The 144179-nt window shown below is 45.5% G+C and overlaps 1 protein-coding gene across 1 annotated transcript; it reads left to right on the plus strand.

Annotated features, from left to right (window-relative positions):
- Positions 1-23625: 23625 nt before the first annotated feature.
- On the plus strand, positions 23626-111181 carry BMP3 (bone morphogenetic protein 3). The gene is made up of 3 exons (XM_086961694.1): positions 23626-24083; positions 83907-84805; positions 105953-111181. Exons 1-3 carry the CDS (start codon positions 23867-23869, stop codon positions 106142-106144), a joined length of 1308 nt encoding a protein of 435 aa, XP_086817820.1. The 5' UTR covers positions 23626-23866; the 3' UTR covers positions 106145-111181.
- Positions 111182-144179: the final 32998 nt, after the last annotated feature.

Raw genomic sequence — 144179 nt, forward strand, 5'->3', positions numbered from 1 at the left:
TACGTAGTGTTCTCATTGATCGGTTAGGACGAAAACACTCGTACACACCGCACTCGTGATTTGCGGTCCACTGATACCAAAATCGTCTATATCCGACGACCTTTATTGCACGGGTTCGGAATCTACGTACCACGGACCCATAAACTACGGAACCACAGACCCTCCTTTTGCCCTTACATAGGCAACAAACCCAAACCCATGTCAGTCTGAATCTAGGTCTATATTCATCAGATCATCAAGATGTTGCTGTAGCATCATCCTAGTACTTAGCAACTCTCTCTGGACAGGTCTCCTCGCACACGAAGTAGCACAGAGGCCACATATAGCAGGAGCACACTGTACACAGAGGCAGAACAGGAAAAGGATAGCTAAGATCATCCCAATGACCATCAGAATCTTCCATCCCCATGTGGATATCAATCCCCAAAACCATCCCATCAACGACCAATCTCCCTTGTCTATATGTACAGACTCGGAGATCTTATGTAGCTTGGAAATGGCCTGAAAGACTGTCGGAGCGTTGTCTGGAATGAAAACGCAGCAGCTCGATTGAATCAGTTTACACACTCCACCTCTATCTGCTAGTATGACATCAAGTCAAGTCAAGTCAAGTCAGAGAATTTGTATAGCGCACTACATACCCAGAGGGTTTCAAGGCGCTTAGGAAGGGGGGAGGATTACTAGTCAAATATCCAAGTTTTAAGTTGCTTTCTGAAGGCTAGGTGGTTCTGGGTAAGGCGAAGGTAAGCGGGGAGTGAGTTCCATGTTTTAGCAGCCAGGTATGAAAAGGATCTGCCTCCCATGGTGGTCTTGTTGATGCGAGGTACAATGGCGAGGGCTTGGCTGGAAGAACGTAGTTGGCGGGAGGGGGTGTAGAAGGACAGTCGTGAGTTGAGGCATTCTGGACCGATGTCGTAGAGTGATTTGTGTGCGTGGGTAAGCAGTCGGAAAGTGATCCTCTTATTGACGGGTAGCCAGTGGAGGTCTTTAAGGTGACCAGAGATGTGTTCGTTGCGTGGGATGTCTAATATGAGTCTGGCTGAGGCGTTTTGGATTCGTTGGAGTTTCTTCTGGAGTTTTGCGGTAGTACCTGCGTAGAGGGTGTTTCCGTAGTCCAGTCGGCTCGTGACCAGAGCGTTAGTGACTGTTTTCCTTGTGTCGGAGGGGATCCAGCGAAATGTTTTTTTGAGCATGCGAAGAATGTTGAAGCAGGAAGAGGATACGGCGCTGACTTGTCTGTTCATTGAAAGTGAAGAATCCAGGATGACGCCTAGGTTCCGTGCGTGGTCTGTCGGGATGGGTGCTTTTCCGAGGGCTTCCGGCCACCAAGAGTCGTCCCATGCAGATGGGGATGTACCTAGGATGAGGACTTCTGTTTTGTCTGAGTTCAGTTTCAAACGGCTTTGTTTCATCCATTCGGCAACTTCTTTCATTCCTTCATGTAGGTTAGTTTTGGCGGTGCTGGGGTCATTGGTGAGAGAAAGGATCAGTTACGTGTCATCCGCGTAAGAGATGATGTTGAGGTTGTGTTGGCGTGCGATGGCCGCGAGGGGGCTCATGTATACGTTGAAGAGGGTGGGACTGAGTGAGGATCCTTGTAGTACGCCGCAGATGACTTCAGAGGCCTCTGACGTGAATGGTGGAAGACGGACTCTCTGGGTTCTTCCGGCGAGGAACGAGGTGATCCATTCAAGTGCTTTTCCTTGGATTCCGATGTTATTGAGGCGTTGTAAAAGGGTTTTGTGGCAGACTGTGTCGAATGCTGCAGAGAGGTCAAGGAGGATGAGGGCGACTGTGTCTCCATTGTCCAGTAGAGTTCGAATGTCGTCTGTAGCTGCGATGAGGGCGGTCTCAGTGCTGTGTTTTGCTCGGAATCCGGATTGTGAGGGGTCGAGGGATTTGTTGGCTTCGAGGAAGGCGGCGAGCTGGTTGTTGACAGCTTTCTCGATGACTTTGGCCGGGAATGGAAGAAGCGAGATGGGGCGGTAATTTTTGAGTTCGGTGGGGTCCGCTGTGGGTTTTTTCAGAAGGGCGGTGAGTTCAGCGTGTTTCCAGTCTTCCGGGAAGGTGGCGGAGTTGAAGGAGCAGTTGATGACGTCTCGGAGGTGCGGTGCTATGACGGAGTCTGCTTTGTTGAAGATGTGGTGAGGACATGGGTCTGTGGGAGATCCTGAGTGGATGGAGTTCATCAGGCGGATGGTGTCCTCAGTGGAGATTGGGTTCCAGTCGTTAAGGGTGTTCGCGGGGGGAGGATGATCAGCAACTGGTAGGGTGGGTTGGTTTCCGGGTTGGTTGTCAAAGCTGTTGTGGATGTCTGCAATCTTGTTGTGGAAAAATGAGGCTAGGGAGTCGCAGAGGGTTTGAGAGGGGGTGATGTCGTTGGAGTTGGCCGAGGGATTGGAAAATTCCTTGACGATGTTGAAAAGTTCCTTGCTGTTGTGAGCGTTGTTGTCAAGTCGATCTTTGAATGCTGTTTTCCTGGCTTTTCGGATTAGTTGGTGGTGAATGCGGGTGGCGTTTTTGAAGGCGTCCTTGGTGCTGGTGGTTGGGTCTTTTTTCCAGGCCTTTTCAAGGGAGCGGCAGAGTTTCTTGGACTTCTTGAGATCATCGTTGAACCATGAGGCCTTCTTGCTGCCGGGTTTGTTGTGACGTTTTTTCAGTGGCGCTAAGGTGTCAGCGGTTTTGGATAACCAAATGGTGAGGTTGGCGGCGGCTTCGTTAGCGTTGGACGAGAGGGCTGGGGTGTTTTGAAGGAGCGATGCGGAGATTTGGTCCGTGGTGATTTTGTTCCAGTTTCTTTGCAGGGTAGGTTGGAGGTGGATGCTGGGTTTTGGTTTGTTGTAGGTGAAGTGAATGCAGCTGTGGTCGGTCCAGAGGAGGTCTGTGGTGTGGCTGAAGGAGACATGGTTGCTGGATGTGAAGATGGGGTCGAGTGTGTGACCTGCGATGTGGGTGGGGGAAGTGACCAGTTGTTTAAGTCCGAGGTTGGCGAGGTTGTCCAAGAGGGTGGTGGTGTTGCGGTCGTTGATCTTTTCAAGGTGAAAGTTGAGGTCTCCCAGAAGGATGTAGTCTTTGGAGGGGAGTGCGTGTGGGGTGATGAAGTCCGTGATGTCTTCACTGAATTTTGCGCGAGGTCCTGGTGGCCTGTAGAGGAGGGTGCCTCTGAGTGTGGTTTTGGGGTCGATGTGGATCTGGAAGTGAAGGTGTTCGGAGTTGGCGAGGTTGGCGTCGGAGCTGGTTGAGATGCGGATTGATTTCTTATGGACGATAGCGATTCCTCCTCCTGTGTGGCTGGTACGGTCTTTTCGAGTGATCTTATAGTCTTCAGGGATGGCAATGGTGATGTCTGGTGCGGAGGAAGCGTTCATCCATGTTTCCGTAAGGAAGGCGACGTCTGGAGAGATGGTGTCTAGTAGGTTCCATAGGTCAATGGCGTGTCTGTGGACCGATCGGGTGTTGAGAAGGATGCATTGTAGGTGGTTGGGGTAGGGAATCTGTGGTGTGGTCGTAGCGGAGATGTTGTCGGTGCCGCAGAATTTGCAGGTGACGCAGGAGAAAGGTCCATGGGTTTGTCCAGGGGCGGCTTGGACGCAGTTGGGGGAGCGGCCGGGGTTAAGGGCTAGGAGGGTGGCGGCATCGTAGGTAATGCGGGGGGGCTGGGTGGCGCGAGGGGCAGGGGGTCTGGCGCTGGGCGCGGTCCAGGCGCGGACGGGCGTAGACGGGCTTACCTTTGGCGCACCTTCGGCGTGTCCGAAGCGCGTGGACGCTGCGCGTGGGGACATTGGCCATAAATGGATGTTGGGGGGGGAGGGGCGAGGGCGTCTCAGCTGGGAGGCGGGGCGGGCTCAGGGAGTAGGACAACAACAACACCGGAGACAAAATGGAGGGGGGAGCAGAGCAGGGCGCCGGGGCAAATCGCGCTAATAATGCAAATACAGGCACAAATGAAACAAATACGTTTTCAAGAAATAGAGCAATACAACAGTCATATGCTATGCAGCGCTGATCACCAATACCGCGTTACAGCAGACAGGCAGACCAGGGAGCGACCACTCGGGCAGGAGCGACGAGGAGTCACAGCGCTTCGAGGTCAGGGGGCGCTGAAATAGGTAGTGGGAGGGCGTCTCAGCTGGGAGGCGGGGCGGGCTCAGGGAGTAGGACAACAACAACACCGGAGACAAAATGGAGGGGGGAGCAGAGCAGGGCGCCGGGGCAAATCGCGCTAATAATGCAAATACAGGCACAAATGAAACAAATACGTTTTCAAGAAATAGAGCAATACAACAGTCATATGCTATGCAGCGCTGATCACCAATACCGCGTTACAGCAGACAGGCAGACCAGGGAGCGACCACTCGGGCAGGAGCGACGAGGAGTCACAGCGCTTCGAGGTCAGGGGGCGCTGAAATAGGTAGTGGGAGGGCGTCTCAGCTGGGAGGCGGGGCGGGCTCAGGGAGTAGGACAACAACAACACCGGAGACAAAATGGAGGGGGGAGCAGAGCAGGGCGCCGGGGCAAATCGCGCTAATAATGCAAATACAGGCACAAATGAAACAAATACGTTTTCAAGAAATAGAGCAATACAACAGTCATATGCTATGCAGCGCTGATCACCAATACTGCGTTACAGCAGACAGGCAGACCAGGGAGCGACCACTCGGGCAGGAGCGACGAGGAGTCACAGCGCTTCGAGGTCAGGGGGCGCTGAAATAGGTAGTGGGAGGGCGTCTCAGCTGGGAGGCGGGGCGGGCTCAGGGAGTAGGACAACAACAACACCGGAGACAAAATGGAGGGGGGAGCAGAGCAGGGCGCCGGGGCAAATCGCGCTAATAATGCAAATACAGGCACAAATGAAACAAATACGTTTTCAAGAAATAGAGCAATACAACAGTCATATCAAGAGCAACTCTATTCTGAAGTGTCATAAGTCGATCCGACTGGAGCTCAGCAGTCAAGTTACTAAGGGCACCGGCAGTTTCGACTATGGTGGATTCAACCACTCTCGTCAACTGGCGAATGTTCCTGCTGTTAGCCATCGGTCCTCAGAATGGCAGAAAACCCTTAAAGAAATCTTCCAACTCTTGCCCTGCGGTATCTTCCTTGCTGAAGACACCTCTAGCAACTCTCGTCTTATGGTAATCTGCCGCAGCTGAAAAAGTGGGAGGCAACAGGAAAGAAACAAAACATGTGCCCGAGTAGTCAGGGGGCAACCATGTATACGCTTTGTCGTAGCAGATGAAATAGGTACCCCTAGCTGCTAGAAACGCTGGGGAAGTCTGAGACGCAAATACATAAGTCTCAGTGCAGACACTCTTCCCTAACTGAGCTCTCGGATTTTTGACATTACCTTGCAGACATTAGCGACCCGGATGGGGCACTATCCAAATCGGTGGAGAACTTTTCGCTCGCTGGTTAACACTCAGACTAACTCCATATCCAGTAACGTTCCAACCAATGTATGGTTGTCTCTCATCTCTGGGAATAGTCTCATACAAACTAGTTCCTTTAATCATATCGACTATACCCTTGGCCAGAGCACTATTCTTCGGATTATCTTTCGCAGAATGTTGGGGATAGACACTATGGGCATAAATGAACATTGTTCTATATGCCCAAATAGAACCATTAAGGCTGAAAGGCAAATCCAAGTACGGAATACCTTTATCGGTCGTATGGGGCATTAGGCCACAAATCCAACAATTTGTCGTGTTCATAACTAGCTGGTGTTGGTGCAAAAGTTGAATAAAGGAATTGTTAGCAAATTCCAATCTTCTAACTATTTCATGTTCGGGCAGAGGGTGAAAAGAATGAGAAGAAATAGTAGGAGGAGGTGTAGGTTGCACAGTGGGCATGAGCGTCACTTTAAAAGAGAATGTCACATAACCAATTAAAAATATCATTAAGCTCAGCAACATAAATAAACACAGTATTAAAAATCGTTTACGAGTCCTCAGTTTGCAAATTTTGCTCTTAAAGCTTATTGTCTCAACAGGTCTCTCCATCTCGAAAAACTCCATCCTCACTAATATGCTGCTCGCGGTGGTAGGGTGTTCTATGCTAAGGAATGCCTCTGTCAGCCCAGGGCAACTCCCTTAGGCCAACCAGAACCGTCAACCTAGTGTCTCAGGCTTGCACTCCAAAGACTTGTCGACCCCGACCCTACAGCTGAACCCGGATGGCGGTTCGAAAAACAAAAATCAAAGTAGTTCCTCGGAGGAGAGTTAACCTGCAAACAAAAAATCATTAAAAAAAACTTTATTTCTTTATTGGTCCCGCAACTCTCGGTCGCAAATTATAACAGTCTTTGCCAGGCAATGTTTGTTCACGGAACAAGAGTTCAGGTTCAGTAGTGTTCAAACGGTTCAATGGAGGCACAGCTTCTTGAAGAAGATCGTCACTTTCTTTCTAAGTGTTTGTTCCAATCAAATGGGCATCGCTGAATGGCGGTAAACGAGGCACGGTCTCAGTCTCAGAATCTGGAAGTCCCTTCTGGACCCACCGGTCGTACGGCAGGGGCAAAGGAGCCCTTTTGCAGTGTACGCCGCGGATCCAATTCTTTTTACAGTGCACTCGTACTGCGGAACGAGTCGACAACAAAACGAGGTGGGGTCCTGTCCAGCGGGGCTGCTCATTCTTCCTCCGCTGAAAATTTTTGATAAGGACCCAGCTACCATGTTCGATGGCGTGACCTGGATCTTCAGAAGGCTGTGGTAGGGCAGCGTGAACCTGTTGATGTAAAACACGCAATTTAGCCGTCAATTCATACAAGTAGTCGAGCAACACAGGATGTTCAATGTCACTAAATTTTGTCGGTCTTGGCACACCCCAAATGTTCGCCGGGCGGCCAAACACGACCTCATACGGACTCAAACCCATTCGCGAATGCACAGTCATTCTAGTGGACAAAAGGGCTAGAGGCAAAGCATCTGGCCATTGTAAACCAGAGCTCGCTTGGATTTTGGATAACTTTAATTTAAGGGTGCCATTATAGCACTCGACTAAACCAGCTGATTGGGGGTGATTTGCAGCGTGGAACTTCTGCCTAATTCCTAACCCATCACACACTCTCTTCATCACTTGACCCACAAATTCACTCCCATTGTCACTCCAGATCATTCTCGGCAAACTAAACCTAGGGAAAAACTCTTTGATAAGGGCTTTCGCTGTGGACAAGGCAGTATTGTCCTTCAAAGGGTAAGCTTCCACCCATCTAGAAAAAGAGCAAACAACCACTAACACATACTTCAGGTTGTTGCACCTCTCCATGTGGATGAAATCTAGCTGAAAAGCCTCAAACGGATACGTTGGAGGAGCAAAATGACCAGCTGGAGTTGGAATTCCCTTACCAGGATTGTACATCAAACACACCATACAGATCTTAACCAGATTCTCTGCACATTTAGGAATTCCAGCATTCTGCCAAACCGGAGCCAACAACTTGCAAATCCCTTTTCACGCTAATATGTGCCATTCCATGAGCCATTGTAACCACTGGAAGCAAATACGCATCAGGTAACAACCATCTCTGATGCTCTGACAAATCAATCCAACAACCATTCGCATCCAGTCTACCCTTACTCTCTCTCCATTCATTCAACTCTTTCTCTGTAGCTTCAGCTTGGATGGATTTCACACTCTCAATCGTATCTTCACACATACTTCTATCTGGAACCCATCTCGCTGGACCTGCAACATACATTCGGCTCATCACATTTCTCGCAATTTCTTTCGCGACTTCATCTGCAAACGCATTTCCGCGACCAACATCATCCGTAACTTTCTTATGCGCACTGCATTTCACAATCGCTACTTGCAATGGCAAAGTAAGTGATTCAAGGAGTTCATTCACCAACTGTCCATGCTGGATTTTCATCCCATGCGAAGTCAGGAACCCACGCTCTCTCCACAAACGTCCAAAACTATGAGCCACACCAAATGCACACTGGCTGTCAGTATACACAGTATAAAAAAGCAATTCCCTTGAACAAAGTCATATACATAAACACTATAAATGAGAAAAAAAAATTTAAGGAACTATGACAAGTAGATCTGGAGTAAAAAATGTAGCAAAATTTATTGTATACAGTAAAGTTAAAAAAGCAGAAAATATAATAAACTGCTTAACACAGGTTAAAATAGGAATTATAAAAAAAACAGTACATAAACAATATTGACCCGCAATATTGCTAGAAACAGACAGAAAAACAGTAAGACATATGATTTGTACAATACAAGGCGTGTGTTCTGATGCTCTTTTGGGACAACGTAATGTACATATGTGGTAATACTGTATCAACAACGATGTTTGAGCCACGAATCACACTGTATTAAGGCGTCAACGCGTTTCGGTGGTCTTTTGGAATTCTATCCACCTTTATCAAGACAAAAAATCAATTTCTGTCGTGGTGTACATATGGTCCTAAAAAATGGATACACAGTGCAATTAATTACATAGCAGTGTACTTGTTGTTGAGTTTAACTTGTTTACGTTTACATAGAAACTGTTATTCATGTTATTTAACTAAAGATACATACAGTACATGTCTAGGTACAGAATTTCATAATGTCATACGGGGCTAAACAATTTTAACACATTGTGCTTATTCAGATTTAACACACATATCATATCATATGCACAGTGTTGCTCTGGGTACTGAGTTTCAGAGTGGATTAAGCAAGTTCTTATCCAACACAGCTATTAATTCACATATATCCTGTATTGGCACATAAGGGTATCTTGCCTATGTGGTGAAGGAATAGCTGTTACATGCACATCTAGGGCCAGTTTCTCAGGGTCCAAAGGGACAGGGAAAGCTACTAGAATCTAATCTATAGTGCTGTTTATTGCCTATCTCTTGACTTAGCCCATCTGGTAATCAGAATTTGTTGTTCCATATTGAATAAATCGACTATATCTCAAAAGGTGATTGTTACCTAGATCTAATTGCTTAGATACACTGTTTAAAGCATCATAGGCACATTAATTTCTATTTGTTTAACGATGATGCAGAGGGATAACTTTCATATGCCAAAAACTAGAATTTGCTTAGGATTTTACCTCTTTGGTATGAGAGACCGATCTGTATGGTTAGAATGATCTTCCTCTATGGTGGCGTGGTTGATTGGGCCGAGAGTGTCTTAGAGCAACATTCGGGCTTTGTCTTTGTAATTGTCCCTGATGGGTAAATTACATAGTAATGTACAAGAGAGAGTGTATTCCATTGTTACTCCAGATCTAATTGTCATAGTTCCCTAAAAAAAAAATTCTCATTTATAGTGTTTATGTATATGACTTTGTTCAAGGGAATTGCTTTTTTATACTGGTTGGTGAACCGTATTTCCCTTGACTCTCGTTAAGGGGTACCTCTCCTATTTTAACCTGTCAGTATACACAGTCACTCGTTTACCTTTCGCCAACACACATGCTCTCGTTAATGCAATCAACTCTTCTGCTTGCGCTGAATTATGTGGGATACGTGCAGCTTCAACAACCATATGCAAAGTCGTAACAGCATATGCAAAGTCGTATCACCATTCGGAAGCTTGAAGCACGAACCATCAACCCACAAAGTACCATCACACTCTGAAAGAGGAGTATCCCTAAGGCCTATCCTCCCTTTCGTTTCTTCCTCAGTCCTAAGAAAACAATCATGCTGTTCTGTGTCATCTGACTCAATTGAAATCGGCAACAACGTGGCTGGATTCAACGTGTTGCATCTCTTAATATGCACATGACTCGCTAACAAGGTCAATTCGTAACCCGACAACCGAGCACTATTTAAGTGCTGTGTCTTGGTACGATTCAACAAGGTATCCACTGCATGTGGAACCATCACAATCAGTGTATTGTCCATAACCAAACCAGCAGACTGTCGAATCGAAACAGCCGCTGCTGCTGTAGCTCTCAAACAACTCAGCAATGCTCTAGCTACCGGATCCAAGGTCGACGAAAAATAAGCACATGGCCGCTGCTTATCGCCAAACTGTTGAGTCAAGACTGACAATACACATCCCTCTCTCTCGTGGACATACAATGTGAAAGGCTTGCTGTAGTCGGGGGTACCCAACACAGGAGCCGAACACAATGCATTGCGTAATTCTGAAAAGCTCTTCTGACATTCGTCAGTCCAAGGAATAGGATTAGGAGTATCCTTAACAGTAAGAGCTATCAAAGGCTTTGCTAACAACGAGAAATTAGGGATCCACTGTCTACAGTACGACGTAATACCCAAAAACGCACGTACTTCTCTCTGTGTCATAGGCACACTCATTTTCGCAATAGCTTGAATTCTTTCTGGGGTCAGTTTCCTTCCCTCCTTCGATAAGAGGTGACCTAAGTAGGTAACTTCTTGTCGACAATATTGCAACTTCGAAAGAGAAACTTTATGATGGAAATCAGACAAGTGGCATAACAACGACAAGGTAGCCTCTCTACAAATCTCTGCATTGTCGGCGGCAACTAACAAGTCGTCAACATACTGGATAAGAGCAGCACCATCAGGTAACACCAACAGATCAAGTTGCGTCTTCAAAGCTTGGCTATAGATCGATGGACTCTCGCAATAGCCTTGAGGAGCACGCTTAAAGCGGAAACTTCGTCCTCCTAAAGAGAATCCAAAGATATCTCTACTTTCCACGGCAATCGGGATGCTGAAGAAAGCATTCTTCAAGTCAATCACCGAAAACCATGTAGCTGTAGCCGGGATCTAAGTCAGTAAAGCTGTGATATCAGGCACAACAGGAAATTGCGGAACAACAATCTTATTCACCTCGCGAAGATCGATCACAAACCTATATACAGGAGGTTGTGAAGAATCAGTTCTCTTCAGGACAGGCAAAACCGGACTATTGCACACATTACCTCTCGTTTCCTCAATCACACCTTTCTCAATCAGATCATAAATGATTGCCAAAAGTGCTCTCTCACCATCACTCGAGATACGATACTGTGGAATGTATGGTAACCTAGCATTCGCTTTCAACGTCACAACATATGGCGGAATCTCTAAAAGGCCTACATCGTTCGGACCAGTAGCCCAAAGAGAATCAGGGAGAGAAGACAATTCAGGTGGAAGTCGATCTTTAGACAAATACATCGGAGAGATCACTCTCTGACCCAATGTAAGCTGTACTCCTGAAGGAGAACAATATAGCGTCGCATACAATCTCTTTAACAAGTCCAATCCCAACAAGTTCTCACCAAAACCAGTCGTCAGAATGAGGGGTGCTTTGAATTCACAAGGTCCAACAGAAATAGACAACGGACTAGAAATCGGATTCGTAACCGGGGCACCAGAAAAACCTACTGAAACATTCTTTAAGCCAGACAAAGGTGCGCCAGGGAGTTTAGAGTGCATAATAGAACTCTACCCAGCACCAGTATCCAACACAAAAGGTTCTGACACACCTGATGCAATCACTTCAACATAGGGTCCACTCTGATCTACTAGAACTGAAACAACTCCCTCTCTTTGTCCATGGCTGTCCTAGCAATCATTACCATTCACTTCCTCACCTTCGACGTAGTAATCATCCGCATAGTACTGTGGCGTCCTACCAGACGCACCATTCTGTTGATCAAAGCTATTCATAGAATTCTGTGGAGGCAAAGAACGCGTATTCTGACCACGACCTCTACCTCTAGGCGCTTGTTGAGCACCTCGACCTCTCACACCAGAAACACCATTCGTGCGCTGTAACAGAACCGGACAACTACTCTTGAAATTACCCTCTTCTTTGCAATACGCACACTGATTAGGACCAACGGGAACACGTGGTTGAGAAAACTCGTACCTTTGCGAGTTTCTCGAATATTGCTGATTCTGCTGATAATCGCGCTGATTATTACGGGGCGAATAAGCTTGCTGTAGAAGAACTTTAGTCTTCAATTCCTTAGTCTTCCTATCCGCTTTCTCTATCTCATCCTTATTCCTATTTTCATAGTACTGGGCAGTAGCTAAAATCTGCGCTGACGTAGAAACGGCCCAAGCACTCTCGGAATCCTTCAACCTATTGCACAATTCGGGAAGCAAATTATGAACAAATTTGTCGACGAACAATCTCTGACCACCCTCAGTAGCCATGTCCTGACCACTGTGGTCTACAAAGGTCTCTTCGAACCGCGTGAAAAAGTCGGACACAGTTTCGTCTTTCTTCTGCTTGCACGCAGACAACTTGTCCCAGTTAACACGCACTTCAGGCATTAAAGTCTTCATATAATTAATAATCCTAACAGGAAGGTCAGTAATCAAATCCTCAGGCTTAGCACCACCTACTTGTCTATTATCTGCATCGCTAAGATTATTCCATGTATCACCCAATTCTTGCGCATGATCCGTATGACGAATCTTACCCCAAATAGGCTGTGGAACAACATTCCCAAACAACATATCTGTGTCAGCCAGATTCATGATACATGAACTCACAGTCTGAGTTAGCTCCTTATAGTACCCTGCTGGATTTTTGCACGGATCAGGCAAAGACTGCTTATTAGCTAAAACTTCAACACGCTTCCAAGGAACATGTACCCAAACACGCTGAAAGTGTGCAGCAATAGGTGGATTAACAGTTACATCAGCAGGTCTCCAAACTGGAGGAACCGCATGCATCGGATATTGACGCGCCTTTCTCCTAACCGACGAATCAGGCTCAAACAATCGGTCAGAAGGAGATACATTCCGTAATGACAACAACGTCGCAACTGCTTTCTCAACCTCAAGACCCACAACAGTCCCTTTCGCAAACTCAGAACGTATACGGTACAACTCAGGTGGAGTTTGACCTACTTCATTATCTTCCCATTGTTCACGAAGGAACGAACACATCATATTGAAAACGTACCGTTGTTTCGGTGCTTCCCATTGCTGGAAAACATCCATAACACCCTCAAGGTCATACTGCGTAGGATACGTAATCCATTTGATCCAACACTGTCCTTTCATCAATATTAGGCAATTGACAACGCGATTGTCTATGCTTGACAACAGGAGACATACCCAAGGAACCCATCAAAGGAGAAAAGATACTAGCAACCGCATCAGTCATTCCCTGTCGAGCAGAAGGAGAAGGTGACAAAAGAAGAAGAGACGGAACAGTATGAGAAGAAGCCAAAGTCGGAACAGAAGAAGTATACAGAACAGGCGTAGGAGTAGCAGACAAAGGAAGTAGCAAAGTCGGCGGCCCTTGAGAAGGCTGCACCAGAGGAAGAGTAGCCAACGGAAGAGGAGCTGGCTGTTGAGGAATCGCAGGTGGCAAAGCAACCGGAGGTTGCGCAACTACAACTTGTGGCGGAGGTGCCGTAGCATTTTGCGCATAAGGGGGTGGCGAACTCAATAGATGCGACATTAAAGGATCTTTCACAAGATCTTTCTTCTCGTCTTGCTGTTTAGGCGGCAAAGCTGGGTAGCACTTATCTACCGCTAATTTACGGACCCTAAGCATCTGTTCGCTTTCTTGCTCTTCCTCATTATCCCTAAACTGTATAGCAGCTTGCACCATTGACATACCTCGGTCTCGTTTATTTTTCTTCGCTAACTTAACTTCTTTCTGTTTGGCTTCCTTTCGCCATAAGCGGAAAGAGTCAAACATCGCCGGCGGGGCTTTCTTCTTGAACAGTTTAACTTCGAGAATGTCTAAAATCTCTGTTTCAAAGCTACCATAACGGGGCCACTCTAGGACACCGTCTTTCCTAGTGTATTTCACCCATATTTCATTATACGCGATGGGGCCCACTCCATGTTTTACGTAGAGCTCATAGGTCAGAGTTCCAATCGGAGGTACCGGACACGAATCCTCCAATCGGGAATCCCTAGTACAACCAAAACCAAATATCTTTCCAAATCTGCTAAGACCAGGCATCTTCGCTCACTAGTCTAGCTTCAAACTTCAAGGGAAATCTGAAAACGATAGCCTTGTGAAAACACGAGTCCCTCGGCTTTGGGGCCTGCAGGTACCAAATCAAAGCGATCCCGAAGGATACCCAAACAAAACTAAGGACTGGGAGACGCTCCACTCATACTTAACTGAAATGTCGATGGCGTCACCAGAAGACCCGTCTATTGTCTCACTCTACAAATCGTCTAATGGCTCCAAGACAGGGCGACAGTCAGGGCAGCAGTCCTTCGTAGCCGTCGGAAAGCGCGAAACCTCGCAGCAAAGACTTTCGGACCACAACGACATACTGGGGGTCGATGAAGTGGCAGACCTTCCTCCAAAATTTCCACACGAAGCTCCTCACGATCTTCTGGCTTGGACCGGTACCGCTGAAGTCGCCCGACGTTGGGTGCCAACTGAAGAACTGGGTTTTAGAACCGAGCGGCGCCAGGGATAACGCCCGATGTCTTCGATTTCCCCTGCCTCGGCAAACAGAGACACAGGACACTTCTTGATGACGTCAAAGACCAAAGTTTATTGGCTGCAACCAGGAACAGAGGTCTACGAAGCACAACACGGGTGGTTCGCTAGAGACTGCACAAATTCAATGAGCGGAGCATGGTCTTTTATGCCAAAAATCACATTCCAGGCTAGCATCAATTACGTACAAACTGACCAATGGGAGCATGACATTTTAAAAGTAGCACATGACATGACGACAATCCCACTTTCCGTTGTCCAGCCCACCAGAAATGACCAAGCACATTCCAATATCCTGTTCGATCAGGCCGGACAAACCCATCATAAAACCTCAACCCAAATCTGTGATTAAGCCTTAAAGGAAGGAACAAAAACAGATGAGAAGCAAGATAGAAGGGTGGGTGCAGTGTACCATAAACTCAGCAATGTCCTGCTCTTTGATCTTTATCTGACCAGCTGCTTAACAAGGAACTGGCTCAGCGAGATCAGCCTCGGGCAAGGGAGTCAGTTCGGCCAGGTCACACAAGAGTCAGCTAGGGTGTACGTATCTCAAGGACTCGTTCGGCCATAGTCATCGGCCTATGTGAGGGCAACCACACAAAATGGCTGCCGCACACAAAATGGAACCCGAGGGTTCAAACGAAATCCCTGAATACGTAGTGTTCTCATTGATCGGTTACGACGAAAACACTCGTACACACCGCACTCGTGATTTGCGGTCCGCTGAAACCAAAATCGTCTATATCCGACGACCTTTATTGCACGGGTTCAGAATCTACGAACCACGGACCCATAAACTACGGAACCACACATTTTTCTAAAAAGTTTGCTGCCAGGCTTTTGCCTTCACTTGAAAGTTCGTATCCTAAGAATAGGACGTTGAGGTGGGCAATTCTTGATTTTTTAAAGTTGCATTTATACCCTTCTGAGGCAAACCCAAGTATTATGGTGTTCACCCTGTTCAAGTGCCTGTCCAAATCATCATCTGTAAGGTAGATGTCAACGACATAAGATAATGCCTCATCATCATACGTTTTTAGTAGCTCTGTTACTCTGGCTGAAAATAATCCAGTATGCTCAAATTGGTACTGCTGTTTGCGTTCCCTGCTGTTGCACTGCTGCGAATAGGAATTGTTCCATTATAGATCAAGTTATCCCAAGTAAACCAAGTTATCTTGAATGCTCAAATTTGTTAATGACACTTTTACTCATATTCTTCGTTTGTTTATTGAACCATTCCGGAGACGTCAATTTGGACAAAAATGTTTTATTTTCGCATTTTCAAGTGCCTTTTGTCGCCAATCCAGGCTTTTACATTGGCACGTGCAGTAATCCACATTTCATAGCTAACGCTGATTCAAAACCCAATGCATTTCGAACCCGTAGGTTCTTCGTCAGGGGTCACTGCGAAAGATTAAAAAACAACAGCTTTAACCAATCACTCGAGAAATAGAACTCTAAAAAAGTAACTCTAAAGAAATAATAATACCCCGCCCATTTTTACAAAAACGTATACTGAACAGTAGAGATTCAAACATAAAACCTCCCCTTTCGTTTGCCTTGTGCGAGCTGTAGCCGGCATTCTAAACCTCTTAATGCCTCAAGCAAACGTTCGAAAGTCTTCACCATTTGATCACCTGCACAAGCCGTGCTTAAATACTACACTTGCACGTGTTCCCTATGAAGTGACATAATAAGAAATAAAGCCCAACCCCTTCGAGAATTCTGACTCCTCAAACTCCCACAATACACCTCCCTTACCATGTCTCACAACCCGATTGTATCTACCCGAAAACAGAATATAAACATGAGCAGTGTTCATGAAATAATTAGCAGACCAAATTATGCGTGACCAAACTGTTGGAAAACAATGAAATATAAAAATATCAAAACGAGCATTAGAATTCAAAATTAGAGTTCACAGAATATTTAAACAGTCACTCGAATAATCCAGGACTGTTCTTAAATCCCTGGGGGAGACGACAGAAGTGTCATTGTATCCCCATTATTGAGAAAGCGGTCAAGTACCTGCTTTCTGGTGCAATGTTTTGACAGAAGAAACCGTTTGAAATATCTAAAGTAGTCTTATATTTCCTTCGAACAATATTATTCATTAGTGCTGCACTGTGAGAATTTTGTACTGCAAAAGTTTTGCAACAAGAGATTAAATGTCTGTAATCCAAAACTAGAGGATATGTTTTGTCTGGTTTGGAGACAGGAAGCAAAGGATTGTTCATTGACGAGGTGCATGTTTCAATCACTAAATAGAAGGGGGACTCCTGGTCAATTCAGGGCAGGTAAGCGGGGGAAATGCAAAAGAAAAAGAGAAAGGGAAATACCTGCCAAATATGCTCAAATATAGGCCTAGAAAAGATCCTTACATAATTATACTAACCCCTGAACCACAATGAATAACCTACGAACATGATTACAAAAATATAGAAATGTTATTACATCAAGGAAAAAACGTTCTCAATACATAATTATTGCATCACATAAAAAATTATTTAATATAAAAATAAACCAGTCACATCATCACAAAAGTCCCACATGCAAAACACCACTTTCATACCAGCATACATACCAATATACATACAGCTCATATCGCACACAGCACACAAATCCACAGATATATAACAACCAAGAGCTGATCTGATAATGGTAGATGGAATACAATCAACAAAGGATGAACCTCAGATCAGTCAGGTAGTCCCCAGATGGATAAGACGCCGACGCGCGTTTCGGTGTACAGCCCCGGACGGAGCTACACCTTCATCACAGCGGGGGTATACAATAGCAATAAGTCCCTGACAAATCAGGAATTCCTGATTTGTCAGGGACTTATTGCGTATTCGTCATGCCCGTCTGAATGGAGAGGCCATGAATGCCCGACTTGTTTCCGATTATTGAAGGGCTTACTTTCGATTGCCTTTGACCGTGGAAAGTACCTTCAAACGCATTGGGTTTCGTATATCGACCCTGAACGCCCACCCCCAACGGATAGGAATTCTTTCCATCATGAAGCTCCATGAGTTGAAATTGAAGTTTGCTTCGTCGGGATCCTGCAAATAGTCTGGCCCTTTGAGGCCAGTGTACGTATTTGAAACCTGGTGTGCCTCGATTTCAAAATCGATATCCTGCCCCACCATGCAATTGTATACCCCTGCCCTGATGAAGGTGTAGCTCCGTCCAGGGCTGTACACCGAAACGCGCGTCGGCAGCTTATCCATCTGGGGACTACCTGACTGATCTGGGGTTCATCCTTTGTTTATTGTATTCCATGTACCATTATCAGATCAGCTCTTGGTTGTTATATATCTGTGGATTTGTGTGCTGTGTGCGATATGAGCTGTATGTATATTGGTATGTATGCTGGTATGAAAGTGGTGTTTTTCATGTGGGACTTTTGTAATGATGTGACTTTTTTATTTTTATATTAAATAATTTTTTATGTGATGCAATAATTATGTATTGAGAAAGTTTTTTCCTTGATGTAATAAAATTTCTATATTTTTGTAATCATGTTCGTAGGTTATTCATTGTGGTTCAGGGGTTAGTATAATTATGTAAGGACCTTTTTTAGGCCTATATTTGAGCATTATTGGCAGGTATTTCCCTTTCTCTTTGTCTTTTGCATGTTTCAATCACCCCTTGGTATTCAAGTTGATCTAAGATCTCCCTGGCTTGTTTTTTAGCTTCCTGCTTAACTGGACACTGTCTCTGAGCAGTTGGTTGATTTTTTAACTGAATTTTATGGTGAGGAGAGTCCTCATCCCATCCCACATGATTTTATATAATGCTGAAGCCTGGGCAACAGCCCATTTTCTGACATAGGTGTATTTTTTATGAATAGGAATATGGCTAGAGAAGGCTGGCTTAATGATCTCTTCGCCATGTGGGCACTCCCTGACAAATTCAGGTGGCCAGTCTTTTTCAGCTAGAAGGATGTCATAACCTTTAGATAATTTTTCCCAAAAGAGTGCTTTTATCTTCCTAGTTATATCCCCCACTATTCGTAGTGTTACTTCATATAATTCATGAAGTACACTAACCCTGGTGTCTGCAGTTTCAACCTGAATGTATTCATTCAGATCCACTTTCTCCAGATGGCCTTTCAGGATCCTGTGAGCTATGGTGACCTCTGCTGCGCTGTCCAGCATTGACTGATTTTTAGACGTGTTACCTTCTTTTTGGAGAATTGGCTTTTCTTATTTTTCTGAACGTACTGATTGTCTTTGGACTTCACGCGTTCTTCCTTGTGTTCTGATCGTCCTCTTCTTTCGGATTTCTGCGAGGAAGTCTGAAAGGTACGAGGGGATCGTGTATCAGTATCTTGATATCTATCAGTTTTTTTTATATTATCCCTATTTCTAAGATTATATCTCTTTTCAGAGTGCTCCTTTTGAGGAGATCTACCTCTGGACTAAGAGCGCTTCTCTTTAGGTAGGGACTTTCTACTATTTTCCCATTTCTTTTTAGGAGTAGTTAGATTGTTTTTGATAAAAACTTTTTCAGGATTTTCTGTTAGTTCAGGCTTTACATGTTTCCCTCCCAAACTATCTCTTCCTAGTTCTTCATATGATTTTTTAATAATTATGGCAAGTTCATACCATTGCTCAGTAATATCAAGTTCTTTTAATTTTTGGCGGATTGCCACTGATGCTGCTTCACCTTTAATGTTAGCTAATAAGATAGCTGAAACCTGTTTGAAATCTTTCAGTAATTTCATACCTAGATTCAAGGCAGGTTCTGGACCATACTCATTTTGAATCTGTCTCAGAACGTCTGGTATTACCGCCATAGACAGGACACCATGTGTTTTTGTGTAAATTGAAACAAAGACTGTACCCCAAGTGTCACAGTCCTCCACGTGTGGTGCAATCCCCATTGGTAAACCGATGGTTAGAATACTGTGTTTCTCATGAGGTGTACTATTGGGAAATACTTCCTCTAATTGAGTAATTTTCTGAACTAACCAGAATGGAATTTGTTCTCTTTTTGCAGGCAACTTACCGATGACTGACTGTATAGTCTGTGGTGTCATTTTGTTTGTGTTCCCCTGATGAGGGGTGTGCTGTGGAATTCTTATAGCAGGTTGGACTGTTAAAGTCCGCATGACATATTGTACCAATTGTCTATGTATTTTAATTCATTGTTTTAGCTGAGCTAACAGTTCTGGTCCTGTCATTTGTTCAATGTCAGGATGTGGTGTATAGCTGGCTAGTACCGGCCATGTTGCTCCTGGTCTACCTAGTGGACCGAGCCTGGTAATGTGATTTTGATGTTGTAGGGCGCCTTTAAACCAGAGCTGATGCACTTGGTAAGTTAGTGGAATTTCAATGTCCTCGAAAGGAACGTATTCCGCTGGAGGTTCCTCTATCTTATAGTAGTGGAACACATGTGTTGTTGGATTTGCCTGTGGAAAGACAATCCATGAATAGAATAACTCTGTCTGCCGATATTCATGTGCCTCTATGACAAATATGACTCTACCACCTCTTTCTGATAGGCCATTTTCTATAAGCTTTATAGCTATGGTTTTCCTCACTTTTTCCGAGATGATTATAGCATCTGGGTCATTTTGTTGGAACCTTGTAACGTCAAAAACCGGTTGGGCTGCAGTCCTTGCAGCTCCACTACCACCGGGATTATCCTCGTCGGACATTTTGTTAAGAAGTTTTGCAGAGCAAGTTTCAAGGAAATAAAGATAAGGTGCACAATATTTTGGAACACTGTCTCCTTCAACGTTGAACAAACCAAAAACTAATACATAGGATTTTCGTCCTACTCAGTTATGGCGGATATTTTAACCTTTAACCAACTCCAGACGTCTATTGGAGTTTTTAACGGGATAAAGGGGTCTCTGTGAAAAGCACGACTGAGTTACTCTAGTATCTAGCATTAAATTAGTGCCTTACCAAACGTTGGGTGCCATGTAGTGTAGTTCCTATATTCCCAATAGGCTCTGCGCATTGAAATAGTATATTCTATAGATTAGACGTAGGACTGAGGTCGACTGGGTCTCTTTCGAATATACTAGACTTAACTGTGTGTGCCAGCTAGCTCAGAGGTCACTAGAAACTTTCTCGAATTCACAAGAAGGTATTAGTCTCTGACAACCGCATAAACATGACAACTTTGTTTCCCCAAGATAAAACGTATCTTCAGAGTCGTGGAAACAATAGATAGATATTTCACTCAGTCAATCGTGCAGGCTTCGTTTCACCAGAGGTGCAGAGAAATAGAGAGACAGGCGTTTTCAATAAAAAGGTTTTATTGAACAGTCTTCTTTCTCAAGCATAGGAAATGAACTGCTACAATTGTAAAACTGGTTGTAAAATATAATGCAAACAGTATAAAGAGCAGAATAAAATAATACTGTAAGAGAATTGTATGGTTCCTAAACCATAGATAAATACATACATAAATAACAAAGCTAAAAAGTACTCAACTGGTGCTTCTAAAATACGCCTACCCCGATGTACCTAACCTAAGCTTAGAACAAGGGAAGAAGTAAGTGAGGTGTAGCATAAATGTAGTATTCTTTTGCCAAGAATCTGCCCAAGATTTCTCTAAGGGTCTAATCAGCTCCGTACCTTAGTTTAGAATGAAGAAGGTCAGTTTTGGGACTCGATTTCCCAACAACCCACAAGGGTAGCTTGGAAACACTGGAGCTGGATTTCTCGGCAAGAGAAAAGACAGCGTCTCTCTCAGTGCGTCTGCTGGAGGGTTGGCTTCCTTCGGCACTTGCTGTAGCAGGGCGCGTCGGGCAAAGTAGATAGACGAACTGCTCCAAACCACTGTGTGTTTGCTTGGGCGAGTGTGGGCATATTTATCCCATGAAGGTGCCGCGTTTGACGTAAAGGTGGACATAATAACGTCATTAAAGACTCTCGGTTATTTGAAAACTCCATGAGTACTTGGACAAGTCAGTTCTCGAGCAAGGGAAAGTCCCTAGCTGCTGAAGCCGAGTTTTCCAAGAAATCGTTGTAGATTTTCGGAACTAGTGGAAGCAGTCCTGCCGTATTTGGACTGCATGAGCTATGCCTAAATATGGTTATGATTTCTATGCCTATATAAGGATATGGTGGTTTATACCTATTTAAGGGCATGAATCGGGAAAATTACAATAGTGTCCTAAAATGGTTCACAACAGGACGGGTATGCTTAGACGTGAGTCCTGTGCTCTCCATGCTACTGGAATCAAGCTATCCTGGCTGATGAGGGCTGAAAGCTCGAAACCGGTCCTATTATGCTTCTTTCCAATCCAGGGAGGCCCTGGCTTGGCAGTTCGGGCTGTATTGTTCCCATGAGGCACAGGGTCAAGACTGATTTGCATATGGCTGGGTTCAAACTGGAATGGCATAGTGAGCAAAAAAACGATGGATTTAGGCCCAGATCTCTGTACTGGGGTGAATGTATGACATTGTTCTGCATTCTGTCCATCAACTATTGTTTTTGCATTCATCAACCCGAGTGGGACGGGTATGCTCAGGCGTGAGTCCTGTGCTCTCCATGCCACTGGAATCAAGCTATCCTGGCTGATGAGGGCTGAAAGCCTGAAACCGGTCCTAGAATGCTTGTTTACAATCCAGGGAGGACTTGGCTTGGCAGTTCGGGCTGGACTGTTCGCATGGGGCACAGGGTCAAGACTGATTTGCATATGGCTGGGTTCAAACTGGAAAGGCATGGTGAGCAAAAAACGATGGATTTAGGCCCAGATCTCTGTACTGGGGTGAATGTATGAAATTGTTCTGCATTCTGTCCATCAACTGTTGTTTTTGCATTTATCAACAGGAGAACAAAGCACAAACAAAATAGCAAAACATTTTCATGTCATCACCAAGGAGGGACTAACAAGCCTACTTACGAATCAAAAGCCAGAATTTATGAAGGACGATGACACAAGTCAATAACAAATGTGGGCGGAGAGTGGGAGGGGCTACCAGTGCATATCTTAATACAGCATGCCTGACAGAGCGAGTAGCGCGAGTGCGCTGCCCATAGGCTTTACCTAATTTGTCTTTTTTTAAGGAAAACAGGTTGCATTTTAACAAAAAGTTTGCTTTATTTGCAGTGCTTAATTTGAGCCTGTGGTTTCCATCCCTCAGCACCAGCACTTAGTCATCAATACCGGCACTTATAGCGCAAACTCGACCCAAAGGTCTTTTAGCTTCATGAGCACCAGTTAAGGATACATACATTTTAGATAGGCACAGGGAGATTAAGTGATTTGGTCACAATAATAGGATGTTGACCATATGCCGAGGCTGGGACCTGGTTCCCCAGCTCCAAAGTCAGCAGCTCTGGCCATTACGCCACAACCTCTCCCCACTTGTAAGGATTCATGGTTAGTAGTTGGGTCTGTTATGGGATGGTGCAAGCTTCCTCCTGACGAGTTCCCCAGCACTTATTTTTTCACAAATTAACCACTGTTTAGTGTTTATTTAAAAGCAATCACAGACAGTGCGGTCTGAAGACCCCAGCAGGCCACCATCTGTGTGATTTTTGCCATTACCAATGGGTTGCAAACAGAGCCCTACCTCATTAATATTCATGAGGTAGGTCTATTTGCACCCCACTTGGAAGTGCTACATATGTAAACCACACATTTGTACATGGGTGTTTTGTGATTACCAAATTGCAAAAATTCGCTCTTTGGTAATTGCCAACGATCGCCTACCTGCATCTGGTCCTCACTGCTTTAAACTGAAATACAGAAATGCAGGAACTCTCTGTTTAGAGCACCTATTTGCTCCTGAGAAATGTGTACTCTCCCAATAAATATATTGCAGTAGATCTGAAAAGTGCTGGTGATCTCGTTGTGAAATTAAAGAAGTGCAGGTGCTCAGTACCCGACAGCCCCTGTCCATTTAAAGCACCGACAACACATAGAATAACCCTTGGTGTACCAGTGTGATACATAAGGAAACTCTCTAATCTAATAACGAAGCATCTTTTAAAGCTGGCAATCAACCGATCTTGAATAAAGTCCCTACCAGTCTCCCAATACCTAGCCATCAACACGTAGATGCCCCAGCCCCTGTGGCCTGCCCTAAGAGCCCAAGGGACACATCCTGTCGCACGGCCACGTCCTGGTCTAATGAGAGGGAAGCGCCACAGGTGCCTCGGGGGCACCGGCGCGGGGAGGGGCGTCAGGGGGAGCCGGGCCCGGAGCGGGCGGCGCTGCCATTGGCTGCCGCGGAGGTGCAGCCTCCGCCGCTCCCACGGCCGCCCCCAGCACTATCCCGGCGCTGCCCGGCCGCAGACGGCGAGAGGGAGCGGCGCAGGGACCAGGGATACTCGGCGGCCAGGAGCTCGGGCGGCAGCACCCACCGTGGGCCACAGGCGCGCCGCCACCGCTAGGTGCCGAACTTTAGCAAACTTTCAGAAAGTGTCAGACTTTAAGCTGAGGCGGATAGCGTGCATCCTTCGGTGAGAAGCCACCAAACGCAGCTGCAGATCAGGACTTGCTGTGCCCCTGTCCCGGGACTTTCACCTGTCGGCTGCCGGGATGGCGCTGCCCTGGTTCTGGCTCTTCCTCGGGTGCCTGGGCCTCCCGCTGGGGCGGGCCGGGCGAGGGCTGCCCCCCGGGGACACGGTGTCCGAGCACATGCTGCGACTCTACGAGCGCTACAGCGGGGGGCGCCAGCAGCAGGGCCCAGGGGGGCTCCGGCGACAGCTCCAGGACGGCAACACGGTGCGCAGCTTCCGAGCCCTGCCCGCCCGCGGTAAGTACTCTCAAGCACCTGTGCGGAGGAGGGGACACGGGGCATGGGGGAGGGGGCAGTAACTTGACAGGGTGAGCTGGGGCCAAGAGAGGGCGGTTTCAGGTCCCCTGTGATCCTAGAGATTACATATATTTGCAGACCTCTGATCTCCCACCTGTTGGATCAGAGACACACTTGCAATGCTCAAGTGTGAAAGAAGCCGAGATTTAAAACTGTTGGATATTTTGCAGTCGTTTAATAGGTTCGAATCCCAGCTTCTTTCACTCTGCGGCAAGTTGCGTGATCTTGAGCAAGTGGCTTTATCTCCGGTTGCCTCTATGTCCCAAGGGACCAGGAATGTTTCTCTAGTGGGGTAGTAGGAGAGATAGCTGAGAAGTTTATGAATTAGGAAATCGAATCTACTGCACAGTTACAGTGGCTGAGGTTTTCTAGTAGGTATGCATATTCAAGGGTGGGAATGTACAAAGTTGTGCCAATCGTTGTAACGACTTTGGTGGTGCGCGAGATCTTAGCACCCAGTGCAGGCTTCCAGGAAAAGGCGTCCGAGTGTTGCTTGCCTGTTTGTGTACATGTCTTTTGTCATTGCTCTGGGCGTTTATCTATCTCTTTTTTTGTCTGTGTGTTTGGGGGTGTACCTGTGTGGGTTTGTAAGTCTGTGTGCGTGACGAATCTTTGTGTTCGGCGAGTGGTGTTTCGGTGACTCGTGAATGTATATCTGTCCGCATGTTTTTGTCTGTCTGCATGCCTTGGGTCTGTGAGTGTGTGCATGTATGAGAACGACTGTGCGTGAATGTGTGTCTGTATTTCCGTGTGCTTCATAAAGTGCACCTGCTTGTGGGTCTGTATTAGAGTGCATGAGTGTGTGCATGTCTTTTGCATGTATATAAGTGTGCGTGGTCCTATCTATATGCCTTTGAGTGCGCGCGAGTATTTAAGTTTGGGTGGGAGTTTTCGGACTCTGTATGGAAGTATTTGTGTCAGGGCTGTGTGCATCTATGTATCTGTGTGTCTGCCTGTATGAGTGTGTTATGCGTGGCCAGGTTAATGTTTGCCTGCGTGTTCCAGTTGCGACTAATGATTTTTCATGAAGTGCCTTCTGTCGTAAAAAAAACTGCGTGATTCTTGGTCCAGATGTTCCCGTGTCAAGAGGAGGGCGCGGTGGTCGACCCCCTCCCCTCCCACATGGTTCCACTCCTTACATTCCCGAGACCCCGCACCTTGCGTGCCTCTATTTCTCTCTGAACAGGTGTCTGCCCAGCCTGTTATTTGAACCACCGGCGCTCAGCCGCCTAGAGAGGGTTGGCAAGCGCCTCTGGGCGCATGAAGGGGATTTCGTGCAGCAGGGGATTAACACCTCGGCACTTGAGAATGAGTGGGGGTCTGAGTTGTTAAGAGGTTGCTGCCTTCCCCCAAATATCGTATAAGATCTGTCCCTCCCCCTGGCGTTTGTTGGCACCCACTGGCTCCCGCCCTGGGTTTGACCGGTTCAGTAGAGGTGGCAGCGGCGTAGAAAGCGTCAGTGGGACCTCATGCAAGGGAGGAAACGGACCCCCTTATCTCAAAGGCAGGCAGCCGAAATCAGGGTGCATGGGGGGGGGGGGGGTGGTAGGCGGGCCGGTTGGCTTCGGTGCCACTGCATCTGTTGCACCACTGATTGCACAACACCCATGGGTACTAGGGCTGCGAGTACATGTGGAGACTCATGGATGAGTGCTTTTGGCGGGAAGGAGAGAGAGGAGGATCTCTGGTCAGCGCCCTCATACCTCTCGCCGAGTACAGTACAGGCCCTCACAAAGCCATCCATCACTCGGAGCCCGGGGACTCTGAGTGTAAACATGGCGTGCAGACCACACCGCGAGCACCGCTCAGAAGCCGCCGTCTAAGGATCACCTGCTCCCGTCCCCGCCCCTGCCACACACTTCCCCAAGCAGGAATCCTTCCCCCCGGGCTCACTCACTCCGGCGCGCAGTGCGTGCTGGTCAGCGAGCTGCCGTGGGAGCTGAGAGGTCATTGCTTACTTTAACACCTCCCCACCCCTCCTCCATAAGTGTCCCTCAAGAACCTCCGAGTGCTCCAGCTGGTGGTATTGGGCGGTGTCAGTGAACCAACCAACGACGCTGCATGCGCCTGGTGAGCAAGGTGGCCCTCTCTGGCAACCAACACATCTGTGGTGGGACAGTGACGGCCCACACCATACAGAAGGGACTGGTCAACAGGGCCGTCCGGCAATGGCGACTGGAAGATTCCCCGTTGGCCTCTCTAATGGCGTGGTTAAACACTAAACAGACGTCTGGCATGACATTACAAACACACAATGTTCCTGTGTTGCCTGTCCACACCACCAACGCATCAAATTATTGCTTCAATGTTTCCTGTTCCCTCTTCTCCTTTCTTGTTTCGGGAAGCGCCTTGAAGATGCTAGGGGCCGGCTATCAGCTCTAAACAAACACCTTCCAAGACATGACATTCTGGAAACCAGGCAGAAGGAGATCTGGGAAGTTACTGTGCGATTATAAGACATTGCCAGAGACCCAGAGTCTGGTGGGACCTGGCAGTCAGCCAGGCCGAGCCCCCAGGTGGTGTGTAGCCGGTTGCGTTTGGTTATTTATACAGAATGAAGTGTGTTCGGGCATGGGGGCCCTCCACTCTGGCTCAATCACGTGCTACTGGTCTATGGCTTCTGTTGGTCGTGTTCGTTGCCTGGTTGGACCATAGAAACAGACACATCTGACTCCCAGCTCCCTGCACTTCTTTGGATTTCTTAGTTTGTCTTTGTTCGCACAGCCCAGGCAATGGAGTCTGATTTTGAGGCAGGTGGCTGGTGACGTAATGGATGCTTGAAATCCTCAGAAGTGGGAGAGGACGACACACGTGGTAGTTGTAAAAATGGGAGTTGTAACGGTGTCAAGTCAGTCAGTCAAAAATTAACTTTATTTGGTTTGTCACAACCTTAAAGTATACATATGTAAAAATGACCATCGGTATAAAAACAAGATAAAATTCGTGTTCTTAAAATTTACAATTCCTAAAAGAAGATCACCCGAGTTTAATCTGTTTTGCTTTTCGAGAGTAAAGTCTCTACCAGAGTCATGAATTTTACTCCTCGGCATATAAGGATGTTCGATGATGCACCCAACCAGCTAGTGACCGCCTGCCTGCAGGTGCAAATTCTGAAAACGTTTAGAACTGATTTCAACAAATATCTTCTTTCGTTTTTTTACTGTCTCGCACGTGCACATTAGATGGTACAAACTTTCTGTGTGGTACCCACAAAGGCGGCATGTCTTTTCTTGCTGCTTACTTTTCCAAGTTGGAATTAGGGCTTTTGAGCAATGATCACCCAGTCTATATGAGTTGTAACGGTGGGTATAGACACTGTGGACCTTAAGGTTTTGTGTGTCACAGTGGTCGCTGATGAAGTGGTGATTTTTTGACTTTTTGTGTTGAAGTAGGGAAGATAGGCGTGAGAACTTTTAACAAATGGGCGGTTGTAGTGTTGGGTGTGGAGATTGGGGATGTCAAAACGGTCACTGAAGTGTATATTGGTGGTTGCGTCAAACGGTGGTGTAACAAAAGTTGAAATGATCCCCTGCAAGGTACATGGAGGGCCCTCCTCCAAACTTAATCAGGAGCTCTCTGGTCAGGGTACTGTGCCGAGGGGGCTCCTAGAGTTTGGGGGCCCCTAGAGTTTGGGGGCCCCCCACTCCGCAGGGGCTACAGGGGCCTATGTTACGCCACTGGTGTCAAAGAGGTGGGTATGGCAGTGGTAGATTTCAGATCTGATGAGCATTGAAGTGGCAGTACTGCATATGCTGGTGGTGAGGCGATGGGTATTAAGGCAATAGGTGTTAAAGCTGCAAGTGTTAATTTGGAGGGTTTAAAATGGTGGTTGTCAGGTTTTTGATGGTTGATTAGGTGGTTTTTGACTTGATGGGTATCATATTGGTGGATGTGGCAGCACTGAGGCTGTGGGTGTTGATGTGGTGGGTTTCAATGTAGTGATAGTCAGTTTGCTGCTTGTCATTGTGGTGGGTTTTGAATAGAGAGGTGTCAAAGGTTAGGATATTGATTTTTGTTTTTACCAAAGATATGTTTGTCAGTTGGTGGATGTCCAATTGATGAGCGTTGAAGTGATGAGATTGTTGTGATGGGTGTTAGTGTGTTGGCTCTTTGTGTGGCGAGTGTTAGGGAGGTGGATGTCTGTGTGGTTGTCGACCAACGTTTGGTTGTCAAAGTGATGGTTATCAGTGTGGTGGTTGTCATTGCACTCATCAGAGAAGTGTTTTGTGAAAAGGGTGGTATCGAGTTAATGGGTGCTGTGGTGATGGGTGCCAAGGGTTTGGTTGCTTTGTGTATATTGCTACCCTTAACCTGAATTGTAAAGTGCAATATTTAAACATATTTAACTATTTCACTGGCATTCTTGGTTGTGGCCATTGCACACCTAAAGTGAAAATCTACAGCCACAGCAGTAGGTATTTATTGGACTCTTTTAAACATTTTGGAACGTTTTTTAACTTTTAATCTCTAATTTATGTTCCTGTTGTACTTATTCACAATTTCTTTTAATTTTTTCACGTGTTCCCACTTATTTTGTGTATCCCCTTAACTCAATAATGTGTACACTATGTTTTTTGTATTTGTGTCTTGCAATATTCTTGTTTACATTTGTGCTCTCATTTATGCTTGCTGATTTTCATTTACTATATGTTTAATATTTCTGTATGCTTGCACATATTTATAAGGTTTGGGATAGAGATTGGCATGCCGTAATGTTGTGTTGTATAAATCTCTAGCGCAACGTGTGTATGTCCGATGGATCCAAATTTGGTATGTTGTTGTGGGATTAGGTGTATTCTGTTTGTATAATGATTGGCTTATATGATGTGTGTGTTTACAATATTGGATCTGTTGTTACATGTATCAGAGGGTCTGTGCCTTTTATTGGGCATGCACATTTTTTACATTTGTGTTTCTTAACATGCAGCCTTGAGGAAGCCTGTGATATGCATTCTGAAGAAGAACACAAATAAAAGACAAACATAAAACGGATCCATCACTCTTGTCCTATTTGCTTCGTGCATTGACTTTCCTTGTATACACTTTGTTTTGTTGCCTCTCGATATTGTTTAAATTTCAAGGGGCGGATATCCCCCTGGAGGTGGGCGCAGTGAATGACCGCATATGCCAACAAGGGGGCATCGGGTATCAATTGAACCCCTTTCGTGCCTTAGAAAGGTCGTCCTCGGGTGGCACACTGACTGTGCATAAACGCATGGGCACAGAGCCAAAGTGTTTCCTCATTGCAAGGGTGCAGTGTACTTAAAACATAGGACACGTACTGTAATGGTCTACAATTCCTGATAGTGGAATATGGCTAATTTTGTTTTTCACTGCAGCAAAGCCTATCTCTCCCACAGGTTAGCTTTGGAGCTACCTTGTAACACCTTACAGATGTTTCTTCCAATTGGGAGCTGATAGAAAATTGGAGTTTTGGGTCTTTGGAATCACACTTTAAAAATACATCTTTCTGTGAAGTTGGAGTTTAATATTCAGGTCTTTTAGAAAGTTGCCATTTTCGCGCTTAACAATTCTGTGCCTCTCCGTGGAATACACGTCTGGGTTGGATGACAGTTGGGTTTTGTGAATTGACTCTAGACAGTCACACACAAACTGAGCTGAAGTTTGCCCTGCATATCCTGATGGTCCATCACCAGGGTGATGGGTCTGCATGAGCTAGAGTGGTGGAAGGAGTTGACACTTGCACCTGGATAGGGCTGTGCCTGTCCCTCACAAGGATGTCTCTAGCCTCCTTGTAGTGTGTCAGGAGCCAGGACCAGCAATGGCAGGGTCTTGTGCACCTCAAAGACTTTTCTTTGAAGTGTGCGAACTTCAAAGGCTAAAATGGGTATAAGCACTGGACCTCTGACACCATATACTCAAAACATTTCTGGATTGGTGACATTCTACAAGGAAGAAGAGCTGTGTTGCTTCAGGAGGGACTGTAATTTTGCTGTTTGGTTTGTTGTGCTGGCTTGCTGCTTCTGTCCTGAGAGTGAAAGGACTGGACTTTACTTTCTATATCCTGCTTTCTGAGGCTCTCCAAGGACTTGCTAAAAAGTCTCAGGTCCATCAAAGACTTAATCTGCCAGCACTACTGAGAGCCCTGAGATACCAAGTGGTGTCAAACCCAGTTCATGGGCCCTTGGAAGTGAGTTCTGGTGCAACAAGGAGAGAAATCAAAGCATCGACTCCCATCATGATTAGGAACTGGAGCATCATTGCAAAACTCGGCGCTGCCAGCACCGAAGCGTAGTCCCCGCTCGTCACAACAACCTCAGCTTCAAACGCAGGCACCTGCCTTTTCATAGCAGCACCTCTGAAGAAACAACGCTGCGTGAGTCTCGAGCACAGCATAACCAAAATCCGTTGTGCACCGTTCTGAATCCAACACATCCTGCTTCTCCACTGTGGAATCAACGCAGTGCAACTTGAACTTTGATGCATGACCAACACATCATCTCTGGGCACCAGTTTTATCAATAACACAGCAACGCTGTAAGGAACCGAGGTATCTTGCCCACAAATGCTGCTTCACCTCCCCAGCTCCAAGAATCGTCACCTGGCATTAGGGTTTCAAAGACTCTGCGCCGCCTTAAGGAATCGATGCATCACAGAGTGGCGCATTACTTCCTCTGCCCAACACACTGTCCCCGAGCACCAACATGCCACTTACCTGCATAGCAGTAAGAAACCAACGCATCACATGCCTTTTTGAAGCGTCACCTCCCCTATGTCACGGATCGTCTTCGATTTTAATGCATTTAAAGTATTTTGTTCTGGTCAAGCTTAACCATTGATTCCTAAAGAACTTTAGCTTTATTTAAATTTGAAAATTCATATCTTGAGTTCTGCATGTTGGATCTTTGTTGTTTTGGGCTTGTTTTATTCAGAGACATATTGGCTATTTTTCTAAACTGGTGTGGAGTCCTTTTGTGGTGTTTTCACTGTCTTACTGTGCTTGTGTACAAATAATTTACACATCACCCCTGGGGATAAGCCTGACTGCTCTCGCCAAGCTACCAAGGGGGTGAGCACAGGTTATTCTGAGGGTGTAACTTACTTGACCTGACCAGAGTGAGGGTTCCTACTTTTACACGGCACAAATCACTGCCAACTAGAGACCCCATATCAAGAAGTATAGATGTCTTAGCTCGACATCTACGTACCTTGAGGATATGTTGGTTCTCAATATTGTGTAGTCAAAGTAAGTGAAAGTCGGTATTAAAACCTTGGTATTTTCTTAGAACATTTGACTAACGGGCTGTCAATTCTTCTCACATTTAACAGTCGCAGAGCACTACACCGCACAACAGCAAGATTTTTGGAATAAAAGATGTGTTATCTCCCACACCTGTAAATGTGCAATGCAGTAGAGCTAACCGTTTTGATATCCGAGCTAATAAGTGGGCAAAAGGAATCTTTTCCGTCAGGCAATGAAAACAGAATCCAGAGAGGGCTGGGTGTGAGTTTTAGGCAGCTTTCCTTGCAGCATACTTAAGCTAACATTTGCAAGTGAAGCCTGCAGCTGGGAAGACAGAGGCCTCTTTGATCTTTAGGAGACAGGTCTGTGCAGGAAAGGTGAGGGGGGCCTGGGGTTGGGGGGTTATGGACTCCCTGGAAAGCTGTGAACTCCCAAGTACTGCAGCAAGCGCCAACTGGCACATTGTCAGCATCTGGACTTTCCCCTCATCCCTGGCTTTATAGTTTCGATAGACTTCGACAAAGAGGCAGGGGAATATCTAGAGTGTTGAGCAGCTCTCTAGATTTTCGTGCTGGTAAAACAGTTCGATGCATTATTATGTCTGCTGTAGATGCCTGCGTGCAATTTACAGGTCAGGGGTTCAGCCCCTGGCAAGCTGAGTAAACCCCTTCCTCCCCCAAGGTCATTGAAATGAGTGCCACATTCAGCTGGGTGCAGCTGTGTACAGTGATTCGAACTGCAGGGGTGCTGTGATGTGCGCTTTGGAAAACGATCATTTTCAAAGCCTGTAGGTTTGACATTGGTGGGGGCCAAGAAAAATGGGAATTCCAAAAACGCATTTTCCCTGTGCAATTTCCATAGAGAAAATTAGACAGCAATAAAGAAAAAAAACGGTTGAACATAATTAAACCAAATTTGGCAGAAAGCTAGATATTTCACCCAGAAAGGTTGCTTTACATGATTTAGTGTAAACCTGTTCAGCCATTTTAGAGAATTTAAGGTTCAACATTTATAGATATCTGTTGCAGCGGGACTCTCGTTGTGAAAAAACACGAAAACTCATTGGCTGGCCAAAGCATGAAGAAAAATGTTGCGGCCACCATGAAGGATACAGGGACTTGGTCCCTGAGTCCTGAAAAATACTAAAAAGGACATACGGGGTCAGGGATAGGATACTGTGACCTCCTAGCCATTGGGGGCAGGGGGGGAGTACTACCCCCCTATTGGCACCGAGCTTTAACCCCTTAGCTGCGGAGGCTATTCCGCCGCAGCGCTAAGGGGCAGGCGGGGCCGCACTGCGCTCCTGTACTCATGACGGAACCGCTCCGTCACGACCCTTGGGTGGGCTGAGCTTGTGACGGAACGGCTCCGTCACGGCCCCGCCCGCTCTTTAGAACTTCAGCGCAGGCGCGGAATTCGCACCGCGCAGGCGCGGCGAGCGGGCCATGACGGAACCGTTCCGTCACCAGCACAGCCCGACCGAGGCTCGTGACGGAACGGTTCAGCCACGAGCACGCAAAGGGTTATGAGAACAACATGTTATGTTTTCATAGTCCCGCTTGACTCCTGTAGGACTCAGTGAGGACCTCGTGTGGTCCTGCAGGAGTCCAATAGACTCCCATGGGACTGAGAGCGACCCCCCAAAAACTGCAGCTTTTGGGCTGTGCAAAGCTCTTTATGGAGATTGCACTCCCAATACACTGTGGAGCCCGATTATGTGGCAACCCCCCTACTAAGGACAGACTGTGCCCAGAGCTCACACCCTCTGGGACCTACACTTCATTAGGTGGGCAAGCCCCTACTATGCACAGGGTGCACTCAGTGTACAGGCTGTGCTTAGAGCCCACTCCCTTCAGACATGCAAATGCTATTAGGTGGGCGAGTCGCAACTATCGACAGTTAGAGGTCGGTGTGCAGACTGTGCATATAGCCCACTTGCACAAGAGACGCACGCCCTACTGGGGGGGGGGCAAACCACTGCTGTGCACAGTCTGCGCTCAGTGTGCAGACTGTGTGTAGAGCTCACTCCTTCCAGACACATAAGTCCCATTAGATGGGTAAGCCCGTACTAAGCATAGTCAGCTCTCAGTGTCGAGACAGTGTGTACAGCACATCTCCGCAGAGACATAAGCACAAAGAGTTCCAGACATGGAACCCCTACTATGCATAGTCAGCACTGAGTTTGCAGCCTGTGCTGAGAGCTCACTGCCTCAAGAAACATGAGCTCCATTCCTTGGGCAAGCACCTACTATGCACACACTGTGCTCAGAGTGCAGACTGTGCATACAGCCCATTCCCTACAGAGACCCAAGCTCCATATGGTTGGCAAGCCCTTATTACACGCACTCTTGGCTGAGTGCGCAGACTGTGGATATAGCCCAATCCCCAAGGCATGCAATCCCCATTAGATGGGCAATCTCGTCCCGCGCATAGCCAGCCTTCAGAGATGCAAGTCCCATTAGTTGGGAAAGCCCCTACTATGCACAGTCTGTTCTCAGTATGCAGACTGTAGATAGAGCTCACTCACTCTTGACCCGCTCGCCTCATTAGGTGGGAAAGACATTACTATGTATAGTCCGTGCTCAGTGCAGAGATTGTGCGCAGAGACCACTTCTTCCGGAGACCAAAGTCCCATTAGGTGAGCAAGGCCCTACTACACAAGGTCAGCACTCAGTATGCAGACTGTGAATAGAGCCTTCTCCCTCCTGACATCCAAGAGCTATTAAATGAACAAGCACCCACTACACACAGTCAGCACTGGGTACGCAGACTGTGTCTAGGCCACATTCCCTCCAGAGATCTAAGCCTTCTTTGGTCGGCAAGCTCCCACCATCACAGACTGTGCTCAATCCACACAATTTGCTTAGAGCCCACTCTCTTAAGAGACGTAAGCCCCATTACGTGGGCAAGCTCCTACCACGCACAGTCTGCGCTCAGTGTGCAGATTGTACATAGGGCCCACTGCCTCCAGAGATCCAAGCCCACTAGGTGGGGAAACCCCTACTAAGCACAGTTTGCACTTCATGTGCATACTGTGTGTAGAGCCAACCCCCTTTAGGCACCCAGGCCCCTTCAGGAGGGCGAGTTCATACTATGCACATACCTGCGCTCTCTTAGCTGCTTTTCATGGAGAGCCCATTCGCTGTAAACACCCAAGCCCAATTAGGTGAGCGAGCTGCTATTACAGTGAGGTTGGCCTCTCTGTGCAGTTCTTCACGGAAAGCTCACTCCTTCCACATACTTAAGCTTCCTCACATAATGAAGAGCCTATTAAGTACAGATGTACAGATAGATATGTTAGCAATATTTTACTTTATGTTAAAAACACATATAAATTCACTAAAAAAACCTAAGGTGCAGAGTGGCCACAGGCAAGACCCTACACCCAACCCTATGCCACACATGCAATGGGCATCTTACATTACATTAAAAAACACAGGAATTAATTAAAAAAAAGAGAAGGTTAAAGTGATGTTATAGTTAGGATGAAATGTCAGTTAAACATAACTGTGAGAAATTGGGCTTTTGGTTGGTGGGGTGTGAGCCCTGGTCAAGCAATATCCACAGTCCCTTGTAGGGTAAACCACAAAAAGTCACCAAATTAACCTGTGCTTAATCTTGAGTAGTTTGGAACAAAAAGCAATCAGGCCTACTTGGGGCAACTTGTAAAGTGTTTATGCAGCACATAAACAGTAATAAAGTGAAAACACAACACAAGAAAAATCCCTAACCAGTTTAGAAAAATAGAGTCTATTTTAATAAATGATTTGACACCAAAATGGCAAAAATCCAATCAGTACCACCAGAGTTATGAGTTCTTGAAGAAAAAAATGAGAAATAGTGCCTCAAAAGTTCAGACCAACCGCGATGGAGCGCAGGTCGGAGACAGTCCCATATTAGTCCTGTTGAAGTTTTCACTTCTCAAGCTGTGAGCCAAGAGTCCTGTTCGCATTGTAGAGGGTCGTAAGTAGGAAGGAGAGCGTTGCAGGTGGCAATCAGTGTGGTTCAAAGAACAGGCCAAGAGTTGTGGACGGGGCAGGCTGGAGCTTCGTGTTGGCTGTCCCCTGCAGGCTGTCAATGCTGCTGTGCGAAGAGACGGGCTGGTGGTGGCTCAAGCGGATTTTCAGTGTGTGCAGCGCTGTTCAAGTGTGAACAAGCCCTTTCGTAGTCACAAAGAGCCCAAAAGCTTGATTGCAAAAGCTTGTGAACCACACCAAGGGTCCAGGACCTGAGAGACACCATCTGGGGGTCAGACACATCCAGGAGCTGTTGGGGAGTCTGTTATGTACCTGAGGCTCAGATCAGGAGGCCAGCAGAATCGCCCTTTGAGTCACTCTGGATTCAAGATGAAGTTGGAGGTCCAGTTCTTCTACCCCAGGCAAGAGGGCTGCAGGCAGCAGGTCAGTGCAGAAGGGCGGCAGTTCATTTAGAGCAGTATGTATGTAGTTGAGCTTATATAGCGCACAGCTACCCGCAGTGGGTGTCCCGGCGCTTGCTTAGGGAACCCGTCCTGATATTCCCCTGTGTGATAGCCCCAGCAGGTATCCACAAGGTGAAAGTCAGGCATCCCGCCGCGAGGGGCCGTTGTGGAGATTAAGCAAGCTATTGCCCAGAGTCGCAGAGTGTGAACCCGTGAGTCGAGAAGGCACCGGAGCGAGAATTATCGAGTCCGTGGAATTTTTAGCCCAAGACCCGCCGAGGCGGGGAATTGAACCCTGGTCCAGGACCGATCTCAGCTTCCGGGTCTGCCGCCTCTAACCCCTGAACCACACTTCTCCACACAGTAGTCCAGTAGTAGCAGTAGCAGTAGTAGAGGGCAGTAGTAGAGGGCAGTCCATGTAGTAGCATAGCATCCCTTCTTCCAGGAACGCAGCAGTCCAGAAGTGTATTAAAGATTGGGTTTAAAGGTCCTGTTTTTATACCCTGAGGCCTTCTTATGGAAGGTGGGGAAGCTTCTGGAAAGGTTCTTTGAAGTACATGGAATGCCCTGACGACTCTCCTGCCCTGGCTCCAAGCTGGCTGCAGTGACAAGACAGAGTCATTAAGCCCTTTGTGTGAAGGCAGAGTACAGGATATTCAGGTGTAGGTGGGGCTGTGCTCAGCTCCACCCCCTAACCTGCCAGCAGATGGCCCATTCAGGCACACCTATTACCTCCATTGTGGGACTGTCTAGGAGGAATTCATAAAGTCTGTCAGCTACACCCAGTCATGTGACCCAGGGCAGGCTGCAGTCACAAGGTGGTAAGGGCAGAAAAATGCCAACTTTCTTAAATTAAAACTAACAGATGATGGACGTAATGCTGATCAAATCAAACATTCCTCAAGTCACAGATCTGGGTAAATCCATAGTTGATTTGTTTACCACGCCGCCCCAGTTTGGACCCAGCCATGTGAAAATCAGTCTTGCCCCTGCCCCTCATGGGAACAGTCCAGCCTGAACTGCCAAGCCTTCCCTGGACCAGAAACAAGCATCCTAGTAGTGGTCGCTGGTAGGAAACTGTGTGGGGGGGCCACGTAAAAAACAAGAAAAGAAAACGTACCTGATGATTGCCGTCACCAGGCGCCACCACTCCTCCAGCAGGAACCAGGAAGCATACAGATTCCCAGAATCCCTGACCAATCACAATGCTGCCTTACAGCAGCATTGTGATTGGTCTGAGCGCCGTGCTTCGGCACTCAGAGAGGGACTGGGAGGGGGTGCATGTTCTCCAGCCAGGCTGTACAATACAGCCTGTGGAGAACATGCAAAGTGCGCATGACAGTTTGGCCAAACCGTCATGTGCACTTAAGGTGCAGTCACCACTCCTCCTCCCTCGACATAAGGGGAGCCTGGCCCTGCCCCACAGTGACAACCCGGCTGCAGTGCAACTGCAATAATTAAAATAAAAGCCATAACCATTTTCCATACTGTAGGGCGAATACAAAAACAGCACAACCTGTTCTGCTGGAATCTTGTTCTTATAACTGTTTGATTCCAGAGACAAAACTGTCCCTGTCAGGGGTCTATGGGATCTCACAGTAATATGAGCTTTTCTCCAGATGCACCACTGGTTTCAACAGATGAGGTAGCTGGAGTATGGCACTGGGTTTCAGAATTTTACTTTAAGTTAATAGTTCCCAATAATTTGGCAATCAACTGATAAATGCTGATTTTAAATGCAGTGATATGTGAACACTGTGAGAGAGGGCCATATGTATCAAGCAAATTCGCATTCGCAAACGCCGAAATTCACAGAAATCTGGTGCAAAATAAGGAATCGCAAAATTTGGGATTCCTTATTTTGCAATTGCATTTAAGGAATCCCACATTTTGCGATTCCTTAAATGCAATGTATGAAGCAAAAAAAATTTGCAAATTGTCCTTAAGGAATCGCGAATTACCACCAACTTCAAGTTGGTGGTAAGTTGCGAATTCCTTGAAAAATGCACATTTTTGCATTTTTCAAAGTGCCTTGTGACGCACACGACACATGTGCACCCATGCTTATTTCAGGGGTGCAACAGGGTGTCCTTTGGACACCCCTGCACCCTTGAAATTATTCTCAATTTGCGATTCTCAAATTGCGAATCGCAAATTGAGAATAACTTCCCATTCATTCCTATGGGCCTCCTGGCCCATAGAAATGAATGGGAAAGTATTCCTTAATTGCGATTCGCAATTTGCTCATCGCAATTAAGGAATACTAAGAATCCGCCAAAAAATGCGAATTTGTACATACATCCCAATTTGCGATTCTGAAATAGCGATTTCAAAAAAATCGCTATTTCAGAATCGCAAATCAGGTTGATGATACATATGGCCCAGAATCACTTGCCCCTCATCTCTAACAAAAAGTAAATGTTTCTCGGTTTCACATGAGGAGATTTCCATGACGGCGCCCATGCTTTCTTGCAACCACTTCTGTGCTTTGATATACATGCAGTTGAGCAGTAATGTGCTGATACTTTTGAGATGATATACAGTACCATCTACAGTAAAATCAGGGATGAGTGTAGGCAACAGTATGGGTCTGTAGTAATTAGTTTCACTTCCAATGCAGGCACCGATGTCACAAATAATGATTGTGAAAATGTCCTTGTAAGGCTAGTTGAGAGGCAAGTGGTCATGGTAGTTATGATGGGTGACGATGAGGTCCATTGTATTCTCTTAACCAATGCAACCAGTCAACTCACTGATTTTTAAATGTTTCCTAAAAAACTCTAATGTCTGGTTTTATGAGAATCTGAGCGTTTGGGGCCCTATTCTTTAAGGGTGGCATCAAACCCATATCTCTATCTTTTCCATTTCTTCTTGCAAATGGTTTGTGGGTTGGCGCTTCTACTGTCATTGATGACGTCTCTTGGGAAGGAAGCATCTTGATGGCCCTGGCTCCTTCTGACATATAAGTTCACTCCTTGTCTGAAGGCCTCGGTGGATTGATTCTCAGGCTGGTTGGATGTGGTCATATTGCTTTCAATGTAGGACAAGTCTTGTCCCCTGAGCCAGCATTTGTGGCGTCAGTCGTTGATTTTTTTGAGAGGTTTGTGCTGACGACATAATGAAAATCCAGATGCTCACTGCTATTATTTATTTATTTATTTAGGAGTTTTATATAGCGCTGACCAGACCCGAGGGTATCGGAGTGCTTTACAACATTTATAATGCATGGATCACAAAATAGGGCATAGGTACTCATGTAGGTTCGGAAGTTCAGCGTGTGGTGCAGCGGTGAGGCACGGAAGTCCTGAAAAACCTCGCTGAGTGCATGTTGTCTTGGGCGCAACCAAATTGGGAGGGGGGGACAGGGAGGGGCGTTTGGGCGCCTGGAGGAGGTAGGTCATTAGTGAATAAAGTGTCATGGTGATGCGGAAGCACACACGCCTGCTATCAAATGTTATCCTTAAAACAGAGACATTTATAGGTGGATGGTTGGATGGAAACTTCAAAAAACTTTAGTTGTTGCTCAAAAACTCTTAAAAAGTCACAAGAGTCGGTCTAGTTGTTTTTGAATTCTAGAGAGAAAGTCAACATTAATATTATAAACATATTTTAGAAAAGTGTGTTAGCTTTGGAAGAATTCAATCACATGGTCAATTTTTCTTTGCATACGAAAATGCTAAAAAATGTAATTTAAATTATTGGAATATATTTAGTAAAAGACTCTGGACTCAACATCACAATTCATAATAGCTTCCTGCCCTAACCAAGCAAAATATTTTTTGCAGGAATTAAACAGAAACTATAAAGCAAATGTATGAATGGTAGAACAATGCTGATCAAATATCGTGGACTATTGACTAGTCCATATCTATTGATTTCATCCACCATGAGCCTAGCTGGCTTTTGTGAGGTTTCAAAGTCTCTGCATTGCTGGCCTTCATTTTGTCTGGACCCACTCCAAATAACTGGGCTCTTTTAGTCATCTGATGAGTTTTTACTCGCCACGAGCTGCTGGTGTCTTAAGATACATCTTTCTGGATTCACTTAGCTTGGTACTATTTGACATTTAGGAGTCTGGTGACCAGGTTGAGTTTAGATAAAGGTAAAGTTTTGAAAATGAGGGAATTACATAATCATTTATTTTCTGTGAAAAAGCACTCAGGGGCAAATGTACTCTTTTTTCAGGCAGCTCAGTATAGCAACCAGCATTGCTGTGCAGCATTGCTCGAAAAGGAGAGAGCAGGATGGAGTTTAATGTACAATAATATGACATTGCTGCTCCCTTCCCTAGGGCTTGCACACTTTGAGTCTGCCTTGCGCCATGGACATACCTTTGCACGGAGAGTACCCTTCCAGTTTAAAGAACTATGCATAGACCAAGGTAAAAACGTTTCCCATTTTGTATGTGTTATAACGTACAAGACAAATGTAAAGTTGTAAAAGGTAGGTGAAATTAAACTTTTTCTCCTTGTTTGTGCCTTTTTCAAGGAGTTGTACTTTTTTGCTGTAAATCCCTGTCTGCAAATACTATTAGATAGGGCTTTGCATCAAAAACCATGGGAGGTTCAATCAATCAATCATTTATTTGTAGAGCACACTACTCACCGTGAGGGTCTCAAGGTGCTGTGGGGGGTGGGGGAGCTGCTACTGTTTGAACAACCAGGTCTTGAGAAGTCTCCTGAAGTTCAGCAGCCCCTGGGTCTGTCGCAGGTTGATGGGGAGGGTGTTCCATATCTTGGCGGCGAGGTGGGAGAATGATTTGTGTCCAGTGGTCGTTTGGTGGATGTGTGGAACGGTGGCGAGGTCTTGGTTGGCAGAGTGAAGCTGGCAGTTCGGGGGGTAGAAGGTGAGTCGTTTGTTAAGGTATGTCGGTCCGGTGTTGTGGAGTGCTTTGTGAGCGTGGGTGAGGAGCTTGAAGGTGATCCTCTTGTTGACGGGGAGCCAGTGCAGGTCTCTCAGGTGGGCAGTGATGTGACTGTGGTGGGGGATGTCGAGGATAAGGTGTGTGGAGGCGTTAAAATAGATCTCTTTAACATAGGCCATAAGTCATGCGATCTGAAGGGGTAATGGACCGATGTGATCGTAATTGTGGTTCAGGTCCTGTTTATGCTCAACCCGGAGCACCAATGTAAACATGCTGGTACTGTTGTGCATACACTATACTGCCAAGTGGTGTATGCTGTACAAATACATACATATATACATACCAATGTAATTTTGAGCATACCCCTCTTATCGGAGATCAGGCTCCGTCGACACCCATTCGGTAGGAGGCAGAGTCACTGTGTGGGCGGGAAAGAGGAGCTAAAATAAGTAAAAGTAATCACGGAGGATCGGCTGTTGTCTTTACCGTCAGACTTCAGCAATATGTGCCAAGTCAAACAGCGGCGCTCAAAAATCCCTAGATAGGTACTCACATGTGCTCGCCTCTCTCATCTCAAGCGACCTACCCCTCCGTGCTGGTGTGCCAGAATCGGAGGGGAGCGGTCTGCTGTGCCTGCCTAAATCCATTCTGCCTGCAACCGCCATCCGGGTTGCATGGGCGCGTGATGATGCGTTTCGTGGGTGGGGCTATTACGCCGGCCAGTGCGACTTCAATAAAGATAGAAGAGGTTTGGCGGTTCTTAGAGTGGAATTATAAATATGAATCCGCATTCTGTACATATTAAGCTTTTGTGTCCTCTTATACAATAAATGAGCAAAGTTTGTGGCTTCCTCTTAGAGCAACTACACTAAATGTATGCAAGAAGTATAACCACAATGTCTGGTGCCATTTCTATAAAAACATGAGGTCAATAGTAATACTTGTGTCCACTTGGTACCGGCATATATGGTTTATGTGAGGGGTTGTGCAGTATGCCAACACTGTCAGAAGTGCACACAGAAAGGAGATAGGCCCTTGGTGGGGCTGAGGGAGGGCTGGACCCTATAATAGTTATAACACACAAAAGATTGCCCCCCTCTCAGATTATTTTAGATTGAGGACCAAATGAACTATTGCATTAAACCTGGTCCGGTATGTTTATTTGTACCTTTTAGTTATTTTCTTTCATACAAAAATTATTTCAAATGTCAGAAAGAGAATACACAAAACAAGCAATTACTAACAAACCTATCAAATGAACAATTGACACAAAGCATATATCACGAAAATATCAGACAATGAACATCACTTTTACATCCAACAAACAACATAAATTACAGTAGAACAATTTTGCAATATATTATGTCAATTCAATAAAGCAAAACACATTTTTTTACATGAAAAAGTTACTACATTCAAGAGCAAATGGAAACATGTATCACTAATATCCTGAAAGACACATTAGTTGTTGCAATTGGCTCTTGCTGGGGTAGCCGACGCGTTTCAAGCTTCATGCACTACGTTCTTTATGCGGGTGAGGGGTGATTTCCATTTGGGAGGAGTTAGGCATTTGGCTAACAGAAGACCTAAGTCAAGAAAATAGGAGATGGCTTTATGTTTTCTGTCCCTGCAGTGTAGGCCTAATAGACAGACCTCCCTAGTGTGCAGTGAGAGGCACCCCGTGTACGCTGACAGATGTGAAGTGACCCCTTACCAATACAGGTGGAGATATGGTCAGTCCCACAGCATGTGCTGAAAGTCTGCACCGACCAGGTTGCAGTGGAGGTAGGCAGCGTCTGTGCACTGGAAGTAACAATTAATCATGTTAGGAGCAAGTTAGGCTCTATGAATAAGATAAAGCTTGATGAGATGAAACAGGACATTCCATGGGACATAGACCGGGCTCTCCAGTAGGGTAGACCACTCCCTGTGTGTACACAGTCGGCTCAGGTCCGCTGCTCAATGTCAGCACAGGGGGATGAATGATGTTGCTTCATGGGTACATAGGGAGTCAGCGAGCCAATGTGTTAGATGTCCATCAGCAACCATTACATGCGTGGTGGTACTAATGGTAGGGTGCATCTGGTGTTCCCACAGCATGTCTCCCCATCTATTCCCGAGTATCCTAATGAGAGACTTATAGAGAAGGAAGTGACCAGATGGAAGTCCTTTCTCTCTAATCAAAGACCCTAAAGGGATGACAGTGCCATCGCAATACAGATCACCTAGTGTATGTAAGCGTATCTCGTGCCAGGGATCCAGTTCTGCTAAGGAGGTGATGTGACCTCCCCTGGGTGTCAAGCAAGGGAAGTGCAGGGGCATATGGGTGGGTTGCCTTTGTAAGAATGAGGGTCCGATTATAACAACTGTATGATACTCGCAGGAGAGTGGCTCCAAGGGTCGCCACCCACGAGCAAGGGTGAAATAGATGTAAAGTGTTTGTCAAGCTCCGGGGTGGGAAGGTCAGCAGTCTGATGGCCCACCAGCAATCTGGCCACCTACAAGAGCTGGGAGGCCAAATAATATTGCTCAAGATTTGGGCCCTAAAGTCCACCCTCAGTTGTAAGTAGGTAAAGCTTATGTAGTGCCACCCTACAGCGTGTGTTGCACCAAATAAACTCCAGCGTCAATGTCTCCAGGGATTGAAAAAGTGTCTTGTAATATAGAGGAGGAGGGGGGCAAAATATATGATAGACGGGGCAGCATGACCATTTTGAGGAGTGCTATGCAACCCTCTACAGAGAGTGGAAGTGACTTCCAAAATCCCACTCGGGCCCGCAACGAGGATATCGCATGAGTGAGGTCTGCAGATGTGTGGTTTACGCGTATACCCAAATAGCAAAAAATGGTAGGCTACCAAGCCAATCAAACTCTGTTGAGGTAAAGGGAAGGGTCCAGGATCGTATAGACTACCACACCAGACATCAATGATTTGTAACTGAAAAGTTCAGGACTGGAAGCACTGTCCTTGATCATATGGAGTGAGGTGGGCCCCTTCACCACGACCACTATGCACAACTGTGCGCTTCCAACACTGAGAGCAGATCATTTCATCATTATCTACAAGTCAATACTAGCTGTTGTATAGAATGCTGTATTCTTTGCCTTGGGGGTGTCATCGGGGGTAGTTTGACCATTGTCACAGTAGGTCTAATGCAGGATGGCCTCTGCTGTGTCAAAGACCCCCTGCTGCTTCAGGGGTGCCCCACTAATCCCACAGGACCACTGCTCTATAAGAGTTAACATTCTCCTTTTGTTAGCATGTTCAAAGGAGAAAGTAAGATCCTAAGGCTGATTTTACAGGGAGCTTCTGTGCACCACTTCACACCTCATATTCACAGCATGTCAGACTACTCAAGGCAAATTCAGCCCGAGCTGCTCAAGGATTGTCAGGCCATTCCTGAGCACACTGAAGGTTTTAAAATATATTCTCCCTTTTCTTCGTGACAAGCCGGCACCCCACCCTATTCTTTTTCCTTTGATACTAAGCATGTTCATGGCTGCAAATGCTCCAATTCAACGTTTGCGACAATTGAAAGGCTTTTACTTATTTACTAATCCTATTTTAAGGGTAAGACATTTTTTTCGGACTGTTAAAATGGGATTCTGAATGGATACCTATTCAGTCTCTGGAAAGGGGGATGTTGTAGACCCCCCCCTTCTAAATACCGAATCGGTATTTAATGTCTCAATGTTTTGACTGAAATCTGATCACTTTGAGACCCCTTCCCCTTTGACAATGCAAAAAAAGAAGTTTGTTTAAGAGGGGGCAGGGGTCCAGAGAACCACTACCTCCTTTTAAACAAACTTTTAAATAAAATACACTTTTCTTTTCAAACAGCGTTTGATTTCCTTTAAGGAAAATGGGCTTCATCAAAGTAAAATTGATTTATTAAAAAGCAATCACAGATATGGTGTTGTGCCAGCCGGGCACTACCCCTGTCACGGCCCCCAATCATAGTGGCTAGGAATTTGCAACCTACATCCATTAATATGCATGAGACAGGTAGGATTCTGAACCACTATAATTCTGAATTTTAAGAACCAACCTATTAGTACTTTGGTCTGTTCTTAAAAGTCTTTTTTTGGTCGCAAAAGTACTGATCACAAATTGAGACCTATATTTTGCGACCAGGTCATTAAATCTGCAAGCCTCTAGCAAGACAATTCGACAGGCTCAACATTAGCTGGAGTGGTTACTTCCTGTGTGATGTAAGATAAAACATATACATTTGTTAAACACAAGTGCCACCTGAGGGATACCTTAGGAATGAATGACAGGTGATTATTGTTACCTAACTCATTAGCCGTCTTTTTATCGAACTCACAAGATAAAAGACTGATGGTATTTACGTGGTTTAAACCCGTGACCATGAGGTCGAGCCATGAAGGCAGGTGCACGGAATCAACGTTCCACCAGATTATTCAACATCTCCTCAATATACCTCACTGGCCCAAATCAAACACGCTGACTACATAGTTGTGTCCCATGCTGCTTTCCTTAATTTTTCCTTTCCTTTCACATTGCGATTTAGAAAGCTTTTGGTCCGTGTATTTCTCTTCTCCTGGCACTTATCCAGGCCTGACACGGGAAAGCTGGAGCCTGCAGTCTTTGAACGTTTTCGTGTTTGTCAAACATGTGGTGCAGCAACGGCAGGGCCGGACTGGCCACAGCCGGCATCAGGAGTTTCCCGGGAGGCTGGAAGGGTGGAGGGAGGTTTTGCGGCGGTGATGCAATATCGGTCTCCAGTAACAAAAGCAGCAGTGCTAGGTGCTAGTTTAGTTATGCGGCAGACTCAGGGCACAAGTCCTAAAAAAGAAGTGGAGGGACGCTGACGTCACAACAGGAAGTGACGTCACAAAAGGGGGCTTGCACCACCAGACTTATTGCCTCCCCTCGCTCACCCCTTAGATGCGATTGCATCAGAGAAGCCAGCACGTGAGAAGCCTTCTGAATGAGCTCCGATCTCGCCCCAGAGAGGCCAAAGAGTGAATGTGTGGCTCTATTTGCTCCAGTTATCGAGCTTCCAGTAAAATAAGTGGGGGGTCGCCGTCCACCCGCGTGGTACCCCGACTCGAGCCCTGGCGGCAGTGCTCCACACTTGCACGCTCGCCCACCCCCTTTCCCTCCCAGCCACCAGGTGGCCGCCTTGATAAAATCACCAGGGCTGCTTTGTGTTCTCAGTCCGACCCTGATCAACGGTCTTGGTGCAACTGAGGCACACATTTCGCTGTCCTCAGGCCGAGCAGTAAAACATAGCCATAATTTTGGCGCATTGTCCACTAACACCTCTAAGCCCCGGTGCACTGCACCTGCTGCACTACTGACAGCTAAGGAGGGTGTGTCGAACAGAAGGCACTCCAGGTCGGAGTGTTCAGCAAATATTGTCACTACATTCCTGAGAACCAGATAAGGAAGATGAAAGATAACAACTGCTTAAGAAGGCAAACACGGCGATAAGCCGGGCTGTACCAGAGCCAGGACTCGTGTTTTGATCAAGTCCTGCCTGTGCACACAAAGAAGTGTATCAGGAAACTCATTATTTTGAGACTTAATGGTTGCTAGATGCTTGTGGCCTTTTACGTCACTTAGAGAAAGGCTGCATTCTGCACTAATGCAATAGCTCGGCGTGCTTTGATATTTTATGGAATATTTAATTTAATGACGGCTAACGATGGTCCTATAACGAAAAGGCTGATTATAGCAACCCGTTGTGCCCGGGGGATATACATGGCAGTCCATAAACATGTCAGCACTTCCTCCTAATGACAAGCACACCTCACGCTCGCGGACAGTGTTACACATTAATGATGCATGAGAAATGTTCTGGGAGGAGAGGGCGGCAAGCTGATTGGCTCCCATCCTTGTGTTGATTAAAAATGAAGACGCGTTTGTTGGTGAGCCGACCTATTTTGGAATGTTGTTCTTTCCTCAGTCTTTCAGTGTTCCTCCGTGGTGTGAGCGAGGATTATTTTTAGATCACGGAATAGCAGCAGAGATTTGGCATGGTGATGGCCAATCAGTTCGCTGATTCAAAATCGATTCTGGTCAATATTGACACAATCCTTAGTGTGTGGGAGTTCTCGGGTGAATAATGCAACATGAGCTTCGAGGCCCCCGTCCAGTTTTTTTGATGTATTTTATTGTCCTTTAACCCATATTACAACAGCTGTAATCTATGGTTACCAATGGCATGTCTGCATCTTGTACATTCTATGGCCGGTGTCCGAATCCCTTTAAGACAGCTACAAGCAAGCAGGACAGGGCTGGACTAGGAATCGAAACCGACCCTGGCAAACTGCTCGACCAGTCCCCCTCTGGTTTGAGCCGAGCAGTTTGAGGGGGTCGGTTTCGGCCGATTTTGTTACAAGGGGCTGATATTGCCGACCATGGTAACAAAAACGGCCCCTCAGGGGCCCTAAACCGGCCCCCACCCTAGCGGCCCACCGGGAAAACGCCCGGTGCCCATTACGGCCAGTCCAGCCCTGAAGCAGGAGTTACTGGGTGCAGGCGTTGGGGCTGAGGCCTTTTACTCCTGATGTCGCGAGGCCTAGCCTACTGTGAATCCTGAGTAGCTGGGCCAAGAGTCCCTTCAGCACTCGGCTCTCAGTAATAGCATGGGCTGGGCGGTCCAAGGCTTCTTGGCGGGGAGATGGATACAGAAGGGCAAATAAAGGCTCACAACTCAAAATCGCGCATCAGCAGCAATAAATGATTGTCTGGCTAAATACTTTTATTTTACAGCTGCTAACAGTGCAGATCTGTGTGCAAATCTAATTTTGTGATAAGCTTCAGTTTCACCATGTGGTGTTATGTTTGATCCTTCAGCTTGGACAGTATTTGCCATTTGGGTGTTGCAATTGGGCTTACTTTGTTGTTGCATGGCCTTCACTTTCAGTGCTATTGCTTATTGTGGTATCCATATCTATTTACATATATTTTCACAGCACCCTATCCAGTGCCTCTATGTCTTTGTGTATTGAAACTACATCTTCCCATTGCCCTGCTAATGGCTATTTCCAAAGACCGTTCTGCCACTTCCACTGTTGTCCACCCTTTCAGTTCCTTCCTCCATGCTGGTCGTGTGTGGGTGTTTCCACTTCATTGCTGTTGCCCTTTTTTTGCTAGTAATAATGTGAGGTCCAGGTACTTTTTGGTAACCTTGGCCTTACCCCCCTTGGAAAGACCCCCACTATGCAGCTCTCGAGTTGGTCTAGGTCTGTTACTGTGGTCAGGTTGGAAAGTACTTCTGCTCAAAAATGTTTTATCATTATTCATTCCCAAAGCAGACTCTGAGGTCAACATGCAAGTGACTTCATTTTGGGCATTCTGTGAATATGTTTGAGTATATGGTGTTTAGCCTTTGTGGTGTCAGGTACACCCTATGTAAGATAATAAATTGGATATACATAAAGCGTGCATTACGGTACTCTTTTTGCTGGAATTCTATTGTTTTTTTTGCTTTCTTTCTTTTGTTAGGCCCTTCCAATGTCTAATTCTCATTTACCCAGTAGTAAAGGCTGATGGCAGGTTTCTGTGTGCATTGCTCTTTAGAGCATGTGATTAACTTTCTCCCATTCCCCATCATGTTCATTGCTTGTACCACTGAATGTGTCTTGCATTCTGTTTGCCCAGAATCCCATTGCTTTTGGGCTGCATTTTGTATTTTGTCATAAAGAAGGAACAGGCCTTTGTGCAGACCATACTTCTCTGCTAAGGATTGTAAGCTCTTAATTGAGTGGTCCTCGTAGAGGTCTTCATTGGTGCTAATACCCACTGCTTCCCAAGCTTTCAGCTGTCTTGCGCCTCCTTATGTGGGTCATTCCCTTTAAATTTAGTGCGGGTGCGTATGGGAGAGTCGGTCTCATATCGGTAATGGCCCGCTTCAGGCACCCCAGTGAGGGATTAAACAACAATGGAAAGTGTTGTGTCGTTGGTGGAAAAGACACCAGGAGCCAGGATGTATTCTTAAGTCTTGTTTATTCAGTCTTCAGTTAAGGTAACAACATCTCTGTACTCCAGCCAGCCTAGTATGGTACCAGCCCCACCAGGAGCAGCCTCCCCAGCTGCTCAGCCCATCTCCAACTGCCACATTCATCCCACTCAGTCACCCAGGCATTCCACGCATCACAGGCACACCAACATTCTAATACTAAGACACACTCTGGCTGAGCAGCTAGAGGCAGCAGGGCTAGAATACATATTAAACTAATATGTAGAATACAACATTACCTCTTTTTCTTTAAACAAAAGAAAACAATTACATTGCAATACAATAACATTACAAATCTCAAAGATGCAACAAAAGGAAAAATCATGAAAGAAGATGGAAAAATTAAAGCTGGAGAAAATCAATAATAGAACAAATTACTAACTCTAGAATGCAGCGATGAGAAATCATTACTAGAACATATCACTAAAATCTAGGATGCAGAGATGACAATAATACATCAGAAGAGAAAAATACGCTGTAAAGGAAAGATGGTTAAGATAGATACAACTTAAATGCAAAATCCCCCATCCCCCTTCAAAAGAGAATTTTTAATTCATATCAGAACACTGCGTTAAGTTCCAAATACTCTATGCTAAAGGTAGAATCACCTAGAACTTAGTCCCAAAAATAGGGAAAACCAACCAAATAAGTCGTCACCCATATTTCCAACAATTAAGGTACTGTGCACACTGAAACAGGGAGTAAATCCCACAACCAACCCCGTGTAGGAGTTCACCTAGGTACAAACTAAAGGGAACTAACCAATGACCCAACCCCCACGTGGAAGTTACATACTCCAGAGTAGAAGTAACACATTTTGCCATAGAACTAATAAACCTAAAATAACATGGGAACTGACTAAAGATCGACCACATATGACTTTCCCTCATGAAAGAGAACTGTGAATATCACCACTGTTAACCTATGGCATCACTACCTAAAAAGGTTGTACAAGAAACACCTTAAACTAGTACACGCCGGTGAGCGACCTCACACCCGAGTTGTGATTATTATCACTTTCTCTGTAGAAGAGAAAACAAAACAGCACAAGCCAATAGCTACACTTGATACATCCACACTAATGAGCCCAGACATATTGTCAAATAATTTTGAAAATTGCACACAAGAACATTACAGAATTAGACCTGGTTACCTTACTGAGAGACACTGTAACATGAGATTGTGAGTTGAAGTTGAACTTATTTGCCCAGAACACCGTAATAAAGATTACAGTATGAAGCATAAAGTTCCCAAAAACAACTAAACAGTAAAATGATGCCAAAAGAATGTGCTGCAAACACGATATTCCAGAAGAATTGCTTCAGAGTGCACATAGCAAAAAAAACATGCTGAAAGTACATTACCACCGGCATCCAAGAAACAGGAGATGTTACATGAAAGTCAAAATCGAGGATTTCAAATTACAAAACTGACGTGAAGGCTCCACGCTGACACCGACCCACAACTGGACTTCCTCAAAAGCTTATTCACAAGACACATGAACACCATGGTTGGCATGAAGACGCATGGAGAATATTAAAACTGCAGGAACAGAGAATCAGATGAGGAAGGTAAAAGCGGCCACCAGCCAGAGGATGGCGGCACGCTGTCGACGTTGCTGCGGAGTGGCTAACGGTTCCTCCTTGCACGAAACGTCCAGAAGAAGCAGCCTTAAACGTCACAGAAGATGAAGGATGGCTGGAGAACACTATTGTAAGCTGGAGGACCGCACGCGACCCGAAACTCGAGAGAGTAAGCGTGTGAATGCACTTTTGAATCTGAAGTATACAGTTTAACTGTCAGCGGTGCTGCGGGGCTCCCAACAACCATTACCAAAGTAAATGAATGGAAATTAATCCCCAGGGAAGAATTAAGAAAAACACCCAATGCCGGGTAACGTTTCTTCCCAAAACAGCCTCCATACAAAAAGATTTTGCTCCAGTGCACGTTCGGACAGCAGTATAGACACCAAGAAGCACCCATACCATAAATCGGCATCTCTCCTCACCACTCGAATTTCCTTTCCAGATAGCCTCTCATGTCTTTCTCCCCTAATTGCTCTGTAATTTCTCGCATTTACTCCAATTTTGAAAACAGTAATGTTCAACATCTCCATCCGTTTTAAACAAACACAGTAACTTACTCATGAGAAAGGCAGTTTTTCCAAAAGTTCTCAATGTGCAAGTGAAAACACTATCAGACTGACGTTTCTGAAGAGGCACCATTTCTATGAGGCACTGTAACTATGGCACAGGAAGCTTTGTAATTCGCTGCGCACAAAAGTCAGATAACTACTAGTAAAATTCCATTTGTGTAGTCACTGCACGTACTTTAGTGATAACTACTTAAAGCTTACACATCTCAAATTGTACCATGATTTAAAGACACTGTGAGCTCTGTAGTGCGCTGTGACAGTAACATCAATAACTGGTCCCTTTTGGCTGTACATGCCATAGATTGTGCCTTGAACTCTTTACAGTCACTTTGTTTAAAAGGCACTCTTCACACTTAGAGTGATGTGACTGGTCCACCAACACCTGGTTGTAGCGGCGCTACCCATCCAACTCACAGTCTTTCTTGTACTTTACCAAGAGGCGGGAACTCCAGGTGAGGTTGTAGTTTAACTACTCCACCAACTCATTGTAGACCTCTGTGGCTGGAACACCCAAAATCGTTTGTAGCTGTGCCACTCCTCCAACTCACAGTCGCTGTAGTATTCCCAGGCTGTAGTGTCAGTTGGTGGTGACACTGCTTGTTGGGGCTGTCCATAGAAAGGACACTGGTGGGGCTGGCGCTGGCTTGCCTAGAAATACCTTCTTTTTCTTCTTGTAGTTGCTTGATGGATCTCTTGGTGGATCTGTTACTTCCTCATTTTCAATGTTTCCTTGTTGCTTAGCCGTACTAAGAGCTTGTGGGGTTCAAGATTGTCCTCGTCGCCAAAATAATGTTGTGTCGTTGGTGGGAAAGACACCAGGAGCCAGGATGTATTCTTAAGTCTTGTTTATTCAGTCTTCAGTTAAGGTAACACAATCTCCAGCCAGCCTAGTATGGTACCAGCCCCACCAGGAGCAGCCTCCCCAGCTGCTCAGCCCATCTCCAACTGCCACATTCATCCCACTCAGTCACCCAGGCATTCCACGCATCACAGGCACACCAACATTCTTATACTAAGACACACTCTGGCTGAGCAGCTAGAGGCAGCAGGGCTAGAATACATATTAAACTAATATGTAGAATACAACAGAAAGTCTTTGGGGGTCCAAGTGATGGGAAATAGAGCTGCATTCCCTCCCCCATTTTGCAATTGTGCCCTAGTACACCCAGTTTCTGGTAAATGGTGGCCTGCTAACCAGTGTGGTACCCATTGCAGTTGTGCTGCTGCCAGGTAGTAACCCTGAAAATTGGGCACACCAAAACCAACTCTCTATAGGGATTTTCAGTTCAGTTAAATGCACTGTTCACCGCACACTTACCCAAAATGAGGTTACCAAGTTGCACGTCAGGCTCACAGAAACGTTTTCACAGTATTAGCAGAGGCAGATTAGCAAAGCAGATTAGTCATCATTTTTGCGATTGCGACAGGCCCATTGCTGAGAGTGGAAATGTGATCCAGAGGTCAATTACAGAGGTTAGTGAGCACTTCACTGTTTTCTGATTACACTCTAGCAACATCTCTTTCGAGTGGTACATATTTACCCCTAAATATTTAACGGCGTTGAGTCCCTATTACAGTGGTTGCCCTCTCAAGGTAACCTCTCTTGTTGGTGCTCATTTTGAAAAGGGGCAATACACAGGAATCAGGGATACAATCACAAATATTACAAGGTTCAAGGGAGGAGTCTCTAAGTAAATTGATTGATGTACCCTCACCAAAGTCAGAGACTCAAAACATCTTGTGCTCGAAAAGTTAGTGTGATCTATCATGGTCACATGTTATGATGAATGTTTCGTCCCTCAAAAAATCTAAGGATATTTCTTTATAGCTAGTTAATGCCAGTCCGTATAATTTCATCAAAGTGAACTGTATTGGTTAGATGTTTTTTGTACCTATAGTGCTGTATTGTCTATGGCTAAATTGTCCAAACCGCCTACAGTGTACCCTAACTGGCGTCAAAAGGTTTCAGTCACCCAATAAGTAAGAGCGTCAATATCGCCCTGTGTTAATCTTAGGCCCATATTCATATTTCCAATATGCCCCAGGACTCACCTGACCCTGTCGCAACAAGACGTGATAAGTCTTAGTTTCTCTTCAGTCTTAATGAATCTGTAATTCAATGAGAGCACCTTATATTCCTGCCACTTATTAAAACGATTTGCTTTAAAGGTACTATACATTTATCTCTTAACGTGCTGCACCCGCCTAACATGTGTGCTGTTTAATGCGCTCTTCTACAGGTGAGCCATTCTGTCTGTAATGTCATATACGCCTTGATTACCGTCTCTCTAGGTAAAAGTTACCATTCAAACTTTCACACTGTCTTCACTTTTATTCGTAACAGTGTCACCCTCCTGGCTGTGTTCATTCCCCATCATACCTATTTATCCACATTGTTCCACATAAAATTATGTAAACACTTGAAAATTCTTTCGTAGTTGCTTTATCAGTGTGTCAGTTACATATGGTAACTCGCTCACCCGGTACAATCTCTCTAGGTGAGTAGTACCATTCCTACCGCCACACTAGCTCCATTTTAATAAGTCACAGTATCACTATCCTGACAATATTCAGCATCCTATTATAAATTATTCTCCCCTGCAGACACCCATTTGATTAATACACGCTCACTCTATTTTCCTGTGAGAAGGGATTCTCATTTACACAGTCACCGCTGGACCGTTTTGTTGGTCACCTATGATACCAACTCACTTAGTTCACACTAACAACATATTGTTGTGTTCCAGAGACCTGCTGTGGCTCTTATCTACATGGATTCCCCAGGCATTCCAAATGGTGACCGACAGTCTTGGTGCACTGTATCGGCTGTCCTACATAGAGACTAACAAATCTCTCATATCTCCCACCGAACTCGTCGAAATCTATATCTGTAGTTCCCGTATCACAGTGTCATTCAGTCCACTCATCTGTAAGCATTCATCGAGCATTTACTTTAGAGAGAGTACTCCCGGTCCATCGTGCTGTATCATAGCGTGTTTGGCGTTCTACTTCGGCGCCATCTTGAAGCACTCTTAAATATTGAGTTTTGGCATTGATGGACTACTCATAAAAAAAGCCTCCATTAAGAATGCCCAAATCAGCGCCCATCTTAGTGTGTCAAACTACTACTTGCGTTTATATGTGCCAAGTAAGGCCGAGCATAAAAATAACCATATTTGGATAACTCGGCTAAACCTTTTATATCAATACCATGTTACAGGTTCAATTTATACGGTCAAATTGACATGTGATATGAGCTTGAGGCTTGCATCATGTTTAGATGCTAAAAGTGTGGTCATCTGAATGTATCCTGCCGTGCCACGCGTCTGCAGATAGAGTGAAAGAATAGCAGTCTAAGCTAATTTGAGGTTGCCTTGTTAGAGGGCCTCTTCTATTCTACACCATTTGGTTCAAAATTAACAGTATCTCCCAGAGCGGGATTCCAACAATGCATATGGGCTCCAGTATGGGCACCATATTGGCTCCAGTTCTAGGACACCCCCGCGCCGCACGGCCACCAGCTGCTGAGTGTGCCCCCTCTCCTGGTGCCTCGCTGCCCGGCTCTGCCGCGTGACCACGCCCCCTGCCCTCGGGCGGCGTGATCCGTCCTGTAGTGCTGCCTGTATTCCCTGACTGTGCTTCCTGTCTGCCCTGGTATTGTTTGTGTATTTTTTTTGTTTTTTTGTTCCCCACTTGTGCCGCTTTTGCCGCCCTCGTCGCATCCCTCCCCGCTCCCCGCTTCCCGCCATCTCCCTTAACCCCGCCCCTTTTCTTTCTGTACCCTCCCCGCTCCCGCCTCCCAGCTGCTCCGCCCACCCGTGCACTTGGCCTTAAATGGCGACCGTGCGACGCGGGTGAGTGTGACCTAGTTCTAGGACACCCCCGCGCCGCACGGCCACCAGCTGCTGCGTGTGCCCCCTCTCCTGGTGCCTCGCTGCCCGGCTCTGCCGCGTGACCACGCCCCCTGCCCTCGGGTGGCGTGATCCGTCCTGTAGTGCTGCCTGTATTCCCTGACTGTGCTTCCTGTCTGCCCTGGTATTGTTTGTGTATTTTTTTGGTTTTTTGTTCCCCACTTGTGTCGTTTTTGCCGCCCTCGTCGCATCCCTCCCCGCTCCCCGCTTCCCGCCATCTCCCTTAACCCCGCCCCTTTTCTTTCTGTACCCTCCCCGCTCCCGCCTCCCAGCTGCTCCGCCCACCCGCGCACTTCGCCTTAAATGGCGACCGTGCGAACGCGCAGCGGTCACGCGCAGCGGGCGCGCCGTTTGTGCGCCGAAGACGCGCCAAAGGTAAGCCCGTCTGCGCCCGTCCGCGCCTGGACCGCGCCCTGTGCCAGGACCCCTGGCCCACGAGGACCCCGACCGACCCGACTGACGTACACCGCCGCCACCCTCAACGCACTCAACACCGGCCGAGTCCCGGGATGCTACCGAGCCACGCCAAGACGCACCCACGGACCCTTCAGCTGCCACTCCTGCAAGTTCACCTGCACCCGGACCTGCACTGCACCCGCACCCACCAAGCTGAGCACCAGCAGCAACCACCTCAAGTGCATCCTGCTCAACACCCGCTCCGTCCACAGACACGCCGTCCAACTCTGGAACCTCCTCGACACCACAGCCCCTGACGTCGCCTTCATCACGGAGACCTGGATGAACGCCTCTTCAGCACCCGACATCGCCATCGCTATCCCAGAGGGCTACAAGATCACCCGGAGGGACCGCACCGCCAACCAGGTGGGAGGAGGCATCGCCATCATCCACAGGAACACCATCCGCATCACGACCAGCACCGACAACACCCTAACCACCCTAACCACCGCTGAACACCTGCACTTCCAGATCCACACCAACCCGAAGACCACCCTCAGAGGCACACTGATCTACCGACCCCCGGAGCCACGCACTCAATTCAGCGAAGACATCGCCGACTTCATCAGCCCGCACGCCCTCCCCTCTGCTGACTACATCCTCCTCGGGGACCTCAACTTCCACCTGGAGAACAACAACGACCGCAACACCACCTCCCTGCTTGACAACCTCGCCAACCTCGGACTCAAGCAGCTGGTGACCACCCCCACCCACCTCGCCAGACACACACTCGACGCCGTCTTCTCCTCCAGCAAGGACATCGTCTTCAGCCACGCCACTGGACTCCACTGGACGGACCACAGCTGCGTCTACTTCACCTTCAAGAGACCCACGATCCACCACCACCAGCAACAGGTTGCTCGAAGAAGCTGGACCAAGATCACAGCCGACCAACTCGCCGCATCCCTGAGCCAGCACCCTCCGGCCAGCTCAGCGAACCCCAGCCAGGCCGCCGACAACCTCACGAAGTGGATCAGCAACTGCGCGGACGAACTCGCCCCACTGAGGACCCCGCCTAGCAGACCCGGCAGCAAGAAGGCCCCATGGTTCACCGACGAACTCAAGAGCTCCAAGAAGAACTGCAGAACCCTCGAGAAAGTCTGGAGAAAGGAGCCCACACCGGACAACAGGACCACCCTCAAGATCGCCACCCGGAAGCACCACCAACTGATCCGCGCCGCCAAGAAAACGGCTTTCAAGAACCGACTGGACAACAACGCACACAACTGCAAGGAACTCTTCAACATCGTGAAAGAGCTCTCCAACCCCAACGCCGGAAACAACGGCATCACCCCATCGCAAGACCTCTGCAACACCCTCGCCTCCTACTTCCACAACAAGATCGCGGACATTCACAACAGCTTCAGCACTCAACCGACCCACGCCACGACCACAGCAACACCGCCCACCACCATCCTCCGAGCCTGGACTCCGATCAGCACAGAAGACACCATCCGCATGATGAACTCCGTCCACTCCGGATCCCCGACCGACCCCTGCCCCCACCATGTCTTCAACAAAGCCGACGCTATCATCGCACCCCACCTGCGGGACATCATCAATACCTCCTTCGACGCCGCCACCTTCCCCGAGAGTTGGAAGCACGCCGAACTCAGCGCTCTACTCAAGAAACCCACAGCAGACCCCACCGATCTCAAGAATTACCGCCCCATCTCGCTACTCCCGTTTCCAGCCAAAGTCATCGAGAAGACCGTCAACAAACAGCTGGCCGCCTTCCTGGAGACGAACGGATCCCTCGACCCTTCACAGTCCGGCTTCCGAGCCAACCACAGCACCGAGACCGCCCTCATCGCCGCCACCGACGACATCCGAGCTCTGATGGACAACGGAGAAACAGCGACCCTCATCCTCCTAGACCTCTCCGCAGCATTCGACACTGTCTGCCACCGCACCCTAGTGCAGCGCCTCAGCAACGTCGGAATCCAGGAGAAGGCACTAGAATGGATCATCTCCTTCCTCGACGGAAGAACTCAGAGAGTCGGCCTACCACCGTACAAGTCAGAGGCCACCGAAGTCATCTGCGGCGTCCCTCAAGGATCCTCGCTGAGCCCTACCCTCTTCAACGTCTACATGAGCCCCCTCGCGGCCATAGCTCGCCAACACAACATCAACATAATCTCCTACGCCGACGACACCCAGCTGATCCTCTCCCTGACCAACGACCCCGCCGCCGCCAGAGCCAACCTGCACGAAGGGATGAAAGAGGTAGCCGAGTGGATGACGACCAGCCGTCTGAAACTGAACTCAGACAAGACGGAAGTCCTCATCCTGGGCTCCTCGCCCTCCGCCTGGGACGACACCTGGTGGCCCCCCGCCCTGGGCACCGCACCCAAACCGACAGACCACGCACGCAACCTGGGCTTCATCCTGGACTCCTCCCTCTCCATGACCAGGCAAGTCAACGCCGTCTCCTCGTCGTGCTTCAACATCCCGCGCATGCTTCGGAAGATCTTCTGGTGGATCCCCACGGAGACCAGGAAGACCGTCACCCAGGCCCTCGTCACCAGCCGACTGGACTACGGCAACGCCCTCTACGCCGGAACCACCATCAAGCTCCAGAAGAGACTCCAGCGGATCCAGAACGCCTCGGCCAGACTCATCCTCGACATCCCACGAAACGACCACACCTCCGGACACCTGAGAGACCTGCACTGGCTCCCCGTCAACAAGAGAATCACCTTCCGGCTCCTCACTCACGCACACAAAGCCCTACACGATCAAGGCCTGAGCTACCTCAACAACCGAATCAACTTCTACGCACCCAAACGCCACCTCCGACCGGCCGGCCACGCCCTCGCCGCCGTCCCACGCATCCGCAGAGCAACAACAGGAGGAAGGTCCTTCTCCTACCTGGCCGCCAAGACCTGGAACTCCCTCCCGGCTGACCTGCGTCTGACCCAAGACCACCTCGCATTCAGGAAGAAGCTCAAGACCTGGCTGTTCGAGCAGAAACGGCACCCCCCCCCCCCCCCCTTAGCGCCTTGAGACCCTACGGGTAGGTAGCGCGCTCTATAAATGTCATTGATTGATTGATTGATTGATATTGGAATATTGTCTATATATGGTGAAGACATCTCTGAAGTATATAATAGCGCTGTGCCTACTGATGAACAAGTGTACACTATGTTATATATTAATGGTGATACTATGAATCCCCAGTTCATAAAGCTAGATTAAGTCAGAGTGAAAAGTAAAAAGTAAAATAGACGTGCACTCAAATTTACAGAGAAAAAGTCTAATAAAGAAAGCTATTGTCATTCTTCATCTGTCAATGTATACATTATAAGCAATTGATGTTATAGCTTATCCATATTCCACCACGAGGTTAAGCATTCCTTCTATACATACAATAATAGATATGTAGTGGACATATTTACAATGACACAGAAAATACAATCTTTTCTTAGTCTCACAGAAAGCAATGCAATTCATGATCAATGTTAAGCCCCTCATCCACAGCTTTAAGTCTCATTATCCAAATAGCTTCTTGTCATCTCAATTGTATTTCACGATTGCCTCCACTTTTGTCTAGCTGCACCATTTCTAAACCATGGAACTGAAAGCTCCTCTGTTTGTCTTGCTACGTACATGTTAATGAGTGTAAGGCAAAAGGATATTTGGGATCCCCTTGTTTCAGTACTCCAAAGTGTTTTAACATCCTTTCCTTAACCATTCCCACTGTACTGCCCACATAAATCTTATCACATTTACATACCAAAACGTAAACAACATAGCAAGTTGTGCAGTTTATCTCACTCTTAATATGGAATGTGGGGCTACTGTTATATTTGAACAACTTTTTTTCTCTAGCAATTCTGAACATTGTTCAATGTCCCCATTTGTGGGAACTCTTTGTATGTGGTTTTAACCAATTCTCTCATTGTTTATTACCTGGGTAACTGGGGCTGATAAGACCTCTGAGTATCTTCCCTTTCCGAAAAGCAATATTTGGATATCTGGTAATTATAGGTGGTTCAATCTTAGTGCCTTCTTCAGTAGGTGCCAATGCCTATTGAGCACCCTACTGACATAATTTATGTTCTTGCGATATATGATAATCAGTCTGATGGTGTCTGTGTACATGCAATCTCTGTGCCCGCCCTCTCTTAATGTAGCTTACCTGTCTAGCTTCAATGCTCTATTGTAGGCCATTCTAATTATCTGTATGTCAAGACCTCTAATGGTGAACCCATGTCCATTGTCATCCAGATTCTTAACATATACTGCATCTGAGCTGGAGTTCCTTCTGGCCCTAACTATTTATCCATATGGTATAGCAGATACCTGATGTCTTAGGTGAGCACTTGCATTTCATACAGGATTGGATTACAGGATGTCTGTTTTCTAAACATCTTGCTTATTAGCCAGGAACCACATGTGTACAGTTCTACATCCAAGAACTGTATCCTCTTATAGTCATAGTTTATAGTAAATTACATAGTTATACACTAGAGTTAAGATGTCCTTAAAGTGTTTAAGATCAGCTATAGACCCTGTCCAGAATATTAGGATGTCATCAATGAATCTGCCCCAGTAATGTATATATTCAATCCAGTGTGAACCACTCGGACACCACGCCTGCTCATATGCATTGTTGGCACGATAGTAAATATTAATTTTGCTTCACATAACCTACAATAAATTATTAGAAATATAAGTTTGTGATGAACAAAATAAATTATTGACCTTGAGAAAGCTACTGAACTAGGGAAACATCATTTGGCGGCTAGGATCAATTTAGTTAACAGAATGTTGGGGAAATTAAAAATATACGAATTTTCCAATTAGAATAAAGCTGTTAATAAACAATATTGCTGGAGGTGTACTCTTTGAGTATATCACAACACTGATGCAGCACATTTGGATATGGTGCCAAATATTCTAGGAAGCAGGCAACAATGGCCATTTTCTTTTCCATATCCTAAGGTAGATATATGTACAAAGTACCTCAGTAATTTGATAAATAAATTCACATTTAGATTAAAACGAATGAATACATGAATTGGTTCAGAATCAGTAAATGGTCTTTAAGCTCTGATCTGAAAATTGGCAGCGCAGTGGGTGGATCGCTGACAGAATATTGGAAACACAAATTTCATGTAGACGGAATATCATGTAAAAAATACCAAGGATCAAAATATCAAGAAAGTAAGTGCAAATATGTAAATATAGATTTATCACGCTTAAATCCACATCCAAGTATGTTGGATATATATATATCATTAACGTACATTTATGTGGAGTTACATATAGTAACTTACTTTCACGATATTTTTGTCCTTGATCATTTTGACATATTTTGTCCCACAATATTTGTGCTTACGATATCTAAATTCCCAGTGGGTAAGTCCCATATCCGTAGGGAGCACATTTCAGAGAAAATGTAAAAAAAAAAGAATCAGAACCAGTATGTCAAAGAAAAGTAATTAGGTTATTCCTCCCTCATCCTGGCTTGCAACATAACCCTCGACCTACATTTTCTAACCAACAGAAGATATGAGGCCTCGTTCGTGTTGCTAGAAAGCAGGGATGCATTACATCTGTCTAATGCCAAATAATAAAGCTGATTGTGAACGTACTTATACATATAGGTCTCTAGTATTGATTGAAGGTGCAAAGTTGCTGCACATTGGCTCAAATGTCAACTATAAATACCTCGCATTTTCGCATACCCTGTATTTTCTGTGCCGATTTTATATTCAGTCCAATTTCCTTATTAAGCCCTATGTTTTAATGTTGCTTCCTTTAAAAAACCAACTCAATTCTGCCGTGCAAAGAAGAAATATACCTTTGAACAAATCAATATTGCTTTCACCTTTCATTATCGCTGTTAATAATTTACCCTAGGTGTAAGAAAATGATTCACTTGCTGAAATCGGTAACATACATTTTTAAAGCTGATTTGCGCATGCGTGGTGGGCTGGCGATTGGACATGGACTAGCTGTCCAGTGGCATAACATGAACTGATGATGTGGCCCCTCTGCAGAATGTGGTGAGGGCCCACTGAGACTCCTGTACTTGACTGATATTGATAGCCCCCAGCTGAGGGCGGGAGCCCTCGGCTCCACATGGGGTGCTACACCCATGGTGCCACAGCTGAAATCTGTAGGTGTTGTCCTTGACTGTAAATCAACCCTGTGGACATATGTAGACTGTGAAAGTTCACTGTTGCAGATGTTATTGGTGACACTGCTGATCACCAGTGGGGTTTGTTGGAAACCACATGTCACCTTTTTGAGTTGCAGTGCAGAGAGCCTCTGAAAGGAGTCGTATGTCACGCACAACAATATTGTGCCACTTAAATATCGTAATCCAAATACCAGCTGCAAAATATTGTGTGTGTGTGTGTGGGTGTGTGTGTGTGTGTGTGTGTGTGTGTGTAAGTATACTATTCTCTGCTGCCTATCTACATGCCTACATCAAAGTCCATGGGTGTGGAATTAAATAATGTATATCTATACTCACTCATGTATTCTTATTTCCCAATCTTTTGTTAGTCAAGATTCTGGCTACGATATTTCGGTAGAACGAGGTATAAAACTCAATATTGATGTAGTGTGCCTTGGAAAGAGTACCTGAAAGAGAGTTGCTGACAGAACATACAGGCCATCAAAGTAATTCCAAAGTGGACATGGCTGTTTCCCATGGAAAGTGTTCCATTGGCTCACCTTCGTGACCCACAACTATGGTTTCTGAAAGTATGGAAGCACAAAGAAATTACGAGAGAAGCAAGCATTGGAACAATCAATAGCTTGGCTTGCATTTTGAGTCTAGCTTAAATAATTAGAAACGCCTGCTGTGCTGAAAGGAAACAAAAAATATTGATTTCTGTATACAGTGCATCCCTGACATAAAGTCCTTTGTGTGTGATGGTTTAATGGATAGTTGAAATGTAAAATTGTTCCTCTCATATTGCAATGCAAGCATGCCCTAGGAGGCAACATGGAATGATAAACCCATCACCCAACTGCTTGGGGTAAACGATAAATACTTCTCTAGGAGGATCTAAGGCTCAATCTGTATATTTTCAAGAATTAGTAACAATAGGTCCAGCAGCAGGCAGGCTGCTTTGTCTTGCCAGACCTAAACAGTGGGCTAATATCTATAAAATGGCCGATGTGACATGCAGAGTGGTTACAAATGGTGCCAGTTTTGCTATCAACAGTCAGTGTAGGATTTTCAATTGTGTGCATTAATATCAGGGGGGTAAATTAAAAGTTAATCAATTGAAATAATAATGATTAGAGCATAGGGTCTGATTACAAGTTTGGCACACTTGCGCCAGCTCTCCGCCGGCACAGCTGCGCCAAACCCGCGCAAGAGCCACTGGCCATATCCAGGGCCAGCTCTAGGGCGGTGCGACCGGTGCCACCACATCGGGTGCAGACTTCGCCTGTCCTCCAGCAATGTTCAAGCAACACTTAAATGTCAATTAAACTCCAGTGATTAATTTTCTTCCTGGTGAGATTGGAGTTCCCTACAGTAGAAGTTTTGACTTCTGGAAGTTTTGAGTCATGGTAAGGAAGGGCAGAGGGTTAATATGCCTGCTGAAAAGAGCATGTACCATGCAGGTCACAAAGTGAATGTACTGTGAACAGGTTACTGCTTTTGTCAGAGACTTCCTTTTGTTAATTACAGTTTACAGTGAGCTATTAACTGTCATCAAAGAACTGCGTGCAGACTTCAACGTATAGATTAGAGCCTAGGGATTTTTTCACCAGACTTTCAATATTCTAATGTTGCAAAAGGGGTTCATTTGGGTACAAATCAGTTCTCGTTATTAAAGAGAGTCCCAATCCATTGTGTTACATTTTACATTCAGAGTTTGTGCTTCTCCAGACCAAGTACTCTGCAACCATACTGCCTACTTGTATGGATGACGTGAATCCACCTCTTGTTGTCCTCTGTCTTATGTAACATTTCCTATACACTGATTTACACACCTATGATTGATAGTTGCTTGAGAGCTGCGTCTGGTGGCTCAGTTGGACTAATGCGTCCATTGCAGGAACCTGTGTTTTGACCTCATGGTCCCAGGTTCAAATCCTGGTGGGTCCACTTAACCATTCATACTTCTGAGGTCAACAAAATGAGTACCATTGAGTTGGGTAACAATTAAAATCTGTTATTTAGTACCAAGAGACCTCTGGGTGAACGTGCGCTTCACAAATACACATGTTATGCTATAGTCTCTGTGTAATGTGTGTGTTATGTAAAGTGCTCCGACACCCTTCACTTTTATGAGTGACACTATAAAATTAATTAAATGCATCTGAGAGAGAGTGGTTATGGAGACAGTTAAAGGGTAGTAGGGAGGGAAACCGTGGCGGAGGTTGTCATTGGAGGTGCCAAAAAACATTGTCGTACCGGGTGCTACCAGTACTAAAGCCGGCCCTGACCATATCACAAGTTGAACTCATGTTACACAAGTTCAACTTGTGATACAGTCAGCGGTCCTTTGCCCTTCCCATGGCGGTGCCTGAAAAACAGGCGCTGCAATGGGAATGAAAAAAGTTCCAGCACAGAATGGACGGTGTCATCCATGCTGTGCAGGAACTCTGTGGAAATACAGACAGAGGGGCACATGTTGTCCCCCCCCCTGAATGTATCCCCATGGCGGGGGGGTCCCCCTTTGTTCCTGCACCACCATCCTTTTCATGGCAGGGCTCTACAGCCTCTGACTTCCCCTCTCCTTTACCTTTCCAGCATAGTGGATTGCACAGTGGAATAATGGAGGCAACAAGCTTTCCCCATTCACTCCTCCATGGTTCACAGTGTCACTGAAGCTCTGGAAGGAGTGATGGGGAAGGGAATCCTCCTCAACTCATGTATCTCCCTCGGCTCTATGAAGACAAGCAATTTGGCAGAGCTGAGGAAGATTCAGGGGCTAACTTCAGCCTCCTTTACAGTGCCACTGTCCAAGTTTGACAATCACTACTGCGGCCTTGAATGTGGTAATAATTGTTAAACATCCACCACAGGAATGAGGAACAAGGGCTTAGAAGCTTCAGAGCTGCAAGAGCTTCTAAACCCCTACTGTCTTCTGGGAGGCTTTATTTTAAATTAGAACATTGGAGTGCTGGGAGCTCCATTGAAAACAATGGCGTGCTCCGGGCTTATAGTGGCTGGTATAAGCCTGGAGCTCCAACATTCCAATGTTTCCTTGTTCATAGCTCTGGCTGAACAAAGGCTTCAGGGAGCCTGAGGGGATTCCAATCCCCTCACGCTCCCATAAGGCTTTATTCTTTTTTGTTAGAACATTCTGCCCTCTAGTGGCAGAATGTTCTAATAGCCTTATAGCCCTTCGTAGCTGGGCTATACCGGCTATTAAAGTCCCTCTCCCTTGTTAAAGGCCCTCGCCGCTGGAGAGGCCCTTTAATAGCCGGTATAGCCCTCTTCGGCGGGCTATAAGGCTGTATTACAATATTGGAATGTTGGGAGCTCCATTGAAAACAATGGCGTGCTCTGGGCTTATAATGGCTGGTATAAGCCTGGAGCTCAAACATTACAATGTTTCCTTGTTCACAGCTCTGGCTGTGAACAAAGGCTTCAGGGAGCCTGAGGGGATTACAATCCCCTCACGCTCCCATAAGACTTTGTTCTTTTTTTGTTAGAACATTCAGCCCTCTAGTGCCAGAATGTTCTAATAGCCTTATAGCCCTTCGTAGCTGGGCTATACCGGCTATTAAAGTCTCTCTCCCTTGTTAAAGGCCTTAACGCTGGAGAGGGCCTTTAATATCCGGTATAGCCCTCTACGGCAGGCTATAAGGCTATATTAGAATATTCAGCCCTCATTGGAGAGAAAGTTGTAGTATCTTCATAGCCCACTACAATGGGCTATAAATGCAATTAAAGTCCTGGTCATTTGTTAGAAGCCCTCGTTATGGGCTTGGCCCTATAATGCCCTCTACGCCAGGATATAATACCATGTCTGCACCTTATATGGAATGCTGAGATTGAAGTCTCACTTCTATGGCATTCCATGCTGCTGCTCTCTTTAATTCTCATTTCAGCAGAAGTCTGATGCAGTTACAGATGAAAGGGATGCCGTGTTTGTCTGCTTGTAGGGGATGGTATTGGAGGAACAGATTCTAACAACCTTATCGTCTTCATACTACTTCACACTGCTGAGTGTTAACAGCTGCTAATTGCTCTGTATTCACCCTGTCATTGGCCCATAATTGTTGGGTTGGGAACTAACAGCGGGTAGCACCTTCAGCAAGGGATGTTAGCAGCTATTAACGCCCTCAGCAAAGACCAATGGCACATGGTTAACAAATTCTAGCTTTGCTGATAACGTCAAAAACATGTGAGGATTTTAGTTTGTTTTTGTTGTTTGTTTGAACCAAATATCATTTTGGGAACTTCGGTGTTCGTGCAATGTCAGCAACGCGCCTGGTATGAGTGCTTGAAATGGAAAACTAGAAGTGCAGATACCCTTCACCAGCGTACATGCTTGTCTGTAAGAAGTGCAGGGACTGCCCAATTAAATGTATTGCACCTCTGCTGAGAAGAGGAGATACCCTTCACCAGAGCACCTGAAGTGCAGGCCTGTCCAAATCTCAATATACAAAAGTGCAGGTACTCAATGCCTAACAGGACCGGACCATTGAAAGCACTGCCTGGTATGTATGTAATCACAATCCCTTGTAGTTGAAAGGGCCTTATTCAATACCGATACTGCCATCAATCGCGTGTTCGATGCCTGCCTTCAAGCACTTGGACAAGGATCCGATTGTGCGGACTAAGTTTTTTACTCATGCAGAGTAAATGCTTGAAAAAAGAAGCGTGAAATTTCAAGTTTCTTGTGAATAGAGTTTTATATAAGTCAAACAATGGACAGTACAGTAAGGAGGTAGCCAGCCGACACATGTTTCGTCACACCGTGAAGAAGATGTTACTCATCAGGGCTGTCGGGCTACACGAAGGAGAAATCGAGTGACTGGGGGGTGGCGGGGAAAAGGCCTCGTCCGCCTGGCCAGGGAGGCATAGATGAGCCAAGGAGTGGTTGCCGGGTAAGGGCACAAGTAGCAGGGCCAATGGCATCCTGTGTAGGTGGCCGAATAGAGAGAAGAGCGCACGTACTCAGTGCGTCTGCCAGCAAGGTAGGTGGCATCCTCCTCGGATTCCCTTATGACCTCCGGGCAAAAGTGCCCCTCATCTCTCCATCGACACTGTACCACATATATTTCATTTGTTTTAAAGCACTGGTAAAGGCTGATTTATCTAAAAAGAATGTATATCTACCGGAACTAACCCTTTTAGCAGGGCCGGACTGGCCGTAGCGGGCACCGGGCGTTTCCCAAATGGGACGGATGGGTGGGGTCTGTTTTTTTGGCTGTGGGGGCCAGTTTTGCAGAAATGCTGCAATATTAGCCCCCAGTAACAAAAGCAGGAGCAGTGCTTTTCACTAGCCCCCCACCCCTCGTTCCCAGGGGCGAGTCGAGCAGCAATCTGCCAGGACTGGTTACTGTTCCCAATCCAGCCCTGCTTTTCAGTAACATTAGGAATAAATAATGCAAGACTGGGGGAAAAAAACATAAGGTCCTAACCTATTTTATGCAGCTGCCAAGCAGGTCTTTAATTACAGTTCGTAACAGTCACTGTTCTTCTATATTAGGGCTGTATCCTATGAACTACGCTGACAAAAAAATATCTGTGACTAACGCAGTTCTTTGCAGCAGGCATAGTAACCCTTGTAATGTTGCCCGGAGGACGGGCTCATCTGACACACACACTCACTGTGTAGGGGTGTAGCCTCGAGTGACCCCACAAACGTGATGCTAATGGGCTGGCCCAGCGCCTGCGCGGGCTGTACGTATACTTGTTAATAAATAGCCAAGGACTCTGGGCGTGGCTCTAGTACGTTGCTGGCCACTATCCGTAACACTGCGTGTCTGTGTCCCTTTGTTGTTGGCCCTGCCCCTACAACTCTACAACCCTCTGCGCTACTTTATGGCAAGTGAAAACTGCCCCTAGACCAGTGGCGTCACTAGGGGGGTGCGGGGGTGCGGACCGCACCGGGTGACACCATCACATGGGGTGACACCCCCATGTGATGATTATTGTCCAATTAGGCTACGACGTTCGAAATGTCACTAACGTGACGTGGCTCCGGGATTCAAACGTGAACTTTATTTGTATACAGATTTCAGCCGTGGGCGCATTAACCCAACGAGTTGGACTTACTCGAACACCATGCGATATTGAGGGAATGCATTTCTAAGCTGAACAGAATGTCCCCGTTTTTTTAGCGCTCGTCTTTAAACCTATTTCTAAACGCTCCCAGTTTTCTCTAACTGCGCCACAATAAGATCGACGTTTTCCTTGGATCACACATTTTGGTCTTCAGCTGAGCCAGGATTTTAACCTACGTCCCCTTGTTCTTTATTGGCATCATGCACTTAGACGTCACCATTCTTGTAGAAGTGGAAGAAAAACACCTCTATTTACAGACTCGGCTTGTTTCTAACCTCGTTGTGCTTTCTTGCGTAGAAGTGGCTCCGAGTTTGTTAACTGCAATTGATTTTAAACTGGTGCTTTTAAGAATCCTCGGATCACACAACGCCGGTCTGGGGAAGCTGGGATTGGAAGTTATCTATGTCGACATTTTAACAATTAGTATTAGAGGAAGGACTCGAAGCTATTACTCCCCAGAGCAGGAAGTGTTTGTATACAGTTGGCATTAAATATCGTGTTACAAGCCGAGCGAGGTTCACTACCTTGCGGAGACGGTGGGTTCTGTGCAGTGGCGTCACTAGGGTTGGTGTCACCCAGTGCGGGTAACTCATGGTGTCACCCCCTCACGACTTACCCCATGAATCCATGATGGACCTCCTCTAGGAGATGTATGGCCAGCTCTTCTTAACATTCTTTACCACTTTATACAAGAACATCCTGGCACTTCTCATCAACTAAGCAGAGATTTCAATGGGGAATAATGCACTGTTCTGCTCTACTGCACTTTTATTGGGGCATGACAAGCACTTCTCAGCAGCTCTACGGAGCTTTCAATGGACACTTCTCTGCAGCTCTACTACACCTTATTTGGGAGAGTGTCAGCACTTCTCTGCAGCACTTTTGTTAGGACAGTCCCAGCACTTCACAGCAGCTCTACGGAGCTTTCAATGGACACTTCTCTGCAGCTCTACTACACCTTATTTGGGAGAGTGTCAGCACTTCTCTGCAGCACTTTTGTTAGGACAGTCCCAGCACTTCACAGCAGCTCTACGGAGCTTTCAATGGACACTTCTCTGCAGCTCTACTACACCTTATTTGGGAGAGTGTCAGCACTTCTCTGCAGCACTTTTGTTAGGACAGTCCCAGCACTTCACAGCAGCTCTATGGCGCTCTCAGTGGAAGGTACCAGCACTTCTAAGGATGTCTACAGTACGTTTAGAAAGAAAGACAGAAGCTGTCTGGGTCAAGGCACAGAACCCACCGTCTCCGCAAGGTAGTGAACCTCGCTCGGCTTGTAACACGATATTTAATGCCAACTGTATACAAACACTTCCTGCTCTGGGGAGTAATAGCTTTGAGTCCTTCCTCTAATACTAATTGTTAAAATGTCGACATAGATAACTTCCAATCCCAGCTTCCCCAGACCGGCGTTGTGTGATCCGAGGATTCTTAAAAGCACCAGTTTAAAATCAATTGCAGTTAACAAACTCGGAGCCACTTCTACGTAAGAAAGCACAACGAGGTTAGAAACAAGCCGAGTCTGTAAATGGAGGTGTTTTTCTTCCACTTCTACAAGAATGGTGACGTCTAAGTGCATGATGCCAATAAAGAACAAGGGGACGTAGGTTAAAATCCTGGCTCAGCTGAAGACCAAAATGTGTGATCCAAGGAAAACGTCGATCTTATTGTGGCGCAGTTAGAGAAAACTGGGAGCGTTTAGAAATAGGTTTAAAGACGAGCGCTAAAAAAACGGGGACATTCTGTTCAGCTTAGAAATGCATTCCCTCAATATCGCATGGTGTTCGAGTAAGTCCAACTCGTTGGGTTAATGCGCCCACGGCTGAAATCTGTATACAAATAAAGTTCACGTTTGAATCCCGGAGCCACGTCACGTTAGTGACATTTCGAACGTCGTAGCCTAATTGGACAATAATCATCACATGGGGGTGTCACCCCATGTGATGGTGTCACCCGGTGCGGTCCGCACCCCCCGCACCCCCCTAGTGACGCCACTGGTTCTGTGCCTTGACCCAGACAGCTTCTGTCTTTCTTTCTAAACGTACTGTAGACATCCTTAGAAGTGCTGGTACCTTCCACTGAGAGCGCCATAGAGCTGCTGTGAAGTGCTGGGACTGTCCTAACAAAAGTGCTGCAGAGAAGTGCTGACACTCTCCCAAATAAGGTGTAGTAGAGCTGCAGAGAAGTGTCCATTGAAAGCTCCGTAGAGCTGCTGTGAAGTGCTGGGACTGTCCTAACAAAAGTGCTGCAGAGAAGTGCTGACACTCTCCCAAATAAGGTGTAGTAGAGCTGCAGAGAAGTGTCCATTGAAAGCTCCGTAGAGCTGCTGTGAAGTGCTGGGACTGTCCTAACAAAAGTGCTGCAGAGAAGTGCTGACACTCTCCCAAATAAGGTGTAGTAGAGCTGCAGAGAAGTGTCCATTGAAAGCTCCGTAGAGCTGCTGAGAAGTGCTTGTCATGCCCCAATAAAAGTGCAGTAGAGCAGAACAGTGCATTATTCCCCATTGAAATCTCTGCTTAGTTGATGAGAAGTGCCAGGATGTTCTTGTATAAAGTGGTAAAGAATGTTAAGAAGAGCTGGCCATACATCTCCTAGAGGAGGTCCATCATGGATTCATGGGGTAAGTCGTGAGGGGGTGACACCATGAGTTACCCGCACTGGGTGACACCAACCCTAGTGACGCCACTGCCCTAGACAAAACTCTGATCTCTCTCTCTCTAGCAAGAAACATTATCACAATAGTTGTCTTGACATTTTTAATGTGGCCTGAAAACTGGAAGCAAAAGTGACTGTGCCGCAGGTGTTTTTAAATTATACGTTATTGCTAAACACAGCACCCCCCTAAAGTCAGTGCCCCCCTCCCCAGGTCAGCGCCCAGTGCGGCTGCACCAAACGGCCCTGACCACCATTTGGCATATTAGCGTCAGAACAGCCTAGCCTACGATGCCCCCATCTTTTTTTCGTGTGTGGGGGAGAGGGGGGGCTCTCTACAAATAACAGGAGTAAATTCATATAAAAACAGTAGCGTGCTTTGATTCGCCTAATTCCGCCATGCAGAAGCGCAGTCCAGTAGGGTTTTCAATATGACACCAGCAAACAAGTAAATAATCTGTATAGAAGTTCGTTTTGAATACATTTTCCACCTACATACTTGTGAATGCCATAAAATTCGTTCAGTAGTATTTCTATGTGGAGGTAGTTGGCTGTTAACAACAGCTCATCGGAATAGGTTTTGGAAGTTTTTTGTCGAATTGTGAGATAATAGCGCCACCTTCTGGTAGCAAAATATTTTTCATTTCATCTTCCCTGTTTGTGAGCGCAAAACGAAGAGTATCAGCAGACTGTGTGTATTTTTAGGTCTACTTGACACCGAAACAATTTTCATGACCCATAACATATAAGATATTCATTACCAAGACAGTGGTAGGGGGTTCATTATATGCTTTCATCATAAAAAGTGCGTACGGTTCACATGTTTAGTTAAATACCACGTCTGATGTTTTGTTAAAATGCAGAATCAAATATCTTACCCTTATATTATGTTTCACACAGATTTCCTTTATAATTTCTGAAGGTATTGTTTAATTTGGGTGTCCCTAGCTCCGTGTCATTAATGCAAAAGAAGTACTTGACGGAACAGATAGTGAGTACATATGGAGTGTATATAATTCTTTCCCGTTGTCTGGGGACTTTTCACGGCATTTCTATCTGTATAGTGTGCTGTGTTGTATATATTTTACTCCGTTATTCTCTGTGACTTCTGTGTATTTATTTGATGTGATCCTGAAAGAGTGTTCTACAAACATCTTGAGCCCAGTCACTCAAAGAATGCTGGATGTTTTGAATCTGACAGAACACCTCTATGACATGTTTTGCAATAGGACAGTTGAGCAGAGAGAGAGAGAGCCGAGAGAGAAGCCACAACAGGGAGGGATCCCAAATCCTGGAAGGGCCTTATAACCAATTTCTCCGCGGAAGGATCTTCACGGAAGTAGGTCCACGGTGGAGTTGTAGTACCCGATACCTTTCCCAGGCTAGTCCCAGAAATCTAGAATCCTGGCCTAGATCTAGGCCACTAACCCTTAAGACCAATGCGACATTGCAAGGGGAAAAGTGGACGCCATCTTTATAAGAGAAGATTGAACCATCAGAAACGTTGGTTCAAGTGACATCGTGGAAGATAGAGCGACTTTTTACTTTAAAGATGCTTTATTGAAAAATGAATCATGAGTTGATAACATTATGAACGGAACAGTAGATAGCAAAGGCAAAGTACAATTACATGTGAATTGATCTGCATTCGTAAAGTATGATAGAACAATGATAAGTAAAAGAAAATAAATCATGAGTACAATATCATTTCAATAAAGCACACTGTTTAGGGTGGAAAGAAAGAGGAAAGGGATACTCAAAATAAAAGATGTCAATTTCCAGATAGCTAGAAAACAGTAATGATAAAAAACTGTAAGCATCAAAATAAACAGCGAAGTGGAAAAATATTGTGCAAAATGGAGTACATAATATGTATATATATTAAAAGAGGTTTTGAAACCTCTTCGGCAATAGTAAGCAGAACTAATGTTAAAGGTAACCATATGCATTCTCCTTTAAGGGCTAATACGAGAGGATGCCCTACAAAGAAAGCTGATACGACAGAATGACTGAGAGAATTAATATTGTCAGACTGTGACTTAGCTTTCAACTGTTTAGATTCCAGATATGTAACAAAAGGTATAGCATAGTGATGCTTTGACTGAAAGTTTGTCATGTAAGATAGTACAAATTTGAGGGCCCGATTCACAAAAGAAATCTGAGACAAAATCCTAACTTTACGACTTTCGGTATTCACAAAATACATTTAGGAGTACTAAAGTTAAGATTCCTAACTTTAGTACTCCTAAATGCATTTTGTGAATACCGAAAGATTTGACATGCTCTCTTTTATTTTTTACTTTTCCATCTTGCTGTTGATGATGTATTAGTATATATGTATGTGGTTGTCAATGTATCTTTTATGGTACCAAGTACCGAAATAAAGAAATATATGATGATATGAAATAACTAGGGGCCTAATTTTGAGTTTAATGGAGGGGTTACCCTGTCACAAACATGGCGGATATCCTGTCCATCTTAAAATAAGATGAGCTATTGGATATAATGCACTTGTAATACGGTGGACGAGATATAATTGTAATGCAGTAACCCATCAGCAGAACTCTAAATTGAGTGCTAAGTGGGCATTAAGCCTCTGGATCAGAAATGGAAGTTGCGTTGATAATCAAAAGGATTCATTGCAAGAGCAGGAAACACCCAGTGTCATTAACTTACTATATGCCGGAGGCTCTTCGTTAAGAAGTAGTAAAAGTAACACTACACAGAACAAGTAATTGCAAGGGCAGGAAGCCCCTAGAGCAGAAATGCAAACCAAGGATAGGAAAACGTGTGTATCACGATTTACACATATCCTGGCTTTAGAGGATAAAGCAGCAAGTTGAATATTGCCACACATTTGTCTTCTTACGTCTTTGGGCTGCATAGCAACACATGCTAGACAGGTAGTTCCCATAGATGTTGACAAGATGTAGTCTTGCAGTCATCAAGAGTCTATGTGAACACAACCACCTACCTGGACAAGGTTAAAAAAAGGGAAATGAACGAATAGAATGTCTTAAATATCTTAAAATGTTTAACAGGTACACTTCTCGCATTAATGTTAAACCTTTTCTTGAGTGGACAATGTCTTCTTAGAGCTGACTGAGTGAAAAAGAATGTGGCTGCCCCCCGACACTGGAACGGTGTCTAATGCTCATGAACAAGGATATGGAAAGCATACGTACTGACGGGACTGTACTAGTGGAGAATCAGTTTCTGAGGCATGGGTTGTATCTCCCGGCCCATACCCTGTTAACACCCATAAGGTTAGATGCAGGTCTTGGACCAATTTCGGAAAAAGCGGCGGTCAGGCCTTTAATTTCCCAGAGGGGACTTTGGGCTACCCCCAAATTGACATGTAGTCGTAATGGTTTGGAGGAAATTTCAGGTATCCTGCTGCAGCTGATTTCCCCTGGATCAAATATATCAGAGACACATTCAATGAATTGGGCCAAGTCAATCTGCGGAAAGATCCTCGGGAAGTTGTCTATCCATATCTCAGTAAAGGAGCTTAAAACCCAATTTAGATCCTATAGGCTATAAACTCTTAACCTCAGAGACAATGGGTATTTTGACAAGTGTTTTTTACAATGTCCAAGTATTTTTATTGTACCCAACCCTTTTTAGATGAGATCAAGCCAAATTTGGCTAGGAAACTATATTAGCACTTTGCCACTCTGCACCAATACTTCAAGATGGTTGTAGTCAGATACTCTAGCTGCAATGGGTTGCCCATCCTGGGGATATGAAAAGAAATCGGTAGCCCATATGTTTTTTTTTTTGCCCAGACTGTAGTACGGCAAGGGCCAGGTGGATAATTTCAACATGTAGATATTTAGGTACCATCGGGCATGAGGAGGCGTGTAGAATTTTACAGACTGATTAGACTACCTCCCTGGTGTTTGCAGTTTCAAGGTATTTATTGAGTATGTGGCATGTCAGGAGGAAAATGGGTACAGTTTCCCAACCCAAATGAACTTGAACTCTTTTTTATCATTAATTGATAATAATTGTTTGATTTTAAGATCTTAATCTATATTGCAATAATACTGGGAAAATGGTTGATACTTTTTAATATTGTGTTTTTAGCTTTTCGCATTCAATGAACTGCATTTTAAATGTCTTTACTCTTTTTCTAAGTATTGTACATTATTTTATGTTATTACTGTTTTTTTGTGGCACTCTTTTATGGTATTTTACCGGAAAAAAAGTATTGAACTGAACTGGAATAAGGAAGCTGCCGCACACTTCAACATGTATCTTCTGTACCTGAAATTAGGACTGACTTCCAACAGGCTCTATATAGTCATTTTTTAGTCAGGATTTCTGGGTATCCACAAGAATATTAACTGCCAGGTGTCAGGTTTGGTGTCCGTCGCAAGCGAAGGGGTGGAAGAGGAGGCGGGGGGAGGGAGGTGTAGTCATCTGATAAATAACACTTGATTGTGGCTAGCACCAGCTCCGAATCTGTGTTTCAGATCACGTGTATGCCATACAAAGAGGGTTTTCAGATGTTTCAGAATTTAACATGGTCTGATTCGTATAAAGGTGTTTTGTATATGTAGTCTTCCACCCAAAATGATTGCATGTTGTCTGACCAATGGAAACTGCTGTGGCTAGTTGAGTTTAGGTGCCTGGTCATCTGGTGGGCTATCAGCAGTTCACGAGGATCAACCTGTCATGTGAGGTCTTGTGAATTGGCCAGAGTGTTTCCACTTCTCTTCTTCACTTCAATATATTTTACAAAGTGTATTGTGATTGGATAGTGTGACATGTAGGATGCAGTTATATTATGTCTTTTAACCCGTTCCCAGCGTCGAACGTTCAGCGCCCAGTGCTGAACGTTCGGAGAACGAATGCTGGCCCGTCGGCCAACGGTCGTGCGCAGCACTGGGGAGGTAGCGCTCGTGACGACCATTGGCCGACGGCAGCAATTAAAGGGTTAAAAGGTTTCTTTGAGTGGTATGGTGACCACAGTTTGAGATGATTGTCATGCAATATTTTTGGTTCCTGTAATATGTGACACTTTGTCAGTTATTAGACGTTCTTCACCCACATGCTGTTGAAATCATCTTTTGCGGTTCTCCTGCGACTTTTTGGCGATGAGCCGAGTGAGGCAGAAGTGTTACAGAGAAGTGAGCTGAGTGTGGTTAAGGCGTGACTCTGACCTTGCAAGAGGAGATGGCATGAGGTAGAGGCGTTTTACACTGGAGGTAACTGGCTGAGCAGTGCTTGTAGAGGAAGGCGTCTCTCAAAGGATGGAACAGGCAGGAGGGTTCAAGAAAGACACCGCAGGGTATGGTAGTCCAAGGGATGACTCATACTGCAACATCGCAAGATCGTCGCAAGAGGATGAGTCTGAAGCAAAAGCAATAGTGCATGAAGTAGGGTGCCTAGAGTCCATTGGCAGTATGGTGAGATGTATTTGAGAGAAGGCTACTCAGGTGGCTGCTGTCAACAGCTGGTTAGTAAGTACAGGAGAGAAGTGCTCCCTGTGACCTTGAAGAAGCAGAAGGAACAACAAGAAAGACTAATGTGAACAGTGACACTTACAAGTACAGGAGGTAAAGAGCATTCAGGAGGCACACTTAGTGCGGCACTGGAAAAATGGGAAGACAACAAAACTGTTGCTGGGGGTGGGGAGGTTCAGTATTTGTTTCCAATAGTCATCTAGTAAGTAGAGGGCCAAATTGACGGTGTGCACATAGTGCAGTACAGCACTCCACTTTCTTTGGTGAGTTGGGTTGTAACAGAGGTCTTAAAGCTGGTCGGTGGCCCCACCTGGAGGGGCCTGAATTGATCTCAGGAGGGAGCCAGTCTGTGGACACGAGAAGAATGTATCATGCCCCTAGGGAACAGAGACAAACATCATGCTTCAAACAGGGCTGCGTTTTTAATGAAAGAAAACAGAGTCAGTGAGCAACGCTGCATTGAGCCATAATTAAAGTCTTGATTCCACCCATGTCCTGGCAGGGAGCAGGTGTCAGAGTGCGGTGGGGGATGGGAGGCTTACAATACTATTCAAAATCCTCACCCGATCTAAAGCTGACTTTTTAAAGGGATAATTGAACACAACTGCAATGTTTGAATTATTAAAAATGTCCAGAACTTCCAGTTTTGTACAATAATTATGAGAGTGTTTGTCATTTAGGGGGAGCCTGTCGATTTTCTTTTGCACGGGTGGGGCGTGCCATTAAAAGACACGAAGACCAGTGGGTTATAATGTTCAGAGAGTGTATGTGCATGTATTGCTGCAACTATTGAACAACTGTTTCTCATCAGTGTGCGGCAGGCCAAGGTTTGTCTGTATGCACACTGATCCCCTATACCTTGGAAGCCGTGGTGGAAGATATCTGACAGGTTTTTAGGGGTTTATTTAGGTGGTTTGGATTACATGCTGGGAAGGAAAAGGACCTTTTTGATAAATGCTAAATGGGTAGTGGGTGCAAGCTTATTTACTTATTTGCAAAAAGGAGTGGCTGCACAAGGGAATTAAATCCCGGAGAGGTATGTTGAAACAATGGAACTATGTGGGGTGAAATATAAAAATGGTGTACATTTTAATGTGGTATACAGGCCCACATATTAGGGGGTCATGGGTTCTTCAGCGAGCCAGGATACCTGTCAGGTGACAGCTGCGCTTTACAAGTGTTTTAAATAAATAAATAATAAATAAGAGGTAAGTTAATCGTAGTACCATGTTATGAAAACAAAATACTGCTGCTGTTATGGTTAAGAAGGACAAACTATACGAAGAAGGTGGTAAAAAGATTGGGGAAGTGGAGGAGGTGTGTGTGATGTAAAGACGAAGAGCAATGAGATGGAATGTGTAGTTAGAATTGTTGCAGTGAATGATAGGTGTAAGAAAGGCTCCATGTTGGAGCCAAACCACTGGCAGCTGCATCAAATGAATGAGACGAATTAATAAGTCTTTGGAATGCATGCCTATTACTCAGAGAGAGAGTGGTAAACATTGTGACAATAGTGTCTTGTACCTGCATGCAAGCACCAGTTTCGTTTGGTGGAAGCGACCACTAAAGGCAGGAGACCCTAAAAAATCATGCGCTGTTTATGGTATTATTTATGAATGAGATCACTGGTGACATCATAAATGGCATCATTGGTGACATCACTAATGATATCTCAAATGAAACCATTATAACCAAAGCTAACCATACTTCACTTTGACCTTTGTTTTTTCATTGAGTTTTTGGAGTTTTTTTTAATCATATTAAGTATGCCACTGTTCATTCGTCCTCACCAGGGCCGAACTGTCCGTAGCGGGCACCGGGCATTTCCCTGGTGGGCTGCCAGGGTGGGGGCCGGTTTTACATCCCTGGGGGGCCACTTTTGTTATCGGCGGCCGGTTTTGCAGCACAGTTGCAATATTGGCCCCCTGTAACAAAAGCGGCAGAAAGCTTTCCACTAACACCCCTCCCACCCACTCCCACACCGGCCGAGTTCTTTGCCGGGCAGGTTTCCTTTCCCAGTCCGGCCCTTGATCCAGACCATCTATTTACGGCTAAACGCTGCCTCTCATAGACTTCAGCTGTATGCAATTGAAAATGCCAGCGGGGTGTTCACTCCTTCGAAAGGCCCTGTGCCCAACCTGCAGCAGGGGTCACCCCTCACAGTGCATGCGTTAACAGCAGGGGTTGGCCAAAAGACAGAGCCTACAGTCAGACACTGCGGCCATCCCTTTGCGGACAGCCAAACCATGTAGTACATGGTAAATGTCTAGCCTTGTTTCACCTCATGCCTTTTTATTTCACCAGCCTAAACTTCCTGTATCTACATATCACTCAGGCTTTTTACATCCCTACTTTCTGCCATATGTCACTATTTTCCTTTTCTCCTCCTTTTAAATCCACCACCGTCATGTGTGAGGTAGAAGAAATGGTAATCCCAAAAGCTGAACTATATGAACTATTGGCTTCCACAAGAATGCTTAACTATTACCACATATGGTAATATCTAATAAATTAAATAGGTAAATAGGCTAAAGTGCCTGAAAAATTACAAAATTTAATGACCTCAGCATTTCACTAAGTCATTTAACTTAAAAGTTCACTAATTAATTTAATTAAATAAAAACTAAAGTTTCTTTATCACCTGGTGCAGATTTATATTTTAAATTTCCCAGAAAACACCTTCCCTATTGACCTTACTTTCGACCAGTACAAAGGTGCTTGTGGGTCAGCAGCGCGTGCCACCCGCGCACCTGAGCAGATGCTCTGCATTCTACACTACCATATGTACTGTTAGAAGTGTGCACGCAGAAAGGATTTCACCCCGCTGTTGCCTGGCTGACAATTCCGAAACCGACTTTGGAAGTCATTAAAATAATCTGAAACATCTTGCACTCTGTAGGGATTGCCAGAAGAGAGACCCAGTTGGATTTTTCTTGGCGCCCAAGTTAAAAACTCCTTGCAGAGGGAACAGCCCGCATCTCACTGCAGGCACAGATGATGAACGTATCACAAGGGTTACCTAGCTCACGAATGAACGTTAAAATAGAGGTATCACAGAGCCAGAAAGGTCTGAGGCCAAATGCTTCTTCAGTGCTGTTAGCTATCGTGAGTACATGTGCTGACAACCTCTATGTGTTTGGGTCCAAGAACTTTACAGCAACATTACATACACAAATAAATAAAAAGTACATACTTTGATAAAAGGGTTCGCAGAGTAACAGTAAGGACAGAACATATGAATAATGACATGGCTGAAATTTGAATGTTACAGTACAATTCGGGCTTCTAGTTGGGATGACTCTAACGAAATGACCTTCAACTTGATAAATTCATATTATTAATAGGATGAATAATGTATACAGATTGCTCCCTAGGGTACTGTACTCCCATTTGTAGGCTGAGCACAGTGCGCATGTTGTACCAGTGGCTGCACTTGGTGGGCACTCAGGGCTCGAGTCGGGGTACCACGCGGATGGACAGCGTCCCCCCACTTAGTTTACCAGGGGGAAGCCATGCCCCCTGCCAAACAGCTGGGCTTCACTCTTTGGCCTCTCTGGGACGAGGAGGTCGGCACCTTTCATGACGTCACTTCCTGTTGTAACATCACTTCCGGTGACAGCGTCCCCCCACTTCTTTTTTCAGGACTTGTGCCCTGTGGGCACTGGCAATCATTTTTGAGTACTGGTCTTACATTTCATTATCATTTGACCAAGAGGAAGAGAAGGTAAAAAATGTGAGAAGAAAGGTAGAAAAGATGGATAGGGAAGCAGTGGCAAAGTGAAAAAGTAAGGATGCAGAAGAACCTGCAAAAGTGATATAAAGAGTTGAGAATGGGAAGGTGATTATGATTGTGATGGAAAAAAAGAGACATGGTGGATTCAAGGCAAGGCGGCCTTGGTGTTCGGCAACCGTGGCAGCTGGCACCACCATCAGTTGCTCCTCAGAAAACTCTGGGCCCCAGAACTTAAACATTTTTGGGCACAAGGGTGCTTATATGAGCAGTTCTGCTTGTGGGTTTGTAGACAGTCATTTGTCTTGAACAGTTTAAGAGAACACTCACTGAGTAGCCTAGTTTGGTAGATTCTTATTATTAATGGGATTGTCTAATTTCCATGACATAGTATTATGTTTGTTATGTGGTATGTTATAAATCAAACTGAGTGTGTGCAGACCAGTAGTAATACATACACAAACCACACAAGTAGGGGTCAGATGCAAGACCGCACCAGGGTACTCAGGGTACTTTGTTCGAGTTTTTGAGTTGAAAATGTGATTTCATGTATTCTCCAGAGCCTTAGGTATACTGCCATATTCATGATGGTGTAGTGCATGGGTACTCACAAACATTTACCCACAAGCTGCAAAATGTGGTCTTTTGGGTGACCAAGGGCCGCACTGATGCCAGCGAGGGAGGTGGGTCTAAAGTGGGTGTAGAGGAATCAAAGCATGTATATCTACCTGCTGAACTCAATTGCGCAAAGTGAAATCAGTAAACCTGGTATGAAATCTGGCTTCTCCACTTGATCAATATGTATGACCCTGGGTAATTGTTTTATTTCAATATCTCACCTTTTTCTTCATTATCACATATAAAAGGACCTCGAAATACAAGACTTCGGGATGCCTGCTGTACAAAACCATCTCCTGTGATTGGATGTAATCACTAATGGCATTGTTGTCAGGGTGGGGGCGGGGAGAGAACGCATGAATGTTTCTAAATTCATGTGTGAAAACTATCCCTTAAAAAAATACTTCTGAATGCACTGCTATAATTTGATTTTCTAAGGTGAAATTGTTCTACAGGTCAATAAAATACACTTTTTGAATTTTGAAAAGACTATTGTATTTTTACATGTTTGCTGTCTTTAAAAATGAAGGTGTTCCTAAAGTTAATGGCCTAGTTACTTCCTTTTGTTTAACTGCAATTAACCTTTAAATAAGTGCTTGCTGTGTATATATAAAATTTTTTTCATGTTAGTGCGTAGTCCAGTATACAGAAGACCAGTGGTGCTGCTGCTCAGGTATCGCATGTAATGGTCAAGAGGGCCGCATGCGGCCCCCGGGCTGTACTTTGAGTATCACTGGTGTAGTGGAACCTGTGTTTCAAGGTTTTTTTGAAATGTTAGGAATTGGATTCCCAGTCAGATGATGTTAATGCTGGCAGGGGAATTTCGTCGTCGCAGGCTGATTAGAGATCTCCTTAAATACACTCCATGAGAAGAGTGTCTTCATTTACACTAGCAGAATTCTACGATCTCAGGGAGCAAGAAATGTTGAAGTTCCTAGATTTAAGAAATCAAAGCCGGGTGGAAGGAGCTTCACCCTTCGAGCCACTTGATGCTGGAATCCACTTCCACTTCATATTAAAACTGCTTCTACATTTCTTGCTTTGAGAAAGCAAGTGAAAACCTGGATTTTCAATAATTAAACTCAAACAGGGTTCTTTCAGTTGTGGTCTCTCTGCTAGCGCCAAGATACCCTTGGGTAATCGAGCGCTTTAAAAATATTGTTAAAATACCATATACCTAGCGATTTATTAACCTGAAGCAGTCCACATGCTAACAAAACCTACTTTATCGACAGTGACTAATCTCTTTTGTTTATAGAATGATAATAACTTTGAGAATTCCCTGATCAGATGAACATTTCTCATTCTTATAAAAACCACATTAGATGATAAAATGTAATTTCATAGCAAATAAAATATACGTTTACAGCTGAAAATACCTACATTTATTTCTCTCAGGAATTCACAAAACATTTGTGAAAGACAGTAATAAATTTACTACTGCAGATTTCTCTGTCATAAGTGTGGACACTTCTGCAGTAGTAAATCCCACGAGAGGGGTGGTTAGTGGGAATTACAAAACATGTTTACCTCTGTAAGTTTGTGAATACTCATAAATATTTCCGTTACTGTACATACAGAAACTACAATCTGTCCCCTTCCATATCAGCCGCTCATGCAGATAAAAGCTGTGGGGCCGGGTTATGGGTATTCGACAGACGACCTAGAGGGAAAATGAAATAAATAATTACGTTTCCCTCGTCCTCGTCTGTCGAAATACCCCCCACCACTCTTACCTGATGGGCCGCTAAATCAATCAGGGAATCGTAAGCGCACTATTCACCCATGAGGGTCTCAAGGTGCTGTCAGCAGTTCTGTTTAGCCGAAGAGACAGGTCTTGAGTCTTCTTGAAGGTGTTCAGGGAGAGGGCGCATCTGATGTCGATCGGGATCTCGTTCCAGGTCTTGGCCACGATGTAGGAGAAGGATCTCCCCCCTGCTTTGGCTCTGTGGATGCCTGGTGTTTCGGCGAGGATGAGGTTGGCGGATTGGAGGTTCCTTTTGGGTACGTGGAGGGTGATTCTGTCATTAAGGTATTGGGGTCCAGTGTTGTGTAGGCATTTGTAGGTGTGGGTGAGTATCCTGAAAGTGACTCTCTTCTCGATGGGGAGCCAGTAGAGGTTCCGTAGGTATTGGCTGATGCGCTCTTGTCAAGGGATGCCGAGTACAAGTCTGGCGGCGGTGTTCTGTATAGTCTGGAGCTTGCGGAGTACGGACTAGTTTATGCTGCCTTAGAGGGTGTTACCATAGTCCAACCTGCTGGTGGCGAGTGCATGGGTGACTGTCTTCCTTGACTCGGGGGTGGTCCATTTAAAGGACTTATGGAGGATGCTGAAGGTGTTGAAACAGCTGGTTGCGACAGTGTGCAGTGGGAGATGGTGTTGAATGCTGCCAACAGGTCTAGTAGAATCAGAGCTGCGGCGTGGCCTTGGCCGAAGAGGTGTGGATGTCATCTGTGACGGCGAGTAGGTTGGTCTCGGTGCTGTGGTTGCTGCGGAATCCGGATTGAGAGGTGTCGAGGATGACGTTATCTTTGATGAACCCTGTTAGTCTTCTTAGCGACTTTCGCCGCGAAGGAGTGGAGCGAGATGGTCCAGTAGTTCTTGAGGTCCATGGGATCTGCTGAGGGCTTCTTGAGCGGGGGCCTGACTTCTGTGCGTTGCCAGTCATCGGGGAAGGTGCTGGTTTCGAAGGAGGTATTGATGGTGCGTTATAGTTCGGGTGCGATGCCGGTGGCGGCTCTGTGGTAGATGTGTGGTAGGCAGGGGTCAGTGGGAGCCCCTGAGTGGATGCCTCTCATGGTTGATGCAGTCTCTTCGGTTGTGACCGAGGCCCGATGAGGAGATAGTGGGCAGGTTGGCGTTGCCGGGAGAGTGGCTGCGGAGTTAGGTGTGAGGTTGTTGAAGTTGTTGTAGAGGTTTTTGATCTTCAGGTGGAAGTAGGATCCTAGCTTGTTGCAGGGTCCTGGGAGGGAATGATGTCCGTGGCTTCTCTGCGGGTTTGGTGAATTCCTGGATGATGCTGAAGAGTTCCTAGGAGTTACTGGATTGGACGTGGATTTTGTTGTGGATGAAGGTCCTTTTGGTTGTTCTGATGCATTGGTGGTTTTCTGTCATGGCGCTCTTGTAGGTGGTGTAGCTTTCCCACATCTTGCTGTTTCTCCAGTTCTTCTCCAGGTGTCTGCAGGTGTGCCTATCTTCTTGGAGGTCGGTGGTGAACCAGGAGGCTTTCCTAGGGCGCTGTTTGTCTGGGTTGCATAGCGGGCGTGCTTGTCTGCGCAGTTGGCGATCTAGGTGTGGGGTTCCCTGGCTGCAAGGTTGGAGTCAGTTGCAGCAGTGGGGGTGTTGTGGTTGAGGGTGGAGTTGAGTTGTTCCTTAGTGACTTTGATCCAGCCCCTTCTCGGGGGTACGGAGCAGGTTTGGGTGGCTTGGGTTTGTCGACGAGGAAGTGTGCGCAGTGGTGGCCGGTCCACAGGGATTGCGTGGTATTACTGAAGTGGATGCTATATTTTCAGGCGAAGATGGGGTAGAGGGTGTGTCCTGCCTTGTGAGTCAGTGTGGTGATGAGTTGTTTTGGTCCGATGTTGGTGAGGTTGTCAAGGAGGGTGGCGGAGTTGGGGTCGTTGCTGCCCTTTCCACCTGGAAATAGTTTATTCCAGCCAAGGACTGGAGTAACTCCCGTTCCAAGGTAAGAAGAAGAATGTACTATCTCCAGATTTAGTGGGGGTGTAGAAGAACACATTTCTCCACGGGGAATTTTTTTTGCCCATGCTTAAATCAACACTATACACTTTCCTCATAGGAGGTATTTGACCCCAAGGGATGTGGCACATGACGTTTCCAATAGTACCTGTGCCTGGTGCAGTTTTCTTGGATACTTCTTGAAATGTTTGTGAATTGAAAAATAAAAGAAGTATTTTTAATGTTTTTTATGAACTGAACACGAAGGTAATAAAGCTCATAAGATCATCTGTTTTAGGGCCATGCCAACATGGTTTTGGTGAACAGACGAATTATATACAAAAAACCTCAAAGAGTAATTTCTCTCATATCTCTTGTATTTATTTCAGGAAATGCTGGCGGAAAAGAAGTTCACGTATTCAATCTGACATCGTTGACAAAGTCAGAAAATATTTTGTCTGCGACGCTGCATTACTATATTGGGGATTCTTTGAACGCGAGTTGGAGGTGTTCTCATTCTGGTGGGTGCCAGCGCCATGGGCCCAGGAAACAAGGGGTTCAGGTAGCTCTTACCCTCTGGGGCTTTGCATCTGAGGAGAACCACACCCGAGCCCTTGGCCATTTTGTTTTAAACATATCGAACATGTTACCTTGGCAGTGGAAGGACATTACTCAGGTCCTGCGTGAGGCGAACCAGAAACACGAGCTTCTGATTGGAGTCAACATCACGTCACCAGGAATTCCTCTTTGGAAAAGGTCTTCATCCAGCCTGGTGCCATACATACTTGTGTATGCAAATGACTCTGCCATCTCTGAGCCGGACAGTGTGGTGTCCAGTTTGCAGGGGCATCGGAATTCCTTGGTTGTTGGCCCATTGAGACTAGAGAAACCCTCAAAGACAGCTGCAGTTGAGCAGAGGAGGAAACGGTCTGCAGACGTTCTCTTGCCCTTGCAGAACAATGAGCTGCCAGGTGCAGAGTATCAGTACAATGAGGATGAGGCATGGGAAGAGCGCAAACCCTACAAATCCCTGCAAGCAAAGCCTGCGGAGAGGACAAAGGGCAAGAAGAAGCCGAAGAAGAGCAACCGGCAGAAAAGCCAGACTCTCCAGTTTGATGAGCAGACCCTTAAGAAGGCGAGGAGGAAGCAGTGGAATGAACCAAAAAACTGTGCTCGGCGCTACCTCAAAGTGGACTTTGCGGACATCGGCTGGAGTGAATGGATTATTTCACCCAAGTCTTTTGATGCGTATTATTGTTCTGGGGCATGCCAGTTCCCCATGCCAAAGGTACAGTAGAAAGACCTATGATGTATTTTTCAAATCTGTTTCCTTCTCTGCATTTTTCTGTTGAACAGGGATATACGTTCAAGTGTTGTGAGCTGTGCAGATAAAGATAATTAGAAATAGGGGTGGGCGAGCCAGTGAAAGCTTGAGCCGGAAGTCTGGCTCTGGCTCAGCTTGAGGTTGTGTTGGAACCTGGAGCCCATAACAAGCCGAGTGTTCATGTGGCCTCTGCCTGCCATCCTCACTCTACCCAGGAGATGCCAACTTAAGAACTGGGGAGCACGTTTAAGTCTTGTCCCAAACCCTGTGATTGTTGGGAAATCACTTAATATCATTGTGCATTTGAAATATAAATGTGACCTTGTGTAATGTGAAGTATTAATGTCAACGCTTCCACATGTCAATACACTTTTTTTAAGTTTGAAAAGACATGTCAATACACTTTTTGATTTTATTTTGAGGAGACTTTGTCGCATTATATGTTAAGTTTGTTGTAAGATTTACAAAGCAAACATTTTCATGGCTCTTCTCTAGCATGGGCTCAGAGCCGAGCCACACTGTTGGCTCGGCTCTAACTGTTAATTTTTAGGCTCGCCCAACTCTAATTAGAAACAAACAGTATTGCTGTTAACCAATTCAAACAATCATATTCAAATATTTCAGTTAGAGTGTCTTTTGAAATCCGTAATATCAAGTTGCATTTTAGGCTTATAAGTAAGACTATGTTTTTAGGGCCCAATTATTAGTAACTTCTCTGTGAATAAAATGTGTGCATGTTCATTTTGTGTTGAAATGCTAGGCAAGTTTTCAGTCAGTGATGAAAGTAAAAAGAAAGCAAATTTAAGCATGAAAATATATTGCACGGTTATACATTTTTAGGTTGCACGTACGGAGCCATGTTTGATCACTAGCCTCCATCTTTTAATCATCACCTGGGAAAGGGCAATATGTGGAATAGAAGGCTGAGCAGCTCGACATTAAGGGCCATATGCATCAACACATTTTCCCATAGACACACAATGGGCAAAACCCTTTGATGCACCTGGCCCATAGGGATGCACTCAGTGGGCTGGGGTGTACACATAGGGAGGTCATGGCTGTCGTGCCACTTGGCTCCTCCATTTCCATAAGATAATAACTGTGCATGCAATCAGGAACCCCACTGCCTCCTGCATGCATGCACCTTCCAATACAGACCAGCATTTAGAATATTTTGTGGAGCCCGTTACAGAAAACTCACAGCATCTGCTGTCATATGCTGGTATTAGCCATGTTAGATGCCTTGTCATTATTAAATAGAGTAGGTTTGCTTTTAAATCCAGTAGTGAATGTTGTAGGGATTTGTAGGGTTTCCGCTCCTCCCATGCTTTATTCTCATAGGTAAAGGGTGTGGGGCCTTGAAAAATGCGCGGACCCTGGGGAACCAATGCTGAAGCCAGCAAGCTAGAGAGGACTGAAGAAAACAACAGGGTAGCCTACCCTCCTGAATCCCAGAGCTCTTGCAGAACATGCAGCCAGGGTACACTAGACTAGAATGGGAAACGTGCATAGTTCTGCTGCGGTAGCAAGTGCATTTACTCATAACTGGATGCAGAGATCAACAGCTCGTTGAGACCAAAGGGTCCTCTCAAAATAAATTTCAAAGGTTTGGGGCACAGTGCACATCAAATCTGTGTCCACCTCAAGATGCGGTAAGTGCCAGGCCACACGCACAATTTCTTCCATATAGTCTGCTTTAGCCATCCACTCAATGCACAGACTGCAACGTATTATAATTTCAGTGATTCCCACACTAACGTGTGTTGCCTGCGTAGACCAATACAACATATAGTTTGGACTGCTCTGCTCCACTTCATCTATGCCATACTCCAAATGCAATGTGTCACATGAAATGTTTCCATACACCATTATAAATCTGCTCCACGAGCTATATAAAGACTTTACAACACAACCTGCAGTCAATGGCTTCCATTCCCGCAAGTGATAAGTGTTACTTCCCATGTAGTCTGAGCCATAGCCAAAATGTAATCAATACCACACCCCATATGTGATATGAGCAACATCCAATATTGGATGCGCGTCAAGCTCTACACACAATGTGGGCAACAGTTCAGATGTAACATGTTCAGGTACATAATCTCATATGCAGAAAAATATGCCTACAATATGTTCCATCCACAAACTGCACCACTCTCCATATGCAATGTGTGTTCAGATACTGTGCCCTGGATATAGATTGCTAAATAGTCTACCGGAGTCCCAACAGAATTTTGGTTTTACTGGCTTCAAGAACGCACCTGGTAAAACCAAATTTGCATTGATAAGGGACTGCATGTGGTGTTGGACCCAATAAATCCAGGTTCAGCCTGTTATTCTCTAAGTTAAACAACTTGTGATGGTTGGTAATTGGAGAGGGTGGACCAGCAAGATTCTTTAACTCTGGCCCTCGTAGCTCCCCGTCTACTTACCGGACATCTCATAATGAAGTCAGGGGTGTGGCCATCAATAGTGCAAAAGAAACAATTGATGGACGGCATGCTGGACAATGCAAACATTCACCCCAGTCACAAGGATCTGGGTTTAATCCATCATTCTTTTGCTCACCACACCACCCCAGTTTGGACCCAGCCATATGCAAATCAGTCTTGACCCTGTACCTTGTTGGAACAATCCAGCCCGAACTGCCAAGCAAGGTCCTCCCAGGACCGGAAACAAGCTTCCAGGGACCGGTTTCTGGGCATCACCCTTCATCAGCCAGCCTCGACTGAATCCAGTGGTGTAGTGAGCACGGGACCCACGTCTGGGCATACCCTTCCCACTTAGGGAGACATATGCAAAAGAAACAATTGAGGGACGGAATGCTGAACAATGCAAACATTCACCCCAGGAAAAAGGATCTGGGTTTAATCCATCATTCTTTTGTTTACCACACCACCCCAGTTTGGACCCAGCAATATGCAAATCACTCTTGACCCTGTTTCATCTGGGAACAGTCCAGCCAGAACTGCCAAGCCAGGTCCTCCCTGGACCGGAAACGAGCATCCTGGGACCAGTTTCAGGGCATCACCCTTCATCAGCCAGGCTAGCTTGAATCCAGTGGTGTAGTGAGCACAGGACCCAGGTCTGGGAATACCCTTCCCACTTAGGGAGACATATGCAAAAGAAACAATTGATAGACGGAATGCTGGACAATGCAAACATTCACCCCCAGTCACAAGGATCAATAGTGCAGCAGAACCAATGTTGTCGGGGCCTCTGCATCCCAGCTAGAGCTGTTTCTTACTACCAAGCCAGGGCATGGGGTGGGGGTATTACATTGCTTGCATTAGGGCTCATTGTAGGGTGACCAGAATTTTATAGCCAAAAACTGGGGCATTTCACAAAAATAGAAGGACTACAATTTTACCTCAAGAGAGTGCACAGAATGACTGTGCTCCTCAGCAGAGAATGAGAGAATAGGCAGTAAGAACATACATAAAATGCAATTTTTAACCCCTGTAGTTTGCCTGTTAAATAAATTGCTTTCTTGAAACACTTGTTAACTATCCCTGCTTTGTAAAACATAAAAAAGCACCTCCCGCCGTTTTCAGTGGACCCTCTTTAAAAAAACGGGACATGAGCTAAATTTCCTGAAATCTGCCAGGACATGGAAACCGGGACCGTCCTGGCAAATCCAGGACGCCTGGTCACTCTTGCTCATTGCTTCCTCGCTGCTCCACTGAATGGAGCACAAAAACGAATCCATGTTCACCCCACACAGCACTCTGCACGTGCTGCACTCGGGTGCTAGACTACTCACCTTGCCCACCCAGACACCATGCAACATCAGTCATATATGTGTTCCAGCGCTTTACCACTCTCCCTTTTAAAACAGGGTAGTTATCTGTTTACTGCAAGTTTGGACTCCATTAACGTGTGATGTAAACTGGAGTGATTCATGTTTTAATGCAATTTCAAGCACTTACAATGTTCAGAGTAGATGTTATGTAGCAGAGCTAAAAAAAAGAGTCGCTAAGGAATCCCAAACTTTGAAAAATAACCACAGTATTTCATTTTACAATTTCCATACAGCGTTTTAATCCGCTACGACTCGGGAATCCTAGGTTACAAGAAACCAGATGTTGCAAGAAAAAAAGATTTATACGGAGCAGGAGGTTGAATTTTAGGGGCAATCCGTGTTACTGATATCCACTGCATACGGGAACTGTTTATTATTCTGAGGGTTTCTGGCACTTGGCATAAGTCATCTCGAAGGCCTGGTATTGGCGCGCGTGGCATTCCTCCACGTCGCAGGTGTTGCAGCCCTGCAGCGAAGCCTGGTGTTTTTCTTGACTTCAGGCATTCCATCTTCTCCCAAATTCTACCCACCCTTCTCGCTGACCCGCCCCCCCCTGGGTGCCGCTCGAGAGCAGAATGGCGTGGCTGCGAAAGTTAACAACCTGCTGGGTAATCGGCAGCAGCTGGGCCTCGTTTTCCTCCTCTTAAATTCCTGACCCTTCCCTTGCGCTGATTTCAATTATCGGCCTCCAGTGGTGTGCGCTGATGTTCGCCTGCCCGCGCGCTCTCTCCCTCGTCAGGAATGAAGCCAGCCGTCGACGTCATTCCGTCACCCCACCCGCGTCCGCGCCGCAGCCCAGCAGGTCAGCGCGTCTCCCAAGAACTTACAGCTGAGCAGGTGCACGACTAACCGGGGCTGGACAAGTCCACATTCCGTGCAGCTCACACCCTTTCCAAATCTATCAGCGGGGTAAAAAAATAGAGGTTTTCCCCACGTCTGCTTTCTGTCGTATTGAACTGACATGAGAGAAGGGCCTCGTGAACTCCATTATAGAGTTTATTTAGCATTCATCTGGGTACAGTGGCGCAGTGGGCTAATGCATTCAATGCAGGATCCTGTTTTGAAACTAGCGATTGCAGGTTCTAATCTCCTTGGGTTTTCTCAGCTTTTCATTTTCAGAGGTCGATAAAATGAGCAGTTGGGCAACAATAAATCTTTTTTTTTCATCACGAGACTTGAACGTGCACTAGAATTACATGATATTGTATAGCCTGTCACAGTCCACCACCATTTAAAGGCTGCATGAAACCAACATTTTGTAGTAAAAAAATGAGGGAACATATTTTCCCCATTGACTTATGTTGAAGCAGAGACAATTTTAGGCAGGGGTCAGCTCAAGTAAAGTCATTTTGTGCTTCAAAAATCAGGAGCCTCCTGTCTCAATCAGTTCTATTGGTATGCTTGGTGCTGGGACCAATTCACAAACAAATAGGGAGTTGTAAGTGATATCTATGATGTTTCAGACCTGCCACCTTCCAAAAAGGGGTGGGGGCCAGTTTTGTACCCGTGGGGGTCGGTTTTGTCACTGGTGGCCGGTTTTGAAGCAGTGCTGCAATATCGGCCCCCTGTAACGAAAGCGGGAGCAGTGCTTCTAGCTAGCACCCCAAACACCCCCCCTCTCTCCTCCGTGCCCAGTCCGACCCAGGCTCCAACCCGGTGGAAGTGTCTTGTGCCTCAATTTCATCTCCATCGAAATACAATAATAAAAACAAACCACTGGTGCTCTTCCCCCTCAATGTTGCTTAAAGAGTTGATATTTAGTGTCATAGGTGAATGTACATTTTACCAAGTTTTGTTAACATAAGATATCAATTCTATATTCCACGTGAAAGTGTAAACCTTCCAAAAACTGATTATATGAATCATGATCTGCATATGTGTCTGTAGATGGCACGTTTTGCACACTTACGCTGAATTAAGGTCATGTACTAGTGTTGTGTCTTAACTGATTCTTACTATATTCTGCAAGAGTTTTGATGGGACAATTGCTGTTACATTTTCAGTCTCACCCTAGAGATCATCTTAGAGATGCCCCACCCCACCTTTTTAACAAAAGCAACTCCAAAATGAGTATGACTGCAAGGTCAAAAATCCTTTGCCTAGTTAATTTCCTTCCAGGCCTGCAGAGGGTAGTCAGCACTGCTTGGAGAGCGAGGCAGGTGAGTGGAATCGTAACCCTGTAGAGTGCTAAAGTGTCCGCTGTGTAGGCTGTGTGTTCAGCACGACTAGAGTGATGCGGCAGAGGATGGATAAGAAGGTGTTCTCCCCCTGGTGGGTGGCAGACTAGATTCATTGGTGAAAACCAATGAGATTAATGGCAGGGTTGAGCTAAAATTCTGAGGAGGGTCCAAGCCTGTGTGAGTGGTGGCAATAGACGTGAATAAAAGAGAGCCACACTGAGTACCCACCTAAAGTACATTTCAAAAACCTTCAGCTTTTTCTGTTGGCAAAAGAGAGTACCAACAGTTGATACCAGCAAGCAGATACACAAGTTGTTCCTCAGTTTTAGTTTTTTAGCTCCGATCCACAGTTGTAGGCAAAGATATGAGGTTGACTGCACCTACACAAATAATGTTATGCCAGGATCTAACCAGGAGTGAACAATTGCTGGTGGAGTTTATGGCCATGCAGAAGTAATCACATGAAACTGGATGGCTTTGACACAAAACCACAGCAAGGCAAATATAATGGGAAGCTGTATCAAAGAGGATAGTAGTGGCTAAGAAAAGTATGACTAGTAAAAAGTATGAGAACTAGTGAACTGAAAGAACCAGCCAACGTTTGGCCACTGTCTCTTTTTCCATTGAAAACAAACATGCTATAAAAGAAGGCTAATAACCAACTTCCAGATTCTGTGGAGGAAATTCTTTGAATATGTCTTACAATCAGGCTTGCACCCTGGCTGTGAATCAGAACTTATTTAGTGGCACAATAAGATGACTTGTATCGTATTACAGATGATAACATTGACATATCCATAGCATTTAACAAAGTTGACAATAATATTTTTCTTTAAAAACCTTCATATACAAGAAACTGCTTTTTTATTAGATTTCCGCTTTTCATAATTTTACCAAGTAAGCTTCTTAGAGCACTCCTCCTCTTAGATGTACTGTGTATATTAATACAGTAGATTGCAACATTTATTTTTCTAACTTTAAGCCACTGCTTATAGAAATTAAAATATGGCTGTGGGGTACAGGTGGAGACTCTTTATTCTCTACATATATTGGGAAAAACAAAAATGTTTTGGGATAAGAATCATGGTGTCAATCAAAAAATGAACGCTTGCAAACTATATGTCATCAATAAAACAAGATAATGGGGTTTTGGTGGGTGGACGCATTTCCTTCATTTATAAAATTTGATCAGAATCTGGCAGTGCGAACTGAAGGCAACAGGGATGGACACAAAACGTATTGATAGCCTCATGGATGCTAACTGAACTTCACAAGATCAGGACACCATCAACCCTCAAGCATTGGTAAGAAACCCAATAGGTTGATGTTACCACATTAAAAATAATAGAAAAGGGAGGCAAGTAGGACATCTTTATTTGTTTTGGTGGCAGAGGATGAAGTTCAGGTCTGTAGTAATAAAATCATTTTCATGGGATTTAATTACAGTTTACAAGTGAGTTTTTATGCCGTGCTGTTTGAACACTTTTGGAAATTTTAATGAAACAAAAAAGTTTGAACTCTATGGCTAGATGAGGGATTAAAGCAGTGGTCATTCCTCAGTTTGGGTTTTTTAATAATCCTCTGAGATGAGTACAATTCTGTTTTGATTAGATTCAACTTTAGTTGCATACTTGATATATAGGCTTTCTTAAGAGAGTGATATTGTTAGAGTTGGGGAATGTCTTTAATAGAGGCGAACCTTGGCTAAAGGTAGCTGTTCTCAGCATATTGGCCTATGTGGACTCTGTGACAAGATGTTTTTGCATTTCCCTCCAGATAATCCTCCACCCTGTAAGGGTTTTGGCTAACTCCCTAGACGTCCCCCAGACAAAACCCCCACCTCACCAGCCCTCATTAAAACCTTTACAATGCCCCTCACACAAAATGCAAACATGTTGGGTCACACTAACCTTTAATTGCACACACATCTCTGCAGCGTGCCCGCTGATCTCCTAAGGCATCTGGACTATGTGTAGCCGTGGCTCGCACAGGTAAATGCTGTGGGGCGGCGGGGCAGGGGCGGGGATGGGTGGGGAGTAGTGGACTCTGACATACGATTGCAATGTGAAAACAAACGAAATAAATAAATATAAGCACTTTCCTTGTTCTCGCCGCATCGCTGAAGTATGCGATGCGGCGAGCGCAAGGAAAGTGCTTTCATCTATTTATTCAGTTAGTTTTCACATTGCCGTCATATGTCGGTCTCCACTACCCTCACCCCACCCCACCCCGCCCACCTCACTGCTCCACAGCATTTAACTGTGCGAGCTGCGGCTGACTATGTGTTGCATATCTAGCTTCTAAACTCCCCTATAGATGCGTACAGGTGCACGGAGGTCTGATGCGGCCTAGAGTACACCAGGGTTTAAATATAGGACCAAGGCTTGGATTGACCCAAAACCTGTGAAAAGTTGCTACCTTTTCATCGCACATCTTTGAAGAGTGTCCCATATTTTTTATTGTAGCAGTCAGTACATCCCCTCTAAAGTAATTACCCCCAACTCCATTCATTTGTGCAAAGCACACTGAGGTCTTGTAGACAAGAGTCTGTAAGACACAAACCACAAACGAATACACAAAATAATAAATGCTAGACACGGGTCTTCCAGATGATGCAAAACCGTAATATTAAATATTTATTCAGATTGGAAAAAATTGTGCTCCGTGTTTGAACCTGAAGAAATGTTCTGCATCAGCGCTATTTATCGCCAAATGTTGCAATCAGTTTCCTTCAAGGCCTGGCTTACAAACACAAGCCCCTCCCTGGGGCCCTTAGCATGTCTAATCAGCTGTCAGGCTCCTGACAATCTGTGCAACCTGTGCTCAATGCCATCACATGAGTCACTGTCTTGGGGGTGAGTGGTCATGGTGAGTGGGAAAGGCAGGGGAGGAGGAGTTTCTTGGAATAAAGTGAAACAAAGTCAGAACTCTCCAGATTCCTCAGCCCTTCAAAGGTAGAGCACTTATCTGAACATTCAGCTCATCCAGGGAAATCCCACTGTGGAATCCATACTGTGTGTCAAAGGGACATCCTCGACGGCGAGGGAGGAGGGTGAGTGAAGTGTGTGTGAGAAAAGACAGAGAGTAGAAGAGTCAATGAAAAACATGAGGAAGGGCAGGCAGGAAATGGAAGGGAAGCCAGGGCAGGCATGAGGGAAATTTGAGAGTTCTGGAGGGGTTACTGGGCAGAGCTGAACTGGGACGAAAAATCAGTCTTGGCACATTCTGTCATACTTGCCACCATTCTGTGTAGTTTGAGTGAGTGCAGTGACTGGGCGCATTCACACAGTCTTTGCACTCTTGGCTTTTGCTTTACTTGCTGCATTATACAAGTATATCTTTCAAAGTGTACCTATTGCACAGACGTTATGTTAAGATTGATTGGTACACTGATGTGCTTTCATTTATAAGGCCTCAGAGTACAATTCCCACGAGGCCTAGTTCTTTTGAGAAAACCACAGGAGATCAAGCTAATGCGCCTGGGGAAGGGGTCGGAGGGAGGGGACAAGCATGGGTTCTGACATGCTTGCTTGCAAATAAGAAAGACGTTCTCAAAAGTGGATGAAAAGGAGTACTTGGGCCATGCGCAACTGATGAGTAAAACACGAAGATCAACAGGAAATAGCATGCGACAAGCAATAAATAGAGGAAAAGTAAGTGGCAAGCACACAATCAAATGAAAAGTAAGGGTGGGATGTAAGCCCCTAAATAGAGGTGCAGGCTTAAGGCGTATCCTGTGGAAAGAATATGATACAAATAATTATAATTTATTTCAGAGTGTATTGCTTTGTTTGCACTAAGTTGGCAGGGTATGCCCAGACGTGGGTCCTTTGCTCACTTTGCCACCGGATTCAAGCTAGCCTGGCTGCTGAGGGCTGTTAGCCCGAAACCAGTCCTAGGATGCTTGTTTCTGGTCCAGGGAAGACATGGCTTTGTAGTTAGGGCTGGACTGTTCCCATGAGGCACAGGGTCAAGACTGATTTGCATATAGCTGTGTCTGAACTGGGGTGGCAAAGTGAGCTAAAGAATGATGATGGATTCAACCCAGATCTGTGACGGGGGTGAGTGTCTCAAAAGTCTCAGCACCCCGTCCATCATCTTCTTGTGTTTGCAGAGTGTATTGCATGTCATCACAGCTGTTGCCATTTCATTATAAATCAATTTCTTAGCAGAAGAATCATATTTTCTTACTTTTACTTTAAGTGCTGTTTTAATCATTAGCAATTTCAGAGGTGTACCCAATAGCAGACCACGGTTTTGAGTCACCAATAGCGTGCCCCCTCGTAGTAGAAGGACAACACCACCAAAGGATTATAGTGTCCAAACACAGTGCCAGGTTTATACATCTGACTGTGACAGCAGTACTAAATTTGTCAGATATTTATCATTGTACAAACTTGCATTGTACATTCTGGATAATGTAGAAGGGTACAAAGTGTACAGGATGTTCGCATTTCATGGTTTCTTACATGTTTCGAAGTCCCCTGATAAACCTGCATAGATTTTTGTGGCATGGATGGTCTTTAAGAGTTGACATAGCCACCCTATTTATTCATGCTCTGTTCAGCCATGTTTAGGTCATAGATGTGAAATGCATAGATAGATCAACATAATACAAACGTTCCACATCAATGTTTAAAAAAGCATAAAAAGTTGTACAATAGGCAACCCCAACCTTGGCGCTAACCGCATAGACGCCGACAGGACCCCCCAATCGGAAAGCAAGCAAGAAAACAACACCAGTGACGCCAACTGTCTCCGCACTGCCAACAACATGAGGGCACCAGCGTGTTAATGCCCAGAAACCTACAGACCCCCAATATATACGCAATTGACGCGAATCTAAGACTGCCAATGCAACCAGAATCGCCAACAGACCCACAACTTGAAAACCATTAATCCTAGTATACAGGTTATCAACACATCACCTACTGGGCATCAGCAGCACGTAGCCTCGCATCAAATAGGAGGTACCTCACAGTCATTTCTATTTCACAGCTTAATACTGGAAGCCTATTCTTAAATAGCAAGATATGTGAAAAAAGAAAACCGGAAACAAATAGACAAAATACATAAAAGTGCTCAAGTCCTCAAGACAGACCGTCCATTCCTGATTACAACCGTGTGAGAACGAACACCAATCACACGTTTAGGTTCACTTGGATATCTACTTGGCTCCCTGATGAAGGCCCTCAGCCGAAACGCGCGTAGAAGACATATTTAGCCATGTTTTAATGTACACATGTGCCAAACCAAACCTCCGCTTTATCAATTATGAAATAAGTATAAGACTTAACAATATATGTCTGTATATGTAGATAAAGTCACATATATAATGGAGGCATGCACACAATAATCATGTATACTCAAACAACAATGTTTTTTACCATAATGAATATTTAATAAAATAATTTTGTACCATGCATTTTGTTTAATCACAATCTGTGCTGTCACTAGTCAGCTTATGTCCTTTGTTTAAATATTAGTTCCTAATTATTTCTTTTCAAATACCATACCCATCCCGAATTAGGAACTCTAGTCGGGGATACCCCTTCTTCCTTACATATATCAATTTAAACATAAAAATAATCTCATGAATAAACAAAAATGTACATCAAAAAGTATTGCGCTTGATAAAATCATCATGACAATCTTGTAATGGGGCTAAAGTGCAATAAGTACATCTGATTAGCAAACAATAGCTTATCCCAGACTTTTTCTCCATATAACTGCATACTGGATACAAGTAGCTATGACCAGGCAAATATGGGCTGAAGGCAACAATTGTATATGAAACATAGCTTGCCTACAATGTCTAAAATGTGCCTTCCTCAAAAATGGTTGCAATCACATGGACACACTGCCAGGCTGGTGGCATATAGAACTGGTTCAAGAAAGCAACTATAAAGGGCAGCGGGTTCAGTCTCAACCTAGTGCGTAGAGCTCTGTGATAGTTATTAGAGACCCAGGAGAGACAGTTCGATGCCTGGATTTACAGTATCAAGGCCTTAGTATGATGGTCCCTATTATGTCTATTCCAAGCAAGAAAGCAGGCCTTTAATGTATGTTTGCAAGAGGGCAAGCAGGCCTCCAGATTTCTAAACAATTCAGAGATATCCAGACTGTAGCTAACATTTTTTATGTAAGCTAGCCATGGGATCTTCATCACATAGTCTAGTTTCACACATTCCGACAGTATCCTATGGTTAAATTAAAGATGGTTTCTGGTTTAGTCCAGATTGATAGCCAAAGGAGGAGTGGGTGAAGTCTAATATTGTCTGATGTTACTAGTTTTAATTCTGCGTAGCATCCCTATGTTACAGTACTCTGAGGGACTGCCAAGAGTCTTCTGAGAAACCCATTCATGATTCTTTGAATAGTGAAGTAATCCTTAATTCACCATAACCCGAAACTGTAGCTTAAACCGATAGACACGTCCCTCTATATACCTCTACCAGCTGTTGTAGAGATTTGAGGACCATATTTTCCACAAACTTAGAATGTCACACACTTCTCGCAAGATTTGCTTTCATAGTGCATCCCAGTGGATTCCAGGTGAAAGTGTCATCAAGTAAAACCACCAGATATGGAAAGGTTGAGACAGACATGTTTTTGTAATTATTTACCAAAAAGGACTTATTTTTATTAACCATAAACCATTATGTGGGCCTTCAATTGGCTTACAGATAACTCTAGATCTGTTAAAAAAAATTGTAAATTAGTCGAGTAGTTTCTGCAGCCCAAGTGGGATCTTGGCTACAATCAGTACATCATCTGCGTAGAGTAGCACGGGGAGTGGACAAGTCCCAATGGCTGAAGGTCCACATTCAAGTTCATTTATGTAAAACGTAAACAAAAGTGGTACCAGCAGGCAACCCTGCCATACTCCTCTTGCTAAGTTAATTCGTTTTGTTGTCTTGCAATGATTACCATACCCCCACACATTCAGCTGTTTTAGAAAATTGACAATGTTGGACTCCTCCCCGCCCCGCCAATCGTAATGGGCCAGAGCTGCGAGCGGTTCACATGGTCAAAAGACGATCTAAGGTCTATAAAGGCTCCATAAATGCTCCACCTTAACTACAGAGTATTTAATAATAGGTAGAGGTGAAGACACTTGCTCACTAATGCTGAGACCAGCATAAACACTGAACAGCAAATCTGAGATAAAGTTGTTATCATGGGGCCGAGCTTCAAGGTATTCAAATAAAATCCTGCCCATAATTTTTGTGGTTGAATTGATGAGCGGTATAGGGCAATAACATTGTGGGCCACTTTTACTTCTTTTTTTAAAGAAGGGTACTATTATGACGTAGACAAAGTTTCAGAGGGCCCTTTCTGCTAAACGCGGTCAGGATGTTTGTTAAAAGTGGTGCCTACTAAGTAATGTGCAAGGACCCCATCCGGGCCTGATGTGGAGCTGCATGAAGTAATAGCTGCTATATATAGCATATATAGCAGTCCTCTAGATGGTCCCATATTGTCATTCCCTCTAGCAGCAGGCAATTTACCTGGGGGAAGGATATCGCCTTATAGTCTATCCAGGTGTTGGACAGGATCACTGTTTCGAGACCTGTCTCTGTGGAGTTTCTGAAATACAGATGTCTGATCACCTGCCAGAATTCTCAGGCATCTTTCAGGAAGCTGGTAGCTAATAAAGATTTGCATTCATCATCGCTAATTACCTTTTTCCAAGTGTCTTATAGGCTACCCGACATTTCCGAACAAGGACCGTGTCCCATGTTACCAGTTTGACAGCATGTAAGAAATCAATGTGTATTTGTAAACAGTCTGAATCAAATCATCTATAAGGTTTCAGCTTTGCATGATGGTGCAAGGACAATCTGAAGCTCCCTAATAGAATCATATATATATGGAGTGGCCCGTCCTGGTAAGAGTGGTGGGGCATGGGGGTGGGAATCGACAGATGACAACGAGGGAAAATAAAATGTATAAAAATAAAAACACTTACCTTGCGCTCGTCGCATCAGCGAGCGCAAGGTAAGTGGTTTTCTTTTTTATAAATTTTATTTTACCTCGCCATCTGTCGATCCCTCCCCCCTTCCTAAAAGCATTACATTGTGACTCGGAGAAAGATGGGCATTTGTTGTAAGAGATTGAGAGTAAATGATGATCACTGAACACGATCTCTGTTACAGCATAATCCCAAAACAAATCACGAGAAAACTAAATACAATCAGTTATACTAAAGTGCACCCTGCCCAGAATATTGGTTAACAAGTCGGGAGCAAATTGAAGGAAATCTTTAGAAGTGAGCAAATTAAGTGCTTCCCCATATGGGATATGGATAAACTGTGTTTGAGGTTCTCCCAGGGGATCTGTTATATAACACTTGATGTTACCAGACCGCTCATAGGAAAGACTATTAATGTTTCCCACCCACAGTAATAAAACGGCAGAACCCCATGATTTCCCCACTTAGGGCATTAACAATAGAAGTATTGTTGGCATCAATGTTATTGTGAATTATTAACAAGAATTTCTTAGAGCTGCCTTCTTTCCACAAAAGTTGGAATTGGGGTGAAGCTAAGTTTGTCCCGGTAACTACCGGGAAGGGAAAGGGATACCAAGGCTAAAAGCCAGCCCTTTGCTCTACCTTAAAGTGCTAGGATTGCTGGTGTAAAATATGTTATAAAGCCCTGAACATAGTGGGGATATGTAACCCATGTTTCCTGGCAACAGATAATATCATACCCATAAATAAACTCTAGCCATTATGGAATTTTTATTCTAGACCTCAGATGTACGAAATTTCAACTAGCAATTTTCCCTTGTGATTTGAGGAAGGTGTACTTAAAATATTTTGAAATGATACCATCATAATGTTTGATGTTTGTGACACCCACTAAACTAGTGTGCACTATAAGGGTGTGATGAAACCTCAGGCGCACTAGAGATAAAATCCACCCCCTAACTTATAAATGTTGTGCTTAATGCTAGGCTATTTGTTTGTAAATCTATGATCTTATGATGAGCAAGGATAGCGTATTTATTATTAAGTGGAACTGAAAAAGTAGAGGAGAGAGGGGTCCCTGTGTCATGTTACTGGGGAAATGGATGAGACAAATTTAGCACTTGGCCTGTAGAAAATACCCAGAGGAACAACCTCTATTCTACTATAGCCCCAGTTAATGGGATTGAGCCTGGAAAAAAAGTTTCTCACAATGGCTTTATGCCTACAGTTAACAATGCAATCATTGATGTCTATTTTAGGGTCTTTTCCAATTCATGCTATTGTGTGGACCGTCTTCATTTCCTCGGGTAGTGTATTTCTGTCGCAAAAATTCCCCTTCAACCAGTGAGTGACTTTATTTACAAGTTGGTCATGTCTTTCTACCAGTTCTGGTCTAAGGGGAGGGACGCCATTCAACACTATGTTATAATGCATAGCTTCAGAAGGAAGTGGTAGCACACACAGATTCACTAATCTCTTCTTCACTAGTCTCTTCCCAGTAGAGTTGCTAGAGATGGTGCAGAGGCAGAATTGGAATCATGAATTGACAAAGTCAATTCCTTATCAACAAGGGGTACTGGAACAGGAGAGGCTTGTTTATAGGATAGCCAGTCCTTCGGGGTTGATGTTTATGCACCTTTCTTTAGTAGAGTGACCTGTTGGCCTGTGCTCTAATTTTGTCCCAAGAACATAATTTCAACGGTACCAAGTGTTCTTGAATCAGAACAAAGGGGAGATCATTGTGCACCTTCTCTCTCCCCTGACAAGAGTATTGCAACTTTGGGAAATCTGAATCTGGAGGGAGCATTGACCTTGTTTCCCCTTAACGCATGATTTGCCTTTATCTCCCTTTTTTTTCACCCTGAGCAGTGTACACAGCGTGTCAGTACATGACTTGGAGCCTGAGTGTTCCTCTTGCTTTAAAAGTAATTGGCCTTAAGAGATGCAAGGGTTAACTCTTATTTCATTGTCTGGTGGGGTTTACCCACAAGAATCTCAGGCGAGATCAGTGTACTGCCAGAGTTGTAGTTACTAACAGATTAATTGGCTGTAAGCCCTTGTATTGTCCCTTTGGTGTTGTTTACCTGCTCAAAAATAAGCTTAATTTCCTGGTCAATTACCCCATTGCATTAGTTAAAAAACTTGCAATGGAATTAGACAGAAGGCGTTCCTTACCTGTTGGTAGCGTGCCTTTCCTTTTCCCCATTGTGGCAGCAGATTGATGCAACACATTGTAACTGCATAAAGGAAATCACAGGGCAAAGAGTGATGGACCATCCCATCCTCCTCCAGGCTTGGACAGGGATAGACAGCTTGCTCTTAGCCTGCTCTTGGGTCTGGCACGTACTGTGGCGCAGGAAGCCTTGCGTTGTATGACACTCCCCTGTGGGCCCTCCTTCTCCTTATGGATATATAAGGAGGATTGTGAACAAGTGAGTCTAACCCAAATAGCCCCGCGGTGTGGGAAGCAGCTTTTCCCCTTATAGTGCTTACCCGCTGCCGCTACTCTTGTGTGAAGGATTGTGGGTAAGTGAGTGCAGTACAAATTGTCACCAAAATGTCTACTCTAATTTACAGTTGTCTGTATCCATACAAGTCCATCAAAACATCATCATGGCAATTTCCTTAAGAATGTAAAAAGAGCCAACACATATTTTGCTGTAGTTCTACTTTATCAATTCTTGTGATTTATTTTGACAAGTTCAAGCCCAAGTATTTATGGATGCCCATAAACTAATTCCACATATGGCTGTCCTCCCTTGATTTAGTATTTGACCTTAAGTAAGCATTCCACAGTTAGAATATTTGATTCCAAGAAGGCAGCGCACTCATGGTACACGGGCTGCCTTCTTAGACAGAGATATTGGCACCCCCAGTTTTCATCAAAACGAGACTCCTAATTCTGTGGAGACATTCACATATATTTACCATGTAGGAAAGAAAACAGAAAAGAAGGACTAGTTAAGAAAAAAAACAGTACAGCACTGTATATTTAGCAGATCGACCCACACTTTTTGATATGACATTCCTTCCATATTTGTTTCGTATACTGGTATCTGGTTAATATTAAAGAATATTGATTTCTTCTATATAAACATCAATATCATATCTGTAAACCTTATTTAAAATTTGATGTTGTCAATTTTCTCTACTTTTTAGTACCCTCAGCATGTAGAAAAACAAAACTATAGCAGGCATGCCTAGATTCTGGTATTGATAACAAAAACTGGATACTAGTGGTCTAATAGCATGAGGCTAAAAGGAAAAGCTAATGTGGCGTAAATTGTGTCTCAAGTGTGTCTATGATATACAAAGAGTGGAGAAAGAACCCATCAGCCCACCCAAATGGCGGAGCATCATCATCTGGGATTTTATAGAAAGACTGGTATCTGTCATAGGTATCTCACTAGTTGTTATCGTGAGATATCCTAATTTAGATCCACCAGTGATGTAAAGCAGCCAAAAAGACGTAGCAGTGGTGCTGAAAAATAATAATTTGCAGTGTTGTAAATGTGAAAAAACACAAAACATGAATATAAAATGAACTATTATGATGCCAAAGAACAATTTTAATATGGGGTCATCATAATGTCAAAATTAAAATAGTGTTAGATAGTATGAATAAATGGTAACTATCTTGTGATGGTTAAAGAGGTCGACATGTTTCAGCTATTCCAGGATGGTAGATAGACCAGTGGCTTTCTTCAGGACCAATTATATAACACTACTGCAAATATAAGTGAAAAAACCGAGATACATCCTACCATGTATGAAGTTCCAAACTCTGGAGGTGATGTTTCTGAGATAAGATTATTTTCCTGAAAGATAACATGTGCATACATACAGACACAAACAATTTATTAGACGCCACTGTGAAAACATAAATAACCACATGACTTGATGCTGTACCTACTGTATTTTAGCAGCATACTATATTGATATCCATCTGGTATATCATCTAATACCAGTTTTGAACTTCATACATGGTAGGATGCATCTTGGTTTTTTCACTTATATTTGCAGTAGTGTTATATAATTGGTCCTGAAGAAAGCCACTGGTCTATCTACCGCCTGGAATGGCTGAAACATGTCAACCTCTTTAACCATCACAAGATAGTTACCATTTATTCATATTATCTAACACTATTTTTAATTTTGACATTATGATGACCCCATATTAAAATTGTTCTTTGGCATCATAATAGTTAATTTTAGCTTCACGTTTTGTGTTTTTTCACATTTACAACACTACAAATTATTATTTTTCAGCACCACTTCTACGTCTTTTTGGCTGCTTCACATCACTGGTGGATCTAAATTAGGACATCTCACGATAACAACTAGTGAGATACCTATTACAGATATCAGTCATTCTATAAAATCCCAGATGATGATGCTCCGCCATTTGGGTGGGCTGATGGATTCTTTTTCCCCTCTTTGTATATCATAGACACACTCGAGACATAATTTACGCCACAGTAGCTTTTCTTTTTAGCCTCATGCTATTAGACCACTAGTATCCAGTTTTTGTTATCAGTACAGTTGAATTGGGGGATAGGATACTAGAGGGTCGGTAATCTCATTTCCCCTTGGACCCACCATTAAAGTTTATTTGTACATAGATTCTGCCATTGCCTTGTGAGGCATGTTGCTGTGTTGCGGCATCATATATTCCTTCATAGTGTCTTGGAAGCTGTTATTTTCACTATAATATATTGAGGAAAAGTAATTTAAAGTGCCATTCACACAATTTTAGTTTACAGAATGATAAGTTAATGGAAATGGTGCACACAAATATACTGGTTTGTGAAGAGCCCTTGTGGAAAACCAAGTTCAGCTGCGAATGGCTGTGAATTGATCACGTTGTGCTGTGTGTTGTTTTAACATTAAATTATAAGAGTACAGTTAAAAAAGATCACAAAAATATCAGCTGTAAATAGAAACCAACACCTATGTCCAAGATGCCACAGGAATCAACTACATTGTTATTGTAGCATTTGAAAAAAATGTAAACCCAGACCGTATAGTAATACATACACCACAGTCAGTGTTGAACTACAATACTGCAGTCGAAATATTGATCCACAAGTATCACAACAGAGTTATTAATATAAATCTAGATTTGTCTCTGCGATATTTTGGAGTCGATAATATGGCCACAAAACATCTGTAGTTTGATTTAGTGGACTTGATATTATGACATGTACCCCTCAAATCATATATGAAATGGGCTGCAGATTACCAATCCTCAAATTAAAAATATACAAATATATTTCCAGAAACAAATTGTCCACTGAATGCATAGTTTTATTGAAATTTAGAGAATAAATAAACATATTAAGATAAAGAAATTCTTTGCATAGCTGTAAGAAATGTGGTTACTGGTTGACTGGGGGATGAACCTTGTCAGAGTAAGGCACAAATAAACCCTAAATTAACCTGTGCTCATCCCTCAAGTAGCTTGGTACAGAGCAGTCAGGGTTGAGTCAGAGACAATGTGTAAAGTTTTTTATGCAACACCTAAACAGTAAAACAGTGAAAACACCACACAAAAAGATCCCACACTAGGTTAGAAAAATAGAGCAAGACCAAAACGACAATTATCTAAATAGTAGAACCGGACAAATAGAATTTTAAATTTCTAGGTAAAAATAGAACCAAAAAACCCAAATCGCCAACTGTGAATATGTGGTTGCACCGGAATGGGACAAAGTCACAAGTTCAGGCCTACCACGATGGAGCCCTGGCCAGCTATAGGGACCCAGTTAGGCCAGCTGAAAAAAGTACCTTAAATCCTTATTTGCTGGGCATTTTCAAATACATTGCACCCTGCCCTCTGGGCTGTCCAGGGCCTACCCTAGGGATGACATATGTATTAAAAAGAAATTTTGGGGCCTGGCAAAAGGTTTATTTGCCAATGTCGAAATGGCAGTTAAAAACGGCACACACAGGCTCTACAATGGGACATATTTAAAGGGCTACTTACGTTGGTGGCACAATCAGTGCTGTAGGCCTAGTAGCCTTTAATTTACAAGGCCTTAGTACCTATATTACTACTTTACTAGGGACTTAGAAGTAAACTAAATATGCCAGTTGGGGATAAGTCAATATTGCAGTGTTTAGAGGAGAGAGCACAAGCATTTCAGGTCTGATTAGCAGTGGCAAATTACGAAAATAGGAGGAGGGAGGCAGAAAGTTTGGGGGGGACCCTGCAGAGAGGGTCGGGTCCAACAATAGCAAATCCATGAACGAAAATATATCAGCTGCAATTTGCTACATTGCACTTAATGAATGCTCAAACTATCAACATGGTGGTTAATTGTTCCAGTGGAAACTACTGGTTAATTTTGATTTCCAATAGGTTTATTTATTTATTTATTTTATTTATTTTTAGAGTTTTATATAGCGCGAACTTGAACCGATTAGGTTATCAGAGCGCTTTACATAGCACCAGTTCCGTTACAACCCGGTGTGCACTTTCCCTTTCAAAAAAACTTCTCGACTTGCGTGGTATCCTGAATGAGACTTTGCTGCTGTTTTCGGACAGTTTTCGCTGGTCTCTAGCCCTTCCCTCCATACCTTGCATCCCACCCACCCTTCCTCTATGCTGTGACTGCATCTTTGACCTATTGCAATAATGCTAAGCTTTGGTATTCGCTGAAGTCCTTACACCATATACCACCCCTATGCGTCTCTTAGAGTTTAACCAGTCATTTCCCTTCCTAGGTGTATGTAGTTGACTCTTATCAGTGTTGCAGTGGACCTTTGTACTCTCTACCACTCCTATGTGACCCTTAGAGTATTTCCAGTCATATCCCTCCTGTGTAGATAGAAGATAGCTCTATTGACTAGTATCCTATGTGATTTTTAGATTGTATCCATGTGTATCCCCTCCCTGTGTTTAGAGATATAGCTTTAACGACTAGTCGCCTGTGTGACTGTTGGAGTATAGCCAGGTGTATCCCTTCTCCCATGTGAAGAGATAACCCTATTCACTAGAACAAAAAGAAATGTGTTCCTTATGTAACGTAACTGATTCTATGTAAAGTGCTTTGATAACATGTTGATGCTGCACAGTTGTGATTGTAAGATCATTTTAATCAACCAGGCTGATCATACCATTCTTTTTTTTTTTTCCTTTTTTTTTTTTTATTCAGTCACTGAAGCCATCAAATCATGCCACCATACAAAGCATTGTGCGAGCTGTGGGTGTTGTGCCTGGAATCCCGGAACCATGCTGTGTTCCCGAAAAAATGTCTTCTCTCAGCATCTTATTCTTCGATGAAAATCAAAACGTGGTACTCAAGGTCTACCCTAATATGACAGTCGAGTCTTGCGCATGCAGATAAAATCTCTGAAAGTGGACCTGATGTCTAAATGTATTTCTTCAGTTTTTTCTGTTTTTGCACTTCTGCATTCCATTCTAAATGATCTATGAACTATAAACAAAAAACACAAACATTAAAATTGCAAGAAGCTACAGATACAAACTTTACATGCTATGGATTTGAAAAAGACTATATTGTTGACCATAGCTTTGGATAAAACTGAAAGAAAAACAGTCAATACTATGGATTTTCAATGAAAGACATTTTTTGCTTCAAGGTGTTGACGGACACATTGATTTATTTTTGTACAAAGTTTAAAAAAAAGATTTAGATAAGAATGGTGGCTTTTGGTTTCTCAATTCTTTATTGACTTTGAAAGAGTACATGTAAATGGAGCATCTGAAGCTGCCCTATATGTGTTGAGTAACTCAACAAAACCGTGTTTGTCAAATGTTTTTCCTTCATTGTATGACATGCAATACATAATGTCAGATTCACACTTCTTTCTTGAGAGCATAGCCCACGGCTCATGCACTCATTTGGGTATCTTTACTTGTGTCCATTACTATTTACAGATTTCATTACAGCGAGGGAGGCGTCGTCATTGCAGACTGCAGTGATATCAAATCTGACATAGCATGGTTCATCTATGAAATGCGCTGCTTTCCTTGTATATTAGAAAAGAATCAAAGAAAAGTAAAAATGTCCCAAGGAAACCACATGGAATGCGGGATACTAGAAGAGGACCTTCAAACTGAAATATATCATCGAGAAAACAGAAGTACAAAAAATGTATCGGTGAATTCAATGCCTGTGTTCAAACAACATGCAAGCTTCTCTTCCACAAGGTCTCTACACAGTCTTATGTAGAGGTTTGTTAACTTTTATATTATGGGCTTAACTATAGCCAGTCCACCCACTGGCTGTAGACTGTGATGAGGTTACCTATATCATTTTTTGATGATTATTTTATGTCATGGTCGTGATACTTGTATAAAGCATGTCTGTAACTGGTGTTGCCTCTTAGCACTGTGGGATGCATGGGAGGTAGATTGCAATGGACTCTATATGCTCAGAAAAGTATGGGTGAATAATCTCTGAAACAAGCACTCAATGGAATAGTTTGGGGTAGATGAGCTCTGGCAGACTCGTGCAGGTTGGGTGGGCCTAAGGCAGTGGTTGTTACTGTTTTGGCTTCTCCGGGCACCCCACTTAGTCACTACTCGTCACAGCCCACAGAGTTTCTATAATTTGAATGTCAAAACTGTATACACAAACCTGCATATGCCAAACAAGTACAGAAGTTAGGAAATGTTGCATTTAATTCACAAACAGAAAAAGTACAAAAGTCAACCTTTTTATTTAAACGGGAAGTTTGCAGCTTTTCAAGATCTTAATTCTGAAAGATTAACTCAAATGTTTGACACTACCATGCCACTTTTTACTTTTTTGCTCCTATTGCAACCTCGCTTTTAATGTTGGCCACCGGTTGACCATACTAGATTCTGTTTGTTGTACTTTGCTGCTTCCATAAATTAGGTTAAGAATTCCAATGTAATATTTAACCTTCAATTTCCTTCACATTTACAGCGTGTTTTAAAGTTTTCAGTTTATATTTAGATTTTTATGTATAATAATAATAATGACTCCTATTTGTAAAGCACGTACATATCACCCCTTCGGTTTCAAGGCGTGGGAGCCATCGTGGAGATTAAGTGAGCTGTTGCCCAGAGTCACATGATGCGGACTTGCCAATGGGGGTTTGAACCATGAGTCCCGGAGTCAGCTGCTCTGGGTGCTGCTCCACACCTCTCCTCTGTATGAATATATTATTATTATACTATTATTATTGAATTTTCTAAACAGTCACAGACCCCATGAGTGGGAGTTGCAGACCCTCGGGGTCCACAGAACCCAAATTAAGAACCACTGGTCTAGGGCATTAAGGAATGTTGTTTTAGTATAGAGTAGCACATTGCCGATGAGTTGATAGTTTTTTCTGGATGATGTGGGCCCTTCAACTAGAGCTTTCTGATTGACTGATTGCTTGTTAACATCTTGGTCTAACATTGTCCTTATTTCAGTCCATCAGCCTGCTCAGTTTTCTATGACTGGAGTTCATGGGTGCTACTCTGTACTTTATAGTCTAATTTCAAAAGACAGTTATAGGACAGGGGTCTTTGTAAGAATGGCAGGAGCATTTCTTTTGATGGAGGTTTATATGCTGTGAATAGAGGAGAATCAAGGATATTTCCATCTAAAGGTCCCTTTACCTCGGCCCAGTTTACCAAAATGCAGATTGGGTGCCCATTTTAAGCAGTGTACTCTTAATCGATGTGTTACATGATCGTGGACTGATGATTGAGTTCAAAGTAAATTGGATAATAATCATAGTAAATTGAATAGTAAATAAATTATATAATTGCCCCTTTCTCAAAGATAGGCTTCTCTTGCCTGCTAATGCTCCTGGGCTCAACCTTTGTGCACATGTATTAGCGCATGGATATGAATGAGACGCACTTTCTCTTAATGTATGTAACACCTTTGTACATTACACAGCCTCTATATCTTTTACTTATGTTAAAAACATAGGCACACATAGGACATGAATTGTAAAGTTATGTGTAGAAATATTGAAAAAGTGCTAGTTATACAGTGCACATTGTATTATCATAAATTACATATATATATATATATTTATGCACCCCAATCTGCCGCATTACCACAATTTCTAATGCAGTAATACCGCTTTACTTCAGGTTTGAACTGTAATCCACTTCTAGAACATTTAACATAATTTTCATTCCCTTCCAATCTTCTCTAAATCAGTGCTTCAAAATTGGTGTGTTGTGTGGCCTTAGTGAGAGCCACGCAGATGACAGTTATCACTCTGTATGCAAGAACAGTTTAAAATGTAATTCTTGATTGACAGGAGCTCAGCACAACAATATTTGTCAAGCCTTTATTTTGATTAGGTCTTACTTCTGACTGCATGCTTTTGGTCCCCTTGTCTTCCTCAAGGACATTGATTTTCAATCAGTAACTCTAATGGGGTGATATCTTTGGACAGTCTGCATTAATTCAGTACACATGTTTAGGCTACCAGTGCCTTCTGATATACCGCTGCTGGTTAAAGCACATGGCGCTATTTACTCCTGATGTATTGCTGCTGGCGTACTGTGGTGGTAACCAACACCCTAAGGGATATAGAGAGATGCTTTGGTACACCATGAACGTCATCCACCAGTACCGTCTTTCTGCCCGCTTCGAAAGAGACATCCTAACATTTATCAAACACTTCCACATAATGCTCAAGTTGCCTATAGTCTACTAGAAAAACATATTGTCATTGTGTTGAAAAGCACAAGTTTACATTATTGACTCAAAGTCATTGCAGAAGCTCTTCCAACCAGCATTGCAACCACTCAAGATGCATAGTTTAGATTGAGTAATCCTATTAGAATGTTTTTTCATGATCCAAATCAGGCAATTTTTCAGATATTGTTTCTAGTTATTTTAGCAAGTATTGAAGCTAACATTTTAATGTTGTGATGCATGATGTAGGACGATTGCACATTGGGTGCTTTTATTGTCTTATTTGCACATTCTGACCATAATTAAAAGTGGGGCAGATTGGTCTGAGTTATTTACTACACCCAGTAAAATAAAATACCCGAGGCTTCGATTGAGGTATTTACCAGTTGTGGAAAATAGCTCCTATTCCAAGTTTCTTTTACTTAAATACCAGTTTTGTATAACATGTAAAACCGGTATTTAACTCACAGAAGTATCCCTGTTTTGTCTTTTTTCCTGACCTTTCCCTATGTAGAGCTCAGCAGTTTCCGCAACTAGAAATGTGGCTGGAAAACACAGCAGCTGTTCGATGCTTGGAATTACATTTGATGCACTTCTGTTTGCACAGTGATCAAAATGTATCCCGCAGCTTGTAATCAGGATTTTTTTTATCTGCATTACTACAGATTAAGTTGGTCTCTAAAACTGGATTCTCACTTTGTGCTCAGTAGTAAAATTCTGCTCCACTAACACATGTTGGTGTGGGCTTGTCGACAATTCCTGCAGGAATGAAATTAAGTTTACATTTTCTGGACATTTGTAGACAATTTGTGGCAAAGATATATTGCAATATTGTGTGATGTGTAGTATTTATGCTGTCAGTGAAAACTACACATACCCTGCAATCACTACCATGTTCTAACGCCTGACTGTGCAGTGCATGAGGTGCTAGTTATCTCGATTCACTGGCCAGGCTAGGTAAATGCAGGGAGGCTTCCTTCAACTGTAAAACAGCCCATAGTATGCATTTCTACAGATTAAGTTTGTCTCTACTTAATCTGTAGAAATGCATACTATGGGCTGCTGGAAACTTGTCTCTCCAAGGAGCACCACATCCACTACCAATAGTGAAGTTCCAAGCTTGTCCTGCACCTAGGTCATGTTGTACAGAGAACTTGAGCTCTCTTCCATCACCTTCCACATATTCATTGTACATGATTTTGAGTCGTTCACCGCCCCCATTACATCATCACATTGATACTTGGTCAGGTTTCTTTTTTAACGTTTCAATGCGTACTACATTACACCTACAAATGGCAGAAATGCATATGACTGAAGCAGTTGGCAGAGAGTATACTATCCACTCATGATCAGCTCTAACCCCGTTGTGCATTGGAACCCAGTGTTATGTCATTGAAATATAATACGATATGAGTTAATGGAGGTTCTTCTGTGAAAATGGAGTGCACTTTAAAGTTGTTTATGGCTGATCACCTCCCATGTATTTTGTCTTGATATATACATTGCGCAGGCACTCCTTTTATTTTCCAATACCTTTTGTGAACCTGAGAAGCCTGCATATTTTTACAGATGGCTAATGTCAGAAAGCACACTGCCTTCACCCTCTCCAATTTGAACAGCTTGCCCTGTCACTGTCTTGGAAAACCAAAGGCACGTGCTTTTGCATTGGTCCTAAAGACATTTACTGAGTTCATTCACTTTTCATTTGTATATTTTTGTGTATTGAAGGTTCTTCAAAATCCACTGTATAATTCAAGGTATTATAATTTAGTTATATTGCCCTATGTTGAGGCATGCGCTTTCAGTGCTTTGGAGTTTTCTAACGCTGTCATATAAATACTAGATTTATTTTTTATATGAACTGTATTTATTCATAATCGATTATACCAGTGTTTATATTGGGAAATATATTACTTTAAAAGACATAGATGTTTTTATAATATGCATATTGGTGTTTACATGATGTTCTCTACAATGTTGAAACTGTAATCCCCTAAAGTACCTACCTGGATTTTAGATGTGCCCGATCAGCAACGATCAAGGAACCTAGTTTAAGAAACAAACACAATACCAAGAGGAAGATTTCAATGTCTAAGACAAGTGGTAGTGTATTGTGTGCATTCATATGCCCTTTTAAAATAACTAAAGCCCAAAAGTTTGGCCAAATTAATAATAGTGCTCTGACAGTCCACGTGTGCAGGTTTAATCATCTTTACTTCTTCCACCAATTTCTTCCAGTTATTATTTCAAACACTTATGATTTTGTTATATGTGTTTGCAATGTCGTGTTTTTTACTGATATGATCCTTTGATGTTTCCACACTTTTCAGATTGCTCTTTGACTCTCTGACATACTCATTATGGTTTCCTGTACTTACCATTCTCTGTAACATCTTTAAAGCCTAGTCGTTTTCATTTCATAGGCAAAGACTAAAAAAATAAATAGAAAATGGCCTTGTAGAAACTCCACAACATTCTTCAGTCTGTAAACTATTCTTACCTTATTTTAGGAGGGCAACACAAAACACTGCGTCATACCAAAAGTGACTCAAACATTTCAACAGTGGACTTTTTATAGGGTGATTAGTTCCCTCCTAAATAATTTAAAACAAGAGTAAAACTACAAGATATTGTTTAAGATGTACTACACTTTTGTTATCTTATTCATCTTTGCTCTTTAATATATGCTTTTAAGTCATTCAAACAATGACACTTTAAATCATAAACTTTAGTAGTTCTTTTTAGATGAATACATTCCAGGCAATACCATAAAAATAAATATCTCAAAAGACTTTCCTTATTGCTTCCCTCTGTTTGATGAAGAGCTTTGTTTCCCATCTCTATTTGGATCACCAATTATTCCTGGAAAAAAAACTTAGAATATAGAGGCCTGATTAGACTCACTTTCTCACGGCTCATTTCCTCTACAGGACCTTCGAATTGCTTCAGGATCTACAGAATTGTGACCTTGACAAACTCAAGGTTTAATGTTGACTTTGTTCATACCATGGGCCACAACAATATCATTATATTCCCCTTAGTTCTCATACGAAATCAGGCTCTGAAAATTGTTTAGACCATCCTTAATATATTTGCATTAAATCCGGGTGTGTGCCAGCCAGTAGTTAAAGCTGAAACTCTGTTTCATGGAATGTATGTCAACACATCGCATACTAATACCACGCGTGTCATTACAACGCGGGTATTTCTACACGATGTCAACGACATCGCATACCATTACATTGCATACTTTTACAACGAGTATGTCTTTACCACGCATGCCATTACAACGAAAAGGCATGCGTGGTTAAGCCATACTCGCAGTAAAAGTATGCAAGGTAAGAGAAATCCCTACCCATACACAACACACTACTCCCACCCCTACACTACCCCTAACCCAAAAGCACTACCACACTACCCCTACCCCAGACACTACTCCCACCCCTACACTACCCCTAACCCAAAAAAACACTACCACAATACAACACTACCCCATCTGCTACACTACACCTAAATCAGTACACAAACACTACTACACTACCCTACAACCTAAATCACTACACTACATAAACCCTTCTACACTACACTACCCTAAACCCTAAAAAACAACACTACCCTAAACCACTACACTACCCTAAACCCTAAAACACTACACAAACACTACTACACCAAAATCTACATAAACACTACTACACTGCCCTGCCTAATACACTACACTAAACAAACACGACAACACTACAACACGCACTAAAACTTTTAAAATAAAACACACAACACAAACATTACCACACTACTTATACAGTACCCTAAACACTACAAAAGTAACCCACACCCCATGCGCAAACCCCCTTACCTCTCTCCTCTCCAGCGTCGCCGAGGGATCCTGCATCCTCCTTCCTGTTTGGTTCCCGTCGTTGTGAGGAAACAGCCTAAGTTTCCTCACAACGACATGGATAGCCGCCCGCCGCCGCCGCCATTACATCGCATGTGTTGTAATAGCGCATGCGATGTAATGGTATGCGTGGTTTTACCACGCGTTGTAACATCGCATGCGTTGTAACGCATGTGATGTAAAAGCACGCGTGGTAAAACCCAAGTTGTAATGGCTGTTCCCCATTTCATGATTGTCATATGGACATACTGGTCTGCCTTTGCAGAATTGTTTTACTAATTTTGCTTCATAAATTATAAAGGCTGGCTTCCTCTTTTTGATTGTTCTCCTAAGGGTTTATCTTTCTTAGATAAATGTCTGCTGATTGAGTCTAGACCAACTGACATAAAGTAACGTATCACTGGACTGGGGGCATACTTTGACCATTAATTCTTTATAATTGTAGGACAAGTTAGCTTTACTTGCTCGCCTTCTGATTATTTTAATTCAATTATATAGAAATACGTATTCTGCTGTTTTTCTGATGAAATATCCTTATATGGATCTAATTCAGAGTCAATATTTACACCTGTGGGGCACAGAAATTAATAATGAGATAAGCATTATTGGTCATAATGTATCTAGTTAACCACTTGCAATTAGTTTCACTTAGCACAGTTGCTGATACATGGCCTTTTGAGCACCCACTGACTTGTCATTGTGAAAAGCCCAGTTGATTTTAGTTGTTTGCATCTTTGAAGAGGGCATTTGTGCCTAATGCTGTAATTTGGTTTCAGTCGATGTTTTAATTTTACCTGTACAGTGTGCATTGTTTTTCCACTGGGATATCTTATTTATCAGATCCCAACATTTACACCCAAAACTCCCAAAATGATGGTGGTTTAAATCTGACATCTGGAAACAATCATCACAATAGAAAAGTAAACAAAAGATGGTTTAAAAGTTCATGGTCTTGATTTGCTGCATTTGCTGCCTGTATACTAGGCCATGGTCCAGTATTACACATTCATATTATTGCTGTGGGGAAAACTGGAGAAAACTAATTGTCAAACAATTGCAAAAACTATACAATACATCTTTTGCTTGCAAATCAATTTGCACTAGTCATGCATGTAAAACATGATCCATTATGAGTAATATAACATGTTTGTGATAACAAACATACCAATCTGATTCTTCCTCAATCTTTATTTCAGTTTTCACATTTAAAAAGTGAAGGAAACTGAATTTGTTCCCCTCCTTAATTTTACATAGTTGTGCAAAATTATTTTTGTAATATGGACTAGAGCAAACATGTGCAAATTTGATATGATCTTGCCAAAAGGGAATGAAAAGGAAAGTTTTGTATATAACCACCTGCTGGGCAATTGAGAAGTGAGTTGTGATAGTTGCATTGCATGCTTTAACAATTATGCCAAATCCTTTAAGATTCAATATTGTGCTTTGGTGAACGGTTCAAACGATAACTAAGGTCACCAGATATGAGATGTTAGCAGAATCTAGCATGGCCATGGGAGTCTTCTTGCATTTAAGTATAGCCTCATTTTAACACAACATATGGCCATGTGACAATTACCGTCAGCCAGAGTTACTGTTACCGGACGGGATCTTCACATGGAAGGCCTCCTCTTAGGAGTTAGAAGTCTTAGAACAGATCAGTAACCATATAGAAAACAAAAGCTCCTGCGACATATTATAGGTGGATGCATGCCTGGTGCATGACCCTACAAAATGATGCACTATTCACAAAACAAATAATGGTTCCCTTGGAGGAAGCTTTTCAGCCAATCCTTCCTGGACAAAGAAATTATACGGACTTAGGAACAAAGTAACCAATTATATAATTACTGTTACATTTAGTCACTCTACAGATATTAAAAGTAAGTGCTCCAACAAATGGTGCTGTGAATGGGATATGTGACAAAGGTGAAGAAAGAGGACACTGGTTATTACCATAATAAAAACCTAATGTTGACCTACTAAGTCAAACATTATAAGCAAGCAGACTCAAAATCAGATTAAAGGTTTTATGACTAATATAAAAATCAATTAAAGTGAGAAATACGTGGGCATTTCGACCACCAGCACAGTTGCTCTACAACACGGTCTTCATCAGGACAAACAAGGTAGCAACCTCTCTTGGAACTTTGACATAATCGGGTAAACCTCTTGTCAAGTATTCTATACTAGCAGGAAAACAATGTTCTGAATCCACTGAGGCTATCGTGAATGATCAAAAGTTATTTGTTTGTGTTGGAGCTTCCAGACACTGTGTTTTCATAGACGGTCTTGGAATTTGACAACATTAGTTTTGATTCTTTAGTTTACATCCCTACTGTTGTTTTGTTCCACTGCCTCTTAAATGTTGAGTTATATGCCAAAATATTTTGTGTTTTCAGAATTGGCTTATTGTAAAGTTTGGGGCAAAAATGGCAAGTATCGCATCATGAAAAAAGAAAAAAAAAGAAAATATAGGTGTCTAAGAAACATGCATTAAAAAATGGCAACACACTTTCAAGTAGAGTTTTCCTTCTACCCGCAGCTCCAGCACATTAGTAGTGAGTACGCTTTGGTTACTACGTTTCGTGCTGCAAAGCCGCACTACTGCACTGGAAGAAAAAAATGTAAAATAATGAAATAAGGTTAGTCACCTTAGTAAAATAAGAGAAAACAATACCAACATTTCTAGACTTGGGTTTTCTGGAAAACAAGTACAAAATAATTGGATGGTGTGGGTCGGTGCCCAGGAGGGAACATGTCTTTTAAAAAAATTCAGCACCAGGCCTTTTTTTCCTTATTTTGCCCAGGTGCATTTTTATAATATATTTGTTTTTTTAAGTCATCAACTTCATAAAAAGGTTTTTTTATATAAAGCTTTGTTATTTCTGTATTCTCAAATGAGCAACATGCTATTTTTCAGTTGGTAATTTTAATTCTATTCACTAGTTAGGTTGTTTATGTTATTTTACCTAAGGTAGATTGTGATATACTTTCAGATTTGATTGTCCCAACTTACATTTGTAACAAGTATGTGTGTATGATTCTGTGATGTGGATCCAATCTCATGGTGGCACGTATTCCAATGGCACTCTGAATGCCTTCTCCAAATGATTTAGAAATGAACTCTTTATATATGGTTGATACTTTACAACATCTCTACTCTGGCTCAGTACCTCACACACTGCTTCAGACTTTACTCACATACACCAAATTTCAACCAACACCCTTTCAGTTATACACAAGAAGGGTGCCTGGAAACCTTATGAAAATCGGAGAACTTGTGTGACCTTGTCAGGGTATATGAATAATACATATGGAGTTGCTACTTACTCAATCATTTAAAATAAAATATGCTTTTGGCATAGCAAGGGGTATGAAAAAAGACTGTATAAATAGCAATACAGTCCATTCAGTGGCTGTGAATTCACGTTGTCCGTAGTGATGCGGGAGATGGTATGGACCAGTGGTTCATCTTCTTGTTTTCAATGTAATTGGTTTATATATTTCCAGCTTCCCCTCTGGTTCAGAATGAGTGCTCCTTGCAAATTATTTTAGCTCAGTTCACCTTGGCACCGTGATCTGGCCATGAATTGTATCACACAATGTATAAGAATGGAACATTTTTATCAACTGCTGTGAGCCAAAGCATATCCTTAGCCCCAGCATCACAGACTCTGGGGATACATTCGATTCGACATTGTGAAGCACCACATAACATTGTTATTTTATTTGAGTGTAAAATATATGTATTATCCAAGTTTGTTGATGTAGTTTTGTCATTGATCTTTCACATGTAAAATAAAATGGATATACCTGCGCCTGTAAATGACGAGTTAGGAGTAAATGCCTGTACAGTAAGCTTCTGATAAAAGTATATTTGTATATGGAAAGAAATGCTTTTAATTTATTTTATGTTTGTTGCATTGTTAAATCGTATTGTCCATATGTAGATGCTGTAACGCAAGCTATTTTTTCACTGTAACTGCAGCGTGAGAAGGCAGCATATTGTTCCATGTCATTATGGCCTGCTTTAAGTGGTGAAACTGTGAAGGACAACTTTCACTACCAGTGTATAAGCTTGTTTATGTTCTTTCAAAATATGAATATTGTCACAGCAACCTAAGGAAATATTAAAAAAATCACATTACAATTGTGTATGGTTCTTTAAAAAATGTGCACTGATTAGTTACATTGAGGCACTTTTTAAAGAGTGTCAAGTTAGATACATAAGGCAGAGAAGAAATGCTGGCAGATATCCAGCACATGGAGCTCTAACTAGCCGAAATGCCCAAACAGTCTAAACTGCCAGAACTGCTGCAAACTAACAATTTCATGATAATTCATGGACCATTGTGAAATTACTGTCTGCAGGTCATCTTTGTTTCTTTTTCAGGGCTGGACTGGTACCCAAATCAGCTCTGGCAAAAATGTTCAAACCAGCCCCAAACTATAGGAGGCTGGGGCTAGACTGACAAGCGGTCAAGGTTGAATTATGGTGGCCCATTAGCTCCCTATCAGCCTGTAGCTCATCAAGAAGGTGCCAGAATTGCACAATGGCAACAGGGTTAGGGCAGGGATGTGAGGGGCTGGGAGGGCTCTGAGGGAGGAAGAGCGGCATACTGGTAAAATAGGAGGAACAAGAACGTGCAGTGGTCAGATGATGATATTCAGGAAAGAGGGAGATAAGAGTTGAACAAGATGGATCAGAGGCCTGAGGAGCACACAGGAAGATGGTGGAACATGAGGGGTGGTAGGAGGGAGAAAGAAGTACATAGCAAAAAGGAAGGGGTGCGAGAGGCATGTGAGGAAGGTGTAGGTGAATAGACAAGGAGGTCAGAAGGGAAAGAGAAAACATTAAGGAGGAGTAAATTGGCTTTGCTGGTGCTAGGAAAGAGGAGCAAAACACAAAGAAGTTGTAGGTGGAGAGGTAGCCAGAAGAAACAAGTGGTGAAGTGGAAGGAGCCAAGCATCGAGGAACTGACAGATGTTGTTATTAAATAGTCCTTCATCCATTTTGTTGCAAACACTCGATTGGAGGAGGAAAGATCCACCATAAATGCCAATAGCATCAAATGAGAAATGCTCCTTTGGAGTGAGCCAATGTGTGAATGACAAAGTCTCAAGCCACTGGCAGCAACAGGCTGGCAAAAAAAGGCAATGGTTGAAAGGGGTGGACCCAAACCCTACTATATTACCCCAGTATTTGAAACGACATAGGTTTGTTTGAGCGCTGTCAAAACCCACACTTAGATATAGATCCATTCTTGTTGATGAATTGCTTTTGTCTAGTTGACTTTGGCTACAAATGCGTGATCAGTGCACCCTAGATACCTCTAACTTTACATCGTACTGGTATTGTTTTCATACTTTATTTGAACATTACCATTAACAAATGCAATGTTTTGCCATGAGCACCATTGGTGTCATCTAGGCATAAACGTCTGCAGTACAGCTGACCTGGAAGGTTATATGCTACTATATCGAGGTTAGCAATATCTGCGACATAATGTTATGTTATGTTATGTTAGTGGGGCTCCTATAGAGCGCTCGGCTACTCGGGCAGAGTGTCCCGGCGCTATACAGATCTGTAGAGGAGTGACCAGAAAAACACAGGCAGATTATTGTCCAAACAGCCAAGTCGTAAGGCCCTTCCTAAAGGGCAACAGATTGTCTAATTTCCAGAGGGATAGGGCCAGTTTGTTCCAAAGTCCATCCACTATAATGTCACGGTACGTGTATAAAGGTAAGTATACATTTACAATTCTTCACTCCACATCTACTTGCCTCGATGAAATAGTGGTAGTCGATATAGTGGATGCAATATTTTTGTCATGTGACGTATCTCACGCTAGCTGGTGACCCTTCTTCTGGAATGATAGGCTAATGTTGGTGCCACTGAGCTTCCTTGCTAACATCATAAACGCTGTATGATTTGATACATAACGCCCAATTGTTTTGAATCTAGCTGATGATTTTGTGCATCACTGATCTGCCAGAAGGGACCTACTTTATTCCCGTGCCTACAAAATAGAACCTCACACAGCTGTGCGAAGTCGGTGTAATCCTTTGGCAGAGTTCATTTGCAATTATAGAATGCGCTGTTTTTTTTGGCACACTTACAACAATAACATGGCAATTATTAGACGTGATATCCACCCATTATGTTACTTTGATAATCACAGAGAAGCGTTCCCAAATGCATTAAAAGTACTTTAGGCAGAACAAAACACGTCAGACATTGTCTCTATATTTCTGATCACTGCCCTTTTTGTTATTCATGATAAAGGACTGTAAATAGAAAGCAACAGCCCTAATAATGAATAATTGACATTGCTGTGCGTCTACAGGCACCGTTGTGTTTAAACAATGTATCTCATCAATATAATAAATATTTCACTGATGTGTGGATACGTCACCCCCATTTTTGGGAAACACAATGCAATCAATCTTATTCATGAGAGAAACATTCTAGGAACCAATTAACCAGCTTGCTTACCAGAAATGTCAAATGTGTATCTCATTACAATCAGGATTCGATCATCACTATGAAATGCTTTTATACAGTACCATTAAAATTCAAGTAATGTCTTGCATATTTGACATGTGCTTACCAGTAAAACAAGAATAGAGAAAAGAAATGCATAAATACTGCAGTCGAGTGAGAGTTCAAAAATGGGAAAAATAAAAGGAGATCTCTGACATTAAGACGTCTAATAAAATTCAGCTTCTTCTTTCACTTTATTTATCTTTTTTTATGTCTGTCACTGATATTTTTACAGTGTGGCGATGTGGCTCCAAAATTGCTAGTGGCCCGCTCCGTCAGTTTAAAAATGTAGGGATTCACTGTATTCACAAGAATGCTGCACACCCCTGCATTTCCCGCAGCCCTGGCACTAAATCTAGCTGGCTAGCGCCAATGCAGGCACCTTTGCACCATAGAGCAAGGGTGTTTGCGTAGCAGGGAATGATTTTTCATGGGCAGGATAATGGCAATTTGTAACTTCTATGTGTGCTGCTTTGTGCAGCACACAAAGAAGTTGTAACTCATCATTTTTAAATGATTGTTTATGTGCAGGAATGGAAACCTTCCTGCACATGAGCAATCACTAATGGTGATATGCTCTTTCTATGAGTGCTGCAGAAAGCAGCACTCATAGAAACTGCAAAAAACAAGGAGAAATGTATAATTTCTTCTCGTTTCACTAGGTTAAAACCAGGTTTTCCCTGGTTTAATTTTTGTCGCTGACCCATATTTACTCCACCCTTGTAAAATAAGGGGCAGCGTCAAAAGCAATGGGTGTTTTCTGCAGAATACCCAACGCAACACGCACCCCCCCCCCTTTCACACTACGTGCTGCGTGAAAAGGGGCCTTATTTACAAGGCGGCGTTAAGCTACATTAAGTGGCTTAACACCACCTTGTAAATAAGGCAAAGGGCTTATCGCCACCAGAACGCGATAAAAAGTGACGTTCTGGCGCCGATAAGCTCATGTAAATATGCCCCTCAGTTTTAAAATGTTAGGCAAGAGTTACTATTCCAATGGGTTGGAAATGGAAAGGCGAGAAATAAAACTGTTGACTTGTGAGGTGGAATCTGAAGAGATGAGTCTTCAAGATTTTTCTGAAGAATAAGATCTGGTATTAGCCTTATGTTGTTCTGGGACAGTTCCCCTTCTGGAAAATACTTGTCATAATCTTTTTTTTCTTTCTTTTTTTTTCGTTTTGGGAGTATCCAAGGAGATTGTTAAGTGATTCTTGTGTTCTTATTGCCTTTTGTAGTTTGCCCTTTAGTTAGATTGGAAAGCCAGAGAAGAAGGTTTTATCTATTATGAGGACTATATAAGTTAATTCTTGCAGCTACCGGAGTCAGTGAATATTTGATTTGTTAATGACTGTGATGAGGCTGGCTGCTGCATGTAGATTGGCTCTGAAGTGCATTCTTCTCATCAGCGCATGATGTCCCCAAAAACATTTTAAAAAGTTGTCTGAATAGTAAAATTGTTTGCAGTTGTCTAATTGTGTTTCCCTTATTAATAGTAGATGCTTTGCAAACTATTATTATATTATTGCCTCTTATAAAGCGCTCGGCTACCCCAGGAGTTATTCCAGTGTTAGACCCAAGTAGAGTGTATACAGCCCTTAGATTAAAACAGCCAAGCCCTCAATCCCTTGCGAAAGACCACAAGAGAAGAGCAGTGTTACAGGGATTCTGGGAGGTTATTCCAGAGCTTCGGACCAAGGTATGAAAATGACCGACCCCCTCCCCATGCGTGCTCAATGAATTCTTGGCACTTTACACAAGAATTGGTTAGAGGACTAAAGCAGGCGTACAAGCTTATAAGGCACCACCAGATCTTGAACATAGCATGGCGTGGTACTAAATCTAGCCTTGTGCCTTTAGCACAAGGCTTTAAATTGTATGCATTTGTTTGCGGTCAGCCAGTGAAGCTCCCAAAGAAGACGCGATACCGCCGCATACTTCGGAATCTACATTCCAAAATCCAGAAATCACAAGTAATAATTTGTTTTTTATATCATGCTTAAAACAAAGTTTATGTTATTTCAAAGCACTGTAAGCAACAGGTGTAATCTTGGACCAATGTAATGTTACTCAACGTACTCCCCACATGAAAATTAAAGTCTGAATTGGCTTTGTCTGAATAGCACCCTGATGTCAGCATCAAGTACTTAACTTTTGACATGTGCTTTCATGTGAGCTCAGGAGAAGGGACAGCAGCAGGAGAGGACATGTCCAGTGTGCTGGGACTGCCCCATTACATACTGTGGCCATCCTTATGAGTGGCCTGGAAATAAGAAGCAGTAATATTGCACATGGAGCAGCGTAATTTTGGTTCCACCCTTACACGTCACAAATACGCAATGTATATGTGCACTTAGCACTACATATAGTGTGTCTTAACGTTATTAATGTAAAGTATTTTATACTTGACATCACTATTAATGTGCATTCACTCTAGATTTAGAGACTTATATATATCAGAAACAAAGGGTGTCCCCAGTAGAAAGGTCACACATGGAAGGGTATCCGCACAACACCTCCGGCAGTTGCCACCACCACAGACCAGCGTAGCCTTCCCAATTGCAGTATGCCAAACGTTTCAAGCCGTAGCCCTTGATCACCGGCCTGCAATTAACACAAGGAGGCAGCCACGTAGATTAGGAACTTTTTATTTGATAATAACAGTCCCGCCCCAGTGGGCGTAAGCAGGCTTGGCATTCTAGTGGATGTAGTCCATCTGCTATAAACTGACGTTCCATGTATGCCCCAGTGGATTGGATGCCTCACAGTGTCACTAACAATATCAACCCGGTTGGGTGGAGGCATACGCAAGGACCGAAGTGTGGCTGACCAATATAATCCAGAAATGTGGCTCATCAGGGCCTGACCCCTGGATTGGTATTGGTGGCAGAACAGCGCTTTGACCTGTCACTTCCGACTATCAGCAATTTTGAACAGTATTCAACTTGGTTGAACTTTTATCGAGGACAGCACCACCCACACAAGGGTTGGTATTCAGGACCGTTATCAGGCGGACTACCACTACCAGCATGCCATAGGGTTACGCCCTGTTGGGCGGGACTTATGCTGTGATAAAATAAAATGACTACTGAGCAGAAACAGTGCTGTCTTCGTGTGTTTTTATGCCGGCCAGTGATCAAGAGCTATTGGGGCTCGAAACACGTTTGGCAGACTGCAGTGAGGTGACAAGGGAACGCTGCGGTGCGACTACTAGGAGCCGTGTGCTGTTTCCCATCCTTGTGCGACTTCTCCATTGGGCAAACTTAGTTTTTGGATATTAGCGACTCGTCCGGCCGCAGAGCAGTCCTGCCGCACGAATTGCGGATCCAGTGCTCGCAACCTTGAACACACATTGGAATGGAGGGGGCCTGACCCCATGATTGATAGTGATGGCAGAACAGCGCTTTTACCTGTCACTTCCGACTATCAGCAATTTTGAACATTATTCCACTTGGTTGAGCTTTTAACGAGGACAGCACCACCCACAAAAGGGTTGGTATTCAGGACCATCATCAGGCGGACTACCACTACCAGCATGCCTTAGGGTTATGCCCTGTTGGGCGGGACTTATGCTGTAAAAAAACAAAATGGCTACTGAGCAGAAACAGTGCTGTCTTCGTGTGTTTTCATGCAGGCCAGTGATCAAGAGCTAATGGGTCTCAAAACGCGCTTGTCAGACTGCAGTGAGGTGAAAAGGGAACGCTGCGGTGCGACTACCAGGGGCCGTGTGCTGTTTCCCCTCCTTGTGTGACTTCTCCATTGGGCAACCTTCGTTTTTGGATATTTGCGGCTCGTCCGGCCGCGGAGCAGTCCCGCCGCATGAAGTGCGGATCCAGTGCTCGCAACCGTAGGCACACATTGGAATGGAGGGGGCCTAACCCCTGGATTGGTATTGGTGGCAGAACAGCACTTTTACCTGTCACTTCTGACTATCAGCAATTTTGAACAATATTCCGCTTGGTTGAACTTTTATCGAGGACAGCACCACCCACACAAGGGTTGGTATTCAGGACCGTTATCAGGCGGACTACCACTACCAGCATGCCATAGGGTTACGCCCTGTTGGGCGGGACTTATGCTGTAATAAAACAAAATGGCTACTGAGCAGAAACAGTGCTGTCTTTGTGTGTTTTTATGCAGGCCAGTGATCAAGAGCTATTGGGGCTCGAAACACGTTTGGCAGACTGCAGTGAGGTGACAAGGGAATGCTGCGGTGCGACTACCAGGGGCCGTGTGCTGTTTCCCCTCCTTGTGCGACTTCTCCATTGGGCAACCTTAGTTTTTGGATATTAGCGACTCGTCCGGCCGCGGAGCAGTCCCGCCGCATGAAGTGCGGATCCAGTCCTCGCAACCTTGAACACACATTGGAATGGAGGGGGCCTGACCCCATGATTGATATTGATGGCAGAACAGCGCTTTTACCTGTCACTTCCGACTATCAGCAATTTTGAACAGTATTCCACTTGGTTGAGCTTTTATCGAGGACAGCACCACCCACAGAAGGGTTGGTATTCAGGACGATCATCAGGCGGACTACCACTACTAGCATGTCATAGAGTTATGCCCTGTTGGGTTGGACTTATGCTGTAAAAAAACAAAATGGCTACTGAGCAGAAACAGTGCTGTCTTCGTGTATATTCATGCAGGCCAGTGATCAAGAGCTACTGGGGCTCAAAACGCGCTTGGCAGACTGCAGTGAGGTGACAAGGGAACGCTGCGGTGAAACTACCAGGGGATGTGTGCTGTTTTCCCTCCTTGTGTGACTTCTCCATTTGGCAACCTTCGTTTTTGGATATTAGCGGCTCGTCCGGCCGCGGAGCAGTCCCTCCGCATGAAGTGCGGATCCAGTGCTCGCAACCGTGGGCACATATTGGAATGGAGGGGGCCTAACCCCTGGATTGGTATTGGTGGCAGAACAGCGCTTTGACCTGTCACTTCCGACTATCAGCAATTTTGAACATTATTCCACTTGGTTGAACTTTTATCGAGGACAGCACCACCCACACAAGGGTTGGTAAGCAGGACCGTTATCAGGCGGACTACCACTACCAGCATGCCATAGGGTTATGCCCTGTTGGGCGGGACTTATGCTGTAATAAAAAAATATAGCTACTGTACCGAAACAGTGCTGTCTTCATGTGTTTTCATGCAGGCCAGTGATCAAGAGCTATTGGGGCTCGAAACGCGTTTGGCAGACTGCAGTGAGGTGACAAGGGAACGTTGCGGTGTGAGTACCAGGGGCCGTGTCCTGTTTCCTCTCCTTGTGTGACTTCTCCATTGGGCAACCTTCGTTTTTGGATATAGGGAGTTCAACTCCCGAAACGCGTCGATGTATTGTGCCATTCTTTGCAAATAAAATGAAAGGACTTTTAACCCTACCGCGGAGAGTGCTGGATGATTATCTAAGGCGCATGGGGTAATCCTATATCTTATATATATATATCATCGGTGAGCAAGCCTGCTGGTCAGGCGAAACACGTCCGAGGGTGACATGAAATAAACACTTTGGTCAGCACAGAGTCTCGTCACTGGTAGTTTGTTCTACTTGCAAGGTGAAGTGTTGTCGGGACCTGACTTCAGAGGTCCCTTGGCTGACGAGACGCCCGCTGGTCTGGAAGGCGGCAGTTTCCTTCTGAAGTAAAGAGGAGTAGAATATATATATATATATATATATATATATATATATATATATATATATATATATATATACATATATACACTGCAGCGTGAACAAGGGCACTCGTGCTCGAAACGCGTCGCTGAAATATGGCTTGTGAATGAAATAAAGAAAATATGCTTGCTGAACTGGTGGTCCGTTTTTCCTTCCTGTGGTTGGCGTGGAGGCTTTGACCGCATTCGCAGATCCGAAGTGAGGGAATTCTGTGTTCTTACATATATATATATATATATATATATATATATATATATATATATATATATATATATATATATATACTGTGTGTCTTAACTGTATTAAACATTTATTGTTTAGGTGATTAGAACGAAACCATCCTTACACTATTAAAATGTATTCATTTTAGAAACGAGAAAACATATGTAATGCCTGCATTATAATATAGTTCTTAGTCACATTTAAACCCGTATTCAAGTTATTTTATCTGTATGCAAGGTGTAACATGAATCTAATGTACTGACATGTGCCACTGGTACCCAGGGTATTAGTAATTCCGGGATCATTGGGGTCACTGGTTGATCTGCCAAGAAGACCATAAATACTGGGGAGTAACATAACGCCCGGGTTGGCGGGGGAGCCTGCTGATCTGCCTCGGCCGGGCCGCCTGGGACCCCACCGCCTGACCCGGTGGGCGCACTGTGGACTGCTGGCCGCCCATTTGCTCGTCGCCGTTGGGGGCACCGGACTCCTGCCTCTACAAGTACGCCTACACTGAGGAAAAGGAAATTGCATCCCCGGGATAGGTTCTTCCAACTGGTCCCCTGCTTGGTTTGGACACCTTCTGCGTTGCACTTGTCTGAAGCTGCCTGGTGCGATCCCATCATACCTGCTGCTCTTGCCTTTGGCCCGCCCTTGCACTCCATATCTAGCCAGTGGTGCCTGGGGGGAACCCTCTGGAACATATTGGGAAGGTGCACAATCTGCCTCTCCTGATGGCGACCCGCAAGGATAGGTCCTCGAAGTCCTCCCAACCTAACACCATAGTGCAGTATACTACTCCACGTCTGCCCTCACAGAGGATTACACGGCAGACGGGTCCGGAGGACGGTGGGGATGGTCCAGCAGAGCCATCCCGAGCAGAGATCTTGAAGGCTATTCAGGGATCCCATTCTGCCCTGGAGAGGCAGATAGACTGTATCCATAGATGTTAATCTACTCCGAACGGATCTCCGCAAGGTAGCGGACAAGGTTTCAGATGCGGAGGGTAATATCACCCAATTGCAAAGTGAGGTGGCCTCCTTGCAAAAGTCAGTCGCGCAACTTAAGTCCACTACCCGAGCGCTGGAGAGAAGAGCTGAGGACGCGGAAGGTAGGGCCCATCAAAGTAACATCAGGGTCCTGGGAGTACCGGAACGATTGGAGGCGGGAAATGCGGAGCGCTTCCTGGAGACCTGGATCCGTACTCAGCTGTGCCCTACTGGACTGTCCAGTGTCTTTGTCATAGAGCGGGCACATAGGGCCCTTGTCCCCCCTCCACGCCCGGGCGAACCCCCTAGAGTTCTAATCGCAAAGATCCTGAACTATAAAGATCGTGACTGTATCCTGAGGGCTGCAAGGGAAACGGAGTCCCTCACAATTGAGAATAGCTGAGTTTCCATTTATCCTGACTATACCCAACAAGCAGCGAAAGTCCTACTTGGGAGTTAAGCAAAAACTCCGGGAAATGAAACTCCAATACATGCTTTTATATCCGGCCAAACTTAAGGTGCTCTCCCAGGGCCGTGCTCACTTCTTCGAGTCCCCAGCGGAGGTGTGGAAGTGGCTCGAGATTAGGGAAGACGACTTGCCCCCTGGTGAGTGCGGCGGCCCCCGTGAGACCTGGGGGACCCGACCCCAGAGGCGGCGTCGAGGCAGAGGGAGGCGCCGCTCTGGATCCCGGGGTTCTGCTGAGCCTCGGGTTACTGTGGGAGCAGATGGAGCACTTCGTATGAGAACATCGTCGACGGGGGCCGCTCCGCAGTCCCCTGGGGCGTCCGCTCCCGGTGAGGTTTTGGTCCCAGATACCTTGCAGGAAACTTTGCCAGATACGGACTCTACGGCTCCAGTGATCCCGGAGACTGGCCTTTCTGCACCCGGCTGGAGTAAGCTTTGACTTGAGGTACTGTTTGGTTAATGCTTTGTGGTCCTCCAAGTTGGGGGGCCCCCTCTTGGATCTCTACTGGTCCAATGTTATCCCTAACTGGTACTGGGGGCCTTGGGTGCCTGGCTGGGGCGGAGGACTTGCATCCCGATGGACGGAGGTACGGGGTGAGGGGTCCACATTTTCTCTGGGCGGATCTTCGCCAAGACTAGCAATTGTACTTAGTAGACATGCCCGGGGACTGTCCTGAAACACTGGGTCTCTCAGGGAGCTGGGGGAGAGTGGGTGGGTCTGGTTGGTTGTGTGTGAGTGTGTGTTAAGTGGGTTGTATGGGGTGGCTGTGTACGTCCTGGCACTGGCAGGGGAAGGGCGGGGTGGCGTTTTAGTTTGTTGCTATCCTCTTGCTCACGGGTGGGGGTTGGGAGAATGTTTTTGAAGGAGTTCTGAGTTCTGGGGTTTTTGGAGGGCGGGGTAGGGTTAGTGCGGAAATTATTGTTGGCATTCAATGCATGATGAATCGGACTTATGTGTGGCTCATTGAACGGGCTGCTCCTTCCGTTCTGACTGGAGCGGGGGCCCGGAGGTGGCAGGTCGCAATATATGTATGCTATGGCCCGTCTGGGCGCAATCACCGACCATGGGTTTTAGATTCTTAACTTGGAATGTGCGCGGTTTGGGTGCTTGTACCAAGAGACACAGGGTCCTTTCCTTCCTTAAACGACATGGGGTCTCAGTGGCATCTTTGCAGGAGACCCACTTAGATGAAGAAGGCGCCCAGCGGCTGTCTAAGAAATGGAGAGGTCAGATCTTCCACTCCTCCTTCTCCACATATGCCAGGGGGGTCCTCATTTGGGTGGCCCCGGGGATCCCTTGCGCTGTCCAGTATGTCGAAGCAGACGTTGAAGGCAGATATCTGCTATTGCGGATCAAACTAGATGACAAGGAATTATTACTCCTGAACTCCTATGCACCGAATATCGATGACCCGACCTTTTTCTCTCAACTTCAAGATCTTGTTGTCTCGGATCTAGATGCCCCCTTCATCTGGTTTGGGGATTTCAATTGCGTATTAAACCCTGAGTTGGACAGACATCCCCCTAGGTCAGGCACGAAGCCCCGTATGACGGCGCGTCTTCGAGAAGTAATGCACAACTTAGGGGCGCTGGATGTATGGCGAACTTGTCATCCCACCCAGAAGCTATATACGTGTTATACTCCGACGCATGGCACCCATAGCAGACTGGACCGCATGCTTGGGGCTAATCTCGCCCCGTCTCTCACCTTGACGGTTACGCATCAGGCCCGATATCTGTCGGATCATGCCCCGGTGACGTGCATGGCACAATGGGCTGATCAAGCTGCCCGTCCCCACTCCTGGCGAATGCTGACTGACATTCTTCAGGATCAGGTGGGTAAGGACCATGTGGCGACTGCCCTATCAGATTATATAGCTCTGAACTGGGGGTGCGGTGATCTACCCTACTCCACTAAATGGGAGGCCCTGAAGGCAGTGGTACGTGGAGCCTGTATGGGCCTCTCGTACGGGGTCCGGAAACAGCTGCTGTCTGAGTTGCGAGATGCGGAGGTTGTACTTCAGCGCACCCAGGCGGCAGAGAAGGAGGCGCAGGTGTCGATACATGGCATCCTCACTCGCCTTGATAAATACACACTAGGCCAATACAGACAGCGTCTCCATCGCGAAGGCGACAAATCTGGCCGACTACTGGCCTGGATCCTTCAACGTGAATTTGCGCCTGAGAGGATAGTTGCCCTGCGAGACTCAGGTTGTGATATGGTGCATTCGGAATCTGCTATTCTTGAGGTCCTCCGATCCCACCTGCAGACTGTGTACGCAGCTGACCCCTTGGTCACGGAGGAGTCCTATCGCCCCTATCTTCGGGACTTGGACCTCCAAACCCTCTCGGAGGAGGCGGCGAAGGAACTTGATGTGAAACTGACGCTGGGCGAGATCGGCGCTGCGCTAGCCGCCCTGCCATGAGCTAAGACCCCAGGCGGGGACGGTTACCCATCTGAGTTTTATCACTCGTTCGGGAACGTTCTGGCTCCCCTCTTATTACAGGTTTATAATGAAGCCCTGGAATCTGGCGTTCTTCCACCCACCATGAACCAGGGGAAGTCTGCTTGATCTTGAAACCGGGTGGAGATAGTTGCGACCCGGCAGCATTCCGTCCTATCACCCTGATTAATACTGACGCAAAGATCCTCACTAAACTATTGGCCACTCGCCTAGCCCCCCACATGACCCACTTGATCCACTCGGACCAGTGTGGGTTTATCCTGGGCCGTAATACGGTGATGAATTTGCGCCGCCTGAATCATATCCTCCACGAGGTACGGGGGAGAGAGGGTCCTCACGTGCTTGTGTCAATTGACCTAGCTAAGGCCTTTGATACAGTAAATTGGGGGTATCTGATGGAGACGCTCCAGAGGACGGGGTTCGGACCAGTGTTTTGCAGTTGGATCCGTGTGCTCTAAGGGGCACCCCATGCTAGAGTTCGGCTGGGGTCGGCCCGTTCGGAGGAATGGTCCTTGGGGAGAGGCACTCGCCAGGGATGCCCTCTCTCCCCTCTCCTGTTTGCTCTAGCAATCGAACCACTGGCAGTTTCTGTTCGCGCCGAGTTGGAGCAATGGGGAATTAAGGTAGGTGACACCACGAACGTGATCTCTCTCTATGCTGACAATGCCTTATTCTATTTAACGTCCCCTGCCAATTCCCTTCCCGCGTTGATGCGGACTCTGGACAGCTTTGGAGCGGCCTCTGGACTACGTATTAACCTTAGTAAATCCTTGGTTTTCCAACTGGCAGATTGTGCTCCTGACCCGAGCGCAGATCTCCCGTGTTTGGGCCTCAGGTGCGAGCAGGAGGCGTTCCGCTATCTCGGCATACAGGTGGCCTCAACTGACGAGGCCCTGCTGACCTACAACGTCGACCGAGTACTCCGGGCTCTCCACAAGTCTGTCACTTTCTGGAACACGCTTCCTCTCTCCCTTATGGGGCGATTGGCAATCACCAAGATGGTGATGCTTCCCAGGATTCTGTACGTTTTGCAGAACACTCTGTGTTCGTTGCCTCCCCGAGTGTTTCGTACACTCGACTCGCTCCTTACGTCTCTACTCTGGGCAGGCGGGCGTATTAGAGTCGCTCTGCGCACGGTGACCCGGTGCTGAGGGGAGGGAGGCCTTGAGGCCCCGAGATTTGACTTATATTACTATGCGGCACAGCTTCTTCCAGCCGCAAGGTGGTTCGCAGATGAGGAGAACTGGAAACTAGCACTACTAGCGGGCACTGCAACCGAGAGGGTTCTAAGGGAGGCCCTGATGCAGGGAAGGGGCGCAGATGAAACTTTGCCCTATGTGGTGCACCACACGGCAGGAATCTGGAAGCGATTCGTTGAGAAGGTATTACGAAGGGCCCCCTTCCATAGGGAGCTCCCGGTGTGGATCTTGGCCCGGTACTCCGGAAGGAGGAGAATATGTCCTATCGAGAGTGGCGCTGTGGCGAATGTAAGACCCTGGTGGTCCTCTATCCAGATGACTCTTTTGTGTCCTTTGAACGGGCTACAGAGTTTTTTGGGTTACGTAGGGGGCAATATCTCCACTATAGAGGGCTCCAGGATATAGCCAGAACGACGTGGCCTCAGTTCCCGGAGGCGCCTCCACTGACCCATACCCTCGACATCCTTTTATCATGTGGTAGAGGTAGAAGGCTGATTTCCCTGCTCTACTCGGCCATGCGTTGGGATTCGACCCCCCCGACCGCGCCATCTTGGGCGGCCTGGGAGGCGGACTTGGGAGTGGAGTTGGAGCCGGGACAGCGTAAACGAATCGGGCTTTTGACCCGAAAGGTCTCGTGTAATGCCTGCTTCAAACTCATACATTTCAACTTTGTCCACCGTACCTATATGACCCCGGTCTCCCTAAATCGCATTTCTGCGGATAGGCGACACAACTGTCCTAGGTGTGATGCGCAGAGCGGGATTTTTCCACCTAGCATGGGAATGTCCTCGAGTCAGTACCTTTTGGAAGGAGGTGGTGGACCATATCAGTCGGGCTACAAAACTCAGAATTGCACTGGATCCGCTCCATTGTCTTTTGGCCCTGGTACCCAAACCCAAAAAGAAGAATTTGTCCTATAAGTTTTTACAATTACTGCTAGTTTTGGCAAGGCGGCGCATAGCTATAACCTTGATGGGTCAAAGGGCTCCCGAGATATCCCTCTGGCTGAGAGATGCCAGAGAAAGGTCCCTGGCTGAAGAGACGCACATGCAGCACGCTCACTGGGATGGGAAATTACAAGATGATCTGCTTGCTTGGAGGCTGATGTGTATGGAGGGGTTGATGGATGATGATTCTGATACCACTAGCGCTGAACTATTCACCCCTGATGAGTCTGAGTCCGAGAATGCTGAAGAGGGAGTCGGGTTGGAGGGCCCGGGTCCGGTGTAGTGCCCCACTAGATGCACGCTAATATTCCTTGTTATGTATAACTGTGATTTGCTGTGGTCCTGTTGGACTTGGCCCTTATGGCAGGTTCACCCCTAAACTTTTTGCTTGTAATGGTGACCTGGTGATGGTGATTTTTGGGTTCTGCGCACTTTCACTGTGTCCCAGTGGAAAGTGCGTGCGCACTCTGAGTGCATGTGATGAGATAGGCCTGCCCTCCCATAGGAATGCATGGGGAATGTATGTGTCCCTGGTAGTTCCTGATGCGTGGGGTGTACAGGTTCGAATTTGATATGTGCGAACTCGTGAGAGTGAATGCTTCACAATGGTGTGTGTTGCATGAGTGTGTCATATGTAGAAGTGCTACTTCTAGGAGTTGGTATATTAATATAAAATATGCCTGGCGTGTGATTGGCTGCAGCTGGCTGGTGAGCCTGGCTCCAGGAAGGCTGGATGGGTCTGCCCGGTGGTGAGTGGGAGATTAGCATGCTGATGGCTGGGGAGGAGTGTACCTGTGGCCTGAGTGAGGCTGGGTTTTCCCCAGACAATGCTGGCTCCGCCCCCCTGTGGTGTGACTGATGGCCCTAGCCCTGCCAGTGAATGAAATGGGTGGTTGAGCAATCAAGAGTGCTCCAAAACCAGCTGCGACTGGTTTCTCCCCCACCCTGCACCCTTAGACAAAGGAATGAGGTGTATAAAAATGGGGCTGTGTCCCCACAGATGTTGTTCTCTGCCAGGATCCTACTTGAGGGGGCTGCTGCTGGGCCAGAGGACCGCCACTTGGAGTGTCTCCCTGCCTGGAGACCCAGTGTGCTGGCTCTGGGCCCAGCCTTGCCCCCCCTACATTCCACAAGGAACTTTCTTGGGACCCTGCCCTGCTGAGGGCACCTGGAAGCGCTGGGATTATTGCTAGCGCTAGGAGCGCTGTGGATTTCCCTCCGAGCGCCTGGGAGCGCTTCCCTTGATTTGCGGCGCTAGATCAACCCCCTAGTGCTGAGAGCGCGCTCGATTTCCTGCCAGCGCCTCAGGGCGCTTTATTGTCCCGAGCCGGTGCCCACCCGGCATTTGCCGTCTAATTTACCGATTTTTAAGCCCCTGGCGAGTGCCCACCTCGCCAGGGACCGTGCCGCTACTTTCGTGCCCATTATAGCGAGAGCCCACCTCGCCTTATATTTAAATTAGAGCATCGAGTTCACCGCCGCAGCCCGAGGTGTTTAAAAACGTTGCCGGGCCGCTGCCAAGTGCGACCCGGAAGTGCCCGCCTCCCTGCTCGGGGCCGCGCTGCCATTGGGGGACACCCGAGGCAGGAAGCCAGGCAAGTTGCAGCGTGACGGGGTCAGGCGGAGAAGCAGGAAGCAGCCTGCACGTCCTGCCGAGGCTCCCGAGTGAGAGGAGAGCCCCGGACCTCTGCCAACCGCCGGTGAAGAGGAGCCATCCCAGAGAGGAGCCCCCGCCTGCCAGAGTACCGGTGAGTGTGGCAGAGGAGAGACGGGAGGGGCGCCGGGACACATTGTCGGTGTCCACCCCCCCGTAGCGTGATCTTGCGCTGAGTGTGTCTCGAGCCCTGAGAGGCTCCAACGTCATTCAGGGGCATTGCGTGTTATTGAGCCCAGCGAGGCTCCAACGGTGGCCACTCTTGTGTAGAGCCCTGAGAGGGCTCAGGGGGCATTTCATCAGTGTTAGAGCCGCGAAGGCTCCCCGGGGGCATGGTTAATTAGGAGCCCCGAGGCTCCAGGGCCCCATTGTTGCTTGCGAGTCCAGAGAGGCTCAGGGGGACATTTTGTTTCAGCAGAGCCTGTGAGGCTCCCACATCATGTTCGCCCCACCATTGTTCTTGAGCCTGCAAGGCTCCCACGTTTGCACAGCCTTGTCTCACCAGTTGCCCAGCACTTTGTGGGCAACTGCCACGTTTAGGCCCTGACATTGGGACACAGGGACAGTCACAGGTGGTGACTTGTGAGTTTGGCGCAATTGTTATTGTTATGCACCTCTGAATGTATTGTTGATGCATCATGTATTTTCCCTCCTTACACCTCTGAATGAATGTTATGCATTGCATCATGTGTTATGTTCTTACACCCCTACAGGTATGGTGATATGTAGGTGGTTGTTTTCTCCCTAGTACAGGTGGTGCTAGTGAGATCCTGTTACCAGTGATTACTGGTTGTGTGCTCTATTTTTATATTAGGTGCTACAGTGATTTTACATTCAAAAGTGCTATTTCTAAAAGTGCTAACTTCTAAAAGGGCTGATTCCTGACAGTGGTCCAGGTGGGCCTGTCTTGTACATATCTCCTGTAAATTCTGCCCGTGCCTCTGGCACATTGTAAAGTGTGTGTTTTATCTAATGTGTTTTGGTGTAATACAAAGGCTATTTTTATATATAACCTTGTGTGGAGTTTCCTTTGTGGTGGGCCTTGGGTGTTGTTGCTGGGGTGCGTGCGCAAATACTTAACTCACATCGCCTCCAAGTTTAGCCTTGCTGCTCGCGCCACGTTACCTAGAGGGTGAGTAGGGGTTATCTTGGTGTGTAACTCCCCTGCCCTGACTTAGGAGTGGTGGTCTCTGACTGACTTTGGCGAGAGCCCTGGCCAGCCAGGGATCCCATTTCTAACATTGGACGCAGCGGTGAGGATGAGGATTTGTGTTTGCGTTTTACCACAGTAGCAGCTGGCCGCACTTCAAAGCTCCGCATTTTAGATAACCACATTTTGGGGATTATTGTGCTTTTGGTGAAGTTCCATTATTGCTTGTCCTGAAGAGTGTCATTTTATAATTGTGTCCCGTACATTTGTCCCCCGCCCTGCTTCCAGAGTTTGGTACCTGTGTCACTTGTGGTCAGGTTGAGAAAATCAGGGGTGGTAGAAACTGCCTTACCGGTCCGAGGGGAGGGTGTGTGTGGATGAATGGTGTGGTTTCCTGGACACATGAGTATGAGTTCTCTTTGATAAGGAGATTGTTGAAGTCTTGGAATTGTGTACTCTTACTTCAGATTGTTAAGTCCCCTGTGTTGCACGTGTCTGTGAGCATCCTGCCAAGATGGAGTCTGCTTTTAATGTCTGGGGTCTGTTTATGCATGAGCTGAGAGAGTTTTGCGAAGAGCGAGACATTGCAGTGAATGAGTCAGACACCCAGTCCCAACTTAGGGGTAACCTGATCCAATGGCAGAAGGATGACTGGGAGCGTGAGCACAGTGAGGAGAGGGCCCGGGTCTCACACCATGAGGGTGGTGAGTCAGAGGGGAGCCCTGAAGAGTCTGAGGAGGAGGAAGAAAATGATAGCACAGGGACGCCAGCAGATAGTGAGGACCCCATAGATAGGGAGTCCCTTGCTGGGTCCAGCGTAGGAGGCAGCGCCTCATCCCTTTCCCTGTCCCCAGAGGAGTTGGAGGATAGGAGGAGAGAAAGGGAGCACCAGCTGGCTTTAGAGAAGTTCAAGTTAGAGCATGCCCAGGCTATGGCACAGCTGGGCGTTAGAAAGCAACAGCTGGAGGTTAAGAAGCAACAGCTAGAGACTGAGAGGGTCTTAGCGCAGGAAAGGATAGAGGAGGCTGAGAGGACCTCCACCAGAGGCAAAGTGACTCTGGAGGGTAGACTATCCCCTGCGCGCAGTGTTGATTGTCTGGATTCCCCGGGGAGGGTTGAGTCCAGTGGTGGCAGCTATTTAAATCTCAGTGTAGGAAATCCCAGTCCCAGTTCCCCCAGTCTGGTACCTGTTTCCCCAGAGGAGGAGTTAAGGGTGAAGTTCAGGGACAGTAGGAAACTGTCTCACCAGTCTTGGGTGGAGTTTGAGGATGAATGTTGTGATACACTGTTTGATTGGGTAAAGGTTCACACGAAAGATGATTTTGATGTCTTGTTTGATCTGATTGTCAAAGAGCACCTGCTCAGCTGTTGTTCACCAGGGTTGCGCCAACACCTGTTGGGGTGTGGATTGTCTGACGCATGTGAGCTTGCAGATGAAGCAGACCGCTGGGAGAGTGCTAGAGGTTCTTTAGAGTCCCTAGTGAGTGAGTCCAACAGTAGTGGTATAGGTATCTTCCAGCCCAGCGTGGTGGAAGAGGCTCAGTGTAGCCTAGCTAGGTCCCAGTATAGTGAGAGGGGTGGAGGGGCTGACTACCTGGCTCAGTGGAGCAGGAGTCAGTGGGAGGCTGTGAGTCCCCAGAGGCCCGAAGCCCTATCTCAGAACCTGGGTGGTTTCTTGAGGGAACACCAGGTTAGGGACCTAGGCTGTCCTGTTAGTACACTTGAGGAGGATCTCCTAGTGTCTAGGGAACCTGGAGCATCTGTAACTAGAGCTCCAGTGATTCCAGTGTCCGGCAGTGCTACTCCAGGAGGGAGTGCACAGAAGTCCGAAGTGAGGAGTGATTGGGGGATGAGTTTCCCAGTGGATGCACCAGTGGACCAGAGACTAGCCAGTTGGGCTAGATCTTCTTGGGGGGACCCGGGTGGCGCCACTTCTGGTCTGGGGGATCTTTGCGCACTGTCAGGTGGACAGGAGGCGGGAGATCTGCGCCAGGCAGACAGTCACACGACACATGGGTCATGTGTCAGCCTCAGGGGGATTGCGTGTGAGTCCCCAGAAGTCCTGGAGTGCCAGTCAATTGTTCCACCAAAGGTTTTAGACCGGAGGTTGGGAGGCCAGGTTCAGGTTCAGCCTGGCCTGAAGGGTAGGACGACTGTAACCAGTGTCCTGACCGGTTCTTCTTCCAGAGGAACTTCTCCAGTTGGGAGAGGGCAGACCTCTGGAAGGGGGTGCAGAGGGTGGGAGAGCCCAACTCTGACCCCGGTGCAACCTGAGGGGTTAAACCCTGGGTTGTAGTGGCGTTGTAAGGGTACCCCTCGCAGGAGGAGGAGGAACCCTAGAAGAAGAGTTAGGGGGAGGAGAGCCTTCCCCGAGACTCCTGGTCCGCCTGAGGTTGTAGGCCCTAGGCTGGGGAACCAGTGGCAGTCTAGTCCTGTCTTGCAGACAGGAAGAGTGGAGAATGGCTACTATGTGCCAGGGGTTACTACCCCCCGCTCTGCGAATTGGCAAGGACCGGTGGCACCTGGGTGGCCCAGGGCCTGGTCCTGGCCGCGGACAGCTTGGGAGTACCAGTGGGGTAGCCCAGTTGGTCCAGACAGTGGGTTGAGAAGGAATCCCATGGGTTCACCGTGGCGTACAACAGGAGGGTGTCCCTGCAGTTGCGGGCCCTCGTCCATGTTCTATCGCCCCAAGCAGGGAAGTCCATCACGGTGGTTATTGTTCTACCCTGCGTTTTGGCTGGAAGGGGGTTGTGTTGGACTTGGCCCTTATGGCAGGTTCACCCCTAAACTTTTTGCTTGTAATGGTGACCTGGTGATGGTGATTTTTGGGTTCTGCGCACTTTCACTGTGTCCCAGTGGAAAGTGCGTGCGCACTCTGAGTGCAATGTGATGAGATAGGCCTGCCCTCCCATAGGAATGCATGGGGAATGTATGTGTCCCTTGTAGTTCCTGATGCATGGGGTGTACAGGTTCGAATTTGATATGTGCGAACTCGAGAGAGTGAATGCTTCGCAATGGTGTGTGTTGCATGAGTGTGTCATATGTAGAAGTGCTACTTCTAGGAGTTGGTATATTAATATAAAATATGCCTGGCGTGTGATTGGCTGGAGCTGGCTGGTGAGCCTGGCTCCAGGAAGGCTGGATGGGTCTGCCCGGTGGTGAGTGGGAGATTAGCATGCTGATGGCTGGGGAGGAGTGTACCTGTGGCCTGAGTGAGGCTGGGTTTTCCCCAGACAATGCTGGCTCCGCCCCCCTGTGGTGTGACTGATGACCCTAGCCAAGGACCGGTGGCACCTGGGTGGCCCAGGGCCTGGTCCTGGCCGCGGACAGCTTGGGAGTACCAGTGGGGTAGCCCAGTTGGTCCAGACAGTGGGTTGAGAAGGAATCCCATGGGTTCACCGTGGCGTAGAACAGGAGGGTGTCCCTGCAGTTGAGGGCCCTCGTCCATGTTCTATCGCCCCAAGCAGGGAAGTCCATCACGGTGGTGATTGTTCTACCCTGCGTTTTGGCTGGAAGGGGGTTGTGTTGGACTTGGCCCTTATGGCAGGTTCACCCCTAAACTTTTTGCTTGTAATGGTGACCTGGTGATGGTGATTTTTGGGTTCTGCGCACTTTCACTGTGTCCCAGTGGAAAGTGCGTGCGCACTCTGAGTGCATGTGATGAGATAGGCCTGCCCTCCCATAGGAATGCATGGGGAATGTATGTGTCCCTGGTAGTTCCTGATGCATGGGGTGTGCAGGTTCGAATTTGATATGTGCGAACTCGTGAGAGTGAATGCTTCGCAATGGTGTGTGTTGCATGAGTGTGTCATATGTAGAAGTGCTACTTCTAGGAGTTGGTATATTAATATAAAATATGCCTGGCGTGTGATTGGCTGGAGCTGGCTGGTGAGCCTGGCTCCAGGAAGGCTGGATGGGTCTGCCCGGTGGTGAGTGGGAGATTAGCATGCTGATGGCTGGGGAGGAGTGTACTTGTGGCCTGAGTGAGGCTGGGTTTTCCCCAGACAATGCTGGCTCCGCCCCCCTGTGGTGTGACTGATGACCCTAGCCCTGCCAGTGAATGAAATGGGTGGTTGAGCAATCAAGAGTGCTCCAAAACCAGCTGCGACTGGTTTCTCCCCCACCCTGCACCCTTAGACAAAGGAATGAGGTGTATAAAAATGGGGCTGTGTCCCCACAGATGTTGTTCTCTGCCAGGATCCTACTTGAGGGGGCTGCTGCTGCTGCTGGGCCAGAGGACCACCACTTGGAGTGTCTCCCTGCCTGGAGACCCAGTGTGCTGGCTCTGGGCCCAGCCTTGCCCCCCCTACATTCCACAAGGAACTTTCTTGGGACCCTGCCCTGCTGAGGGCACCTGGAAGCGCTGGGATTATTGCTAGCGCTAGGAGCGCTGTGGATTTCCCTCCGGGCGCCTGGGAGCGCTTCCCTTGATTTGCGGCGCTAGATCAACCCCCTAACGCTGAGAGCGCGCTCGATTTCCTGCCAGCGCCTCAGGGCGCTTTATTGTCCCGAGCCGGTGCCCACCCGGCATTTGCCGTCTAATTTGCCGATTTTTAAGCCCCTGGCGAGTGCCCACCTCGCCAGGGACCGTACCTCTATTTTCGTGCCCATTATAGCGAGATCCCACCTCGCCTTATATTTAAATTAGAGCATTGAGTTCACCGCCGCAGCCCGAGGTGTTTAAAAACGTTGCCGGGCCGCTGCCAAGTGCGACCCGGAAGTGCCCGCCTCCCTGCTCGGGGCCGCGCTGCCATTGGCGGACACCCGAGGCAGGAAGCCAGGCAAGTTGCAGCGTGACGGGGCCAGGCGGAGAAGCAGGAAGCAGCCTGCACGTCCTGCCGAGGCTCCCGAGTGAGAGGAGAGCCCCGGACCTCTGCCAACCGCCGGTGAAGAGGAGCCGTCCCAGAGAGGAGCCCCCGCCTGCCAGAGTACCGGTGAGTGTGGCAGAGCAGAGACGGGAGGGGCGCCGGGACACATTGTCGGTGTCCGCCCCCCCCCGTAGCGTGATCTTGCGCTGAGTGTGTCTCGAGCCCTGAGAGGCTCCAACGTCATTCAGGGGCATTGCGTGTTATTGAGCCCAGCGAGGCTCCAACGGTGGCCACTCTTGTGTAGAGCCCTGAGAGGGCTCAGGGGGCATTTCATCAGTGTTAGAGCCGCGAAGGCTCCCCGGGAGCATGGTTAATTAGGAGCCCCGAGGCTCCAGGGCCCCATTGTTGCTTGCGAGTCCAGAGAGGCTCAGGGGGACATTTTGTTTCAGCAGAGCCTGTGAGGCTCCCACATCGTGTTCGCCCCACCATTGTTCTTGAGCCTGCAAGGCTCCCACGTTTGCACAGCCTTGTCTCACCAGTTGCCCAGCACTTTTTGGGCAACTGCCACGTTTAGGCCCTGACATTGGGACACAGGGACAGTCACAGGTGGTGACTTGTGAGTTTGGCGCAATTGTTATTGTTATGCACCTCTGAATGTATTGTTGATGCATCGTGTGTTTTCCCTCCTTACACCTCTGAATGAATGTTATGCATTGCATCATGTGTTATGTTCTTACACCCCTACAGGTATGGTGATATGTAGGTGGTTGTTTTCTCCCTAGTACAGGTGGTGCTAGTGAGATCCTGTTACCAGTGATTACTGGTTGTGTGCTCTATTTTAAATTGGGTGCTACAGTGATTTTACATTCAAAAGTGCTATTTCTAAATGTGCTAACTTCTAAAAGTGCTGATTCCTGACAGTGGTCCAGGTGGGCCTGTCTTGTACATATCCCCTGTAAATTCTGCCCGTGCCTCTGGCACATTGTAAAGTGTGTGTTTTATCTAATGTGTTTTGGTGTAATACAAAGGCTATTTTTATATATAACCTTGTGTGGAGTTTCCTTTGTGGTGGGCCTTGGGTGTTGTTGCTGGGGTGCGTGCGCAAATACTTAGCTCACATCGCCTCCAAGTTTAGCCTTGCTGCTCGCGCCACGTTACCTAGAGGGTGAGGAGGGGTTATCTTGGGGTGTAACTCCCCTGCTCTCAGAGGTCGCTCCCACTCGCTCCTCCTCGAGCCCTACCTTCCAGAGAGTGTACTGCTGCACAGCGCCTGCTATCTCCTCTGCATAGCGCTCCTGTATAGCGCTTGGTATCGTTTTTCTTTCAGTGAAGAATTTTAGTTGACATTTGCCTAATAGCGTTTTTCCTGCGCCATAATTTAAATTGTTGATTTGCTCAGTGCTCCTGATTACTGGCAACTTTAGCGCGTGTACTGCTTAAATCGCGCTACCCCACCGCCATTTTGCTGTTGTTGTTTGTTTACCTGCCCCCGTGTCTCCTCCCCGCTCCCGCCTCCCAAGCTGACCCTCCCACACTCCGCCCCCCCCACTATCCATTTATGGACAGATGTACCCACGCGCAGCGTCCACGCGCTACGGTCGCGCCGAAGGTGCGCCAAAGGTAAGCCCGTCTACGCCCGTCCGCGCCTGGACCGCGCCCAGCGCCAGAGCCCCTGGTCCTCGTAATGTCCACCCCTCCCGCATTACTTACGATTCCACCACCCTCCTAGCCCTTAACCCCGGCCGTTCCCCCAACTGCGTCCAAGCCGCCCCTGGACACACCCATGGACCCTTTTCCTGCAACTCCTGCAAGTTCGACGGCACCAAGAACAACTCCTCATCTACAAACTCACAACAGATACCCGACCCCAACCACCTACAATGCATCCTGCTCAACACCCGCTCGGTCCACAGGCACGCCATTGACCTCTGGAATCTACTAGACACCATCTCTCCGGAGTCGCCTTCCTAACAGAAACATGGATGAACGCCACATCAGCCCCTGACATCACCATTGCCATCCCGGAAGGCTATAAGATCATTCGCAAGGACCGTATCGGACACACAGGAGGAGGCATCGCTATCGTCCACAAGAAATGCATCCGCATCTCAACCAGCTCAGACGTCAATCTCGCCAACTCTGAACACCTTCACTTCCAGATCCACACCGACCCCAAGACCACACTCAGAGGCACCCTCCTTTACAGGCCACCAGGACCCCGCTCACAATTTAGTGAAGACATCACGGACTTCATCACTCCACACGCGCTCCCCTCCGAGGATTACATCCTTTTGGGAGACCTCAACTTTCACCTTGAAAAGAACAACGACCGCAACACAACCACCCTTTGGGACAACCTCGCCAACCTCGGACTTAAACAACTTGTCACTTCCCCCACCCACATCGCAGGTCACACACTCGACCCTATCTTCACCTCCAGCAAACATGTCTCCTTCAGCCACACCACAGCTCTCCTCTGGACTGACCACAGCTGGGTTCACTTTACCTACAACAAGCCCACATCCAACAACCACCCCCAACCCACTCTGCAAAGAAACTGGAACAAAATCACCATCGACCAGATCTCCTCATCGCTTCTTCAAAACCCCCCAGCCCACTCCTCAAACCGAGACCAAGCAGCCACCAACCTCACCCAATGGTTATCCAACAGCACCGACATCCTAGCACCACTGAAAAAATGACAAATCAAACTAGGCAGCAAGAAGGCCTCCTGGTTCAACGAGGATCTTAAGAAATCCAAGAAACTCTGTCGCTCCCTTGAGAAGGCCTGGAAAAAAGACCCAACCATTCAAAAACGCCACCCGCATACACCACCAACTGATCCGGACTGCCAAGAAAGCCGCTTTCAAGGACCGACTAGATAACAACGCCCACAACAGCAAGGAATTATTCAACATCATCAAGGAATTTACCAACCCCTCAGCCAACTCCAACGACATCACCCCCTCTCAAGCCCTCTGCGACTCCCTAGCCTCATTCTTCCACAACAAAATTGCAGACATCCACAATAGCTTCGACAACCGACCCAAAGACCAACCCACCCAACCCCCTGCAGGACCCCCACCCCCCTGAATATCCTCAATGACTGGAAGCCAATCTCCACTGAGGACACCATCCGTCTGATGAACTCTATCCACTCAGGATCCCCCACAGACCCATGCCCTCACCACATCTTCAACAAAGCAGACTCCATCATAGCACCACACCTTCGAGACGTCATCAACTGCTCCCTCAACTCCGCAACCTTCCCGGAAAGCTGGAAACACGCCGAACTAAGCGCCCTTCTGAAAAAACCCACAGCGGACCCCACCGAACTCAAAAACTACCGCCCCATCTCGCTCCTTCCTTTCCCGGCCAAAGTCATCGAGAAAGCGGTCAACAACCAGCTCGCCGCATTCCTCGAAACCAACAAATCCCTCGACTCCTCACAATCCGGCTTCCGAGCCAAGCACAGCACTGAAACCGCCCTCATCACAGCAACAGACGACATTCGAACTCTACTGGACAATGGAGACACAGTCGCCCTCATCCTCCTCGACCTCTCCGCAGCCTTTGACACGGTCTGTCATAGCACCCTTCTACAACGCCTCAGAAACGTCGGAATCCAAGGAAAAGCACTGGAATGGATCACCTCGTTCCTCACCGGAAGAACCCAGAGAGTCCGCCTTCCACCATTCAAGTCCGAGGCCACTGAAGTCATCTGCGGCGTACCACAAGGATCTTCACTCAGCCCCACCCTCTTCAACGTATACATGAGCCCCCTCGCGGTCATCGCACGCCAACACAACCTCAACATCATCTCCTACGCCGACGACACTCAACTGATCCTATCACTCACCAGAGACCCTAACACTGCCAAAACCAACCTGCATGAAGGAATGAAAGAAGTAGCCGAATGGATGAAGCACAGCCGTTTGAAACTGAACTCAGACAAAACTGAAGTCCTCATCCTAGGCACCTCCCCCTCCGCCTGGGATGACTCTTGGTGGCCAGAGGCCCTTGGAAAAGCACCCATCCCGACGGACCACGCACGGAACCTGGGCGTCATCCTGGATTCCTCACTCTCGATGAACAGACAAGTCAACGCCGTTTCTTCATCTTGCTTTAACATTCTTCGCATGCTCAAAAAAACATTTCGCTGGATCCCCACCGAAACTAGAAAAACAGTCACCCACGCTCTGGTCACAAGCCGACTGGACTACGGAAACACCCTCTACGCCGGTACCACCGCAAAACTCCAGAAAAAACTCCAACGCATCCAGAACGCTTCAGCCAGGCTCACATTAGACATCCCGCGCAAAGAACACATCTCCGGTCACCTGAAAAGCCTCCACTGGCTCCCCGTCAATAAGAGGATTACTTTCCGGCTCCTAACCCACGCACACAAAGCACTCTACGAAATTGGACCCGAATGCCTCAACACACGACTGTCCTTCTACACCCCCCCCCCCGCCAGCTACGATCCTCCAACCAGGCCCTTGCCACTGTACCTCGCATCAACAAAACAACCATGGGAGGTAGATCCTTCTCCTACCTGGCAGCTAAAACCTGGAACTCACTTCCCACTCACCTTCGCCTTACTCAGAACCACCTAGCATTCAGAAAGCAACTTAAAACGTGGATATTTGACAAGTAAGTCCCCACCCTTCTTCAAGCGCCTTGAGACCCTCTGGGTATGTAGCGCGCTATACAAATGTATTGACTTGACTTGACTTG

The sequence above is a fragment of the Lissotriton vulgaris genome, chromosome 3_1, assembly GCF_964263255.1.
Source record: "Lissotriton vulgaris chromosome 3_1, aLisVul1.2, whole genome shotgun sequence".
Classification (NCBI taxonomy): Eukaryota; Metazoa; Chordata; class Amphibia; order Caudata; family Salamandridae; genus Lissotriton; species Lissotriton vulgaris.

What these genes read in the sequence shown, in the direction of transcription:
- BMP3 (XM_086961694.1), top strand. Translation starts at nt 23,867, where the DNA reads ATGGCGCTGCCCTGGTTCTGGCTCTTCCTCGGGTGCCTGGGCCTCCCG. An exon ending in CCGAGCCCTGCCCGCCCGCG is followed by an intron (nt 24,084 to 83,906) that starts GTAAGTACTCTC and finishes TATTTATTTCAG; the next exon opens with GAAATGCTGGCGGAAAAGAA. An exon ending in GCCAGTTCCCCATGCCAAAG is followed by an intron (nt 84,806 to 105,952) that starts GTACAGTAGAAA and finishes TTTTTTATTCAG; the next exon opens with TCACTGAAGCCATCAAATCA.